Source organism: Heptranchias perlo, unplaced genomic scaffold (assembly GCF_035084215.1).
Source record: "Heptranchias perlo isolate sHepPer1 unplaced genomic scaffold, sHepPer1.hap1 HAP1_SCAFFOLD_256, whole genome shotgun sequence".
In the NCBI taxonomy this organism is placed as follows: Eukaryota; Metazoa; Chordata; class Chondrichthyes; order Hexanchiformes; family Hexanchidae; genus Heptranchias; species Heptranchias perlo.
Window position 1 is genome coordinate 250,857 of NW_027139268.1, and position 144,179 is coordinate 395,035.

Below are 144,179 nucleotides of genomic sequence, written 5' to 3' on the forward strand. Positions count from 1 at the left end.
CTGCTCTCCCCCTCCCCCAGTCACCAGGAAGGTCTGGGCACCCAGAGAGAACAAGAGGGAGAGAACTGGGGGCAGCAGAAGGACATCCCCACATTCACAGCCCAGAGGTTGATAAACCTTCACCACAGCAAGGACACAGCTCATTTTCGCAGGTGAATTTAATACAAGAACAGGCACAGAGTCTTGGAGGGCTGGAGGGAGGGGGAAAGGGGAGAGGAGGCCGATAGAGGAAGAGAGCAGAAAGAGCGAGAGAGATGATCAAGATGGAGAGATAAAGAGAGGGTGAGGAGAGAAGGAAAGAGAAAAAGAGAGAGAGGGAGGGAGAGAAAATGAAAGAAAGGGAGAGAGAAAACGAGAGGGTGAGGAGAGAGGAGAGAAGGAAAGAGAAAAAGTGAGCAGGAGAGAGGGAGGGAGAGAAAAGGAAAGAGTGGGAGAGATAAAGAGAGGGTAAGGAGAGAGGAGAGAAGGAAAGAGAAAAAGAAAGAGAGAGAGGGAGGGAGAGAAAAGGAAAGAAAGGGAGAGAGAAACAAGAGGGTGAGGAGAGAGGAGAGAAGGAAAGAGAAAAAGTGAGCAGGAGAGAGGGAGGGAGAGAAAAGGAAAGAGTGGGAGAGATAAAGAGAGGGTAAGGAGAGAGGAGAGAAGGAAAGAGAAAAAGAAAGAGAGAGAGGGAGGGAGAGAAAAGGAAAGCGAAGGAGAGATTAAAGAAGGAGAGAGTGGGAGGGAGAGGAAGAACAGACAGGGAGAGAGAGACAGAGGAAGAGAGAGATCCGTCAATGGTTGTATTCTTCACGGTGACTAAATGAAGAGATTTTCGACCCAGAGAATGTCACTGTTCCAGTGAGAGACTTGGGGCTCACTTGTACCAAACCGTGAGGCGATGGTCAACTGGGTAGGAAATATATTTCACCCCCTCTGGTGTGTTGGGAAGAGGAATTTCAGCTGGGGTTTGATTCCGAGAGTTGAATGGAGGACTGAAGACCAACAGTAAACCCTGTCCGATGTCAGTGAGGCCCCCCCTTTAGAGAACCAGAGAGTGGGTTAAACGTGACCACTGGGCGAGGAGCGAGGCCTGGGCAGGTGTGCAGCATAAAACTCCAATCTCAGTCCGAACCCGCAGGGTGGCTGGTGTGGGGCTCCCTTTACAAGGCAGGGGCTGGGGTATTGTGTTGGGTTCAGGGCCCATCATTATCTTAACATGAACACAAATACCTCATCAAACTCTTCACTCAATTCGTCGTGTCAGTCGTGGCTCAGTGGGAGCACTCTCGCCTCAGAGTTAAAAGGTCATGGGTTCAAGTCCCAGCACAAACTCTCGGCTGATGCTGCCAGTGCAGTACTGAGGGAGTGCAGCACTGTCAGAGGGGCAGTACTGAGGGAGTGCAGCACTGTCAGAGGGGCAGTACTGAGGGAGTGCAGCACTGTCGGAGGGGCAGTACTGAGGGAGTGCAGCACTGTCGGAGGGTCAGTACTGAGGGAGTGCAGCACTGTCGGAGGGTCAGTACTGAGGGAGCGCTGCACTGTCGGAGGGTCAGTACTGAGGGAGTGCAGCACTGTCGGAGGGGCAGTACTGAGGGAGTGCAGCACTGTCGGAGGGTCAGTACTGAGGGAGTGCAGCACTGTCGGAGGGGCAGTACTGAGGGAGTGTTTGCACTGTCGGAGGGGCAGTACTGAGGGAGCGCTGCACTGTCGGAGGGGCAGTACTGAGGGAGCGCTGCACTGTCGGAGGGTCAGTACTGAGGGAGCGCTGCACTGTCGGAGGGGCAGGACTGAGGGAGTGCAGCACTGTCGGAGGGGCAGTACTGAGGGAGTGCTGCACTGTCGGAGGGGCAGTACTGAGGGAGCGCTGCACTGTCGGAGGGGCAGTACTGAGGGAGAGCAGCACTGTCGGAGGGGCAGTACTGAGGGAGAGCAGCACTGTCGGAGGGGCAGTACTGAGGGAGAGCAGCACTGTCGGAGGGGCAGTACTGAGGGAGCGCTGCACTGTCGGAGGGGCAGTACTGAGGGAGCGCTGCACTGTCGGAGGGTCAGTACTGAGGGAGCGCTGCACTGTCGGAGGGGCAGGACTGAGGGAGTGCAGCACTGTCGGAGGGGCAGTACTGAGGGAGTGCTGCACTGTCGGAGGGGCAGTACTGAGGGAGTGCTGCACTGTCGGAGGGGCAGGACTGAGGGAGCGCTGCACTGTCGGAGGGGCAGTACTGAGGGAGTGCTGCACTGTCGGAGGGGCAGTACTGAGGGAGTGCTGCACTGTCGGAGGGGCAGGACTGAGGGAGTGCTGCACTGTCGGAGGGGGCAGTACTGAGGGAGTGCTGCACTGTGGGAGGGGCAGTACTGAGGGAGTGCAGCACTGTCGGAGGGGCAGTACTGAGGGAGTGCTGCACTGTCAGGAGGGGCAGTACTGAGGGAGTGCTGCACTGTCGGAGGGGCAGGACTGAGGGAGCGCTGCACTGTCGGACGGTCAGTACTGAGGGAGCGCAGCACTGTCGGAGGGGCAGTACTGAGGGAGTGCAGCACTGTCGGAGGGGCAGTACTGAGGGAGCGCTGCACTGTCGGAGGGGCAGTACTGAGGGAGTGCTGCACTGTCGGAGGGGCAGGACTGAGGGAGCGCTGCACTGTCGGAACGGTCAGTACTGAGGGAGCGCAGCACTGTCGGAGGGGCAGTACTGAGGGAGCGCTGCACTGTCGGAGGGGCAGTACTGAGGGAGCGCTGCACTGTCGGAGGGGCAGTACTGAGGGAGCGCAGCACTGTCGGAGGGTCAGTACTGAGGGAGCGCTGCACTGTCGGAGGGTCAGTACTGAGGGAGCGCTGCACTGTCGGAGGGGCAGGACTGAGGGAGCGCTGCACTGTCGGAGGGGCAGGACTGAGGGAGCGCTGCACTGTCGGAGGGGCAGGACTGAGGGAGCGCTGCACTGTCGGACGGTCAGTACTGAGGGAGTGCAGCACTGTCGGACGGTCAGTACTGAGGGAGCGCTGCACTGTCGGAGGGGCAGAACTGAGGGAGCGCTGCACTGTCGGAGCGGTCAGTACTGAGGGAGCGCTGCACTGTCGGAGGGGGCAGTACTGAGGGAGCGCTGCACTGTCGGAGGGGCAGTACTGAGGGAACGCAGCAATGTCGGAGGGTACAGTACTGAGGGAGCGCTGCACTGTCGGAGGGGCAGTACTGAGGGAGCGCAGCACTGTCGGAGGGTCAGTACTGAGGGAGCGCTGCACTGTCGGAGGGGCAGTACTGAGGGAGTGCAGCACTGTCGGAGGGTCAGTACTGAGGGAGTGCAGCACTGTCGGAGGGTCAGTACTGAGGGAGTGCAGCACTGTCGGAGGGTCAGTACTGAGGGAGTGCTGCACTGTTGGAAGGGGCAGTACTGAGGGAGGGCTGCACTGTCAGAGGGGGCAGTACTGAGGGATTGCAGCACTGTCGGAGGGTCAGTACTGAGGGGGAGCGCTGCACTGTCGGAGGGGACAGGACTGAGGGAGCGCTGCACTGTCGGAGGGACAGGACTGAGGGAGCGCTGCACTGTCGGATCTGACGTTAAACCGAGGCCCTGTCTGCCCTCTAAGTTGGACGCAAAAGATCCCACGGCCACTATTCGAAGAGCAGGGGCGTTCTCCCCGGTGTTCTGGCCAATATTTATTCATCACTAAAACAGATTATCTGGTTATTATCTCATTTGCTGTTTTGTGGGATCTTGCTGTGCGCAAATTGGATGGCGGATATCCTACATTACAACAATAACTACACTTCGAAGAAGTATTTCACTGGTTATAAACGGCTTTGGGACACCTTGAGGTCATGAAATGCACGATATAAATGCAAGCCTTTCTAACAGGTAATAGTTCAGGGGGCCTGATAGAATCATAGTATGGTGCAACACTGGAGGAGGCCAATCGGCCCATCATGCCTGTGCCAGCTCTTGGAAAGAGCTATCCAATTAGTCCCACTCCCCAGCTCTTTCCCCGTAGCCCTGCAAATCTTTTCCCATTCAAGTATTTATCTAATTCCATTTTGAAAGTTATTATTGAATCTGCTTCCACCGCCCTTTCAGGCAGTGAATTCCAGATCAGAACAACTCGCTGCGTAAAATAATGTTTCCTCATGTTGCCTCTGGTTTTTTTTGTCGATCACCTTAAATCTGTGTCCTCCGGTTACCGACCCTCCTGCCACTGGAAACAGTTTCTCCTTATTTACTCTGTCAAAACCCTTCATGATTTTGAACACCTCAATCAAATCTCCCCTTAACCTTCTCTGCTCTAAGGAGAACAACCCCAGCTTCTCCAGTCTCTCCACATAACTGACGTCCCTCATCCCTGGAACCATTCCAGTAAATCTCCTCTGCACCCTCTCTAAGGCCTTCACATCCTTCCTAAAGTGTGGAGCCCAGAATTGAACACAATACTCCAGCTGAGGCCTAACCAGTGTTTTATAAAGGTTCAGCATAACTTCCTTGCTTTTGTACTCTATGCCTCTATTAATAAAGCCCAGGATCCCATATTCTTTTTTAACAACCTTCTCAACTTGTCCAGCCACCTTCAAAGATTTGTGTACATACATAGCCAGGCGTGTGTGAGATTAATGTGTTGCAGTTGCTGAGATGTGACTTTAGTTCCGGAATGGAACTAAAGCGTCTCGTTTCCATGGGCAACACGTGAGGACTCGGGTTAAAGGTTAAACCCATGGCCGAGGCCCGACATTCAGGCTCCTCCAACACGCGAGCTGCCCATGAAGGTGTGACTGATGCTGGCAGCTGGGATATACCACGGCAATGAGGCCCGAGGCCCAATTTCAGGCCTCTCAGCCTCTTGGGGTGCGGCCCTGGGTCTGGGTCCAGAGACCCCTGCTGGTGAATCGTGCCTGATCCGTCTCCAGGTGCAGTCCCACGGATCCCCGCAGGCCCCGAGCTCGAGTTCACCTATTCCATCACCGCCCGCACCCACCCACCCACCCAACAGTCTGGAGAGGGAGCTCGGCCAACTGTTCAACTACCGGGGGCCTCATCCTCCTGTGCCCATACTCCAGCTGTTCAGCCTTGGGGAGGAGGGGTTCCCGGATAACAAATCGGGACTGGGAGCTCGGCCGAGCCTTTGCCCCGTAGGCCGAGGGTCCAAATGATGCTTCACTTTCTCGCAGGCTTCAGCTCTTCCCATGTTCACCATTCTTGTGTGTGTGTGTGTGTGTGTATATGTGTGTACTGTTTCCTCAGGCTCCCATACCTTTGAGCATCTCTACATCTTCACCGTCCAGCGTCCTAACCCACCAGACTTCTCCGTGGTTGGAAAGTTGGACGATCTTCAGACCGACTACTACAACAGCTCCCTCAAGAAGCCCCAACCCAGGCAGCAGTGGATGGCCGACAATTTTACAGATGATTACTGGCTGGAGCAGGCCGAGACTGCGGACTCTATTCACAAGTATCTCTCCGGGAAAATCGATCTCCTTGTTAAAACCTTCTGTAAGTGATGGTGTTAACAGGTCTTTTTCAATTCATCCCACAGCAAAATAATACTTAATAGGATATTCATTTTGATTTCATACTCACTTGCAACATAATAGAAAGTTATGGCACAGAAGGAGGCCATTCAGCCCATCGTGTCCATGCTGGCCGAAAATGAGCCACCCAGCCTAATCCCACTTTCCAGCACTTGGTCCGTAGCCCTGTAGGTTACGGCTCTTCAGGTGCACGCCCAAGTACTTTTTAAATGAGTTGAGGGTTTCTGCCTCCACCACCCTCTCAGGCAGTGAGTTCCAGACCCCCACCACCCTCTGGGTGAAAAAAATTCTCCTCAGCTCCCCTCTAATCCTTCTACCAATCACTTTGAATCTAATGCCCCCTGGTCACTGACCCCTCTGCTAAGGGAAATAGTTCCTTCCTATCCACTCTATCTAGTCCCATCATAATTTTATACACCTCAATTAAATCTCCCCTCAGCCTCCTTTGTTCCAAAGAAAACATCCCCGGCCTATCCAATCTTTCCTCACAGCTAAAATTCTCCAGTCCTGGCAACATCCTCGTAAATCTCCTCTGTACCCTCTCGAGTGCAATCACATCTTTCCTGTAATGTGGTGACCAGAACTGTGCGCAGTACTCAAGCTGTGGCCTAACCAATGTTTCATACAGTTCCAGCATAACCTCCCTGCTCTCATAATTCCATTAGTTTTAAGATAGCTATGGAGAAGGATAGGTCTGGCCCAAAAGTTAAAATTCTAAATTGGGGAAAGGCCAATTTTGATGGTATTAGACAGGAACTTTCAGAAGTTGATTGGGAGAGTCTGTTGGCAGGCAAAGGGACGTCTGGTAAGTGGGAGTCCTTCAAAAGTGTGTTAATCAGGGTTCAGGGTAAGCACATTCCTTATAAAGTGAAGGGCAAGGCTGGTAGAAGTACGGAACCTTGGATGACTCGGGAGATTGAGGCCCTTGAAGAGTATAGAGATTGCCGGAGTAGAGTTAAGAGAGTAATCAGGAGGGCAAAAAGGGGACATGAGATTGCTTTGGCAGATAAGGCAAAGGAGAATCCAAAGAGCTTCTACAAATATATAAAGGGCAAAAGAGTAACTAGGGAGAGAGTAGGGCCTCTTAAGGATCAACGAGGTCATCTATGTGCGGAACCACAAGAGATGGGTGAGATCCTAAATGAATATTTCGCATCGGTATTTACGGTTGAGAAAGGCATGGATGTTAGGGAACTTGGGGAAATAAATAGTGATGTCTTGAGGAGTGTACATATTACAGAGAGGGAGGTGCTGGAAGTCTTAACGCGCATCAAGGTAGATAAATCTCCGGGACCTGATGAAATGTATCCCAGGACGTTATGGGAGGTTAGAGAGGAAATTGCGGGTCCCCTAGCAGAGATATTTGAATCATCGACAGCTACAGGTGAGGTGCCTGAAGATTGGAGGGTAGCAAGTGTTGTGCCTTTGTTTAAGAAGGGCGGCAGGGAAAAGCCTGGGAACGACAGACCGGTGAGCCTGACATCTGTAGTGGGTAAGTTGTTAGAGGGTATTCTGAGAGACAGGATCTACAGGCATTTGGAGAGGCAGGGACTGATTAGGAACAGTCAGCATGGTTTTGTGAGAGGAAAATCATGTCTCACGAATTTGATTGAGTTTTTTGAAGGGGTAACCAAGAAGATAGATGAGGGCTGTGCAGTAGACGTGGTCTACATGGACTTTAGCAAAGCCTTTGACAAGGTACCGCATGGTAGGTTGTTACATAAGGTTAAATCTCACGGGATCCAAGGTGAGGTAGCCAATTGGATACAAAATTGGCTTGACGACAGAAGACAGAGGGTGGTTGTAGAGGGTTGTTTTTCAAACTGGAGGCCTGTGACCAGCGGTGTGCCTCAGGGATCGGTGCTGGGTCCACTGTTATTTGTTATTTATATTAAGGGTCAGGGATGTCTCGGAGCGGCTGCAGAACATTCTGGAGTGGGAGGGTGAACAGCCAGTTGTCGTGGTGCATATAGGTACCAACGATATAGGTAAAAAACGGGATGAGGTCCGACAAGCTGAATTTAGGGAGTTAGGAGTTAAACTAAAAAGTAGGACCTCAAAGGTAGTAATCTCAGGATTGCTACCAGTGCCACGGGCTAGTCAGAGTAGGAATGACAGGATAGCTAGGATGAATACGTGGCTTGAGAGATGGTGCAAGAGGGAGGGATTCAAATTCCTGGGCCATTGGAACCGGTTCTGGGGGAGGTGGGACCAGTACAAATTGGACAGTCTGCATCTGGGCAGGACTGGAACCAATGTCCTAGGGGGAGTGTTTGCTAGTGCTGTTGGGGAGGGTTTAAACTAAAGTGGCAGGGGGATGGGAATCGATGCAGGAAGTCAGTGGGAAGTAAAGTGGTGACAGAAACAAAAGGCAGTAAGGGAGAGTGCACAAAACATGACCGGACAAATGGTCTGAGAAAGCAGGGCAAAGACCAAGCGAAGTCCAGATTCAACTGCATTTATTTCAATGCAAGAAGTCTGATGGGCAAGGCAGATGAACTCAGGGCATGGATGGGTACATGGGACTGGGATGTTATAGCTATTACTGAAACATGGCTAAGGGAGGGGCAGGACTGGTAGCTAAATATTCCAGGGTACAGATGCTATAGGAAAGATAGAGCAGGAGGTAAGAGAGGAGGGGGAGTTGCGTTCTTGATTAGGGAGAACATCACGGCAGTAGTGAGAGGGGATATATCCGAGGGTTCGCCCACTGAGTCTATATGGGTAGAACTGAAAAATAAGAAGGGAGAGATCACTTTGATAGGATTGTGCTACAGACCCCCAAATAGTCAACGGGAAATTGAGGAGCAAATATGTAAGGAGATTACAGACAGCTGCAAGAAAAATAGGGTGGTAATAGTAGGGGACTTTAACTTTCCCAATATTGACTGGGACAGCCATAGCATTAGGGGCTTGGATGGAGAGAAATTTGTTGAGTGTATTCAGGAGGAATTTCTCATTCAGTATGTGGATGGCCCGACTAGAGAGGGGGCAAAACTTGACCTCCTCTTGGGAAATAAGGAAGGGCAGGTGACAGAAGTGTTAGTGAGGGATCACTTTGGGACCAGTGATCATAATTCCATTAGTTTTAAGATAGCTATGGAGAAGGATAGGTCTGGCCCAAAAGTTAAAATTCTAAATTGGGGAAAGGCCAATTTTGATGGTATCAGACAGGAACTTTCAGAAGTTGATTGGGAGAGTCTGTTGGCAGGCAAAGGGACGTCTGGTAAGTGGGAGTCCTTCAAAAATGTGTTAACCAGGGTTCAGGGTAAGCGCATTCCTTATAAAGTAAAGGGCAAGGCTGGTAGAAGTAGGGAACCTTGGATGACTCGGGAGATTGAGGCCCTAGTCAGAAAGAAGAAGGAGGCATATGACATGCATAGGCAGCTGGGATCAAGTGGATCCCTTGAAGAGTATAGAGATTGCCGGAGTAGAGTTAAGAGAGAAATCAGGAGGGCAAAAAGGGGACATGAGATTGCTTTGGCAGATAAGGCAAAGGTGAATCCAAAGAGCTTCTACAAATACATAAAGGGCAAAAGAGTAACTAGGGAGAAAGTAGGGCCTCTGAAGGATCAACAAGGTCATCTATGTGCGGAACCACAAGAGATGGGTGAGATCCTAAATGAATATTTCGCATCGGTATTTACGGTTGAGAAAGGCATGGATGTTAGGGAACTTGGGGAAATAAATAGTGATGTCTTGAGGAGTGTACATATTACAGAGAGGGAGGTGCTGGAAGTCTTAATGCGCATCAAGGTAGATAAATCTCCGGGACCTGATGAAATGTATCCCAGGACGTTATGGGAGGTTAGGGAGGAAATTGCGGGACCCCTAGCAGAGATATTTGAATCATCTACCGCTACAGGTGAGGTGCCTGAAGATTGGAGGGTAGCAAATGTTGTGCCTTTGTTTAAGAAGGGCGGCAGGGAAAAGCCTGGGAACTACAGACTGGTGAGCCTGACATCTGTAGTGGGTAAGTTGTTAGAGGGTATTCTGAGAGACAGGATCTACGGGCATTTGGAGAGGCAGGGACTGATTAGGAACAGTCAGCATTGTTTTGTGAGAGGAAAATCATGTCTCACGAATTTGATTGAGTTTTTTAAAGGGGTAACCAAGAAGATAGATGAGGGCTGTGCAGTAGACGTGGTCTACATGGACTTTAGCAAAGCATTTGACAAGGTACCGCATGGTAGGTTGTTACATAAGGTTAAATCTCACGGGATCCAAGGTGAGGTAGCCAATTGGATACAACATTGGCTTGACGACAGAAGACAGAGGGTGGTTGGAGAGGGTTGTTTTTCAAATTGGAGGCCTGTAACCAGCGGTGTGCCTCAGGGATCGGTGCTGGATCCGCTGTTATTTGTTATTTATATTAATGATTTGGATGAGAATTTAGGAGGCATGGTTAGTAAATTTGCAGATGACACCAAGATTGGTGGCATTGTGGACAGTGAAGAAGGTTATCTAGGATTGCAACGGGATCTTGATAAATTGGGCCAGTGGGCCGATGAATGGCAGATGGAGTTTAATTTAGATAAATGTGAGGTGATGCATTTTGGTAGATCGAATCGGGCCAGGACCTACTCCGTTAATGGTAGGGCGTTGGGGAGAGTTATAGAACAAAGAGATCTAGGAGTACAGGTTCATAGCTCCTTGAAAGTGGAGTCACAGGTGGATAGGGTGGTGAAGAAGGCATTCAGCATGCTTGGTTTCATTGGTCAGAACATTGAATACAGGAGTTGGGATGTCTTGTTGAAGTTGTACAAGACATTAGTTAGGCCACATTTGGAATACTGTGTACAGTTCTGGTCACCCTATTATAGAAAGGATATTATTAAACTAGAAAGAGTGCAGAAAAGATTTACTAGGATGCTACCGGGACTTATAGGGAGTGGTTGGATAGACTGGGACTTTTTTCCCTGGAGAGTCGGAGGTTGAGGGGTGATCTTATAGAAGTCTATAAAATAATGAGGGGCATAGATAAGGTCGATAGTCAAAATCTTTTCCCAAAGGTAGGGGAGTCTATAACGAGGGGGCATAGATTTAAGGTGAGAGGGGAGAGATACAAAAGGGTCCAGAGGGGCAATTTTTTCACTCAAAGGGTGGTGAGTGTCTGGAACGAGCTGCCAGAGGCAGTAGTAGAGGCGGGTACAATTTTGTCTTTTAAAAAGCATTTGGACAGTTACATGGGTAAGATGGGTATAGAGGGATATGGGCCAAGTGCAGGCAATTGGGACTAGCTTAGTGGTATAAACTGGGCGACATGGACATGTTGGGCCGAAGGGCCTGTTTCCATGTTGTAAACTTCTATGATTCTAAAACCCCCTCCCTGCCACTGTACTTCCACGCTGGAGCCCCCACCCCACTGTAACACCACGCCCCCCCTCTCTAGAACACCCCCACTCTAGAAGCCCCCCCACTCTATCAACCCCCGCATTGTAGCCCTGCCCCCACTCTAGAACCCCCACGCTGCAGCCCCTCTCCACCGTAGCACCCGGACCCCCACTCCAGAACCCCCACTGTAGAGCACCCCACACTAGAACCCCCCCCCACTGTAGACCTCCTCTCTGCAGCCCCTCCCCACTGTAGCTCTCTGACCCCCACTCTAGAACTCCTGCTGTAGACCCCCCCCCCACTCTAGATCCCCAACTGTAGATCCCCTACACTAGAACTCTGCGCTGTCGGCCTCCTCTCTGCAGACCCTCCCCACTGTAGGACACCGCCCACACTCTAGAACCCCGAGCTGTGGACCTAATCCCGGCAGCCCCTCCCCACTCTAACACCCTGCTCCCACTCTGGAACCTCCTGCTGTCGACCTCTTCTCTTCAGCCCGCTCCATGCTGTAGAACCTCGTCCCCCGCTGTAGAACCCTGCCCCTGCTGCAGACCCACGCCCCCTGCGATAAATCCCCCTGCTGTTCAACCCCCCGGGCGGTAGATCCCCTCGCCCCCTGCTGTTCAACCCCCCCAACTGTCGAACCACAAATGGGGAAAGTAATCCCCGGCTTTGTTCGGCCCATTCCCACACACTGTAGGCAGTGCATTTAATCAACTTAGCCCTGGTGGGGGGTGCGCTGGGGACTCCACTCTCAATGGAGAGTTCGGCCAATAACCCCTGGTTGACCTGTTGATCATTTCCAGCTGTGACGTATTTCCAGGGTAGCTGGGGCTGCACACTGTACGACAACAAGAGCACCAACGGATTTATAAAGTTGCACTTGGATCATATTGGAGGGATTCAATATGACACGAACACGGAGCGTTGGACTGCAACAGGACTGGTTGCAGCTTTCTTGACTAAACTTGATCAGATCCCCACCAACGAATTGCCTTTTATCCAGTCGCTAAATGCCAGCTGTATTCACCATTTACAGAAAGCCCTTCTCGTCGGGAAACCAGCGCTGGAAAGAAAAGGCAAGTGAGAAATCTTGATCTAGATACCGAATATCCGAATATTGCAAAGTTGCAGAGCGGGTGATGTGATTGTGAATTCTCTCTCAGTTGCTCCAAAGGTGCTGGTTTTCAAGAGGACCTCCGCTGGTGGCAATGCCACGACTCTCTTGTGCCTCATCACTGCCTTCTATCCTCGCTCCATCAATGCCACCTGGCTGAGGAACGGAAAGGCTGTACTGGCTGGCTATGCGCTGAAGGTTTTACCAAATCACGATGAGACGTACAGGATGGAGATCCTCATCGAGACTGACGGCCAAGACCGAAACAGCTACTCCTGTCAGGTTCAACACAGCAGCCTGCCGGAGACACTGACACTCGCACTGGGCTCAGGTACATCACGAGTCACAGTGCAGAAGGAGGCCATTCATAGAAAACATAGAAACTAGGAGCAGGAGTAGGCCATTCGGCCCTTCGAGCCTGCTCCGCCATTCAATATGATCATGGCTGATCCTCCATCTCAATACCATATTCCCACTCTCTCCCCATACCCCTTGATGCCTTTTGTGTCTAGAAATCTATCCAGCTCCTTCTTAAATATATTCAGTGACTTGGCCTCCACAGCCTTCTGTGGTAGAGAATTCCACAGGTTCACCACCCTCTGAGTGAAGAAATTTCTCCTCATCTCAGTCCTAAATGTCCTGCCCCGTATCCTGAGACTGTGACCCCTCGTTCTGGACCCCCCAGCCAGGGGAAACATCCCCCCTGCTTCCAGTCTGTCTAGCCCTGTCAGAATTTTATATGTTTCAATGAGATCCCCTCTCATTCTTCTAAACTCGAGTGAATACAGGCCGAGTTGACCCAATCTTTTCTCATACAACAGCCCTGCCATCCCAGGAATCAGTCTGGTGAACCTTCGCTGCACTCCCTCTATATCCTTTCTTAGGTAAGGAGACCAAAACTGCACACAATACTCCAGATGTGGTCTCACCAAGGCCCTGTATAACTGCAGTAAGACATCCTTGCTCCTGTACTCAAATCCTCTTGCAATGAAGGCCAACATACCATTCGCCTTCCTAACTGCTTGCTGCACCTGCATGTTTGCTTTCAGTGATTGGTGTACAAGGACACCCAGGTCCCTCTTTACATCAACATTCCCCAATCTATCACCATTTAAATAATACTCTGCCTTTTTGTTTTTCCTTCTGAAGTGGATAACTTCACATTTATCCACATTATACTGCATCTGCCATGTATTTGCCCACTCACTCAACTTGTCTAAATTGCCTTGAAGCCTCTTTGCATCCTCCTCACAACTCACGTTCCCACCTGGTTTTGTGTCGTCAGCAAACTTGGAAATATTACATTTGGTTCCCTCATCCAAATCATTGATATATATTGTGAATAGCTGGGGCCCAAGCACTGATCCCTGCGGTACCCCACTAGTCACTGCCTGCCACCCCGAAAAAGACCCGTTTATTCCAACTCTCTGTTTCCTGTCTGTTAACCAATTTTCAACCCATGCCAGTATATTACCCCCAATCCCATGTGCTTTAATTTTGCACACTAACCTTTTATGTGGGAATTTATCAAAGGCCTTCTGAAAATCCAAATAAACCACATCCACTGGTTCTCCCTTATCTATTCTACCAGTTACATCCTCAAAAAACTCCAGTAGGTTTGTCAAACATGATTTCCCTTTCATAAATCCATGTTGACTTTGTCTAATCCCGTTGATATTTTCTAAGTGTCCTGTTATCACATCCTTTATAATAGACTCTAGCATTTCCCTCACTACTGACACGATGGGCCGAAGGGCCTTTATCCGTGCTGTATAACTCTATGATGTCAGGCTAACCGGTCTGTAGTTCTCTTTTTTTTCTCTCCCTCCTTTTTTAAATAGTGGGGTTAAATTTACCACCCTCCAATCTGCAGAAACTGTTCCATAATCTATAGAATTCGGCCCATCGTGCCTGTGCTGGCTCTTTGACAGGGCTATCTGATTAGTCCCATTCCCTTCTGCTCTTTCCCCATAGCCCTGCAAATGTCTCCCTTTCAAGTATTTATCCAAATCCCTTTTGAAAGTTTCTATTGAATCTGCTTCTACTGCCCTTTCAAGCAGCGCATTCCACAACTCGCTGTGTTAAAAAAAAATTCTCCTCATCTCACCTCTGGTTCTTTTACCAATTACCTTAAATCCGTGTCCTCTGGTTACCGACCCTCCTGCCACTGGAAACAGTTTCTCCTTATTTACTCCCGATTAGACCTCACCTGGAGTGCTGCTTACAGTTTTGGCCTCCTTATCTAAGGAAGGATATACTTGCCTTAGAGGCAGTGCAATGAAGGTTCATTAGATTGATTCCTGGGATGAGAGGGTTGTCCTATGAGGAGAGATTGAGTAGAATGGGCCTGTATTCTCTGGAGTTTAGAAGAGTGAGAGGTGATCTCATTGAAACATATAAGATTCTGAGGGGGCTTGACAGGGTTGATGCTGAGAGGTTGTTTCCCCTGGTTGGAGAGTCTAGAACTAGGGGGCATAGTCTCAGGATAAGAGGTCGGCCATTTAAGACTGAGATGAGGAGGAATTTCTTCACTCAGAGGGTTGTGAATCTTTGGAATTCTCTACCCCAGAGGGCTGTGGATGCTGAGTCGTTGAGTATATTCAAGGCTGGGATCGATAGATTTTGGACTCTTGGGGAATCGAGGGATATGGGGATCGAGCGGGAAAGTGGAGTTGAGGTCAAAGATCAGCCATGATCTTATTGAATGGTGGAGCAGGTTCGAGGGGCCGAATGGCCTATTCCTGCTCTTATTTCTTATGTTCTTATGAGTCGTGCGTCGAAGAAATATAAAGAAACAGGAGACAAAGAGAGAGAGAGGAGAAACAGTGAGACGAGGGCCCAACTGTAGAAATTGACCAGCTGGAGAGTGACTGAAATTAAAGTGCACAGACTTACAACACAGGGCCAGATGCAAATACAGCTGCTGAGAGCTGGGGTCAAATAGTCACTCCCTCATTCTCATCCTTGTTTTCAAGGTTTGGGTCACAGTCCCAATATCTCCTTATGTGGCTCGGTGTGAAAATGTATTTGATAATCACGCGCCTTGGGACGTTTTACAATGTTAAAGGCACTATATAAATGCAAGTTGTTTTTGTAATACGGGGAATTCATGACCTCAGCTGTAAAAGCTCTCCACAAAGGGAAGGCTGACAAATCATGGGTGTGCCATACGTGATCTGCTGCCTGAACAGAGTGAGTGGTAACAGGAGGAAGGAGAGAAAATATTAATACCATTAAAAAATGAACCAGTGCCAATGAAACAAAAAGGGAAAAGTTAATATCATAGAAAGTTATTTCTTTATGTCTTTGTCAAGGTGTGGGACATTGGTATTACTGAGTGGGATACTTTGCAGTTCCAGTACACAGTGTCACTCATCAAACACTCCCAGGTGAGGAACACTGACTAGATCCGGAGTAACATTCCCTCTACACTGACTAGATCCGGAGTAACATTCCCTCTACACAGACTAGATCCGGGGTAACATTCCCTCTACACTGACTAGATCCGGGGTAACATTCCCTCTACACAGACTAGATCCGGAGTAACATTCCCTCTACACTGACTAGATCCGGAGTAACATTCCCTCTACACAGACTCGATCCAGAGTAACATTCCATCCACACTGACTAGATCCGGAGTAACATTCCCTCTACACTGACTAGATCCGGGGTAACATTCCCTCTACACAGACTAGATCCGGAGTAACATTCCCTCTACACAGACTCGATCCAGAGTAACATTCCCTCTACACAGACTAGATCCGGAGTAACATTCCCTCTACACAGACTAGATCCGGAGTAACATTCCCTCTACACAGACTAGATCCGGAGTAACATTCCCTCTACACAGACTCGATCCAGAGTAACATTCCCTCTACACAGACTAGATCCGGAGTAACATTCCCTCTACACAGACTAGATCCGGAGTAACATTCCCTCTAAACAGACTAGATCCGGAGTAACATTCCCTCTACACTGACTAGATCCGGAGTAACATTCCCTCTAAACAGACTAGATCCGGGGTAACATTCCCTCTACACAGACTAGATCCGGAGTAACATTCCCTCTACACAGACTAGATCCAGAGTAACATTCCCTCTACACAGACTAGATCCGGAGTAACATTCCCTCTACACAGACTAGATCCGGAGTAACATTCCCACTACACTGACTAGATCCGGGGTAACATTCCCACTACACTGACTAGATCCGGAGTAACATTCCCTCTACACAGACTAGATCCGGAGTAACATTCCCTCTACACAGACTAGATCCGGAGTAACATTCCCTCTACACAGACTAGATCCGGTGTAACATTCCCTCTACACAGACTAGATCCGGAGTAACATTCCCTCTACACAGACTAGATCCGGAGTAACATTCCCTCTACACAGACTAGATCCGGAGTAACATTCCCTCTACACTGACTAGATCCGGGGTAACATTCCCTCGACACAGATTAGATCCTGAGTAACATTCCATCTACACTGACTAGATCCGGAGTAACATTCCATCTACACTGACTAGATCCGGGGTAACATTCCCTCTACACAGATTAGATCCTGAGTAACATTCCATCTACACTGACTAGATCCGGAGTAACATTCCCTCTACACTGATTAGATCCTGAGTAACATTCCATCTACACTGACTAGATCCGGGGTAACATTCCCTCTACACAGATTAGATCCTGAGTAACATTCCATCTACACTGACTAGATCCGGAGTAACATTCCCTCTACACAGACTAGATCCGGAGTAACATTCCCTCTACACAGACTAGATCCGGAGTAACATTCCCTCTACACTGACCAGATCCGGAGTAACATTCCCACTACACAGACTAGATCTGGAGTAACATTCCCACTACACTGACCAGATCCGGATTAACATTCCCTCTACACAGACTCGATCCGGAGTAAAAATCCCACTACACAGACCAGATCCGGAGTAACATTCCCACTACACAGCCCTATTCCACATTCACAGTTGATGAACAACAAGTTAGAGTGATATTAGAGAGAGTGTGAGAAATAGTGCAGCATAGAGAGTGAGATTAGAGGGAGTGTGAGAAATAGTGCAGTATGGAGAGTGATATTAGAGGGAATGTGAGAAATAGTGCAGTATAGAGAGTGATATTCGAGTGAGTGTGAGAAATAGTGCAGTATAGAGAGTGATATTCGAGTGAGTGTGAGAAATAGTGCAGTACGGAGAGTGATATTAGAGTGAGTGTGAGAAATAGTGCAGTACGGAGAGTGATATTAGAGTGAGTGTGAGAAATAGTGCAGTATAGAGAGTGATATTAGAGTGAGTGTGAGAAATAGTGCAGTACGGAGAGTGATATTAGAGTGAGTGTGAGAAATAGTGCAGTATGGAGAGTGATATTAGAGTGAGTGTGAGAAATAGTGCAGTATAGTGAGTGATATTAGAGTGAGTGTGAGAAATAGTGCAGTATGGAGAGTGATATTAGAGTGAGTGTGAGAAATAGTGCAGTATGGAGAGTGATATTAGAGTGAGTGTGAGAAATTGTGCAGTATAGAGAGTGATATTGGAGTGAGTGTGAGAAATAGTGCAGTATGGAGAGTGATATTAGAGTGAGTGTGAGAAATAGTGCAGTATGGAGAGTGATATTAGAGTGAGTGTGAGAAATAGTGCAGTATGGAGAGTGATATTAGAGTGAGTGTGAGAAATAGTGCAGTATAGAGAGTGATATTAGAGTGAGTGTGAGAAATAGTGCAGTATGGAGAGTGATATTAGAGTGAGTGTGAGAAATAGTGCAGTATAGAGAGTGATATTAGAGTGAGTGTGAGAAATAGTGCAGTATGGAGAGTGATATTGAAGTGAGTGTGACAAATAGTGCAGTATGGAGAGTGATATTAGAGTGAGTGTGAGAAATAGTGCAGTATGAAGAGTGGTATTAGAGTGAGTGTGAGAAATAGTGCAGTATAGAGAGTGATATTAGAGTGAGTGTGAGAAATAGTGCAGTACGGAGAGTGATATTAGAGTGAGTGTGAGAAATAGTGCAGTATAGAGAGTGATATCAGAGTGAGTGTGAGAAATAGTGCAGTACGGAGAGTGATATGAGAGTGAGTGTGAGAAATAGTGCAGTATAGAGAGTGATATTAGTGTGAGTGTGAGAAATAGTGCAGTATAGAGAGTGATATTAGAGTGAGTGTGAGAAACAGTGCAGTATAGAGAGTGATTTTAGAGTGAGTGTGGGAAATAGTGCAGTATAGAGTGATATTAGAGTGAGTGTGAGAAATAGTGCAGTATAGAGAGTGATACTAGAGGGAGTGTGAGAAATAGTGCAGTATAGAGAGTGATATTAGAGTGAGTGTGAGAAATAGTGCAGTATGGAGAGTGATATTAGAGTGAGTGTGAGAAATAGTGCAGTATGGAGAGTGATATTAGAGTGAGTGTGAGAAATTGTGCAGTATAGAGAGTGATATTGGAGTGAGTGTGAGAAATAGTGCAGTATGGAGAGTGATATTAGAGGGAGTGTGAGAAATAGTGCAGTATAGTGAGTGATATTAGAGTGAGTGTGAGAAATAGTGCAGTATGGAGAGTGATATTAGAGTGAGTGTGAGAAATAGTGCAGTATGGAGAGTGATATTAGAGTGAGTGTGAGAAATTGTGCAGTATAGAGAGTGATATTGGAGTGAGTGTGAGAAATAGTGCAGTATGGAGAGTGATATTAGAGTGAGTGTGAGAAATAGTGCAGTATGGAGAGTCATATTAGAGTGAGTGTGAGAAATAGTGCAGTATGGAGAGTGATATTAGAGTGAGTGTGAGAAATAGTGCAGTATAGTGAGTGATATTAGAGTGAGTGTGAGAAATAGTGCAGTATGGAGAGTGATATTAGAGTGAGTGTGAGAAATAGTGCAGTATGGAGAGTGATATTAGAGTGAGTGTGAGAAATTGTGCAGTATAGAGAGTGATATTGGAGTGAGTGTGAGAAATAGTGCAGTATGGAGAGTGATATTAGAGTGAGTGTGAGAAATAGTGCAGTATGGAGAGTGATATTAGAGTGAGTGTGAGAAATAGTGCAGTATGGAGAGTGATATTAGAGTGAGTGTGAGAAATAGTGCAGTATAGAGAGTGATATTAGAGTGAGTGTGAGAAATAGTGCAGTATGGAGAGTGATATTAGAGTGAGTGTGAGAAATAGTGCAGTATGGAGAGTGATATTGAAGTGAGTGTGACAAATAGTGCAGTATGGAGAGTGATATTAGAGTGAGTGTGAGAAATAGTGCAGTATGAAGAGTGATATTAGAGTGAGTGTGAGAAATAGTGCAGTATAGAGAGTGATATTAGAGTGAGTGTGAGAAATAGTGCAGTACGGAGAGTGATATTAGAGTGAGTGTGAGAAATAGTGCAGTATAGAGAGTGATATCAGAGTGAGTGTGAGAAATAGTGCAGTATGGAGAGTGATATTAGAGTGAGTGTGCGAAATAGTGCAGTATAGGGAGTGATATTAGAGTGAGTGTGAGAAATAGTGCAGTATAGAGAGTGATATTAGAGTGAGTGTGAGAAATAGTGCAGTATGGAGAGTGATATTGGAGTGAGTGTGAGAAATAGTGCAGTATGGAGAGTGATATTAGAGTGAGTGTGAGAAATAGTGCAGTATGAAGAGTGATATTAGAGTGAGTGTGAGAAATAGTGCAGTATAGAGAGTGATATCAGAGTGAGTGTGAGAAATAGTGCAGTATAGAGAGTGATATTGGAGTGAGTGTGAGAAATAGTGCAGTATAGAGAGTGATCTTAGAGTGAGTGTGAGAAATAGTGCAGTATGGAGAGTGATATTAGAGGGAGTGTGAGAAATAGTGCAGTATAGAGAGTGATATTAGAGTGAGTGTGAGAAATAGTGCAGTATGGAGAGTGATATTAGAGTGAGTGTGAGAAATAGTGCAGTATGGAGAGTGATATTAGAGTGAGTGTGAGAAATTGTGCAGTATAGAGAGTGATATTGGAGTGAGTGTGAGAAATAGTGCAGTATGGAGAGTGATATTAGAGGGAGTGTGAGAAATAGTGCAGTATAGAGAGTGATATTAGAGTGAGTGTGAGAAATAGTGCAGTATGGAGAGTGATATTAGAGTGAGTGTGAGAAATAGTGCAGTATAGAGAGTGATATTAGAGGGAGTGTGAGAAATAGTGCAGTATGGAAAGTGATATTAGAGTGAGTGTGAGAAATAGTGCAGTATGGAGAGTGATATTAGAGTGAGTGTGAGAAATAGTGCAGTATGGAGAGTGATATTAGAGTGAGTGTGAGAAATAGTGCAGTATGGAGAGTGATATTAGAGTGAGTGTGAGAAATTGTGCAGTATAGAGAGTGATATTAGAGTGAGTGTGAGAAATAGTGCAGTATGGAGAGTGATATTAGAGTGAGTGTGAGAAATAGTGCAGTATGGAGAGTGATATTAGAGTGAGTGTGAGAAATAGTGCAGTATGGAGAGTGATATTAGAGTGAGTGTGAGAAATAGTGCAGTATGGAGAGTGATATTAGAGTGAGTGTGAGAAATAGTGCAGTATGGAGAGTGATATTAGAGGGAGTGAGATGGGGATAGCTGGTGGAACTGACAGTGAAGTGCAGAATGGGATTGGATGGGTTGAAAGGCTCCCATTTCACTGCACGGACTGCCTGTTAAGTGAGGTCTGGGCAGCCTGAACCTAATGGTTTGGGCCCACAGTGTGTAACTGGACACTAAACGGGAACTCTCACTCTGAGGGCACAGGACGGCTGGTGAGGGGAATGGGAAGTGTTGCACCCCGTGCTCTCCTTTCTGCTCCTCTCAGAGCTGGGCTATGGTTATTGGGGTGGGATAGAGGGGGCAGTACGGAGGGAGTCCCTGAAATGGGGACATGTCCCGTTCCCCAGCACCCGACCTCCCTCATGACGTTCACCCCCAAAAGTCAAAATTACTTTCAAAATGAAACCAATAATCGAACTTTTTAAGAATTCAGATGAAACAAACAGGAGGAAGAGAGAAGGATTTCTGCCCAAGGCTCAGTCGTACTGATGTACTACGGCTCTCACTACTGCCCATGAGCTGTGCCTTCAGGAGAGCCGCTCAGACTGCCCCAGTTTGATGTTTATATCGTATCGTCAGCTCTTCCTCACCCCCAGCAGAGTAACATTGATTAAACGTGACACGAGAGGCCAATACCGAATCTAGTTTAGTTTGAATGTCCCTGCCGTATCCTGGTGGACGGGTGTCACTGGGAGCAGGTGGACAGTCCAGGATGGGGACAGCCTCAATGTCACTGCGGGGCGGTAACGCAGAAACAGGTGAGAGAGAACGGGCAGGCTGGGTTTACACCAAACGGGCGAGAGGGGTGTGAGTCAGGGAGTGTGAGTCGGAGGGTGTGAGCCGGGGGCTGTGAGGCGGAGGGTGTGAGGCGGAGGGTGTGAGTCGGGGGTTGTGAGTCGGGGGGTGTGAGTCGGAGGGTGTGAGTCGGAGGGTGTGAGTCGGGGGGTGTGAGTCGGAGGGTGTGAGTCGGGGGGTGTGAGCCGGGGGGTGTGAGTCGGAGGGTGTGAGTCGGAGGGTGTGAGCCGGGGGGTGTGAGTCGGAGGGTGTGAGCGGGGGGTGTGAGTCAGAGGGTGTGAGTCGGAGGGTGTGAGTCGGGGGGTGTGAGTCGGAGGGTGTGAGTCGGAGGGTGTGAGTCGGGGGGGAGGGTGTGAGTGGGAGGGTGTGAGTCGGAGGGTGTGAGCCGGAGGGTGTGAGTCGGGGGTTGTGAGTCGGAGGGTGCGAGTCGGAGGGTGTGAGTCGGAGGGTGTGAGTCGGAGGGTGTGAGTCGGGAGTTGTGAGTCGGGGGGTGTGAGTCGGAGGGTGTGAGTCGGAGGGTGTGAGTCGGGGGGTGTGAGTCGGAGGGTGTGAGTCGGGGGGTGTGAGTCGAGGGGTGTGAGTCGGGGGGTGTGAGTCGGGGGGTGTGAGTCGGAGGGTGTGAGCCGGGGGGTGTGAGTCGGAGGGTGTGAGCGGGGGGTGTGAGTCGGAGGGTGTGAGCGGGGGGTGTGAGTCGGAGGGTGTGAGTCGGAGGGTGTGAGCCGGGGGGGAGGGTGTGAGTCGGAGGGTGTGAGCCGGAGGGTGTGAGCCGGAGGGGAGGGTGTGAGTCGGGGGGTGTGAGTCGGGGGGTGTGAGTCGGAGGGTGTGAGTCGGGGGGTGTGAGTCGGGGGGTGTGAGTCGGAGGGTGTGAGTCGGAGGGTGTGAGCCGGGGGGGAGGGTGTGAGTCGGAGGGTGTGAGTCGGGGGGTGTGAGTCGGAGGGTGTGAGCGGGGGGTGTGAGTCGGAGGGTGTGAGTCGGGGGGTGTGAGCGGGGGGTGTGAGTCGGGGGGTGTGAGTCGGAGGGTGTGAGCGGGGGGTGTGAGCCGGGGGGTGTGAGCCGGAGGGTGTGAGCGGGGGGTGTGAGCCGGAGGGTGTGAGTCGGGGGGTGTGAGCCGGAGGGTGTGAGTCGGGGGGTGTGAGTCGGAGGGTGTGAGCGGGGGGTGTGAGCCGTGGGGGTGTGAGCCGTGGGGTGTGAGTCGGAGGGTGTGAGCCAGGGGTGAGGGGGCGGTGTGAGCCGGAGGGTGTGAGCCGGAGGGTGTGAGCCGGGGGGGAGGGTGTGAGCGGGAGGGTGTGAGCGGGAGGGTGTGAGCCGGAGGGTGTGAGCCGGGGGGGTGGGTGTGAGTCGGGGGGTGTGAGCCGGAGGGTGTGAGCCGGGGGGGAGGGTGTGAGCGGGAGGGTGTGAGCGGGAGGGTGTGAGCCGGAGGGTGTGAGCCAGGGGTGAGGGGGCGGTGTGAGCCGGAGGGTGTGAGCCGGAGGGTGTGAGCCGGGGGGGAGGGTGTGAGCGGGAGGGTGTGAGCCGGGGGGGAGGGTGTGAGTCGGAGGGTGTGAGTCGGAGGGTGTGAGCCGGGGAGGAGGGTGTGAGTCGGAGGGTGTGAGCCGGAGGGTGTGAGCCGGGGGGGAGGGTGTGAGTCGGAGGGTGTTAGCCGGAGGGTGTGAGCCGGGGGGGAGGGTGTGAGTGGGAGGGTGTGTGTCGGAGGGTGTGAGCTGGAGGGTGTGAGCCGGGGGGGAGGGTGTTAGCGGGAGGGTGTGAGTCGGAGGGTGTGAGCCGGAGGGTGTGAGCCGGGGGGGAGGGTGTGAGTCGGAGGGTGTGAGCCGGAGGGTGTGAGCCGGGGGGGAGGGTGTGAGTCGGAGGGTGTGAGTCGGAGGTTGTGAGCCGGGGGGGAGGGTGTGAGTCGGAGGGTGTGAGCCGGGGGTGAGGGGGCGGTGTGAGCCGGGGGGAGGGTGTGAGCCGGAGGGTGTGAGCCGGGGGGGAGGGTGTGAGCCGGAGGGTGTGAGCCGGAGGGTGTGAGCCGGAGGGTGTGAGCCAGGGGTGAGGGGGCGGTGTGAGCCGGAGGGTGTGAGCCGGAGGGTGTGAGCCGGGGGGGAGGGTGTGAGCGGGAGGGTGTGAGCCGGGGGGGAGGGTGCGAGTCGGAGGGTGTGAGTCGGAGGGTGTGAGTCGGGGGGGAGGGTGTGAGTCGGAGGGTGTGAGTCGGAGGGTGTGAGCCGGGGCGGAGGGTGTGAGCGGGAGGGTGTGAGTCGGAGGGTGTGAGCCGGAGGGTGTGAGCCGGGGTGAGGGTTTGAGTGGGAGGGTGTGAGCCGGAGGGTGTGAGCCGGGGGGGAGGGTGTGAGTCGGAGGGTGTGAGCCGGAGGGTGTGAGCCGGGGGGGAGGGTGTGAGTCGGAGGGTGTGAGTCGGAGGGTGTGAGCCGGGGGGGAGTGTGTGAGTCGGAGGGTGTGAGCCGGGGGGAGGGTGTGAGCCGGAGGGTGTGAGTCGGGGGGTGTGAGTCGGAGGGTGTGAGCCGGGGGGGAGGGTGTGAGCCGGAGGGTGTGAGTCGGGGGGTGTGAGCCGGAGGGTGTGAGTCGGAGGGTGTGAGTCGGAGGGTGTGAGTCGGAGGGTGAGAGCCGGCGGGGAGGGTGTGAGCCGGAGGGTGTGAGCCGGGGGGGAGGGTGTGAGCCGGAGGGTGTGAGTCGGGGGGTGTGAGTCGGAGGGTGTGAGCCGGGGGGGAGGGTGTGAGCCGGAGGGTGTGAGTCGGGGGGTGTGAGCCGGAGGGTGTGAGTCGGGGGGTGTGAGCCGGAGGGTGTGAGTCGGAGGGTGTGAGTCGGAGGGTGTGAGTTGGAGGGTGAGAGCCGGCGGGGAGGGTGTGAGTCGGAGGGTGTGAATCGGGGGGTGTGAGTCGGAGGGTGTGAGTCGGAGGGTGTGAGTCGGAGGGTGTGAGTCGGAGGGTGTGAGTCGGAGGGTGTGAGCCGGGGGGTGTGAGTCGGACGGTGTGAGTCGGAGGGTGTGAGTCGGAGGGTGTGAGTCGGGGGGGGTGTGAGTCGGAGGGTGTGAGTCGGGGGGTGTGAGTCGGAGGGTGTGAGTCGGAGGGTGTAAGTCGGAGGGTAAGGGCCGGCGGGGAGGGTGTGAGTCGGAGGGTGTGAGTCGGGGGGTGTGAGTCGGAGGGTGTGAGTCGGAGGGTGTGAGCCGGGGGGTGTGAGCCGGGGGGGAGGGTGTGAGTTGGAGGGTGTGAGTCGGAGGGTGTGAGTCGGAGGGTGTGAGTCGGGGTTGTGAGTCGGAGGGTGTGAGTCGGGGGGTGTGAGCCGGAGGGTGTGTGTCGGAGGGTGTGAGCCGGGGGGGAGGGTGTGAGCCGGGGGGTGTGAGCCGGGGGGTGTGAGCCGGGGGGTGTGAGTCGGAGGGTGTGAGCCGGGGGGTGTGAGCCGGGGGGTGTGAGTCGGAGGGTGTGAGCCGGGGGGGAGGGTGTGAGTCGGAGGGTGTGAGCCGGGGGGTGTGAGCCGGAGGGTGTGAGCCGGGGGGGAGGGTGTGAGTCGGAGGGTGTGAGCCGGGGGGTGTGAGCCGGAGGGTGTGAGTCGGAGGGTGTGAGCCGGGGGGAGGGTGTGAGTCGGAGGGTGTGAGCCGGGGGTGAGGGGGCGGTGTGAGCCGGGGGGAGGGTGTGAGCCGGGGGGTGTGAGCCGGGGGGTGTGAGCCGGGGGGTGTGAGTCGGAGGGTGTGAGCCGGGGGGTGTGAGCCGGGGGGTGTGAGTCGGAGGGTGTGAGCCGGGGGGAGGGTGTGAGTCGGAGGGTGTGAGCCGGAGGGTGTGAGTCGGAGGTTGTGAGTCGGAGGGTGTGAGCCGGAGGGTGTGAGCCAGGGGTGAGGGGGCGGTGTGAGCCGGAGGGTGTGAGCCGGAGGGTGTGAGCCGGGGGGGAGGTTGTGAGCGGGAGGGTGTGAGCCGGGGGGGAGGGTGTGAGTCGGAGGGTGTGAGTCGGAGGGTGTGAGTCGGGGGGGAGGGTGTGAGTCGGAGGGTGTGAGTCGGAGGGTGTGAGCCGGGGGGGAGGGTGTGAGCGGGAGGGTGTGAGTCGGAGGGTGTGAGCCGGAGGGTGTGAGCCGGGGTGAGGGTTTGAGTGGGAGGGTGTGAGTCGGAGGGTGTGAGCCGGAGGGTGTGAGCCGGGGGGGAGGGTGTGAGTCGGAGGGTGTGAGCCGGAGGGTGTGAGCCGGTGGGGAGGGTGTGAGTCGGAGGGTGTGAGTCGGAGGGTGTGAGCCGGGGGGGAGTGTGTGAGTCGGAGGGTGTGAGCCAGGGGGAGGGTGTGAGCCGGAGGGTGTGAGCCGGGGGGGAGGGTGTGAGTCGGAGGGTGTGAGTCGGAGGGTGTGAGCCGGGGGGGAGGGTGTGAGCCGGGGGGTGTGAGCCGGGGGGTGTGAGCCGGAGGGTGTGAGCCAGGGGGGGAGGGTGTGAGTCGGAGGGTGTGAGCCGGGGGGTGTGAGCCGGGGGGGAGGGTGTGAGTCGGAGGGTGTGAGCCGGGGGGTGTGAGCCTGGGAGGAGGGTGTGAGTCGGAGGGTGTGAGCCGGAGGGTGTGAGCCGGGGGGGAGGGTGTGAGTCGGAGGGTGTGAGCCGGAGGGTGTGAGCCGGGGGGGAGGGTGTGAGTCGGAGGGTTTGAGCCGGGGGGAGGGTGTGAGCCGGAGGGTGTGAGCCGGGGGGGAGGGTGTGAGTCGGAGGGTGTGAGCCGGGGGGTGTGAGCCGGGGGGTGTGAGCCGGAGGGTGTGAGTCGGAGGGTGTGAGCCGGGGGGTGTGAGTCGGAGGGTGTGAGTCGGAGGGTGTGAGCCGGGGGGTGTGAGCCCGAGTGTGTGAGTTGGAGGGTGTGAGTCGGAGGGTGTGAGTCGGAGGGTGTGAGTCGGGGGGTGTGAGTCGGAGGGTGTGAGTCGGAGGGTGTGAGCCGGGGGGTGTGAGCCGGGGGGTGTGAGCCGGGGCGTGTGAGTCGAGGGTGTGAGTCGGAGGGTGTGAGCCGGGGGGGAGGGTGTGAGTTGGAGGGTGTGAGTCGGGGGGGAGGGTGTGAGCCGGGGGGTGTGAGTCGGAGGGTGTGAGCCGGAGGGTGTGAGTCGGAGGGTGTGAGCCGGGGGGTGTGAGCCCGAGGGTGTGAGCCGGGGGGTGTGAGTCGGAGGGTGTGAGCCGGGGGGTGTGAGTCGGAGGGTGTGAGCCGGGGGGTGTGAGCCGGGGGGTGTGAGTCGGAGGGTGTGAGTCGGAGGGTGTGAGCCGGGGGGTGTGAGCCGGGGGGTGTGAGTCGGAGGGTGTGAGTCGGAGGGTGTGAGCCGGGGGGTGTGAGTCGGAGGGTGTGAGTCGCAGGGTGTGAGCCGGGGGGTGTGAGTCGGAGGATGTGAGCCGGGGGGTGTGAGTCGGAGGGTGTGAGTCGGAGGGTGTGAGTCGGAGGGTGTGAGTCGGAGGATGTGAGTCGGAGGGTGTGAGTCGGAGGGTGTGAGCCGGGGGGTGTGAGTCGGAGGGTGTGAGTCGGAGGGGAGGGTGTGAGTCGGAGGGTGTGAGCCGGGGGGTGTGAGCCGGGGGGGAGGGTGTGAGTCGGAGGGTGTGAGCCGGGGGGTGTGAGCCTGGGAGGAGGGTATGAGTCGGAGGGTGTGAGCCGGAGGGTGTGAGCCGGGGGGGAGGGTGTGAGTCGGAGGGTGTGAGCCGGAGGGTGTGATCCGGGGGGGAGGGTGTGAGTCGGAGGGTGTGAGCCGGGGGGAGGGTGTGAGCCGGAGGGTGTGAGCCGGGGGGGAGGGTGTGAGCCGGGGGGTGTGAGCCGGGGGGTGTGAGCCGGGGGGTGTGAGTCGGAGGGTGTGAGCCGGGGGGTGTGAGTCGGAGGGTGTGAGTCGGAGGGTGTGAGCCGGGGGGTGTGAGTCGGAGGGTGTGAGTCGGAGGGTGTGAGTCGGAGGGTGTGAGCCGGGGGGTGTGAGCCGGGGGGTGTGAGTCGGGGGGTGTGAGTCGGAGGGTGTGAGTCGGAGGGTGTGAGCCGGGGGGTGTGAGTCGGAGGGTGTGAGTCGCAGGGTGTGAGCCGGGGGGTGTGAGTCGGAGGATGTGAGCCGGGGGGTGTGAGTCGGAGGGTGTGAGTCGGAGGGTGTGAGTCGGAGGGTGTGAGTCGGAGGGTGTGAGTCGGAGGATGTGAGTCGGAGGGTGTGAGTCGGGGGGTGTGAGTCGGAGGGTGTGAGTCGGAGGGGAGGGTGTGAGTCGGAGGGTGTGAGCCGGGGGGTGTGAGCCGGGGGGGAGGGTGTGAGTCGGAGGGTGTGAGCCGGGGGGTGTGAGCCTGGGAGGAGGGTGTGAGTCGGAGGGTGTGAGCCGGAGGGTGTGAGCCGGGGGGGAGGGTGTGAGTCGGAGGGTGTGAGCCGGAGGGTGTGATCCGGGGGGGAGGGTGTGAGTCGGAGGGTGTGAGCCGGGGGGAGGGTGTGAGCCGGAGGGTGTGAGCCGGGGGGGAGGGTGTGAGCCGGAGGGTGTGAGCCGGGGGGTGTGAGCCGGGGGGTGTGAGCCGGGGGGTGTGAGTCGGAGGGTGTGAGCCGGGGGGTGTGAGTCGGAGGGTGTGAGTCGGAGGGTGTGAGCCGGGGGGTGTGAGTCGGAGGGTGTGAGTCGGGGGGTGTGAGTCGGAGGGTGTGAGTCGGAGGGTGTGAGCCGGAGGATGTGAGCCGGGGGGTGTGAGTCGGAGGGTGTGAGTCGGAGGGTGTGAGCCGGGGGGGAGGGTGTGAGTTGGAGGGTGTGAGTCGGGGGGGAGGGTGTGAGCCGGGGGGTGTGAGTCGGAGGGTGTGAGCCGGAGGGTGTGAGTCGGAGGGTGTGAGCCGGGGGGTGTGAGCCCGAGGGTGTGAGCCGGGGGGTGTGAGTCGGAGGGTGTGAGTCGGAGGGTGTGAGCCGGGGGGTGTGAGTCGGAGGGTGTGAGTCGGAGGGTGTGAGTCGGAGGGTGTGAGTCGGAGGGTGTGAGCCGGAGGGTGTGAGCCAGGGGTGAGGGGGCGGTGTGAGCCGGAGGGTGTGAGCCGGAGGGTGTGAGCCGGGGGGGAGGTTGTGAGCGGGAGGGTGTGAGCCGGGGGGGAGGGTGTGAGTCGGAGGGTGTGAGTCGGAGGGTGTGAGTCGGGGGGGAGGGTGTGAGTCGGAGGGTGTGAGTCGGAGGGTGTGAGCCGGGGGGGAGGGTGTGAGCGGGAGGGTGTGAGTCGGAGGGTGTGAGCCGGAGGGTGTGAGCCGGGGTGAGGGTTTGAATGGGAGGGTGTGAGTCGGAGGGTGTGAGCCGGAGGGTGTGAGCCGGGGGGGAGGGTGTGAGTCGGAGGGTGTGAGCCGGAGGGTGTGAGCCGGTGGGGAGGGTGTGAGTCGGAGGGTGTGAGTCGGAGGGTGTGAGCCGGGGGGGAGTGTGTGAGTCGGAGGGTGTGAGCCAGGGGGAGGGTGTGAGCCGGAGGGTGTGAGCCGGGGGGGAGGGTGTGAGCGGGAGGGTGTGAGTCGGAGGGTGTGAGTCGGAGGGTGTGAGCCGGGGGGGAGGGTGTGAGCCGGGGGGTGTGAGCCGGGGGGTGTGAGCCGGAGGGTGTGAGCCAGGGGGGGAGGGTGTGAGTCGGAGGGTGTGAGCCGGGGGGTGTGAGCCGGGGGGGAGGGTGTGAGTCGGAGGGTGTGAGCCGGGGGGTGTGAGCCTGGGAGGAGGGTGTGAGTCGGAGGGTGTGAGCCGGAGGGTGTGAGCCGGGGGGGAGGGTGTGAGTCGGAGGGTGTGAGCCGGAGGGTGTGAGCCGGGGGGGAGGGTGTGAGTCGGAGGGTTTGAGCCGGGGGGAGGGTGTGAGCCGGAGGGTGTGAGCCGGGGGGGAGGGTGTGAGTCGGAGGGTGTGAGCCGGGGGGTGTGAGCCGGGGGGTGTGAGCCGGAGGGTGTGAGTCGGAGGGTGTGAGCCGGGGGGTGTGAGTCGGAGGGTGTGAGTCGGAGGGTGTGAGCCGGGGGGTGTGAGCCCGAGTGTGTGAGTTGGAGGGTGTGAGCCGGAGGGTGTGAGCCGGGGGGTGTGAGTCGGAGGGTGTGAGTCGGAGGGTGTGAGTCGGGGGGTGTGAGTCGGAGGGTGTGAGTCGGAGGGTGTGAGTCGGGGGGTGTGAGCCGGGGGGTGTGAGCCGGGGGGTGTGAGTCGGAGGGTGTGAGTCGGAGGGTGTGAGCCGGGGGGTAGGGTGTGAGTTGGAGGGTGTGAGTCGGGGGGGAGGGTGTGAGCCGGGGGGTGTGAGTCGGAGGGTGTGAGCCGGAGGGTGTGAGTCGGAGGGTGTGAGCCGGGGGGTGTGAGCCCGAGGGTGTGAGCCGGGGGGTGTGAGTCGGAGGGTGTGAGCCGGGGGGTGTGAGTCGGAGGGTGTGAGCCGGGGGGTGTGAGCCGGGGGGTGTGAGTCGGAGGGTGTGAGTCGGAGGGTGTGAGCCGGGGGGTGTGAGCCGGGGGGTGTGAGTCGGAGGGTGTGAGTCGGAGGGTGTGAGTCGGAGGGTGTGAGCCGGGGGGTGTGAGTCGGAGGGTGTGAGTCGCAGGGTGTGAGCCGGGGGGTGTGAGTCGGAGGATGTGAGTCGGAGGGTGTGAGTCGGAGGGTGTGAGTCGGAGGGTGTGAGTCGGTGGATGTGAGTCGGAGGGTGTGAGTCGGAGGGTGTGAGCCGGGGGGTGTGAGTCGGAGGGTGTGAGTCGGAGGGGAGGGTGTGAGTCGGAGGGTGTGAGCCGGGGGGTGTGAGCCGGGGGGGAGGGTGTGAGTCGGAGGGTGTGAGCCGGGGGGTGTGAGCCTGGGAGGAGGGTGTGAGTCGGAGGGTGTGAGCCGGAGGGTGTGAGCCGGGGGGGAGGGTGTGAGTCGGAGGGTGTGAGCCGGAGGGTGTGATCCGGGGGGGAGGGTGTGAGTCGGAGGGTGTGAGCCGGGGGGAGGGTGTGAGCCGGAGGGTGTGAGCCGGGGGGGAGGGTGTGAGTCGGAGGGTGTGAGCCGGGTGGTGTGAGCCGGAGGGTGTGAGCCGGGGGGTGTGAGCCGGGGGGTGTGAGCCGGGGGGTGTGAGTCGGAGGGTGTGAGCCGGGGGGTGTGAGTCGGAGGGTGTGAGTCGGAGGGTGTGAGCCGGGGGGTGTGAGTCGGGGGGTGTGAGTCGGAGGGTGTGAGTCGGAGGGTGTGAGCCGGGGGGTGTGAGCCGGGGGGTGTGAGTCGGAGGGTGTGAGTCGGAGGGTGTGAGTCGGAGGGTGTGAGCCGGGGGGTGTGAGTCGGAGGGTGTGAGTCGCAGGGTGTGAGCCGGGGGGTGTGAGTCGGAGGATGTGAGCCGGGGGGTGTGAGTCGGAGGGTGTGAGTCGGAGGGTGTGAGTCGGAGGATGTGAGTCGGAGGGTGTGAGTCGGAGGGTGTGAGCCGGGGGGTGTGAGTCGGAGGGTGTGAGTCGGAGGGGAGGGTGTGAGTCGGAGGGTGTGAGCCGGGGGGTGTGAGCCGGGGGGGAGGGTGTGAGTCGGAGGGTGTGAGCCGGGGGGTGTCAGCCTGGGAGGAGGGTGTGAGTCGGAGGGTGTGAGCCGGAGGGTGTGAGCCGGGGGGGAGGGTGTGAGTCGGAGGGTGTGAGCCGGAGGGTGTGATCCGGGGGGGAGGGTGTGAGTCGGAGGGTGTGAGCCGGGGGGAGGGTGTGAGCCGGAGGGTGTGAGCCGGGGGGGAGGGTGTGAGTCGGAGGGTGTGAGCCGGAGGGTGTGAGCCGGGGGGTGTGAGCCGGGGGGTGTGAGTCGGAGGGTGTGAGCCGGGGGGTGTGAGTCGGAGGGTGTGAGTCGGAGGGTGTGAGCCGGGGGGTGTGAGTCGGAGGGTGTGAGTCGGGGGGTGTGAGTCGGAGGGTGTGAGTCGGAGGGTGTGAGCCGGAGGATGTGAGCCGGGGGGTGTGAGTCGGAGGGTGTGAGTCGGAGGGTGTGAGCCGGGGGGGAGGGTGTGAGTTGGAGGGTGTGAGTCGGGGGGGAGGGTGTGAGCCGGGGGGTGTGAGTCGGAGGGTGTGAGCCGGAGGGTGTGAGCCGGGGGGTGTGAGCCCGAGGGTGTGAGCCGGGGGGTGTGAGTCGGAGGGTGTGAGTCGGAGGGTGTGAGCCGGGGGGTGTGAGTCGGAGGGTGTGAGTCGGAGGGTGTGAGCCGGGGGGTGTGAGTCGGAGGGTGTGAGTCGGAGGGTGTGAGCCGGGGGGTGTGAGTCGGAGGGTGTGAGTCGGAGGGTGTGAGTCGGAGGGTGTGAGCCGGAGGGTGTGAGCCAGGGGTGAGGGGGCGGTGTGAGCCGGAGGGTGTGAGCCGGAGGGTGTGAGCCGGGGGGGAGGTTGTGAGCGGGAGGGTGTGAGCCGGGGGGGAGGGTGTGAGTCGGAGGGTGTGAGTCGGAGGGTGTGAGTCGGGGGGGAGGGTGTGAGTCGGAGGGTGTGAGTCGGAGGGTGTGAGCCGGGGGGGAGGGTGTGAGCGGGAGGGTGTGAGTCGGAGGGTGTGAGCCGGAGGGTGTGAGCCGGGGTGAGGGTTTGAGTGGGAGGGTGTGAGTCGGAGGGTGTGAGCCGGAGGGTGTGAGCCGGGGGGGAGGGTGTGAGTCGGAGGGTGTGAGCCGGAGGGTGTGAGCCGGTGGGGAGGGTGTGAGTCGGAGGGTGTGAGTCGGAGGGTGTGAGCCGGGGGGGAGTGTGTGAGTCGGAGGGTGTGAGCCAGGGGGAGGGTGTGAGCCGGAGGGTGTGAGCCGGGGGGGAGGGTGTGAGCGGGAGGGTGTGAGTCGGAGGGTGTGAGTCGGAGGGTGTGAGCCGGGGGGGAGGGTGTGAGCCGGGGGGTGTGAGCCGGGGGGTGTGAGCCGGAGGGTGTGAGCCAGGGGGGGAGGGTGTGAGTCGGAGGGTGTGAGCCGGGGGGTGTGAGCCGGGGGGGAGGGTGTGAGTCGGAGGGTGTGAGCCGGGGGGTGTGAGCCTGGGAGGAGGGTGTGAGTCGGAGGGTGTGAGCCGGAGGGTGTGAGCAGGGGGGGAGGGTGTGAGTCGGAGGGTGTGAGCCGGAGGGTGTGAGCCGGGGGGGAGGGTGTGAGTCGGAGGGTTTGAGCCGGGGGGAGGGTGTGAGCCGGAGGGTGTGAGCCGGGGGGGAGGGTGTGAGTCGGAGGGTGTGAGCCGGGGGGTGTGAGCCGGGGGGTGTGAGCCGGAGGGTGTGAGTCGGAGGGTGTGAGCCGGGGGGTGTGAGTCGGAGGGTGTGAGTCGGAGGGTGTGAGCCGGGGGGTGTGAGCCCGAGTGTGTGAGCCGGAGGGTGTGAGCCGGGGGGTGTGAGTCGGAGGGTGTGAGTCGGAGGGTGTGAGTCGGGGGGTGTGAGTCGGAGGGTGTGAGTCGGAGGGTGTGAGTCGGGGGGTGTGAGCCGGGGGGTGTGAGCCGGGGGGTGTGAGTCGGAGGGTGTGAGTCGGAGGGTGTGAGCCGGGGGGGAGGGTGTGAGTTGGAGGGTGTGAGTCGGGGGGGAGGGTGTGAGCCGGGGGGTGTGAGTCGGAGGGTGTGAGCCGGAGGGTGTGAGTCGGAGGGTGTGAGCCGGGGGGTGTGAGCCCGAGGGTGTGAGCCGGGGGGTGTGAGTCGGCGGGTGTGAGCCGGGGGGTGTGAGTCGGAGGGTGTGAGCCGGGGGGTGTGAGCCGGGGGGTGTGAGTCGGAGGGTGTGAGTCGGAGGGTGTGAGCCGGGGGGTGTGAGCCGGGGGGTGTGAGTCGGAGGGTGTGAGTCGGAGGGTGTGAGTCGGAGGGTGTGAGCCGGGGGGTGTGAGTCGGAGGGTGTGAGTCGGAGGGTGTGAGTCGGAGGGTGTGAGTCGGAGGGTGTGAGTCGCAGGGTGTGAGCCGGGGGGTGTGAGTCGGAGGATGTGAGCCGGGGGGTGTGAGTCGGAGGGTGTGAGTCGGAGGGTGTGAGTCGGAGGGTGTGAGTCGGAGGGTGTGAGCCGGGGGGTGTGAGTCGGAGGGTGTGAGTCGGAGGGGAGGGTGTGAGTCGGAGGGTGTGAGCCGGGGGGTGTGAGCCGGGGGGGAGGGTGTGAGTCGGAGGGTGTGAGCCGGGGGGTGTGAGCCTGGGAGGAGGGTGTGAGTCGGAGGGTGTGAGCCGGAGGGTGTGAGCCGGGGGGGAGGGTGTGAGTCGGAGGGTGTGAGCCGGAGGGTGTGATCCGGGGGGGAGGGTGTGAGTCGGAGGGTGTGAGCCGGGGGGAGGGTGTGAGCCGGAGGGTGTGAGCCGGGGGGGAGGGTGTGAGTCGGAGGGTGTGAGCCGGGTGGTGTGAGCCGGAGGGTGTGAGCCGGGGGGTGTGAGCCGGGGGGTGTGAGCCGGGGGGTGTGAGTCGGAGGGTGTGAGCCGGGGGGTGTGAGTCGGAGGGTGTGAGCCGGGGGGTGTGAGTCGGAGGGTGTGAGTCGGGGGGTGTGAGTCGGAGGGTGTGAGTCGGAGGGTGTGAGTCGGAGGGTGTGAGCCGGGGGGTGTGAGCCGGGGGGTGTGAGTCGGAGGGTGTGAGTCGGAGGGTGTGAGTCGGAGGGTGTGAGCCGGGGGGTGTGAGTCGGAGGGTGTGAGTCGCAGGGTGTGAGCCGGGGGGTGTGAGTCGGAGGATGTGAGCCGGGGGGTGTGAGTCGGAGGGTGTGAGTCGGAGGGTGTGAGTCGGAGGGTGTGAGTCGGAGGATGTGAGTCGGAGGGTGTGAGTCGGAGGGTGTGAGCCGGGGGGTGTGAGTCGGAGGGTGTGAGTCGGAGGGGAGGGTGTGAGTCGGAGGGTGTGAGCCGGGGGGTGTGAGCCGGGGGGGGAGGGTGTGAGTCGGAGGGTGTGAGCCGGGGGGTGTGAGCCTGGGAGGAGGGTGTGAGTCGGAGGGTGTGAGCCGGAGGGTGTGAGCCGGGGGGGAGGGTGTGAGTCGGAGGGTGTGAGCCGGAGGGTGTGATCCGGGGGGGAGGGTGTGAGTCGGAGGGTGTGAGCCGGGGGGAGGGTGTGAGCCGGAGGGTGTGAGCCGGGGGGGAGGGTGTGAGTCGGAGGGTGTGAGCCGGAGGGTGTGAGCCGGGGGGTGTGAGCCGGGGGGTGTGAGCCGGGGGGTGTGAGTCGGAGGGTGTGAGCCGGGGGGTGTGAGTCGGAGGGTGTGAGTCGGAGGGTGTGAGCCGGGGGGTGTGAGTCGGAGGGTGTGAGTCGGGGGGTGTGAGTCGGAGGGTGTGAGTCGGAGGGTGTGAGCCGGAGGATGTGAGCCGGGGGGTGTGAGTCGGAGGGTGTGAGTCGGAGGGTGTGAGCCGGGGGGGAGGGTGTGAGTTGGAGGGTGTGAGTCGGGGGGGAGGGTGTGAGCCGGGGGGTGTGAGTCGGAGGGTGTGAGCCGGAGGGTGTGAGTCGGAGGGTGTGAGCCGGGGGGTGTGAGCCCGAGGGTGTGAGCCGGGGGGTGTGAGTCGGAGGGTGTGAGTCGGAGGGTGTGAGCCGGGGGGTGTGAGTCGGAGGGTGTGAGTCGGAGGGTGTGAGCCGGGGGGTGTGAGCCGGGGGGTGTGAGTCGGAGGGTGTGAGTCGGAGGGTGTGAGCCGGGGGGTGTGAGCCGGGGGGTGTGAGTCGGAGGGTGTGAGTCGGAGGGTGTGAGTCGGAGGGTGTGAGCCGGGGGGTGTGAGTCGGAGGGTGTGAGTCGGAGGGTGTGAGCCGGGGCGTGTGAGTCGGAGGATGTGAGCCGGGGGGTGTGAGTCGGAGGGTGTGAGTCGGAGGGTGTGAGTCGGAGGGTGTGAGTCGGAGGGTGTGAGTCTGAGGGTGTGAGTCGGAGGGTGTGAGCCGGGGGGTGTGAGTCGGAGAGTGTGAGTCGGAGGGGAGGGTGTGAGTCGGAGGGTGTGAGCCGGGGGGTGTGAGTCGGAGGGTGTGAGTCGGAGGGGAGGGTGTGAGCCGGGGGGTGTGAGTCGGAGGATGTGAGCCGGGGGGTGTGAGTCGGAGGGTGTGAGTCGGAGGGTGTGAGTCGGAGGGTGTGAGTCGGAGGGTGTGAGTCGGAGGGTGTGAGTCGGAGGGTGTGAGTCGGAGGGTATGAGCCGGGGGGTGTGAGTCGGAGGGTGTGAGTCGGAGGGTGTGAGTCGGAGGGTGTGAGCCGGGGGGTGTGAGTCGGAGGGTGTGAGCCGGGGGGTGTGAGCCCGAGGGTGTGAGTCGGAGGGTGTGAGTCGGAGGGTGTGAGTCGGAGGGTGTGAGTCGGAGGGTGTGAGTCGGAGGGTGTGAGCGGGGGGGGGTGTGAGTCGGAGGGTGTGAGTCGGAGGGGAGGGTGTGAGTCGGAGGGTGTGAGTCGGAGGGTGTGAGTCGGAGGGTGTGAGCCGGGGGGTGTGAGCCGGGGGGTGTGAGCCGGGGGGTGTGATTCGGAGGGTGTGAGTCGGAGGGTGTGAGTCGGAGGGTGTGAGTCGGAGGGTGTGAGTCGGAGGGTGTGAGTCGGAGGGTGTGAGCCGGGGGGTGTGAGCCGGGGGGTGTGATTCGGAGGGTGTGAGTCGGAGGGTGTGAGTCGGAGGGTGTGAGTCGGAGGGTGTGAGTCGGAGGGTGTGAGCCGGGGGGTGTGAGCCGGGGGGTGTGAGTCGGAGGGTGTGAGCCGGGGGGTGTGATTCGGAGGGTGTGAGTCGGAGGGTGTGAGTCGGAGGGTGTGAGTCGGAGGGTGTGAGTCGGAGGGTGTGAGCCGTGCGGTGCCTCCACCGTTAGTGTTGTCGAGACCCCTGGTGAACTGTACGAGGATGTCCAGCTCCCCGTATTTCACTCTCACTGTCCTGTCCGATAACGTTCCGTGTGTTTTACCTGGGTTACAGGGGTCGGGGGGTCGAAGGAGGCCATTCGTTCTGCCCCAGTGCTGGGGCTGGTGGCCGTGCTGGCAACGATCGCAGGACTCATCTAGAGACCAAGAGCAGCAGGGAGAGAGGAACGATATAATCACAGGTGAACAGGGACACGGATCCCAGTCCAACATCTTACGCATCACTTCAAACGGATTACTTGCCAAGTTACGATGTGAAATTATCGCATCTCTGCTTCTAATCTCCTCCCATTTCTCCTCCCCAGATGAGCATTAATTCCGAAACCAATCCGAGACTCTGCACCGCTCTGAATACAGGATGGAGACTCTCTCTGTTACACTAACAAGCGACTGCGAACCTGAGGACGTTCCGCGTGGCCTCCGACATGATAACTGGTGGACGGATCTCTTGCTGCTTTGCACTGGCCTGATAACATGTCCCTTTAATGAATTTTTCCATGTTCTGATACAGTTCACACTCTGGGCCTCAGTTGCAGTGCGTTGGTGCACAGCGACTTGACCTTTGAACCCTTGGTTCCACCCTGCGCCTTGACCTTTGAACCCTGGAGTCCCAATCGGCCCAAACTCAGTGGAGCACAGTCCCCTATCTTATCGAACAAGTACAACACTGTAATAAATCGCCACCGTGGGATATACAAACCCTTTTCATTCATAGATTTTTTTAAAACTGGAAATGATAGATAATTTTAATCTCTATTTTTGAAATGTTGCGTGAAGCATCCTCCTGACATTAAGGTGGGGAGTGAGAGCGGGTTTCCTGTACGGAGATCAGGTCATCTCGAGGGATCAAAGGGACTGTATTGTATCATCTTCAAAATTGGCAACTGAAGCTGTAACGTAACTAAAGAGCTGTCTGTGTCGCTGCTACGTTGCACTTTGTCTAACTACCGTAACAGGGATTGTGGAACACATCTGAATCTACACTGGAGGTGGAGCTAACAGTTCCAGCAACTGGTGCTGTACAGTGCAAACTGAATACACAAGTTATATTAATCACAAATTTAATATTCATGTTATATTTCTAGAGCTATACCCACATTATTGGCCATGATGTGGAGATGCCGGTGATGGACTGGGGTTAACAATTGTAAACAATTTTACAACACCAAGTTATAGTCCAACGATTTTATTTTTGGCACCATTGCGATTAACTTGGCAAACCACAAATCTGGCTGGATTGAAGAGATTGGTCATTTGCTGAGTAAGTTATGAAAAGACATAGGGGGTGATTTTAAACCCCAAGAACGGGTGGGTTGGGGGCGGGTGGGAGTTGAAAATAGTTGTTTTTTGGGTCCTGATGGCAACCCGGCTTTATTTCCGGGTTTAACGTTGGTGAGTAAAAGTCCAGGCTTCCCACTGGGAACGCAAAGTCCGAAAATTTTGCGGTCGCGACCCAAAAAGACAACTATTTTCAAATCCCACCCACCCCCCCACAACCCACCCGCTCTTGGGGGTTAAAATCACCCCCCATGATGTGGAGCAGAGGCCCGTCACGCCTGCCGAGCTGTAATAACAGTGCTGATTCAGCCTTGCCTCTGTGATCTTTCCTCCTCACGCTTTAGGTCTGACTGAAGGGTAAATTGTGAGCAGTGTGCAGAAGGCTGGTGGGTAGTGGAACTGTGTGTCACAACGGGCTAGAGACTGGCCATTCACCTCTGGGACCTGGCTTCTAAATCCAGCCCAGTGCTGCCGGGCTGGAATTGGCCTCTGCTGGTCGTCAGGCTCCCACGTTGGCAGAGTCTGGTTCCCCGTTCCAGTTCCTCACAGTGCCTCCCAGAGTACAGGAAGCGTCACTCTGTGGGTAACTGTGCTGTACCTCAGAGTGCTCGAAGCTGGCGCTACGTGTCTGAAATGGGGAGAGCCCCATTCCCCTCACCTCGATGGAGCATGCCAAGGGAAAGGTTACTGGGGTGTTCACTGGGCTCTTTGTATTCCTGATGCCGAGACTTTGGGACTGTATAAAATCAGAAAAGGTTTGGTTCTGCATACTCCTGACATGTTCAACCTCCAGAGATTTGAAATAAAATGAATATTGCTCATAACTTCTGGGACATTTTATAATCCTGTGTTTTTAGTGAGTCTGTCACTTTTTCAAGTCGACAGAAAGATTTCTATCGTGCTTTTCACGACCTCCGGGAATCCCAAAGTGCTTTACAGACAATGAAGTCCTTTTCAAGTGTGGTCACTGTTATAACGGAGTGAAATGGAGCAACCAATTTGCACACAGCAAGATCCCACGAAAAACAATGTGATAATCACCAGATAATTTGTTTTAGGTGTTGGTTGATGGGAAATGATTGGCCAGGACAAAGGGGAGAACTTCTCTGTTCTTCTACAAAATAGTGGCCATGGGATCTTTTATGTCCACCTCAGAGGGCAGACAGGGCCTCAGTTTAACATCTCATCCGAAACACAGCACCTCCAACAGTGCAGCACCCCCTCAGTACAGCCCCTCCAATAGTGCAGTGTTCCCTTAATACAGCCCCTCCGACAGTGCAGCGTTCCCTTAATACTGACCCTCCAACAGTGCAGCACTCCCTCAGTACTGCCCCTCCGACAGTGCAGCACTCCCTCAGTACTGTCCCTCCAACAGTGCAGCACTCCCTCAGTACCGCCCCTCCAACAGTGCAGCACCCCCTCAGTACTGCCCCTCCGACAGTGCAGCACTCCCTCAGTGCTGCCCCTCCGACAGTGCAGCACTCCCTCAGAACTGCCCCTCCGACAGTGCAGCACTCCCTCAGTACTGTCCCTCCAACAGTGCAGCACTCCCTCAGTACCGCCCCTCCAACAGTGCAGCACCCCCTCAGTACTGCCCCTCCGACAGTGCAGCACTCCCTCAGTGCTGCCCCTCCGACAGTGCAGCACTCCCTCAGAACTGCCCCTCCGACAGTGCAGCACTCCCTCAGTACTGCCCCTCCGACAGTGCAGCACTCCCTCAGTACTGCCCCTCCGATAGTGCAGCACTACCTCAGTACTGCCCCTCCGACAGTGCAGCACTCCCTCAGAACTGCCCCTCCGACAGTGCAGCACTCCCTCAGAACTGCCCCTCCGACAGTGCAGCACCCCCTCAGTACTGCCCCTCCGACAGTGCAGCACTCCCTCAGAACTGCCCCTCCGACAATGCATCACTCCCTCAGTACTGCCCCTCCGACAGTGCAGCACCCCCTCAGTACTGCCCCTCCGACAGTGCAGCACTCCCTCAGTACTGCCCCTCCGACAGTGCAGCACTCCCTCAGTACTGCCCCTCCGACAGTGCAGCACCCCCTCAGTACTGCCCCTCCGACAGTGCAGCACCCCCTCTGTACTGCCCCTCCGACAGTGCAGTGTTCCATCAAGTATGTAAAAAGAAAAAGATTAGTGAAGACAAATGTAGGTCCCTTACAGTCAGAAACAGGAGAATTTATAATGGGGAACAAGGAAATGGCAGAGCAATTAAACAAATACTTTGGTTCTGTCTTCATGGAAGAGGACACAAATAACTTCCCAGAAATGCTAGGGAACCAAGGGTCTAGTGAGAAGGAGGAATTAAAGGAAATAAGTATTAGTAAAAATGAATGCTGGAGAAAATAATGGGACTGAAAGCCGATAAATCCCCAGGGCCTGATAATCTGCATCTCAGAGTACTAAAAGAGGTAGCCATGGAAATAATGGATGCATTAGTTGTCATCTTCCAAAATTCTATAGATTATGGAACAGTTTCTGCAGATTGGAGGGTGGCAAATGTAATCTCACTATTTAAAAAAGGAGGGAGAGAGAAAACAGGGAACTACAGGCCAGTTAGCTTAACATCAGTAATAAGGAAAATGCTAGAGACTATTATAAAGGATGTGATAACAGGACACTTAGAAAATATCAACAGGATTAGACAAAGTCAACATGGATTTATGAAAGGGAAATCATGTTTGACAAACCTACTGGAGTTTTTTGAGGATGTAACTGGTAGAATAGATAAGGGAGAACCAGTGGATGTGGTGTATTTGGATTTTCAGAAGGCCTTTGATAAAGTCCCACATAAGAGGTTAGTGTGCAAAATTAAAGCACATGGGATTGGGGGTAATATACTGGCATGGATTGAAAATTGGTTAACAGACAGGAAACAGAGAGTAGGAATAAATGGGGTCTTTTTCGGGGTTGGCAGGCAGTGACTAATGGGGTATCACAGGGATCAGTGCTTGGGCCCCAGCTAGTCACAATATATATCAATGATTTGGATGAGGGAACCAAATGTAATATTTCCAAGTTTGCTGACGACACAAAACTAGGTGGGATCGTGAGTTGTGAGGAGGATGCAAAGAGGCTTCAAGGCAATTTAGACAAGTTGAGTGAGTGGGCAAATACATGGCAGATGCAGTATAATGTGGATAAATGTGAAGTTATCCACTTCGGAAGGAAAAACAGAAAGGCAGAGTATTATTTAAATGGTGATAGATTGGGAAATGTTTGTACAAAGGGACCTGGGTGTCCTTGTACACCAATCACTGAAAGCAAACATGCAGGTGCAACAAGCAGTTAGGAAGGTAAATGGTATGTTGGCCTTCATTGCAAGAGGATTTGAGTACAGGAGCAAGGATGTCTTACTGCAGTTATACAGGGCCTTGGTGAGACCACACCTGGAGTATTGTGTGCAGTTTTGGTCTCCTTACCTAAGAAAGGATGTACTTGCCATAGAGGGAGTGCAGCGAAGGTTCACCAGACTGATTCCTGGGATGGCAGGACTGTCGTATGAGGAGAGATTGGGTCGACTCGGCCTGTATTCACTCGAGTTTAGATGAATGAGAGGGGATCTCATTGAAACATATAAAATTCTGACAGGGCTAGACAGGCTGGATGCAGGGAGGATGATTCCCATGGCTGGGGGATCCAGAACGAGGGGTCACAGTCTCAGGATATGGGGCAGGACATTTTGGACTGAGATGAGGAGAAATTTCTTCACTCAGAGGGTGGTGAACCTGTGGAATTCTCTACCACAGAAGGCTGTGGAGGCCAAGTCACTGAATATATTTAAGAAGGAGCTCGATAGATTTCTAGACACAAAAGGCATCAAGGGGTATGGGGAGAGAGTGGGAATATGGTATTGAGATGGAGGATCAGCCATGATCACATTGAATGCTCGAGGAGTCGAATGGCCCACCCCTGCTCCTAGTTTCAATGTTTCCTGCCCCTCTCACAGTGCAGCACTCCCTCAGTATTGCCCCTCCCACAGTGCAGCACTCCCTCAGTATTGCCCCTCCCACAGTGCAGCACTCCCTCAGTATTGCCCCTCCCACAGTGCAGCTCTCCCTCAGTACTGACCCTCCGACAGTGCAGCACTCCCTCAGTACTGACCCTCCGACTAGTGCTGCACTCCCTCAGTACTGACCCTCCGACTAGTGCTGCACTCCCTCAGTACTGCCCCTCCCTCAGTGCTGCCTGGATTTTATGCTTCTGTATTCAGATTGAGACTTGAACCCATGACCTTCAGACTTATCAGGTGAGAGTGCTCCCACTGAGCCACGACTGACACAACGAATTGAGTGAAGAGTTTGATGAGGTATGTGTGCTCATGTTAAGATAATGATGGGCCCTGAACCCAACACAATACCCCAGCCCCTGCCTCGTAAAGGGAGCCCCACACCAGCCACCCTGCGGGGTTGAGACAGGGACCCAGTGATCCGGTTCTACAGAGGGACCCAGTAATCTGGTTCTTTTCAGGGACTTGGCGATCCAGTTCTAGACAGGGACCCAGCGATCCAGTTCTAGACAGGGACCCAGCGATCCAGTTCTAGACAGGGACCCGGCGATCCAGTTCTAGACAGAGACCCAATGATCCAGTTCTAGACAGGGACCCAGCGATCCAGTTATAGTCAGAGACCCAATGATCCAGTTCTAGACAGGGACCCGGCGATCCAGTTCTAGACAGGGACCCAACGATCCGGTTCTAGACAGGGTCCCAACGATCCAGTTCTAGACAGGGACCCGGTGATCCAGTTCTAGACAGGGACCCGGCGATCCAGTTCTAGACAGGGACCCGGCGATTCAGTTCTAGACAGGGACCCAGCGATCCAGTTCTAGACAGGGACCCAGCGATCCAGTTCGAGACAGGGACCCAGCGATCCAGTTATAGACAGGGACCCAATGATCCAGTTCTAGACAGGGACCCGGCGATCCAGTTCTAGACAGGGACCCAACGATCCGGTTCTAGACAGGGTCCCAGTGATCCAGTTCTAGACAGGGACCCGTTGATCCAGTTCTAGACAGGGACCCAGCGATCCAGTTCTAGACAGGGACCCAGCGATCCAGTTCTAGACAGGGACCCAGCGATCCAGTTCTAGACAGGGACCCAGCGATCCAGTTCTAGACAGGGACCCAACAATCCAGTTCTAGACAGGGACCCAGCGATCCAGTTCTAGACATGGACCCAGCGATCCAGTTCTGGACAGGGACTCGGCGATCCAGTTCTAGACAGGGACCCAGCGATCCAGTTCTAGACAGGGACCCAATGATCCAGTTCTAGACAGGGACCCAGCGATCCAGTTCTAGACAGGGACCCAGCGATCCAGTTCTAGACAGGGACCCAATGATCCAGTTCTAGACAGGGACCCAACGATCCAGTTCTAGACAGGGACCCAGCGATCCAGTTCTAGACAGGGACCCAGCTATCCAGTTCTAGACAGGGACCCGGCGATCCAGTTCTAGACAGAGACCCAATGATCCAGTTCTAGACAGGGACCCGGCGATCCAGTTCCAGACAGGGACCCGGCGATCCAGTTCTAGACAGGGACCCAGCGATCCAGTTCTAGACAGGGACCCAGCGATCCAGTTCGAGACAGGGACCCAGTGATCCAGTTATAGACAGGGACCCAGCGATCCAGTGATAGACAGAGACCCAATGATCCAGTTCTAGACAGGGACCCGGCGATCCAGTTCTAGACAGGGACCCAACGATCCGGTTCTAGACAGGGTCCCAACGATCCAGTTCTAGACAGGGACCCGGTGATCCAGTTCTAGACAGGGACCCGGCGATCCAGTTCTAGACAGGGACCCGGCGATTCAGTTCTAGACAGGGACCCAGCGATCCAGTTCTAGACAGGGACCCAGCGATCCAGTTATAGACAGGGACCCAATGATCCAGTTCTAGACAGGGACCCGGCGATCCAGTTCTAGACAGGGACCCAACGATCCGGTTCTAGACAGGGTCCCAGTGATCCAGTTCTAGACAGGGTCCCAGTGATCCAGTTCTAGACAGGGACCCAACGATCCGGTTCTAGACAGGGACCCAGCGATCCGGTTCTAGACAGGGACCCGGCGATCCGGTTCTAGACAGGGACCCAGCGATCCGGTTCTAGACAGGGACCCGGCGATCCGGTTCTAGACAGGGTCCCAGTGATCCAGTTCTCGACAGGGTCCCAGTGATCTGGTTCTGTACAGGATCTAACCCAATCCGCATTGGACACGCCATTCAAACCCCCGCCCCCATTCACAACCCCTCCCCATTCAAACCCCCGCCCCCATTCACAACCCCTCCCCATTCAAACCCCCGCCCCCATTCACAACCCCGCCCCAATTCACAACCCCTCCCCATTCAAACCCCCGCCCCCATTCACAACCCCTCCCCATTCACTCTCTCTGCCCCCATTCACCCTCGACCCCGTTCACACTCCACTGCCTTTAAAGGAATGTAACAGTGGGCATGGAGTAAAATGGGCACTGGGCCTGATCCCACCCCATGCCCACCAGGCGGGTTTGGTCAAAATGACCTCGGTCGGAGAGCAATGTGGATCAGACAGTAAAACTCAGGCCCCATGATCCCACGGTCTGTGATGGTCAAGGAGTGACGCCTCCCCCTGCGGAATAGCAGCACCCTGCCGGTCTGAGAACCCGTCGGCCCTCTGGATTGGATTACAGCCACTCCCGGATATAAACACCTTCCCACCCGAAGCCCCAGTTCAGTTCCATGACCGGAATCACCTCCACTTCCTCATTACTCAAAGCGGAAACATCTCCCAGATTCCCATCCTTGGGACACTCTCGACTCTCCAATATCCCCAGGTGTCCCTGACAGTTGGAAGGGGGGTGGGGGGGGGGGGGGGAATTTTAACCCAAATCACCAGGCGGGAATCCAACTGGTTTTGCACCCGGTCCAATATTACTCCCCACTGACTCGATCTCAGCAGGTCGGACAGGACCGCTGAGAAACGCACCATCAATGCAGTGAAGGTACAGACTGCATCTTATCACAAGATCATCACAGGTGAGACAGACTGTTGGCAAACTTCAGGTCTGCCACAGATAGTCGAGCACAGTCACTCCGGTCACTAACTGGACCCTCACCCCTCACATTCGACAGTGAGCTCACTCGGTCCAATATCTCCTGTGATCAGCGACCACTTGGCTCTGAACGACCACCACCTCGATCACTCCACACCAATTCAGTTCAGTCAACCAAAGGCAGTTAATCCTCCTGCTCACTTCTATTGTTCAATTCACCAAACACAATCCACTGACCTTAAATGAGTCACAGACGAATGGAGCCTGTGTCTCCCCATCCCAACCATCCCATAATCTCAACCCTGGGGCTTTTTGTTTCATCAGTGACCACTTATTGTGGACCAGATGGCAGTCACCATGGTCCTAGTGCCAGAGAGGTTTGACAACAGATGCACACCACATCACACCACTGACATCAGGGGGCAAAGGGGGCCATGAGACAAGGTGTCCTCCGAGTGACCCGGACTGGATATTGTGGGTGTAACCTGTGTCCATCAAAAGTATATCTGCAGTCCGTCCGGAAGTGAATGAGAAAACATGACAGAGCAGAGGTCAACATTTACACGGTGACTGTACCCGTGATATCAGTCTGTAATTCCGATATTTACACGGTGACTGTACCCGTGATATCAGTCTGTAATTCCGATATTTACACAGTGACTGTACCCGTGATATCAGTCTGTAATTCCGATATTTACACATTGACTGTACCCGTGATATCAGTCTGTAATTCTGATATTTACACAGTGACTGTACCCGTGATATCAGTCTGTAATTCTGATATTTACACAGTGACTGTACCCGTGATATCAGTCTGTAATTCCGATATTTACACAGTGACTGTACCCGTGATATCAGTCTGTAATTCCGATATTTACACAGTATCTGTACCCGTGATATCAGTCTGTAATTCTGATATTTACACAGTGACTGTACCCGTGATATCAGTCTGTAATTCTGATATTTACACAGTGACTGTACCCGTGATATCAGTCTGTAATTCCGATATTTACACAGTGACTGTACCCGTGATATCAGTCTGTAATTCTGATATTTACACAGTGACTGTACCCGTGATATCAGTCTGTAATTCCGATATTTACACAGTGACTGTATCCGTGATATCAGTCTGTAATTCCGATATTTACACAGTGACTGTACCCGTGATATCAGTCTGTAATTCTGATATTTACACAGTGACTGTACCCGTGATATCAGTCTGTAATTCCGATATTTACACAGTGACTGTACCCGTGATATCAGTCTGTAATTCCGATATTTACACAGTGACTGTACCCGTGATATCAGTCTGTAATTCCGATATTTACACAGTATCTGTACCCGTGATATCAGTCTGTAATTCTGATATTTACACGGTGACTGTACCCGTGATATCAGTCTGTAATTCTGATATTTACACAGTGACTGTACCCGTGATATCAGTCTGTAATTCCGATATTTACACAGTGACTGTACCCGTGATATCAGTCTGTAATTCCGATATTTACACAGTGACTGTACCCGTGATATCAGTCTGTAATTCCGATATTTACACAGTGACTGTACCCGTGATATCAGTCTGTAATTCCGATATTTACACATTGACTGTACCCGTGATATCAGTCTGTAATTCTGATATTTACACAGTGACTGTACCCGTGATATCAGTCTGTAATTCCGATATTTACACAGTGACTGTACCCGTGATATCAGTCTGTAATTCCGATATTTACACTGTGACTGTACCCGAGATATCAGTCTGTAATTCCGATATTTACACAGTGACTGTACCCGTGATATCAGTCTGTAATTCCGATATTTACACGGTGACTGTACCTGTGATATTAGACAGTAATTCTGATATTTACACAGTGACTGTACCCGTGATATCAGTCTGTAATTCCGATATTTACACGGTGACTGTACCCGTGATATCAGTCTGTAATTCTGATATTTACACAGTGACTGTACCCGTGATATCAGTCTGTAATTCCGATATTTACACAGTGACTGTACCCGTGATATCAGTCTGTAATTCCGATATTTACACTGTGACTGTACCCGAGATATCAGTCTGTAATTCCGATATTTACACGGTGACTGTACCCGTGATATCAGTCTGTAATTCCGATATTTACACAATGACTGTACCCGTGATATCAGTCTGTAATTCCGATATTTACACGGTGACTGTACCCGTGATATCAGTCTGTAATTCCGATATTTACACAGTGACTGTACCCGTGATATCAGTCTGTAATTCCGATATTTACAGAGTGACTGTACCCGTGATATCAGTCTGTAATTCCGATATTTACACAGTGACTGTACCCGTGATATCAGTCTGTAATTCCGATATTTACAGAGTGACTGTACCCGTGATATCAGTCTGTAATTCCGATATTTACACAGTGACTGTACCCGTGATATCAGTCTGTAATTCTGATATTTACACAGTGACTGTACCCGTGATATCAGTCTGTAATTCTGATATTTACATAGTGACTGTACCCGTGATATCAGTCTGTAATTCCGATATTTACACATTGACTGTACCCGTGATATCAGTCTGTAATTCCGATATTTACACAGTGACTGTACCCGTGATATCAGTCTTGTTGGACTCGAATTTTTGGAGCAAACCAGACAGAGACGTAATTGCTGACAAAGTTAAAGTTTATTGGAAAGCCTTGTGCACAAAGCGAGAGTGGTAAACTTCCTCAAGCTCGCACCCAACTCTCAAAGGGACATCGGCACTCCAAGCATGTTTATACCTTTCAATATGCAACACCCACCTGCTGTGAAAGGTGGGGGTCCATGTTTACGGAACTACAGTGGGTTTCATTGGGTGGTCTCGCCTGCCACTCACTTGTCAGGGGCTACCTTGGGTCGTCCCATGACATTAAACATCTCACACTCCTGAGGAGGACCCTGATCAGTAAACACATAAATCCCAGACATTGAGACTGCACGGAGGGTCTTCACAAAATCCTGATCAGCTCATCCCTCACTCCCTTTTGTGCTGGGGTGACCTTGGAGAGATATCCACCGATCCTCCCTTAATCATCCGAAGTAAGCTGGTTAGGATAAACAATGTCAGCCTCTGCCTTGGGTAAACATTCCTTAATGTGTTCTGGAGATAAGCGAGGGGGTGGCCATAAATCCATCAAACCTGCCTTTGTCAGCTTTTACAGTGTGAGTTACGAACTGCTCCCATAACGGTCAAGTATCCCATCATGCTTTGCTGCTACCTAAATGCTACATGTGCGATTTAACTACTTATGTATGTGAGGATCGGAGTGGCTGATCATTCTTTGATATATATATATATATATCAGGTTCGGTAAGGCGTTTTGGATTTCTGTTCACAAGCCTATTTTTCCAGTCCAACAGTCTGTAATTCTGATATTTGCACAGTGATAAATTTCATGCATGTGCATTAAATTTCAGAGATGAATTTCACCTGCAGATTTGTGTTGTGTTCATTACCTTTTGTGGAAAGGGTCACTCTGTTTGGGGTGAGCAAGTGTCGAGTCTTCAGAGTAAACATTTTCCAAAGCACTGATCTGTGGGAATGTCCATTAAATTATTGAGCGATCGACCAGCAAACAAATTCAATTAAAGTTTGCCGGAAAATTTTGTCTGATGACAGTGTCCCTTTAAGAGGCCTCATTATAAACTGAGGGAAATGAAACTGAAAGTAAAGTGAGCGACAGAATAAGGAGCAGGAACTGAGATGGCCGTCAGCAAACAGATCGTAACCCTGAGTGAGGATTTAACCTGCTCCGTCTGCCTCTCTCTGTTTGTGGAGCCGGTGCGGCTGGACTGTGATCACAACTTCTGTAAATCCTGTATCGAGAAGTGTTGGGACAAGCAGGGGGAGACCGTGTCCTGCCCGGAATGTCGGGTGGTTTTCCCCCGGAGAAACTACTGCAGGAACAGGGTGTTGGCCAATCTCTCCGAGAAAGCTCGGCAGCTGGACCTCAACCCAGACCCAGACCTGAACCTGAACCTGAACCCAGAGCTGATCCTGAACCCAGAGAAAGGTCGGTCTCACTGTGAGGAACATAATGAGAAACTGAAGCTGTTCTGTGAGGAGGATGAGATCCTGATCTGTGCCAGTTGTGTAGATTCTCCCGCACATTCAGACCACAGGTTCCTGCCGGTCCAGAGGGCAGTTCAAAAGTACAAGGTAAGGGGACATGGGAGAGGGTATTCACCAAATCTCACCCTGGGGTCGATGGTGTGGAGGACGGGAATCAGTTTCATTACAAGATTCACATTAAATAACTGCACAACCGGATCACTGAGTCCCTGTCTCGAACTGGATCACTGAGTCCCTGTCTCGAACTGGATCACTGAGTCCCTGTCTCGAACCGGATCACTGAGTCCCTGTCTCGAACCGGATCACTGGGTCTCTGTCTCGAACCGGATCACTGGGTCTCTGTCTCGAACCGGATCACTGGGTCCCTGTCTCGAACCGGATCACTGGGTCCCTGTCTCGAACCGGATCACTGGGTCTCTGTCTTGAACTGGATCACTGGGTCCCTGTCTCGAACCGGATCACTGGGTCCCTGTCTCGAACCGGATCACTGGGTCTCTGTCTCGAACCGGATCACTGGGTCTCTGTCTCGAACCGGATCACTGAGTCCCTGTCTCGAACCGGATCACTGAGTCCCTGTCTCGAACTGGATCACTGGGTCTCTGTCTCAAACCGGATCACTGGGTCCCTGTCTCGAACTGGATCACTGGGTCTCTGTCTCAAACCGGATCACTGGGTCTCTGTCTCGAACCGGATCACTGGGTCTCTGTCTCGAACCGGATCACTGGGTCCCTGTCTCGAACCGGATCACTGGGTCCCTGTCTCGAACCGGATCACTGGGTCTCTGTCTCGAACCGGATCACTGGGTCTCTGTCTCGAACCGGATCACTGGGTCTCTGTCTTGAACCGGATCACTGGGTCTCTGTCTCGAACTGGATCACTGGGTCTCTGTCTTGAACCGGATCACTGGGTCTCTGTCTCGAACCGGATCACTGGGTCTCTGTCTCGAACCGGATCACTGGGTCCCTGTCTCGAACCGGATCACTGGGTCTCTGTCTTGAACCGGATCACTGGGTCTCTGTCTTGAACCGGATCACTGGCTCTCTGTCGAGAACTGGATCACTGGGGCGTTCCCGTAGGTCAACGAGCACAGGGCTGATGGGTGAATGGGACTTGGTGCGAGTTAGGATACAGGCCGGTTTTGGATGAGTGGAGAATGGGAGGCCGGCCAGGAGAGCATTGGAATAGTCAATTCTGTTGGTAACACGGGCAGGGATGAGGGTTTCAGCAGCAGATGAGCTGAGGCAGAGGCGGAGACGGACAATGTTACGGAGGTAGAAGTAGGCGGTCTTGGTGATGGAGAGGATATGGGGTTGCAAGCTCATTTTGTGGGAACCAGTTTCATTACAAAATTCGATCCTATTTTTTTGGATAGGGAACAAACTAAAGGATGTTCTGGGCTCAAATTTCAGCCCCCCCACCTCTGTCACCAGTACTGCGGTTGGTGGGACGTTTTCAGAAATTATTTTGAGTGATTTGCGGGAAATAAGATAACGAGCAGCATGTGATGGTTTAAAAGAAGCCACGACAGGCCATTGTTCAGATTAACGTCGGAAGTGCTGCTAAACTGCCAATGAGTGGCATGTTCACAATGGTGGGAAGTAGGGGAGTTGGATGGGGTACAGTGTCTGTGTGAGAGGGTGGGGAGTTGGATGGGGTACAGTGTCTGTGTGAGAGGGTGGGGAGTTGGATGGGGTACAGTGTCTGTGTGAGAGGGTGGGGAGTTGGATGGGGTACAGTGTCTGTGTGAGAGGGTGGGGAGTTGGATGGGGTACAGTGTCTGTGTGAGAGGGTGGGGAGTTGGATGGGGTACAGTGTCTGTGTGAGAGGGTGGGGAGTTGGATGGGGTACAGTGTCTGTGTGAAAGGGTGGGGAGTTGGATGGGGGACAGTGTCTGTGTGAGAGGGTGGGGAGTTGGATGGGGTACAGTGTCTGTGTGAGAGGGTGGGGAGTTGGATGGGGTACAGTGTCTGTGTGAGAGGGTGGGGAGTTGGATGGGGTACAGTGTCTGTGTGAAAGGGTGGGGAGTTGGATGGGGGACAGTGTCTGTGTGAGAGGGTGGGGAGTTGGATGGGGTACAGTGTCTGTGTGAGAGGGTGGGGAGTTGGATGGGGTACAGTGTCTGTGTGAAAGGGTGGGGAGTTGGATGGGGGACAGTGTCTGTGTGAGAGGGTGGGGAGTTGGATGGGGTACAGTGTCTGTGTGAGAGGGTGGGGAGTTGGATGGGGTACAGTGTCTGTGTGAGAGGGTGGGGAGTTGGATGGGATACAGTGTCTGTGTGAGAGGGTGGGGAGTTGGATGGGGTACAGTGTCTGTGTGAGAGGGTGGGGAGTTGGATGGGGTACAGTGTCTGTGTGAGAGGGTGGGGAGTTGGATGGGGTACAGTGTCTGTGTGAGAGGGTGGGGAGTTGGATGGGATACAGTGTCTGTGTGAGAGGGTGGGGAGTTGGATGGGGTACAGTGTCTGTGTGAGAGGGTGGGGAGTTGGGTGGGGTACAGTGTCTCTGTGAGAGGGTGGGGAGTTGGATGGGGTACAGTGTCTGTGTGAGAGGGTGGGGAGTTGGATGGGGTACAGTGTCTGTGTGAAAGGACGGGGAGTTGGATGGGGTACAGTGTCTGTGTGAGAGGGTGGGGAGTTGGATGGGGTCCAGTGTCTGTGTGAGAGGGTGGGGAGTTGGATGGGGTACAGTGTTTGTGTGAGGGGGTGGGGAGTTGGATGGGGTACAGTGTCTAAGTGAGAGGGTGGGGAGTTGGATGGGGTACAGTGTCTGTGTGAGAGGGTGGGGAGTTGGATGGGGTACAGTGTCTGTGTGAGAGGGTGGGGAGTTGGATGGGGTACAGTGTCTGTGTGAGAGGGTGGGGAGTTGGATGGGGTACAGTGTCTGTGTGAAAGGGTGGGGAGTTGGATGGAGTTGGAGAATTTATAATGGGGAATATGGAAATGGCAGAGAAATTAAACAAATACTTTGTGTCTGTCTTCACGGAAGAAAACACAAAAGACCTCCCAGAAATACTGGAGAACCAAGGGTCTGGCGAGAATGAGGAACTGAAAGAAATTAGTATTGGTAAAATAATAGTACTGGAGAAATTAGTGGGACTGAAGGTCGATAAATCCCAAGGACCTGATGATCTACGTCCCAGGGTTTTGAAAGAGGTGGCTATGGAGATAGTGGATGCATTGGCTGTCACCTTCCAAAATTCTATAGATTCTGGAATGGTTCCTGCAGATTGCAGGGTAGCAAATGTAACCCCACTATTTAAGAAAGGAGGGAGAGAGAAAACAGGGAACTACAGACCTGTTAGTCTGACATCAGTAGCAGGGAAAATGCTAGAATCTATTATAAAGGATGTGATAACAGGACACCAATAAAATATTAATGGGATTTGGCAGAGTCAACATGGATTGATGAAAGGGAAATCATGTTTGACAAACCTGTTGGAGTTCTTTGAGGATGTAACTAATAGAATAGATAAGGGGGAACCAGTGGATGTGGTGTATTTGGATTTTCAGAAGGCTTTCGATAAGGTCCCACACAGGAGGTTGGTGAACAAAGTTAGAGAACATGGAATTGGGGGGAATATACTGGCATGGATTGAGAACTGGTTAACAGACAGAAAACAGAGAGTAGGAATAAAGGGGTCTTTTTCAGGTTGGCAGACTGTGGCTAGTGGGGTATCACAGGGATCGGTGCTTGGGCCCCAGCTATTCACAATCTATATCAATGATTTGGATGAGGGGACCAAATGTAATATTTCCAAGTTTGCTGATGACACAAAACCAGGTGGGAATGTGAGTTGTGAGGAGGATGCAAAGAGGCTTCAAGGGGATATAGACAGGCTCAGTGAGTGGGCAAGAACGTGGCAGATCGATTATAATGTGGAAAAATGTGAAGTTATCCACTTTGGTAGGAAAAACAGAAATGCAGAGTATTTTTTAAATGGTGAGAGATTGGGAAATGTTGATGTTCAATGGGACCTGGGTGTCCTTGTACACCAATCACTGAAAGCTAAGATGCAGGTGCAGCAAGTAATTAGGAAGGCAAATGGTATGTTGGCCTTTATTACAAGAGGATTTGAGTACAGGAATAAAGATTTCTTACTGCAATTATATAGGGCCTTGGTGAGACCGCACCTGGAGTATTGTGTACAATTTTGGTCTCCAAGAAAGGATATACTTGCCATAGAAGGAGTGCAACGAAGGTTCACCAGACTGATTCCTGGGATGGCGGGATTGTCGTATGAGGAGAGATTGAGTAGACCAGGCCTGTATTCTCTAGAGTTTAGAAGAATGAGAGGTGATCTCATTGAAACATACAAAATTCTACATTAATGACTTGGATATGAATGTAAAAGGTATGATCAGTAAGTTCGCTGATGATACAAAGATTGGTAGGGTGGTAAATAGCGAGGAGGATAGCCTCAGTCTGCAGGACGATATAGATGGGTTGGTCAGATGGGCGGAACAGTGGCAAATGGAATTTAACCCGGTAAAGTGCGAGGTGATGCACTTTGGAGGGACTAACAAGGCAAGGGAATACACAATGAATGGGAGGACCCTAGGCAAGACAGAAGGTCAGAGGGATCTTGGTGTGCAAGTTCACAGATCCCTGAAGGCGGCGGAACAGGTAGATAAGGTGGTAAAGAAGGCATATGGGATACTTGCCTTTATTAGCCGAGGCATAGAATATAAGAGCAAGGAGGTTATGATGGAGCTGTATAAAACACTGGTTAGGCCACAGCTGGAGTACTGTGTGCAGTTCTGGTCGCCACACTACAGGAAGGATGTGATCGCTTTGGAGAGGGTGCAGAGGAGATTCACCAGGATGTTACCAGGGCTGGAGCGCTTCAGCTATGAAGAGAGACTGGGAAGATTGGGTTTGTTTTCCTTGGAGCAGAGGAGGCTGAGGGGGGACATGATTGAGGTGTACAAAATTATGAGGGGCACAGATAGGATGGATACTAAGGAGCTTTTTCCCTTCGTTGAGGGTTCTATAACAAGGGGACATAGATTCAAGGTAAAAGGCGGGAGGTTTAGAGGGGATTTGAGAAAGAACTTTTTCACCCAGAGGGTGGTTGGAGTCTGGAACTCACTGTCTGAAAGGGTTGTGGAGGCAGGAACCCTCACAACATTCAAGAAGCATTTGGATGAGCACTTGAAATGCCATAGCATACAAGGCTACGGACCAAATGCTGGAATATGGGATTAGAGTAGACAGGGCTGATGGCCGGCGCGGACACGATGGGCCGAAGGGCCTCTATCCGTGCTGTATAACTCTATGACTCTATGAGGGCTCGACAGGGTAGATGCAGGGATGATGTTTCCCCTGGCTGGGGAGTCTAGGACCAGGGGTCACAGTCTCAGAATAAGGGGTAGGTCATTTAGGACTGAGATGAGGAGAAATTTCTTCACTCAGAGGGTGGTGAATCTTTGGAATTCTCTACCCCAGAGGGCTGTGGAGGCTCAGTCATTGAGTACATTCAAAACAGAGATCGATAGATTTCTAGATATTAAAGGCATCAAGGGATATGGGGATGGTGCAGGAAAATGGCGTTGAGGTCAAAGATCAGCCATGATCTTATTGAATGGTGGAGCAGGCTCGAGGGGCCGGATGGCCTACTCCTGCTCCTATTTCTTATCTACAGTGTCTGTGTGAGAGGGTGGGGAGTTGGATGGGGTACAGTGTGTGTGTGAGAGGGTGGGGAGTTGGATGGGGTACAGTGTCTGTGTGAAAGGGTGGGGAGTTGGATGGGGTACAGTGTGTGTGTGAGAGGGTGGGGAGTTGGATGGGGTACAGTGTGTGTGTGAGAGGGTGGGGAGTTGGATGGGGTCCAGTGTCTGTGTGATAGGGTGGGGAGTTGGATGGGGTACAGTGTCTGTGTGAGAGGGTGGGGAGTTGGATGGGGTACAGTGTCTGTGTGAGAGGGTGGGGAGTTGGATGGGGTACAGTGTCTGTGTGAGAGGGTGGGGAGTTGGATGGGGTACAGTGTCTGTGTGAAAGGGTGGGGAGTTGGATGGGGTACAGTGTCTGTGTGAGAGGGTGGGGAGTTGGATGGGGTACAGTGTCTGTGTCGAAAACTTAATTACCTATTGTACACAATGCATTAACTCCAAACATTATTTTCAGACAAGTAAGAATTTATTAAGAAACTTGTACAAGTAGAAGTGTACCTCAAACAATGGTTGAGGCTACGTCTTCCTCGAACAAAGAAAGCAATTAACTTTTAAACAGTTAATTCAGTAATGTCTGTCTGTCATTGAATATGGGCGTACATGTAAACTCTCATTGGTTCAAATGGTTAGTCAGTCAAAAATAGGGAACCCACCCTCTAGTCTCTTATGTCTGTTTCGTGGCCCCTCAAAAGGGTCTGGGAAAATACGTTGCCTTAGCAACACTGCTCCTTATCAGTCTCAAGGCTATATGGTCATTAATTTCTGTTCGTTGGACAGTTATCTCATAAGCAGACAATCGCTCTGCTGTGTGTCTTTGCTGGGAACGTGAACACATTATGCTTCCCATTATATTCAGCTGGTCAGCTAACATGGTCAACTTATCCATCATGCTTTGCTTCTTTTATGGTCAAGTAACTGTTCAGTATTTCTACATTAATATGGTCAGCTTTATGGTTTAGGTGTATTAGAAAGTTAATTTGGTCAGGCATTTCTTTATGGTTTTCCACATTCCCCCCTTTTGTCCTATATATATATATATATATATATATATATAAAAGGACAATACTCTAATAGAGCATTATCCCACCCAGACGTTCAAACTCCTCCTGCACCTCATCCTGTGTCACCCCTACTTGCACCATCAGATTTGTGGGCGCTATATGTGTACCCAGATTGGACATCATAACACAGCAGCATTTGACATAGCAATAGGCTATAAGAATTATAACAACAAATATGACTAGTCCCTGAACTAGAGAAGTCCCAATAGAACCCAGCCATCCTATTGCCCAGCCCCAAAGAGTGAATGAAGGGGGCTGCTTGAATTTCTCAACTTCCCTTTGGATGTGATCGGCCAAATCAGTAATATTCTCTGAACTATCAGGTATGTAGGTACAACATTCAGATCCAATTAGTGCACAAGTTCCCCCTTTCTCTGCCAATAGATAATCAAGGGCCATAAGGTGACCGTACGAATGGCTATCATTTCTGCGCTTATTTCCTTTAAGGCTTCTGCCGTATCATTAGCAACTACTTCCCAGGTATTGGCTAATTTAATAATTTCTCTGGTGGCCATGCTCACTCCCCACCGAGGGAAAGCAATGGCCCAGAATCGGTCAGCCTCAGTAATTACCCTCTTTACTCGTTGCCCAGCAGGATATTGAGGCGGGGATGATGAGTGTCAGATATATGGGATCACATATCCCAAGTAACATGATCCTGTCCATTTTTGAGGCAACCATGGGTATGCCTTGTGGCCACAAATAAAGTAGGTTTAATTGCAGGGGAATTCTTTATGTTTATTCTATCTATGTAAATTTGGCCACCTGTGCAAGGCTTCCATCTGATGGTACTACTGATGCTGGTTACTGTCATATTTATATACTGAGTGCAATTACTCCATCCCATTACATCACCCCCTACTGAATTCTTACTCAAACATATTGCTCCATTAGTTCTTGGAGTATTTGTAAGGATTAGAAAAGGAGGTTTATGGGTCTGATCATAATTAGGTTGGTACCACCCCCGAAATCAGGTTTCACATTTTGTTGTGATTGTGTACTCCTTCCATTGCTTTCTCACAAACATTGTCTTATTTGTTCTCGCACTCATCCAGCCACTATCTCGCATTCTGTTCCCATTAATTTCAATTTGATTTATTACCCACTCCGCTATTTCTTGGGAAGTTAGGGGGACTGGTCTGGGTGGAATGCCTCCCTTGGATTGAACTGGGATATGTGAGCACACCCAGCAACTGGAGATACCTTGACACTTTGCATACATATATAACATGTATAAAAAGTATTGACATGCAGTTCCCTTGAAACACGATTGAGTCTGCTTGCAGCAGGGGTTGTAGCAGGTTTTATGCCAGTTCCCACCCACACGATCAGGCATGCCGAGCCAATTATTCTCATATGATTTAAAAGTTTAGGACATGCCATGCTGCAACAGTCTCTAAAAACAGTTTAATTAATCAGTCAGTTTATTTTTTGTACGCCACCGCTGAGGTCCTTGTGTGGGGATTTATGGGTTAATTAATCAACTACTAGGCCTGGCCTTTGAACTCGTGATTGGGACCCACCCCTTTATATCCCTTAATCCAAATTTTATCCCTACAATATCCTGTTAGATGCTGTACCTCATCTTAACCAGGTTCCCTTCGTGTTGGCCACCAGTCCGGGTGGAAGAGAGGCAGAGCATCTGATAATCCTATCAAACTATAATTGTCTTCCCTTTTACATGCACCTTACCCCAGCGGGTGCTACCCCCGGTACCATTAAGATGTTTTCTTAGTTGAAACCACAGAGACAATGGGGACATTCTCACCCAGGCTCTGTTTTACTATCTTTGCCAAACCCTTCATCCTCTGCTTACATTTATTACATGCAATGAAAACCAAGAATCATATTGCAATAAACTGCACTACGACTAATACATGTGAAATTAATCTAATCCAAGGATGGATCTGTATATTCAGTCCAAATTCCAGAGGTCATCCCACCAAGTGGTGACTTTAATTTGGTCAATATCATGCTTAATATTTTTATTGTCCTGTTGTAGGTTATAATAAACCTTCTGGGAGAGGCGTATCTCCATTCGCAATGCTTTCAAGTATTTAGGCAACAGGGGTGTCAGATACCCAAATGTGTCCTGATATTCTTTTAAGTCCTTTTTGACATTCTCAGAAACTTGTAAGGTGGTGAGGTTATGCCGGTGTATCTCTACCAGTTCCTCGGGTCCAATCCGAACAGGGACTTCAGGAATGGAGCAGAACTCTGGACTAAAAATATCACAAGTTAGATTGGCATATTTAAATGTTTTCAAATTAGTTGTAACACAGTATTCGCCCTCTCTGGCATATGCCACTTGAGTGGGTTTTAGATCCGCCTCTAGGGCCTCCATGGTACAGTTAATATCCTGATTGGTACCGGTATTATTAAACCCACACTGTGCTTCTAGGCTGTGTCCAACACTATGTGGACATACAGTGACAGCATGTCTAGTAACACATCCCTTTAGTTTTGTTCCAGCCAAATTCCCTTTAATTTTTTCTCAGCATATGGTAACATATTGTGATGGGATATGTGCATTCTGTCCTTCACTACCCCAATATTCTGTACTTGGTACACCTCTCGTCCCTGGGTTTTGGGTGCCATCACCAGTATTACTAGTGCCAACCCTAGGAGCCCTCCTCCGTCAGGTTTACACTCCACTTGAGTGGGGTACACTCGCACCATTGCCCTGAATTGGCAAGGGGTGATGTTCTTGTTTGCTCACAGCCGCTTGGAGGTACCACCTCCATCATGCCCACAGGTCAGGTTCACCCTCAGTTTGTTGATTCGTTATTCATAAGGGCACTTCCCCTGCCTGTATCTGGGCTAGGTTCTCTCGTGTCTGTTCCACAATCCAGTTACCATATGCACTGCAGATGTCATTAGCAGCCGCCTGCTAAGATACGTTATATTCCTCTTTCATTAATTTATTAATGGTTTGGGCATGTGTTTCTAGCACTGTAGCTATCCTTTGCAAATGTATGGTCAGCATTTGATCCTCAGACAATTCCTTATCTGTATTTTCATTTATTTTTAAATATATCTTTAATGCGAGACCCTAAATCTCTGACCTTTTGATCTAATGTTGCCAAATCAATGTTACTGTCCGATACAATATTTACAGTCAGCTCCAATATCCCAAAATGTGTTTATTTTACGTAATTTCTTCTTGAACCGCTTTTCATTTCCCAAAATATCCCACTACATTGTGCCCGAGTCCGTTCTATCATTTCACAATTATCCCAACTTGAGAGCAGTATTGTTGGACTGACAGGACTTGTCAATGTAAAATTTTCTTCCCTCTCGAAAAGAATTCTTGATACACAGCATTCAATAGGAACCATTTTGACTGGACTTCTTTTATTTTAATTTGATTATCCCCTTAAATTACAAGTACATTTTTCTTGTCAATTCCAATTTCAGAAACAAATTATGTCCAGGCTTTGTGGTTTCATAGTAGAGATGAAGTACTTGTAATTACTTTTGGATGTAACTCCCATATCTTCCCACCTCGAGCACTCTGTCTCGGAAGACAATAAATGGGTTAAAACAAAACAAATCAAAATGTTTTCAAAAGAAGAGAATCAGGTTGATATCACCATGCTGTGACATTTGGTATCTGCTGATGTCTGCAGCTAAAGTCTTAAATTTTTAACACCACTGGATCGTTTCCTGCACCAAATTTCTCCAGCAAAGGTTGCACCGTAACTTTGTAACTACTCTTGGTAATCCTGCACCATCAACACTCACGTGGTCCCAAAAAACCAGGGTCACCTGTTTTAAAAGAAACACAGAAAATCCATTGCGGCTCTTCTTGAGAGCCCAAGGGGTTAATTTGTCAAATCTTCATTTATTATTTATTTTGTCCAAAGGAATAATCCTTTTACCCGAAACAAATCCAGAAAACAAGACAGGAGAGAGAAATTGCCTCGTCCCTCTCTCTCTCTCTCTCTCTCTGGAGCTCGCAACCTGTCTGAAATAAACCCTGTCTCTCCCACATACAGATGTACATAGGACTGCAGACTGGAATTTCCAACTCCAAGTCCTAATCTCTGTGTTTCAAGATGTCCAAATCAATGGTGTTAACAACTGAGGCACCCGTATTAAAGGCAGTTGCTATATCACTTATCACAGATCTTTACGTCTCCATATTTGTCTATCTCTTTTACGATGTCCACCTCCATTCCATGTCGCTCTTTGTTTTAACTCTTGAGTTGGGAGGTGTTGATATAATTGTTGAGTTTTCTTAACATTCTCAATGTGAGTTACATAATTTGTCAGGGAAGGTCTCCCCTCTTTGGTCAGATCTTGTATTGGAGCTACCATTCGCGAATAGTTTCAAATAAAATTGCGAACTTCCTTATCATACTGTGGCGGGGTAAAACTGATAGGCGTTTAGTACCCTGTGTCAGTACATAGCTCAAGTAATGGACTTCCAATTGTCCAACCTATGCTTTCTCTTCATACGATTTGTTTTACATTCCTTTCTTATCAATTTTTTTTTTCACTGTCGCATTGTCTGTGTGCAAACTTATATCTCAGTCAATTGTAGCCTTTGGCATTTCTGAGTAATTGGGTCAATTTTACTAATATAACCTATACCAATTGTTACCTCATGTTCACCTGTGTTCTGGGCAAGCCTCAGACAGTTCTCAACCGATTGGGTCATTTCTATCTGTTTGAACTGCTCTTGGCATGACAGTCTGGCTTCTTGGGATGGAAGGGGTTAATATTAACTGGCTTTCGTGATAGCAGTAATTGGATGCTTCTCCCTCTGAGATTGAGTTTCCATATTTCACCTTCAAATTTTCTCTTCACACAGGTTTGACTGATTTTTTTTCTCACATTTGTGGATTGCTTTACACTATATATTTTGCGCACTATTTTTGAGATTTATTTTAATCATAGTGTTTTCTCCAATGTTTCTTATTAACCAACTTGTTTGCTTACAGCTTCTTTACTTTCTTTTCAGACTCTGCTTTAACTTTGCAAACAGCCTTTTCCCTAATCTTATCCTTCAGATGACAATTAAAATCCAATATGATAACCAGAGATCATCCTGCAACTGTAACTTGTAATTCTTTAAATCTGCACTTTATCTTTTCTTTTACAATTGAACCTCATTTTGTAAATTATTTTATTTCAGTAACAAAACGACGGAGCCAGATACCAGATTCACGCAGTGTGCTTAGCATACGTCAACGTAATTTTCACATAAATTCTTTTTTTGTTTTAAAAATTCGTACCGGGAAACAACATCTCCCATCGTACATTTTAGTTTATAGTTAGTCTTCGTAAGTTTTATAATTTGCTCATCATACACAACTATAGCTTTCCAATTCATTTTCTTTCACATACTTTTAGTGGGTATGATTATAACCAACTCTCTGACTTTTCCTATCACGGTGATACCAGATAGCTTTTTTCTTTATCTGTCCCGTTATTTTCTTTTTACCTCTTTTTTTTTAACCACAGCCAATCACAAGATAAAAATTCAAAATGCAAAAATTGTTTTTTTTTGAAGATCCCATGTCTGGAATTTAAAATGCTCACATTTTATAAGAACCAGAATTAATAGGTCACTTAACCTCAATAACTCCAATTTTAATTCAGCAATATCAGAATTAAACACAAGACAAAACAGATACATTACACAAAAGAAGAAAACACGTAAGACGCAGTAAGAAGGGGGCGTGGCCCACAACACCGACAGAAAACACTCACAATCAGGACAGGCTTTTTAAAGTGACAGTACACTGAAACAAAAGAACCTTTCTTTTCCGGGTCTCTGTCTTTTAAACATTTTTCTAATCACTTAATTCTATCCATATTAAATGTACCGTCTTCGGGAAAGGGATATTTCTTAGTCCTGGTCCAATTGGACCAAACTATCAACTCGTCAGTTGCTTCTTTCCCAAAGTTTCTGTACATGTAAGCAGCAGGTGTTCCCTTTGGAGGGATTTTGCTTATAGTTTATACAATCCTCCACACTGTAATTACACAACAATCAAGACCTATCTTAACTATTACAATTCTATACTTGATAATTCAGCTGATCGGACAAGACGTCATGTGTTCTCTACACCTACTTTAGGGTCCTGGCCTTCACATGGGGTTAAAACCCTCTTAATAACCAGCTCAGGCTAGGTGTGTGAGAGAAACGTCTGCACTTAGTTGAATCAGCTGACTTACGCAAGACTTTTTTTTTAAAGTGCTCCTTCCCTTGAGCAGGGGGAGCACTATTAGTGTTTCTATCTAAACACTTGATTCAGGTCAACCAGAATTTCACACTTTTCCGAAACTACGCAACATCTAGTCTGCGCTTGTCCAAATTACAACTTTACACTAATAATTTTTTAAACAAGTCTGTAAACTGGTTACCTTTTCTCTTTTCCTGGCACCTTTATCCACTAGCAGCTGACAGTCTGTTGGTCCTTACATTGACCTCAACTTCACTCTAGTCTCACCGGTATCACAGATCTACTCCGTTATTGCTCTCTCTCAGCCCGTTACTACAACACCGCAGCTGACAATATTGAGTAATCTGTCGCGCATCTCTCTCTTTTTTTGTTTTCCCCTTTTTTTTTCTTCTTGTCTATGTGAAACACATTTCCTATGATCGCCTTCCAATTCCTAAAGGCAAACAGAAGAATTAGTCACGTCAGTTAATGCATACACTTATTCAATCGCAGTGTGTCTGGGTTCGTACAGACAACTTGTGTCCGTACTTACCGGGGATCACAAGCGATCTCAGTGGAACCTCCAAGAAACTGTCGAAAACTTAATTACCTATTATACACATTGCATTAACTCCAAACATTTATTTTCAGACAAGTAAGAATTTATTAAGAAACTTGTACAAGTGGAAATGTACCTCAAACAATGGTTGAGGCTACGTCTTCCTCGAACAAAGAAATCAGTTAACTTTTATACAGTTAATTCAGTAATGTCTGTCTATCATTGAATATGGGCGTACATGTACACTCTCATTGGTTCAAGTGGTTAGTCAATCAAAAATAGGGAACCCACCCTCTAGTCTCTTATGTCTGTCTCGTGGCCCCTCAACATGGTCTGGGAAAATACGTTGCCTTAGCAACACTGCTCCTTATCAGTAGAAACTGTTCCTAGTCTCAAGGCTATATGGTCATTAATTTCTGTTAGTTGGACAGTTATCTCATAAGCAGACAATCGCTCTTCTGTGTGTCTTTGCTGGGAACGTGAACACATTATGCTTCCCATTATATTCAGCTGGTCAGCTAACTTGGTCAACTTATCCATCATGCTTTGCTTCTTTTATGGTCAAGTAACTGTTCAGTATTTCTACATTAATATGGTCAGCTTTATGGTTTAGGTGTATTAGAAAGTTAATTTGGTCAGGCATTACTTTATGGTTTTCCACAGAGTTGGATGGGGTACAGTGTCTGTGTGAAAGGGTGGGGAGTTGGATGGGGTACAGTGTCTGTGTGAGAGGGTGGGGAGTTGGATGGGGTACAGTGTCTGTGTGAGAGGGTGGGGAGTTGGATGGGGTATAGTGTCTGTGTGAAAGGGTGGGGAGTTGGATGGGGTACAGTGTCTGTGTGTGAAATGGTGGGGAGTTGGATGGGGTATAGTGTCTCTGTACTCGACTCGAGAGGGTAAAGCTCCATCGGTGAACTAAGACAGGGGGTTGGATGTTGGAGAATTACTCTTCAGGTAACTTTCGGTCTGGTTGGTCTGTTGAAAATACAAATGTCATTGTAGGAACTTGGTTTGTCCCAGTGTTGTTTGAGCTGATTTTTTAACATATAATATTTCTGCAATGTTAGATTCAGCTTATAAGGACAAACTCCCAAGGTTGCACACACAATGATTTTGTTTACAATGAGCCAGTAGCCTTGAATTATTCTCAACCACAGTGACTTAAAATATGAATGAACAATTCAATGGGAAGGTCAATGTGTACAATGTGTGAAGATCAGTCTGTGCAATACCTGAGGATCCAGGTGTCCTCCCATTCCATTGTCCCAGCAGGGGGCTTAGCTGAAACCGACAAATAAAATCTCTGTTGCCTCATCAGTGGGTCGGTGTTCCATGGGGGGGGGGGGTCATAACGTTGATTAACTGTTCAATGGGAGGAATTCACCATTTCATAGACTTACGGCAGGTGACAAATAAGTCTCTCTCTCTCTCTCTCTCTCTCTCTCCCAGACAGGGGGACTGAGCTGTGTTCTCACATCAGCAGTGAGAAGCTGTCCACAAATTCAAAGTCTGGACCAGCTCATTTGAAAAGCTTAGCTAGAGAAGGTTTGATGAGTGTTGTATCTTTATTGTATTTAATAACTGGGGAGTGAGGGATCTGATTGTTCTCAGTGTGAAAGCCATATGGACTTGCATGGAATTACATACAATGTACAGCAGAGAAACAGGCCATTCGGCCCAACAGGTCCATGCCGGCATTTATGCTCCACACAAGCCTCTTCCCACCCCTCTTCTAACTTTATCAGCACATCCTTGTGTCCCTTTCACCCTCATGTGATTATCTCGCTTCCCCTTAAACGTATCTGTACTATTCGCCTCAACTACTCCTTGTGGTAGTGAGTTCCACATTCTAACTACTCTCTGGGGAAAGAAGCTTGTCCTGAATTCCTTATTAGATTAATTACTGACTATCTTATATTTATGGCCCCTAGTTTTGGTCTCCCCCACAAGTGGAAACATTTTCTCTCCGTCTACCCTATCAAACCCTTTCATATATTTAATATAACATAAACCAGTTGTTGGTTTGAAGCTGTGCCTGGTTTGATTGGGTACTTTTCACTCTGCCTCTTGTAAAGAAAGGGGTACACACTAGTAACACATGTAATATTCCCTGAACGTCCGACCCCACTGTTTTGGAATACAATAGCTGACATTGAAATGGATTATGATGAGATCTGATTCCATTTTTAGGACCAGCTGAAATTGTCCTTGGATTCCATGGAGGATGAAAAGAAAAGTAAAAGTGAATTAAAACGGTGGCAGGAGGAGAAGATTTCAGAACTGAATGTAAGTCCTACTTACGTCACCTTTAAACACTGCGGCCCTTTAACAACCTGCAGCTTAAATGATCTCTCTCACCATCTTAGGAGCTCACAGGATCCCTGGAGCAAGACATCGCCGCACAATTTGCCAAAATTCATCGATATCTTGAAGACAAAGAGAAACATTTAATGGAAGAGCTGAGGAGGCAAAAGGAGGAAGATCTGCGACAAATGGAGAAGAACTTGAAAAGAATTGAGGAGGAACTGAGATCACTTGAGGAGAACATATTGAACCTTTGTGCAGACATCGAGCAGCAAGACAGTATCTCTTTTCTCAAGGTGATCCTTTTATAAACCAATCCCCAACCTGTTGGTGTAAGTGTAAACAGCACATTATAATAGGGCTCAAACCACATCACAACATTGCACAACGTGCAGTATAACTGAGGACAAACAGGTATCAGTCTGGTTTGAGCTCTGAGTGTGGAGGAGATTGTCCGACTCTTGTCAGGTCCTCACACTGGCTGCAGTATAACTGGGACCAGAGGAAAGGGAACTTAGTAAAACCTCTTGCGTGTCCCCTTTATGTTTTCAATGTCAGTGAAGAGCTGATACTAAACACCTCGCCGACACTGAGAACTCAACCAATGTCTTTAAATACAGGTTCACAGTGCTCGGCTTCCCCCAGTCTGACTGCGGTGTGCAGTCGGCAGTATAACTCAGAGCTGTGTTTATAGATGTTACCAGGGTTACATTGCATTGCTTGGAAATCCCTCTGTGTTTCCCGGGAACTTGTAATGAGAGCCTGAGTGTGGGAGAGATAGTGATCATGTCCTTGTCCTGTCACCCTAACCATTACACTGTGATTACATATCAAACACTGTGTACAAACATCGAGCAATATCTCATCAATCAATTCACCATCCGAATATCACCAACAGGTTACTGAAGATTCCGTGTTGAGGTTAAAGGTTGTCTCCCCTTCTCTCCTGTCCCAGGTGCAGTCCCATGGATTCCAGACCAGGGAACAGAGACATGTTGGGGTACAGTCCCATGGATTCCAGACCAGGGAACAGAGACATGTTGGGGTACAGTCCCATGGATAGTAGCCCTGGGAACAGAGACATGTTGGGGTACAGTCCCATGGGTACTAGCCCTGGGAACAGAGACATGTTGGGGTACAGTCCCCTGGGTACTACCCCTGGAACAGAGACATGTTGGGGTACAGTCCCATGGGTACTAGCCCTGGGCACAGTGATAGGCTGGGGTATATTTCTGTAGCTGCTGCACATCTATTGCACAAACAGTGAGCAACAGGAGGCTATTTGACTGTGTGGGCATCACAATGAGCCTATTCCTGTTCTGGTCTGATGTCTCCGCAGCTGCATGTTTCCCCAGAGCTGCCTGGAAGTGTCCAGGAGCTGGTACATAGGCTGTTGTCTCCCTATCGAAGGGATACTGAGGTTAGGTGTAACACCACTGTCCCCAGCTCAGGGCCGCACAGACCAGAGACAAGCTCTGAGTTACTGGGAAAATATAGACCATAAATAAAAGGAAAGGCTCAGTGAACCTTCAAAGTCTTCAGCAGCAGAGGAGACCCTGTCCAGTGTATTCCAGGGGGTAACGGACACGGTGTCACATCACTGGAGCCCGTCAGTGAAAACTCCCCAGATCACATCACATTTCACTAAAACCACTGATTATACATCATTAAAATGTACAATCTAAAGACTACGGTATATTTATTAAAATGTTTCTGATTCTCTGTCCTGCAGGAACTGAAAAGATTGGGAGAAAGGTGAGTACCCAATCCAAACCCAGACTCGGTCTTACACTGTGATCACAGATTGTATCCAGCAGTGAGTGAGTGAATCAATCCAATTCAAACAGGTACCTGGACAAAGGAGAGGGAGGAGAAGGTGCAGAGAGAGGGGAAGATCAAGAGAGATCGTCAGAGGAAGGTGAAGATGAAGAGAGATCGTCAGAGGAAGATGAAGATGAAGAGATACTGGAATCTGCAAGTCTGAAATTGGCCGTGTTTCGAGGCCCTTTACTCTACGCAGTGTGGAAGGAAATGAAACAGATCATCTCTCCAGGTATGAAACGACTCCACAGGTTTGGGTGAACTTTCTGTAGAGTTTCATGCTCTCTTCTCCCTCTCCTGAATGTACTGATTGTTGTTGTGTACCGATCACTGGGGCAGCAGTCTCTGGTACCTCACTCAAGGGGCCGTTCTTTTTGTGTGACCTCAGATTGAGCGATTCAAGTAGAGACAGAATCAGAACATTTTCTCATTTGAATCCAGACAATCGCACTTTCCAATAGGGTTCACTGGACAGTGGTCAGACTGAAAACCCCTCTGACCCAGGGTTCACTGGACAGTGATCAGACTGAGACCCCCCTGACCCAGGGTTCACTGGACAGTGATCAGACTGAGACCCCCCTGACCCAGGGTTCACTGGACAGTGGTCAGGCTGAGACCCCTCTGACCCAGGGTTCACTGGACAGTGATCAGACTGAGACCCCCCTGACCCAGGGTTCACTGGACAGTGATCAGACTGAGACCCCCCTGACCCAGGGTTCACTGGACAGTGATCAGACTGAGACCCCTCTGACCCAGGGTTCACTGGACAGTGATCAGACTGAGACCCCCCTGACCCAGGGTTCACTGGACAGTGATCAGACTGAGACCCCACTGACCCAGGGTTCACTGGACAGTGATCAGACTGAGACCCCTCTGACCCAGGGTTCACTGGACAGTGATCAGACTGAGACCCCTCTGACCCAGGGTTCACTGGACAGTGATCAGACCGAGACCCCCCTGACCCAGGGTTCACTGGACAGTGATCAGACTGAGACCCCCCCTGACCCAGGGTTCACTGGACAGTGATCAGACTGAGACCCCCCTGACCCAGGGTTCACTGGACAGTGATCAGACTGAGACCCCCCCTGACCCAGGGTTCACTGGACAGTGATCAGACTGAGACCTCCCTGACCCAGGGTTCACTGGACAGTGATCAGACTGAGACCCCCCTGACCCAGGGTTCACTGGACAGTGGTCAGACTGAGACCCCCCTGACCCAGGGTTCACTGGACAGTGATCAGACTGAGACCCCCCTGACCCAGGGTTCACTGGACAGTGATCAGACTGAGACCCCCCTGACCCAGGGTTCACTGGACAGTGATCAGACTGAGACCCCCCCTGACCCAGGGTTCACTGGACAGTGATCAGACTGAGACCCCCCCTGACCCAGGGTTCACTGGACAGTGATCAGACTGAGACCCCTCTGACCCAGGGTTCACTGGACAGTGATCAGACTGAGACCCCTCTGACCCAGGGTTCACTGGACAGTGATCAGACTGAGACCCCTCTGACCCAGGGTTCACTGGACAGTGATCAGACTGAGACCCCCCCTGACCCAGGGTTCACTGGACAGTGATCAGACTGAGACCCCCCTGACCCAGGGTTCACTGGACAGTGATCAGACTGAGACCCCCCCTGACCCAGGGTTCACTGGACAGTGATCAGACTGAGACCCTCCTGACCCAGGGTTCACTGGACAGTGATCAGACTGAGACCCCTCTGACCCAGGGTTCACTGGACAGTGATCAGACTGAGACCCCTCTGACCCAGGGTTCACTGGACAGTGATCAGACTGAGACCCCCTGACCCAGGGTTCACTGGACAGTGATCAGACTGAGACCCCTCTGACCCAGGGTTCACTGGACAGTGATCAGACTGAGACCCCCTGACCCAGGGTTCACTGGACAGTGATCAGACTGAGACCCCCCCTGACCCAGGGTTCACTGGACAGTGGTCAGACTGAGACCCCCCTGACCCAGGGTTCACTGGACAGTGGTCAGACTGAGACCCCTCTGACCCAGGGTTCACTGGACAGTGATCAGACTGAGACCCCCCCTGACCCAGGGTTCACTGGACAGTGGTCAGACTGAGACCCCCCTGACCCAGGGTTCACTGGACAGTGATCAGACTGAGACCCCGGGCTGATTGGTTTCCCCTCTGACCCAGGAATACTGACGGTAGATCCTCCGATCTGTGAGACTTTGTACCTTCACCGATCATTACATTCCCCCCCGCCTCCCCATACCATCAGGGACCTTGATGCAGTTTCAACTGGTGTGATTGTTCTATTGGGAGATTTTGGGTGTAATTTTTCTGTTAATGTGAGATTTTTGTGTGATTTTCCTTGTTGACTGTATTTAGTTGTGGTGATTTCAGAGGGCGGTTTCTATAATGGGATTCCCAGCTCCACTTTTATCCCCAGACTGTGAGTTACAAATCTACCTCAATGTTACTGACAGTGTCTCCGACCCTTACCCCACACTGCAAATACTTTACAACCTTTCCAATGGTGCACGCATTGAAACAATCATTTAGGGAACACTCATTGGACTGCAGAGGGTACGATAGTGTCGTGGTTATGTCACTGGACCAATAATCCAGAGACCGTGAGACCACTCGGCTCCAGACCTCATTACAGCCTTGGTCCAAACATGGACAAAAGAGCTGAATTCCAGAGGTGAGGTGAGAGTGACTGACCTTGACATCAAGGCAGCATTTGACCGAGTGTGGCACCAAGGAGCCCGAGTAAAATTGAAGTCAATGGGAATCAGGGGGAAAACTCTCCAGTGGCTGGAGTCATACCGAGCACAAAGGAAGATGGTAGTGGTTGTTGGAGGCCAATCATCTCAGCCCCAGGGTATTCCTGCAGGAGTTCCTCAGGGCAGTGTCCTAGGCCCAACCATCTTCAGCTGCTTCATCAATGACCTTCCCTCCATCATAAGGTCAGAAATGGGGATGTTCGCTGATGATTGCACAGTGTTCAGTTCCATTCGCAACCCGTCAGATAATGAAGCAGTCCGTGCCCGCATGCAGCAAGACCTGGACAACATCCAGGCATGGGCTCATAAATGGCAAGTACCATTCGCGCCAGACAAGTGCCAGGCAATGACCATCTCCAACAAGAGAGAGTCTAACCACCTCCCCTTGACATTCAACAGCATTACCACCGCCGAATCCCCCACCATCAACGTCCTGGGGGTCACCATTGACCAGAAACTTAACTGGACCAGCCATATAAATACTGTGGCTACAAGAGCAGGTCAGAGGCTGGGTATTCTGCGGTGAGTGACTCACCTCCTGACTCCCCAAAGCCTTTCCACCATCTGCAAGGCACAAGTCAAGAGTGTGATGGAATATTGTCCACTTGCCTGGATGAGTGCAGCTCCAACAACACTCAAGAAATGTGACACCATCCAGGACAAAGCAGCCCGCTTGATTGGCACCCCATCCACCACCCTAAACATTTACTCCCTTCACCACCGGCGCACTGTGGCTGCAGTGTGTACCATCCACAGGATGCACTGCAGCAACTCGCCAAGGCTTCTTCGACAGCACCTCCCAAACCTGCGACCTCTACCACCTAGAAGGACAAGAGCAGCAGGCACATGGGAACAACACCACCTGCACGTTCCCCTCCAAGTCACACTCCAGCCCGACTTGGAAATATATCGCCGTTCCTTCATCGTCGCTGGGTCAAAATCCTGGAACTCCCTTCCTAACAGCACTGTGGGAGAACCTTCACCACACGGACTGCATTGGTTCAAGAAGGCGGCTCACCACCACCTTCTCAAGGGCAATTAGGGATGGGCAATAAATGCTGGCCTCGCCAGCGACGCCCACATCCCATGAACGAATAAAAAAAAAGTTCAAATCCCACCGTGGCAGTTTGAGAATTTGACGTCAGTTCATAAGTAAATCTGGAATAAAAATCTGGTGTCTGTAAAAGTGACCAGGAAGCTGTTGGATTGTCGTAAAAACCCAACTGGTTTCACTAATGTCCTTTAGGGAAGGAAACCTGCCGTCCTTACCCGGACTGGGCCTAAATGTGGCTCCAGTCCCACACCAATGTGGTTGACTCTTAACTGCCCTCTGAAGGGGTCGAGCAAATCACTCCGTTATATCAAAACCGCTAGAAAGGAAAACAAGAATATAACTGGACGCAGTTCTCGCTGTGAACTGGGCATTGAATTTGGGCACGACAGAGGGACACCCAGCCCAGTCAACACTGCAAAATCCTCCTCACTAACAGAACCACTGGCAGGACGGACCCACCAGAGGCGGGGCCACAGCGGGTGGGTGTGGGAGTCCTCAGCATTGAAATCTCATGGCATCAGATCAAACATGGGCAAGGAAACCTCCTGCTGACTACCACCTCCCGCCCTCCCTCAGCTGTTGAATCAGTCCTCCTCCATGTTGAGAAGCACTGAGGGTTGCAAGGGTACAGAATGTACTCAGAGTGCAGACTTCAATGCCCATAATAACGACAACTTGCATTTATATAGCACCTTTAACATAGTAAAACGACCCAAGGCGCTTCACAGGAGCGGTTATCAGACAAAATTTGACCCTGAAGTACAAAAGGAGATATTAGGACAGGTGACCAAAAGCTTGGACAAAGAGGTAGGTTTTAAGGAGCATCTTGAAGGAGGAGAGAGAGGTAGAGAGGCAGAGATATTTGGGAAGGAATTCCAGCGCTTAGGGTCTTGGCAGCTGAAGGCACGGCCGCCAATGGTGGAGCGATTAAAATCGGGGATGTGCAAGAGGCCAGAATTGGAGGAGCGCAGAGATCTCGGAAGGTTGTAGGGCTGGAGGAGGTTACAGAGATAGGGAGGGGTGAGGCCATGGAGAGATTTGAAAAAAAGGATGAGAATTTTAAAATCAGCTGAGAGCCAATGAAAGTCAGCGAGCACAGGGGGTGATGGTTAACGGGACTTGGTGCGAGTTAGGATACGGCAGCAGAGTTTTGGATGAACTCAAATTTATGGGGGATGGAAGTTGGGCGGCCGGCCAGGAGAGCATTGGAATGGTCAAGTCTAGAGGTAAGGGTTTCAGCAGCAGATGAGCTGAGAGAGGGGCGGAGACGGGCGATGTTACGAAGGTGGAAGTAGGCGGTCTTGGTGATGGAGCGGATATGGGGTCAGAAGCTCATCTCAGGGTCAAATAGGAGGCCAAGGTTGCGAAAGGTCTGGTTCAGCCTCAGACAGGGAGAGGGAGAGGGATGGAGTCGGTAACTAGGGAACGGAGTTTGTGGCGGGGACTGAAGACAATGGCTTCAGTCTTCCCAATATTTAAATGAAGGAAATTTCTGCTCATCCAGTACTGGATGTCTGACAAGCAGTGTGACAAATCGGAGACAATGGAGGGGTCGAGAGAGGCGGTGGTGAGGTAGAGCTGGGGGTCGTCAGTGTACTTGTGGAACCTGACTTTGTGTTTTCGGATGATGTCACCGAGGGGCAGAATGGAGATGAGAAATGGAGGCTCAGTCATCACCAAGACTGTCTCAGTACCAGCACTGAGTCCTGAAGGACAGAGCTGCCAGGCAAGTGGTCTTGTGGCAAGTGGTGAGGAAGCCAACATGAGGGAATAACCTGCATGACCTTGTCCTCACCAATCTACCTGTCTCTTATGTGTCTGTCCATGATAGGGGTGATGCTCACACAATCCTTGTGTTCACAGAATTTCCTGGAGTCCAGGAATATATCGAACTCTACACTGTACCCAGTCTGTAATATCTGTTCACTGAACATACTGGAGTCCAGGAATATATCGAACTCTACACTGTACCCAGTCTGTAATATCTGTTCACTGTACACACTGGAGTCCAGGAATATATCGAACTCTACACTGTACCCAGTCTGTAATATCTGTTCACTGAACATACTGGAGTCCAGGAATATATCGAACTTTACACTGTACCCAGTCTGTAATATCTGTTCACTGAACATACTGGAGTCCAGGAATATATCGAACTCTACACTGTACCCAGTCTGTAATATCTGTTCACTGAACATACTGGAGTCCAGGAATATATCGAACTTTACACTGTACCCAGTCTGTAATATCTGTTCACTGAACATACTGGAGTCCAGGAATATATCGAACTCTACACTGTACCCAGTCTGTAATATCTGTTCACTGTACACACTGGAGTCCAGGAATATATCGAACTCTACACTGTACCCAGTCTGTAATATCTGTTCACTGAACACACTGGAGTCCAGGAATATATCGAACTGTACACTGTACCCAGTCTGCACTATTTACTGATACAGAAATTATAGACTGGGGGCCGAGCCCAGTTTTCCAGACATCAGATATTAACCTGTGTTCGTCCATCTTCCTCTGTCTAAAATATTTAACATGATGTCATTTTTATTTCCCCAGTCCCAGCCTCACTGACCCTGGACCCAAACACAGCTTATTGTTGGCTCATCCTGTCTGAGGACTGGACCAGTGTGAGACTCGGTGACAGAGAATTACAGCTTCCCGATAACCCGGAGAGATTCAATTTGTGTCCTTGTGTCCTGGGATCACAGGGATTCACATCAGGGAAACATTACTGGGAGGTGGAGGTCGGGGACAAGACTCAGTGGGATGTGGGTGTGGCCAGAGAGTCAGTTAACAGGAAGGGAACGATATCACTGGGGCCTAAACGTGGATACTGGGCTGTGTGGCTGAGAAATGGGAATGAATATGGAGCTCTTGAAAGCCCATCGGTCCCACTGACCCTGAGTTTGAAACTCAGGACCATCGGAGTTTACCTGGACTATGAGGGAGGACAGGTGTCATTTTACAATGCTGATGATATGTCCAATCTCTACACTTTCACTCACACATTCACTGAGAAACTCTTTCCTTATTTCTATCCTGGATTGCACGATGAGGGTAAAAATACTGCTCCCCTCAAACTGCGTCATTTCAAACTGTAGCTTCCTAAACTGATGAGTCAGAGTACAGAGAGAATGTGTCCATTGCTGGCTGAATATTACACATCTCACACAGTAACTTCCAGATACAGCAGGAAACCGCACTGGGAAAGGGGCTTGTGGAGAAATGGTGGGGTTGAGAGTGTTGGGGCTGGTGAATTGGAAGTCTTCCTTGCACTGAGCTCTTGGGCTGTGATCATGGACTGGGACGTGTGTTCCTGTGCAGGATGAAGAGGTTCCAACAGGGGGCCCTGGTCGCTCACACCAGCTGTCCAATCTGGAACTCTTCACTCCTGCTCATTCCCCCGTCTTTGCTAATCCAGGGTCCGTGTTACAAATGTGAGCAGTACCGTTCACCGTCAGGAACCTGGAGTAACAGCATCCCACAGTCACATTGTACTGTCAGCAGTTTGGTGCTGGGATAAGAGACTGGAATTCCAGAGAGGCTGTCAGACTCTCATTGTATATTGGGAGTAATGTATCACAATATGTGGAAGCTGTACTGTACTCACAAAGACTTTCACAACAAATAAAGAGTTTTAAAAGGAACAGAAAAGGTGCAGAGTGAACCCATCACAGGAGCAGGGGCTGAACTGGTCGGTCAAGGTCCTGATGTACTGTATTTAGACACAGGCAGCCTGGCATCATTGATGTGTTTCCATTCCCAGTAAATTCCAGAGCTGAGTTCCCGGTCGATGGGCTGGGACCCATCGTGTGGGGTGAACGAGCGCAGGTCAAATCGGGCAGGGGGCCAATCCCTTTCACACCCGGTCCCCACCGGATTCTGGCTGAGCGACATCTTTAACCAGGACTTCCATTCGATGCCACTTTGTCCTCCTGAGAAACGGGTGAGAGTCTCGAAAGTCCTGAATATTTCTCAAGGGATGGGAATGTGCCACGTTCGGAGATTTCCCAGTGGCTGCTCGACCATGTAAACTGGGCATTGCCATCCTTCGAGGGATTGGTTCCTCAAAGGAGTTTTGCCCCCTGCATCGTCACTCCCCCAAATACTTTTATTTTCCTTTTACCACATCTGCACTTTTTTCTGTAATCAATAGTTTCACGACATGTGACCCCGGCAGGTGCAGAAGCCCAATTCTAACCCCAGTGTATTTTGGAAGAGCAACAGAAAGGTGTGAGGAGGGGAGGAGGGCCGGATGCCTCTGAACCAACGATGGGCTCCCTACACCCACCCTTACCCGGGCAGTCGTGTCTACAAACCAAGGCACAGCTACCTGAGAATGACTGAGAAAGCTGCCTTCTCAGTCTCCACGTTCCCAGGAGCCAGTGATGAGCTTTCCCTGATCTGTAGACGAGGTTGGCCACAGCACTGGCTCAGTAAGTGGCTATGAAGACGATGATAGCACTGAACATTGATGCCTGCAGATCCTTTCGAGCCCCCGTTGGGCCCGTGTGTGAGGTCAGTCAATCGGCAGTGCCTGTAGACAATGGCTTCGATCTTCCCAATGTTTATCCGGAGGGAATTGCGGCTCATCCAGGACTGGATGTCGGACAAACCGTCTGAAACACGGAGAGAGTGGGGAGATCGAGAGAGGTGGTCTGTTCTGGTCACTTCTCATCCAGATGTGCTCAATGATTTCACAACAATGACAGCTTGTATTAATATAAAGAACGGACTTGTGTTTATATAAAGAAAGGACGTGTATTTATAGGAACAGGAGTAGGCCATTCAGCCCCTCGTGCCTGCTCTGCCATTTGATAAGATCATGGCTGATCTGTGATCTAACTCCATATACCTGCCTTTGGCCCATATCCCTTAATACCTTTGGTTGCCAAAATCGATCTCACATTTAAATTTAGCAATTGAGCTAGTATCAATTGCCATTTGCAGAAGAGAGTTCCAAACTTCTACCACCCTTTGTGTGTAGAAATGTTTTCTAATCTCACTCCTGAAAGGTCTGGCTCTAATTTTTAGACTGTGCCCCCTACTCCTAAAATCCCCAACCAGCAGAAATAGTTTCTCTCTATCCACCTTATCTGTTCCCCTTAATATCTTATAAACTTCGATTAACCTTCTAAACTCCAGAGAATACAACCCCAATTTGTGTAATCTCTCCTCGTAACTTAACCCTTGAAGTCCGGGTATCATTCCAGTAAGCCGACGCTGCACTCCCTCCAAAGCCAATATGTCCTTCCGAAGGTGCAGTGCCCAGAACTGCTCACAGTACTCCAGGTGCGGTCTAACCAGGGTTTTGTATAGCCGCAGCATAACTTCTGCCCCCTTGTACTCTAGTCCTCCAGATATAAAGGCCAGCATTCCATTAGCCTTATTGATTATTTTATGCACCTGTTCATGAAACTTCAATGATCTATGCACCTGAACCCCTAAGTCATAAGAACATAAGAAATAGGAGCAGGAGTAGGCCAATCGGCCCCTCGATCCTGCTCCGCCATTCAATAAGATCATGGCTGATCTGATCCTAACCTCAAATCTAAATTCATGTCCAATTTCCTGCCCGCTCCCCGTAACCCCTAATTCCCTTTACTTCTAGGAAACTGTCTATTTCTGTTTTAAATTTATTTAATGATGGAGCTTCCACAGCTTCCTGGGGCAGCAAATTCCACAGACCTACTACCCTCTGAGTGAAGAAGTTTCTCCTCATCTCAGTTTTGAAAGAGCAGCCCCTTATTCTAAGATTATGCCCCCTAGTTCTAGTTTCACCCATCCTTGGGAACATCCTTACTGCATCCATCCGATCAAGCCCCTTCACAATCTTATATGTTTCAATAAGATCGCCTCTCATTCTTCTGAACTCCAATGAGTAGAGTCCCAATCTACTCAACCTCTCCTCATATGTCCACCCCCTCATCCCCGGGATTAACCGAGTGAACCTTCTTTGTACTGCCTCGAGAGCAAGTATGTCTTTTCTTAAGTATGGAGACCAAAACTGTATGCAGTATTCCAGGTGCGGTCTCACCAATACCTTATATAACAGCAGCAATACCTCCCTGTTTTTATATTCTATCCCCCTAGCAATAAAAGCCAACATTCCGTTGGCCTTCTTGATCACCTGCTGCACCTGCAAACTAACTTTTTGATTTTCTTGCACTAGGACCCCCAGATCCCTTTGTACTGCAGTACTTTCCAGTTTCTCGCCATTAAGATAATAACTTGCTCTCCGATTTTTCCTGCCATAGTGCATAACCTCACATTTTCCAATATTGTATTGCATCTGCCAAATCTCCGCTCACTCACCCAGCCTGTCTATATCCCCTTGTAGGTTTTTTATGTCCTCCTCACTCTCTACTTTCCCTCCCATCTTTGTATCATCTGCAAACTTTGATATGTTACACTCGGTCCCCTCCTCCAAATCGTTAATATAGATTGTAAAGAGTTGGGGACCCAGCACCGACCCCTGCGGAACACCACTGGCTACAGGTTGCCAGTCCGAGAATGTACCATTTATCCCAACTCTCTGCTTCCTGTTAGATAACCAATCCTCCACCCATGCCAGAATATTACCCCCAATCCAGTGATTCTTTATCTTGAGCAATAATCTTTTATGTGGCACCTTGTCGAATGCCTTCTGGAAGTCCAAATACACTACGTCCACTGGTTCCCCTTTATCCACCCTGTACGTTATATCCTCAAAGAACTCAAGCAAATTTGTCAGACATGACTTCCCCTTTGTAAAGCCATGCTGACTTTGTCCTATTAAATTATGTTTATCCAAATGTTCTGCTGCTGTCTCCTTAATAATAGACTCCAAAACTTTACCCACCACAGATGTTAGGCTAACTGGTCTATAATTTCCAGCCTTCTGCCTACTACCCTTTTTAAATAACGGTGTTACATTGGCAGTTTTCCAATCTGCCGGGACCTTTGCCGAGTCCAGAGAATTTTGGAAAATTATTACCAAAGCATCCACAATCCCTACTGCCACTTCCCTCAAGACCCTAGGATGTAAGCCATCAGGTCCAGGGGATTTATCCGCCTTGAGTCCCATTAATTTACTGAGTACCAATTCCTTAGTGATTTTTATCGTATTTAGCTCCTCCCCCCCTAGAGCCCCCTGTTTGCCCAGTGTTGGGATATTCTTAGTGTCCTCTATCGTAAAGACTGAAACAAAATATTTGTTCAGCATTTTTGCCATCTCCATGTTTCCCACCATTAATTTCCCGGTCTCATCCTCTAAAGGACCTACGTTTGCCTTAGCCACCCTTTTTCTTTTTAAATAACGATAGAAACTCTTGCTATCTGTTTTTATATTTTTTGCTAATTTATTTTCATAATCTATCTTCCCTTTCTTAATCAATCCTTTCGTTACTTTTTGCTGTCTTTTGAAGACTTCCCAATCTTCTATCCTCCCACTAAGTTTGGCTACCTTATATGTCCTTGTTTTTAGTCGGCCGCTCCATAACATCCCTTTGGGCATCCGCTGTTTTTAACTTTTTACCATTTAGAAAGTACCCTGTTCGATCCTTTTTTGATCCAAAGTGGATGACCTCACATTTGTCTACATTGAATTCCATTTGCCACAGTTTTGCCCATTCACCTAATCTATCAATATCGCTTTGTAATTTTATGTTTTCATCCACACTGCTTACAATGCCACCAATCTTTGTGTCATCAGCAACTTAGATATGAGACTTTCTATGCCTTCATCTAAGTCGATAATAAATATTGTGAATAATTGAGGCCCCAAGACAGATAACTGTGGGACTACACTAGTCACATCCTGCCAATGTGAGTACCTACCCATTATCCCTACTCTCTGTCGCCTTTCGCTCAGCCAACTTCCTAACCAATTCCGTACTTTTCCCTCTATTCCATGGGCTTCCATCTTAGCTAACAGTCTCATATGTGGGACCTTATCAAATGCCTTCTGGAAGTCCATATAAATAACATCCATTGACATTCCCCTGACCACTACTTTAGTCACCTCTTCAAAAAATTCAATCAGGTTTGTCAGGCATGATCTACCTTTCTCAAATCCATGCTGGCTCTCTCTGATTAACTGAAAATTCTCGAGGTGTTCAGTCACCCTATCCTTAATTATAGATTCCAGCATTTTTCCCACAACAGATGTTAGGTTAACTGGTCTATAATTCCCTGGTTTCACTCTCTCTCCTTTCTTAAAAAGCGGAGTGACATGTGCAATTTTCCAATATAAAGAAAGGACATGTATTTATATAAAGAAAGGATGTGTATTTATACAGCATTTAAACATAACAAAACGTCCAAAGGCGTTTCTTTTCATGGCCGAAAAGAATTAAGATTTTTTAAGGCGAGGTTCTGGTGATCGATCCGCTGTTAATTTGCCCCCTGAATTAGGAAGATTGACACATCTCTCAGGATAGAGTTACAGGGAACTGACTGACACATCTCTCAGGATAGAGTTACAGGGAACTGACTGACACATCTCTCAGGATAGAGTTACAGGGAACTGACTGACACATCTCTCAGGATAGAGTTACAGGGAACTGACTGACACATCTCACAGGATAGGGTGACAGGGAACTGACTGACACATCTCTCAGGATAGAGTTACAGGGAACTGACTGACACATCTCTCAGGATAGAGTTACAGGGAACTGACTGACACATCTCTCAGGATAGGGTGACAGGGAACTGACTGACACATCTCACAGGATAGGGTGACAGGGAACTGACTGACACATCTCTCAGGATGGGGTTACAGGGAACTGACTGACACATCTCTCAGGATAAAGTTACAGGGAACTGACTGACACATCTCTCAGGATAGAGTTACAGGGAACTGACTGACACATCTCTCAGGATAGGGTTACAGGGAACTGACTGACACATCTCTCAGGATAGAATTACAGGGAACTGACTGACACATCTCTCAGGATAGAGTTACAGGGAACTGACTGACACATCTCTCAGGATAGAGTTACAGGGAACTGACTGACACATCTCTCAGGATAGGGTTACAGGGAACTGACTGACACATCTCTCAGGATAGAATTACAGGGAACTGACTGACACATCTCTCAGGATAGAGTTACAGGAAACTGACTGACACATCTCTCAGGATAGGGTTACAGGGAACTGACTGACACATCTCTCAGGATAGAGTTACAGGGAACTGACTGACACATCTCTCAGGATAGAGTTACAGGGAACTGACTGACACATCTCTCAGGATAGGGTTACAGGAAACTGACTGACACATCTCTCAGGATAGAGTTACAGGGAACTGACTGACACATCTCTCAGGATAAAGTTACAGGGAACTGACTGACACATCTCTCAGGATAGGGTTACAGGGAACTGACTGACACATCTCTCAGAATAGAGTTACAGGGAACTGACTGACACATCTCTCAGGATAGGGTTACAGGGAACTGACTGAAACATCTCTCAGGATAAAGTTACAGGGAACTGACTGACACATCTCTCAGGATAGAGTTACAGGGAACTGACTGACACATCTCTCAGGATAGAGTAACAGGGAACTGACTGACACATCTCTCAGGATAGGGTTACAGGGAACTGACCGACACATCTCTCAGGATAAAGTTACAGGGAACTGACTGACACATCTCTCAGGATAGGGTGACAGGGAACTGACTGACACATCTCTCAGGATAGGGTTACAGGGAACTGACTGACACATCTCTCAGGATAGGGTTACAGGGAACTGACTGACACATCTCTCAGGATAGAGTTACAGCGAACTGACTGACACATCTCTCAGGATAGAGTTACAGGGAACTGACTGACACATCTCTCAGGATAGAGTTACAGGGAACTGACTGACACATCTCTCAGGATAGGGTTACAGGGAACTGACTGACACATCTCTCAGGATAGAGTTACAGGGAACTGACTGACACATCTCTCAGGATAGAGTTACAGGGAACTGACTGACACATCTCTCAGGATAGGGTTACAGGGAACTGACTGACACATCTCTCAGGATAGGGTAACAGGGAACTGACTGACACATCTCTCAGGATAGGGTTCCAGGGAACTGACTGACACATCTCTCAGGATAGAGTTACAGGGAACTGACTGACACATCTCTCAGGATAGGGTTACAGGGAACTGACTGACACATCTCTCAGGATAGAGTGACAGGGAACTGACTGACACATCTCTCAGGATAGGGTTACAGGGAACTGACTGACACATCTCTCAGGATAGAATTACAGGGAACTGACTGACACATCTCTCAGGATAGAGTGACAGGAAACTGACTGACACATCTCTCAGGATAGGGTTACAGGGAACTGACTGACACATCTCTCAGGATAGAGTTACAGGGAACTGACTGACACATCTCTCAGGATAGAGTTACAGGGAACTGACTGACACATCTCTCAGGATAGGGTTACAGGAAACTGACTGACACATCTCTCAGGATAGAGTTACAGGGAACTGACTGACACATCTCTCAGGATAAAGTTACAGGGAACTGACTGACACATCTCTCAGGATAGGGTTACAGGGAACTGACTGACACATCTCTCAGAATAGAGTTACAGGGAACTGACTGACACATCTCTCAGGATAGGGTTACAGGGAACTGACTGACACATCTCTCAGGATAAAGTTACAGGGAACTGACTGACACATCTCTCAGGATAGAGTTACAGGGAACTGACTGACACATCTCTCAGGATAGAGTAACAGGGAACTGACTGACACATCTCTCAGGATAGGGTTACAGGGAACTGACCGACACATCTCTCAGGATAAAGTTACAGGGAACTGACTGACACATCTCTCAGGATAGGGTTACAGGGAACTGACTGACACATCTCTCAGGATAGGGTTACAGGGAACTGACTGACACATCTCTCAGGATAGGGTTACAGGGAACTGACTGACACATCTCTCAGGATAGGGTTACAGGGAACTGACTGACACATCTCTCAGGATAGAGTTACAGGGAACTGACTGACACATCTCTCAGGATAGAGTTACAGGGAACTGACTGACACATCTCTCAGGATCGAGTTACAGGGAACTGACTGACACATCTCTCAGGATAGGGTTACAGGGAACTGACTGACACATCTCTCAGGATAGTTACAGGGAACTGACTGACACATCTCTCAGGATAGAGTTACAGGGAACTGACTGACACATCTCTCAGGATAGGGTTACAGGGAACTGACTGACACATCTCTCAGGATAGGGTTACAGGGAACTGACTGACACATATCTCAGGATAGGGTGACAGGGAACTGACTGGCACATCTCTCAGGATAGAGTTACAGGGAACTGACTGACACATCTCTCAGGATAGGGTTACAGGGAACTGACAGACACATGTCTCAGGATAGAGTTACAGGGAACTGACTGACACATCTCTCAGGATAGAGTTACAGGGAACTGACTGGCACATCTTTCAGGATAAAGTTACAGGGAACTGACTGACACATCTCTCAGGATAGAGTTACAGGGAACTGACTGACACATCTCTCAGGACAGAGTTACAGGGAACTGACTGACACATCTCTCAGGATAGGGAGACAGGGAACTGACTGACACATCTCTCAGGATAGGGTGACAGGGAACTGACTGACACATCTCTCAGGATAGGGTTACAGGGAACTGACTGACACATCTCTCAGGATAGAGTGACAGGGAACTGACTGACACATCTCTCAGGATAGGGTTACAGGGAACTGACTGACACATCTCTCAGGATAGGGTGACAGGGAACTGACTGACACATCTCTCAGGATAGGGTTACAGGGAACTGACTGACACATCTCTCAGGATAGAATTACAGGGAACTGACTGACACATCTCTCAGGATAGAGTTACAGGAAACTGACTGACACATCTCTCAGGATAGGGTTACAGGGAACTGACTGACACATCTCTCAGGATAGAGTTACAGGGAACTGACTGACACATCTCTCAGGATAGAGTTACAGGGAACTGACTGACACATCTCTCAGGATAGAGTTACAGGGAACTGACTGACACATCTCTCAGGATAAAGTTACAGGGAACTGACTGACACATCTCTCAGGATAGGGTTACAGGGAACTGACTGACACATCTCTCAGAATAGAGTTACAGGGAACTGACTGACACATCTCTCAGGATAGGGTTACAGGGAACTGACTGACACATCTCTCATGATAAAGTTACAGGGAACTGACTGACACATCTCTCAGGATAGAGTTACAGGGAACTGACTGACACATCTCTCAGGATAGAGTTACAGGGAACTGACTGACACATCTCTCAGGATAGAGTTACAGGGAACTGACTGACACATCTCTCAGGATAGGGTGACAGGGAACTGACTGACACATCTCTCAGGATAGGGTTACAGGGAACTGACTGACACATCTCTCAGGATAGAGTTACAGGGAACTGACTGACACATCTCTCAGGATAGGGTTACAGGGAACTGACTGACACATCTCTCAGGATAGGGTTACAGGGAACTGACTGACACATCTCTCAGGATAGAGTTACAGGGAACTGACTGACACATCTCTCAGGATAGGGTTACAGGGAACTGACTGACACATCTCTCAGGATAGGGTGACAGGGACTGACTGACACATCTCTCAGGATAGGGTTACAGGGAACTGACTGACACATCTTTCAGGATAAAGTTACAGGGAACTGACTGACACATCTCTCAGGATAGAGTTACAGGGAACTGACTGACACATCTCTCAGGACAGAGTTACAGGGAACTGACTGACACATCTCTCAGGATAGGGAGACAGGGAACTGACTGACACATCTCTCAGGATAGGGTGACAGGGAACTGACTGACACATCTCTCAGGATAGGGTTACAGGGAACTGACTGACACATCTCTCAGGATAGAGTGACAGGGAACTGACTGACACATCTCTCAGGATAGGGTTACAGGGAACTGACTGACACATCTCTCAGGATAGGGTGACAGGGAACTGACTGACACATCTCTCAGGATAGGGTGACAGGGAACTGACTGACACATCTCTCAGGATAGAATTACAGGGAACTGACTGACACATCTCTCAGGATAGAGTTACAGGAAACTGACTGACACATCTCTCAGGATAGGGTTACAGGGAACTGACTGACACATCTCTCAGGATAGAGTTACAGGGAACTGACTGACACATCTCTCAGGATAGAGTTACAGGGAACTGACTGACACATCTCTCAGGATAGAGTTACAGGGAACTGACTGACACATCTCTCAGGATAAAGTTACAGGGAACTGACTGACACATCTCTCAGGATAGGGTTACAGGGAACTGACTGACACATCTCTCAGAATAGAGTTACAGGGAACTGACTGACACATCTCTCAGGATAGGGTTACAGGGAACTGACTGACACATCTCTCATGATAAAGTTACAGGGAACTGACTGACACATCTCTCAGGATAGAGTTACAGGGAACTGACTGACACATCTCTCAGGATAGAGTAACAGGGAACTGACTGACACATCTCTCAGGATAGGGTTACAGGGAACTGACCGACACATCTATCAGGATAAAGTTACAGGGAACTGACTGACACATCTCTCAGGATAGAGTTACAGGGAACTGACTGACACATCTCTCAGGATAGAGTTACAGGGAACTGACTGACACATCTCTCAGGATAGGGTTACAGGGAACTGACTGACACATCTCTCAGGATAGGGTTACAGGGAACTGACTGACACATCTCTCAGGATAGAGTTACAGGGAACTGACTGACACATCTCTCAGGACAGGGTTACAGGGAACTGACTGACACATCTCTCAGGATAGGGTTACAGGGAACTGACTGACACATCTCTCAGGATAGAGTTACAGGGAACTGACTGACACATCTCTCAGGATAGGGTTACAGGGAACTGACTGACACATCTCTCAGGATAGGGTGACAGGGAACTGACTGACACATCTCTCAGGATCGGGTTACAGGGAACTGACTGACACATCTCTCAGGATAGAGTTACAGGGAACTGACTGACACATCTCTCAGGATAGAGTTACAGGGAACTGACTGACACATCTCTCAGGATAGAGTTACAGGGAACTGACTGACACATCTCTCAGGATAGAGTTACAGGGAACTGACTGGCACATCTCTCAGCATAGGGTTACAGGGAACTGACTGACACATCTCTCAGGATAAAGTTACCGGGAACTGACTGACACATCTCTCAGGATAGAGTTACAGGGAACTGACTGGCACATCTCTCAGGATAGAGTTACAGGGAACTGACTGACACATCTCTCAGGATGGAGTTACAGGGAACTGACTGACACATCTCTCAGGATGGAGTTACAGGGAACTGACTGACACATCTCTCAGCATAAAGTTACAGGGAACTGACTGACACATCTCTCAGGATAGAATTACAGGGAACTGACTGACACATCTCTCAGGATAGGGTGACAGGTAACTGACTGACACATCTCTCAGGATAAAGTTACAGGGAACTGACTGACACATCTCTCAGGATAGAGTTGCAGGGAACTGACTGACACATCTCTCAGGATAGAATTACAGGGAACTGACTGACACATCTCTCAGGATAGGGTGACAGGGAACTGACTGACACATCTATCAGGATAGAGTTACAGGGAACTGACTGACACATCTCTCAGGATAGGGTTACAGGCAACTGACTGACACATCTCTCAGGATAGGGTTACAGGGAACTGACTGACACATCTCTCAGGATAGAATTACAGGGAACTGACTGACACATCTCTCAGGGTCGAGTTACAGGGAACTGACTGACACATCTCTCAGGATAGAATTACAGGGAACTGACTGACACATCTCTCAGGATAGGGTTACAGGGAACTGACTGACACATCTCTCAGGATAAAGTTACAGGGAACTGACTGACACATCTCTCAGGATAGAGTTACAGGGAACTGACTGACACATCTCTCAGGATAGAGTAACAGGGAACTGACTGACACATCTCTCAGGATACGGTTACAGGGAACTGACTGATACATCTCTCAGGATAGGATGACAGGGAACTGACTGACACATATCTCAGGATAAAGTCACTGGGAACTGACTGACACATCTCTCAGGATAGAGTTACAGGGAACTGACTGACACATCTCTCAGAATAGGGTTACAGGGAACTGACTGACACATCTCTCAGGATAGGGTTACAGGGAACTGACTGACACATCTCTCAGGATAGAGTTACAGGGAACTGACTGACACATCTCTCAGGATAGGGTTACAGGGAACTGACTGACACATCTCTCAGGATAGTGTTACAGGGAACTGACTGACACATCTCTCAGGATAGGGTGACAGGGAACTGACTGACACTTCTCTCAGGATCGGGTGACAGGGAACTGACTGACACATCTCTCAGGATAGGGTGACAGGGAACTGACTGACACATCTCTCAGGATAGAGTTACAGGGAACTGACTGACACATCTCTCAGGATCGGGTTACAGGGAACTGACTGACACATCTCGCAGGATAGAGTTACAGGGAACTGACTGACACATCTCTCAGGATAGGGTTACAGGGAACTGACTGACACATCTCTCAGGATAGAGTTACAGGGAACTGACTGACACATCTCTCAGGATAGAGTTACAGGGAACTGACTGACACATCTCTCAGGATAGAGTTACAGGGAACTGACTGACACATCTCTCAGGATAGGGTTGCAGGGAACTGACTGACACATCTCTCAGGATAAAGTTACAGGGAACTGACTGACACATCTCTCAGGATAGGGTTACAGGGAACTGACTGACACATCTCTCAGGATAAAGTTACAGGGAACTGACTGACACATCTCTCAGGATAGGGTGACAGGGAAATGACTGACACATCTCTCAGGATAGGGTGACAGGGTACTGACTGACACATCTCTCAGGATAGAGTTACAGGGAACTTACTGGCACATCTCTCAGGATAGAGTTACAGGGAACTGACTGACACATCTCTCAGGATAGAGTTGCAGGGAACTGACTGACACATCTCTCAGGATAGGGTGACAGGGAACTGACTGACACATCTCTCAGGATAGGGTTACAGGGAACTGACTGACACATCTCTCAGGATAAAGTTACAGGGAACTGACTGACACATCTCTCAGGATAGGGTTACAGGGAACTGACTGACACATCTCTCAGGATAGGGTTACAGGGAACTGACTGTCACATCTCTCAGGATCGAGTTGCAGGGAACTGACTGACACATCTCTCAGAATAGAATTACAGGGAACTGACTGACACATCTCTCAGGATAGAGTTACAGGGAACTGACTGACACATCTCTCAGGATAGGGTTACAGGGAACTGACTGACACATCTCTCAGGATAGGGTTACAGGGAACTGACTGACACATCTCTCAGGATAGGGTGACAGGGAACTGACTGACACTTCTCTCAGGATAGGGTGACAGGGAACTGACTGACACATCTCTCAGGATAGGGTGACAGGGAACTGACTGACACATCTCTCAGGATAGAGTTACAGGGAACTGACTGACACATCTCTCAGGATCGGGTTACAGGGAACTGACTGACACATCTCGCAGGATAGAGTCACAGGGAACTGACTGACACATCTCTCAGGATAGGGTTACAGGGAACTGACTGACACATCTCTCAGGATAGAGTTACATGGAACTGACTGACACATCTCTCAGGATAGAGTTACAGGGAACTGACTGACACATCTCTCAGGATAGAGTTACAGGGAACTGACTGACACATCTCTCAGGATAGGGTTGCAGGGAACTGACTGACACATCTCTCAGGATAAAGTTACAGGGAACTGACTGACACATCTCTCAGGATAGGGTTACAGGGAACTGACTGACACATCTCTCAGGATAAAGTTACAGGGAACTGACTGACACATCTCTCAGGATAGGGTGACAGGGTACTGACTGACACATCTCTCAGGATAGAGTTACAGGGAACTTACTGGCACATCTCTCAGGATAGAGTTACAGGGAACTGACTGACACATCTCTCAGGATAGAGTTGCAGGGAACTGACTGACACATCTCTCAGGATAGGGTGACAGGGAACTGACTGACACATCTATCAGGATAGAGTTACAGGGAACTGACTGACACATCTCTCAGGATAGGGTTACAGGCAACTGACTGACACATCTCTCAGGATAGGGTTACAGGGAACTGACTGACACATCTCTCAGGATAGAATTACAGGGAACTGACTGACACATCTCTCAGGGTCGAGTTACAGGGAACTGACTGACACATCTCTCAGGATAGAATTACAGGGAACTGACTGACACATCTCTCAGGATAGGGTTACAGGGAACTGACTGACACATCTCTCAGGATAAAGTTACAGGGAACTGACTGACACATCTCTCAGGATAGAGTTACAGGGAACTGACTGACACATCTCTCAGGATAGAGTAACAGGGAACTGACTGACACATCTCTCAGGATACGGTTACAGGGAACTGACTGATACATCTCTCAGGATAGGATGACAGGGAACTGACTGACACATATCTCAGGATAAAGTCACTGGGAACTGACTGACACATCTCTCAGGATAGAGTTACAGGGAACTGACTGACACATCTCTCAGAATAGGGTTACAGGGAACTGACTGACACATCTCTCAGGATAGGGTTACAGGGAACTGACTGACACATCTCTCAGGATAGAGTTACAGGGAACTGACTGACACATCTCTCAGGATAGGGTTACAGGGAACTGACTGACACATCTCTCAGGATAGTGTTACAGGGAACTGACTGACACATCTCTCAGGATAGGGTGACAGGGAACTGACTGACACTTCTCTCAGGATCGGGTGACAGGGAACTGACTGACACATCTCTCAGGATAGGGTGACAGGGAACTGACTGACACATCTCTCAGGATAGAGTTACAGGGAACTGACTGACACATCTCTCAGGATCGGGTTACAGGGAACTGACTGACACATCTCGCAGGATAGAGTTACAGGGAACTGACTGACACATCTCTCAGGATAGGGTTACAGGGAACTGACTGACACATCTCTCAGGATAGAGTTACAGGGAACTGACTGACACATCTCTCAGGATAGAGTTACAGGGAACTGACTGACACATCTCTCAGGATAGAGTTACAGGGAACTGACTGACACATCTCTCAGGATAGGGTTGCAGGGAACTGACTGACACATCTCTCAGGATAAAGTTACAGGGAACTGACTGACACATCTCTCAGGATAGGGTTACAGGGAACTGACTGACACATCTCTCAGGATAAAGTTACAGGGAACTGACTGACACATCTCTCAGGATAGGGTGACAGGGAAATGACTGACACATCTCTCAGGATAGGGTGACAGGGTACTGACTGACACATCTCTCAGGATAGAGTTACAGGGAACTTACTGGCACATCTCTCAGGATAGAGTTACAGGGAACTGACTGACACATCTCTCAGGATAGAGTTGCAGGGAACTGACTGACACATCTCTCAGGATAGGGTGACAGGGAACTGACTGACACATCTCTCAGGATAGGGTTACAGGGAACTGACTGACACATCTCTCAGGATAAAGTTACAGGGAACTGACTGACACATCTCTCAGGATAGGGTTACAGGGAACTGACTGACACATCTCTCAGGATAGGGTTACAGGGAACTGACTGTCACATCTCTCAGGATCGAGTTGCAGGGAACTGACTGACACATCTCTCAGAATAGAATTACAGGGAACTGACTGACACATCTCTCAGGATAGAATTACAGGGAACTGACTGACACATCTCTCAGGATAGAGTTACAGGGAACTGACTGACACATCTCTCAGGATAGGGTTACAGGGAACTGACTGACACATCTCTCAGGATAGGGTTACAGGGAACTGACTGACACATCTCTCAGGATAGGGTGACAGGGAACTGACTGACACTTCTCTCAGGATAGGGTGACAGGGAACTGACTGACACATCTCTCAGGATAGGGTGACAGGGAACTGACTGACACATCTCTCAGGATAGAGTTACAGGGAACTGACTGACACATCTCTCAGGATCGGGTTACAGGGAACTGACTGACACATCTCGCAGGATAGAGTCACAGGGAACTGACTGACACATCTCTCAGGATAGGGTTACAGGGAACTGACTGACACATCTCTCAGGATAGAGTTACATGGAACTGACTGACACATCTCTCAGGATAGAGTTACAGGGAACTGACTGACACATCTCTCAGGATAGAGTTACAGGGAACTGACTGACACATCTCTCAGGATAGGGTTGCAGGGAACTGACTGACACATCTCTCAGGATAAAGTTACAGGGAACTGACTGACACATCTCTCAGGATAGGGTTACAGGGAACTGACTGACACATCTCTCAGGATAAAGTTACAGGGAACTGACTGACACATCTCTCAGGATAGGGTGACAGGGTACTGACTGACACATCTCTCAGGATAGAGTTACAGGGAACTTACTGGCACATCTCTCAGGATAGAGTTACAGGGAACTGACTGACACATCTCTCAGGATAGAGTTGCAGGGAACTGACTGACACATCTCTCAGGATAGGGTGACAGGGAACTGACTGACACATCTCTCAGGATAGGGTTACAGGGAACTGACTGACACATCTCTCAGGATAAAGTTACAGGGAACTGACTGACACATCTCTCAGGATAGGGTTACAGGGAACTGACTGACACATCTCTCAGGATAGGGTTACAGGGAACTGACTGTCACATCTCTCAGGATCGAGTTCCAGGGAACTGACTGACACATCTCTCAGAATAGAATTACAGGGAACTGACTGACACATCTCTCAGGATAGAATTACAGGGAACTGACTGACACATCTCTCAGGATAGAATTACAGGGAACTGACTGACACATCTCTCAGGATAGAATTACAGGGAACTGACTGACACATCTCTCAGGATAGAATTACAGGGAACTGACTGACACATCTCTGAGGATAGGGTTACAGGGAACTGACTGACACATCTCTCAGGATAAAGTTACAGGGAACTGACTGACGCATCTCTCAGCATAGAGTTACAGGGAACTGATTGACACATCTCTCAGGATAGAGTTACAGGGAACTGACTGACACATCTCTCAGGATAGAGTTACAGGGAACTGACTGACACATCTCACAGGATAGAGTTACAGGGAACTGACTGACAAATCTCTCAGGATAGAGTTACAGGGAACTGACTGACACATCTCTCAGGATAGGGTTACAGGGAACTGACTGACACATCTCTCAGGATAGAGTTACAGGGAACTGACTGACACATCTCTCAGGATAGAGTTACAGGGAACTGACTGACACATCTCTCAGGATAGAGTTGCAGGGAACTGACTGACACATCTCTCAGGATAGGGTGACAGGGAACTGACTGACACATATCTCAGGATAGGGTTACAGGGAACTGACTGACACATCTCTCAGGATAAAGTTGCAGGGAACTGACTGACACATCTCTCAGGATAGGGTTACAGGGAACTGACTGACACATCTCTCAGGATAGGGTTACAGGGAACTGACTGTCACATCTCTCAGGATCGAGTTCCAGGGAACTGACTGACACATCTCTCAGAATAGAATTACAGGGAACTGACTGACACATCTCTCAGGATAGAATTACAGGGAACTGACTGACACATCTCTCAGGATAGAATTACAGGGAACTGACTGACACATCTCTCAGGATAGAATTACAGGGAACTGACTGACACATCTCTCAGGATAGAATTACAGGGAACTGACTGACACATCTCTGAGGATAGGGTTACAGGGAACTGACTGACACATCTCTCAGGATAAAGTTACAGGGAACTGACTGACGCATCTCTCAGCATAGAGTTACAGGGAACTGATTGACACATCTCTCAGGATAGAGTTACAGGGAACTGACTGACACATCTCACAGGATAGAGTTACAGGGAACTGACTGAAAATCTCTCAGGATAGAGTTACAGGGAACTGACTGACACATCTCTCAGGATAGGGTTACAGGGAACTGACTGACACATCTCTCAGGATAGAGTTACAGGGAACTGACTGACACATCTCTCAGGATAGAGTTACAGGGAACTGACTGACACATCTCTCAGGATAGGGTTACAGGGAACTGACTGACACATCTCTCAGGATAGAGTTACAGGGAACTGACTGACACATCTCTCTGGATAGAGTTACAGGGAACTGACTGACACATCTCTCAGGATAGAGTTACAGGGAACTGACTGACACATCTCTCAGGATAAAGTTACAGGGAACTGACTGACACATCTCTCAGGATAGAGTTACAGGGAACTGACTGACACATCTCTCAGGATAGGGTTACAGGGAACTGACTGACACATCTCTCAGGATAAAGTTACAGGGAACTGACTGACACATCTCTCAGGATAAAGTTACAGGGAACTGACTGACACATCTCTCTGGATAGAGTTACAGGGAACTGACTGACACATCTCTCAGGATAGGGTTACAGGGAACAGACTGACACATCTCTCAGGATAGGGTTACAGGGAACTGACTGACACATCTCTCAGGATAGAGTTACAGGGAACTGACTGACACATCTCTCAGGATAAAGTTACAGGGAACTGACTGACACATCTCTCAGGATAGAGTTACAGGAAACTGACTGACACATCTCTCAGGATAGGGTGACAGGGAACTGACTGACACATCTCTCAGGATAGAGTTACAGGGAACTGACTGACACATCTCTCAGGATAGGGTTACAGGGAACTGACTGACACATCTCTCAGGATAGGGTTACAGGGAACTGACTGACACATCTCTCAGGATAGGGTTACAGGGAACTGACTGACACATCTCTCAGGATAAAGTTACAGGGAACTGACTGACACATCTCTCAGGATAGGGTGACAGGGAACTGACTGACACATCTCTCAGGACAGAGTTACAGGGAACTGACTGACACATCTCTCAGGATAGGGTGACAGGGAACTGACTGACACATCTCTCAGGATAGAGTTACAGGGAACTGACTGACACATCTCTCAGGATAGGGTTACAGGGAACTGACTGACACATCTCTCAGGATAGGGTGACAGGGAACTGACTGACACATCTCTCAGGATAGGGTGACAGGGAACTGACAGACACATCTCTCAGGATAGAGTTACAGGGAACTGACTGACACATCTCTCAGGATAGGGTGACAGGGAACTGACTGACACATCTCTCAGGATAGGGTTACAGGGAACTGACTGACACATCTCTCAGGATAGGGTTACAGGGAACTGACTGACGCATCTCTCAGGATAGAGTTACAGGGAACTGACAGACACATCTCTCAGGATAAAGTTACAGGGAACTGACTGACACATCTCTCAGGATAGAGTTACAGGGAACTGACTGACACATCTCTCAGGATAGAGTTACAGGGAACTGACTGACACATCTCTCAGGATAGAGTTACAGGGAACTGACTGACACATCTCTCAGGATAGAGTTACAGGGAACTGACTGACACATCTCTCAGGATAGGGTGACAGGGAACTGACTGACACATCTCTCAGGATAAAGTTAGAGGGAACTGACTGACACATCTCTCAGGATAGAGTTACAGGGAACTGACTGACACATCTCTCAGGATAGAGTTACAGGGAACTGACTGACACATCTCTCAGGATAGGGTGACAGGGAACTGACTGACACATCTCTCAGGATAGGGTGACAGGGAACTGACTGACACATCTCTCAGGATAGAGTTACAGGGAACTGACTGACACATCTCTCAGGATAGGGTTACAGGGAACTGACTGACACATCTCTCAGGAAAGAGTTACAGGGAACTGACTGACACATCTCTCAGGATAGAGTTACAGGGAACTGACTGACACATCTCTCAGGATAGGGTTACAGGGAACTGACTGACACATCTCTCAGGGTAGGGTTGCAGGGAACTGACTGACACATCTCTCAGGATAAAGTTACAGGGAACTGACTGACACATCTCTCAGGATAAAGTTACAGGGAACTGACTGACACATCTCTCAGGATAGAGTTACAGGGAACTGACTGACACATCTCTCAGGATAGAGTTACAGGGAACTGACTGACACATCTCTCAGGATAGAGTTACAGGGAACTGACTGACACATCTCTCAGGATAGGGTGACAGGGAACTGACTGACACATCTCTCAGGATAAAGTTAGAGGGAACTGACTGACACATCTCTCAGGATCGGGTTACAGGGAACTGACTGACACATCTCGCAGGATAGAGTTACAGGGAACTGACTGACACATCTCTCAGGATAGGGTTACAGGGAACTGACTGACACATCTCTCAGGATAGAGTTACAGGGAACTGACTGACACATCTCTCAGGATAGGGTTACAGGGAACTGACTGACACATCTCTCAGGATAAAGTTACAGGGAACTGACTGACACATCTCTCAGGATAGGGTTACAGGGAACTGACTGACACATCTCTCAGGATAAAGTTACAGGGAACTGACTGACACATCTCTCAGGATAGGGTTACAGGGAACTGACTGACACATCTCTCAGGTTAGGGTGACAGGGAACTGACTGACACATCTCTCAGGATAGAGTTACAGGGAACTTACTGGCACATCTCTCAGGATAGAGTTACAGGGAACTGACTGACACATCTCTCAGGATAAAGTTACAGGGAACTGACTGACACATCTCTCAGGATAGGGTTACAGGGAACTGACTGACACATCTCTCAGGATAGGGTTACAGGGAACTGACTGTCACATCTCTCAGGATCGAGTTCCAGGGAACTGACTGACACATCTCTCAGGATAGAATTACAGGGAACTGACTGACACATCTCTCAGGATAGAATTACAGGGAACTGACTGACACATCTCTCAGGATAAAGTTACAGGGAACTGACTGACACATCTCTCAGGATAGAGTTACAGGGAACTGACTGACACATCTCTCAGGATAGAGTTACAGGGAACTGACTGACACATCTCTCAGGATAGAGTTACAGGGAACTGACTGACACATCTCTCAGGATAGAGTTACAGGGAACTGACTGACACATCTCTCAGGATAGAGTTGCAGGGAACTGACTGACACATCTCTCAGGATAGAGTTACAGGGAACTGACTGACACATCTCTCAGGATAGGGTTACAGGGAACTGACTGACACATCTCTCAGGATAAAGTTACAGGGAACTGACTGACACATCTCTCAGGATAGAATTACAGGGAACTGACTGACACATCTCTCAGGATAGAATTACAGGGAACTGACTGACACATCTCTCAGGATAGAATTACAGGGAACTGACTGACACATCTCTGAGGATAGGGTTACAGGGAACTGACTGACACATCTCTCAGGATAAAGTTACAGGGAACTGACTGACGCATCTCTCAGCATAGAGTTACAGGGAACTGATTGACACATCTCTCAGGATAGAGTTGCAGGGAACTGACTGACACATCTCTCAGGATAGAGTTACAGGGAACTGACTGACACATCTCACAGGATAGAGTTACAGGGAACTGACTGAAAATCTCTCAGGATAGAGTTACAGGGAACTGACTGACACATCTCTCAGGATAGGGTTACAGGGAACTGACTGACACATCTCTCAGGATAGAGTTACAGGGAACTGACTGACACATCTCTCAGGATAGAGTTACAGGGAACTGACTGACACATCTCTCAGGATAGGGTTACAGGGAACTGACTGACACATCTCTCAGGATAGAGTTACAGGGAACTGACTGACACATCTCTCTGGATAGAGTTACAGGGAACTGACTGACACATCTCTCAGGATAGAGTTACAGGGAACTGACTGACACATCTCTCAGGATAAAGTTACAGGGAACTGACTGACACATCTCTCAGGATAGAGTTACAGGGAACTGACTGACACATCTCTCAGGATAGGGTTACAGGGAACTGACTGACACATCTCTCAGGATAAAGTTACAGGGAACTGACTGACACATCTCTCAGGATAAAGTTACAGGGAACTGACTGACACATCTCTCTGGATAGAGTTACAGGGAACTGACTGACACATCTCTCAGGATAGGGTTACAGGGAACAGACTGACACATCTCTCAGGATAGGGTCACAGGGAACTGACTGACACATCTCTCAGGATAGAGTTACAGGGAACTGACTGACACATCTCTCAGGATAAAGTTACAGGGAACTGACTGACACATCTCTCAGGATAGAGTTACAGGAAACTGACTGACACATCTCTCAGGATAGGGTGACAGGGAACTGACTGACACATCTCTCAGGATAGAGTTACAGGGAACTGACTGACACATCTCTCAGGATAGGGTTACAGGGAACTGACTGACACATATCTCAGGATAGGGTTACAGGGAACTGACTGACACATCTCTCAGGATAGGGTTACAGGGAACTGACTGACACATCTCTCAGTATAAGTTACAGGGAACTGACTGACACATCTCTCAGGATAGGGTGACAGGGAACTGACTGACACATCTCTCAGGATAGAGTTACAGGGAACTGACTGACACATCTCTCAGGATAGGGTGACAGGGAACTGACTGACACATCTCTCAGGATAGAGTTACAGGGAACTGACTGACACATCTCTCAGGATAGGGTTACAGGGAACTGACTGACACATCTCTCAGGATAGGGTGACAGGGAACTGACTGACACATCTCTCAGGATAGGGTGACAGGGAACTGACTGACACATCTCTCAGGATAGAGTTACAGGGAACTGACTGACACATCTCTCAGGATAGGGTGACAGGGAACTGACTGACACATCTCTCAGGATAGGGTTACAGGGAACTGACTGACACATCTCTCAGGATAGGGTTACAGGGAACTGACTGACGCATCTCTCAGGATAGAGTTACAGGGAACTGACAGACACATCTCTCAGGATAAAGTTACAGGGAACTGACTGACACATCTCTCAGGATAGAGTTACAGGGAACTGACTGACACATCTCTCAGGATAGAGTTACAGGGAACTGACTGACACATCTCTCAGGATAGAGTTACAGGGAACTGACTGACACATCTCTCAGGATAGGGTGACAGGGAACTGACTGACACATCTCTCAGGATAAAGTTAGAGGGAACTGACTGACACATCTCTCAGGATAGAGTTACAGGGAACTGACTGACACATCTCTCAGGATAGAGTTACAGGGAACTGACTGACACATCTCTCAGGATAGGGTGACAGGGAACTGACTGACACATCTCTCAGGATAGGGTGACAGGGAACTGACTGACACATCTCTCAGGATAGAGTTACAGGGAACTGACTGACACATCTCTCAGGATAGGGTTACAGGGAACTGACTGACACATCTCTCAGGATAGAGTTACAGGGAACTGACTGACACATCTCTCAGGATAGAGTTACAGGGAACTGACTGACACATCTCTCAGGATAGGGTTACAGGGAACTGACTGACACATCTCTCAGGGTAGGGTTGCAGGGAACTGACTGACACATCTCTCAGGATAAAGTTACAGGGAACTGACTGACACATCTCTCAGGATAAAGTTACAGGGAACTGACTGACACATCTCTCAGGATAGAGTTACAGGGAACTGACTGACACATCTCTCAGGATAGAGTTACAGGGAACTGACTGACACATCTCTCAGGATAGAGTTACAGGGAACTGACTGACACATCTCTCAGGATAGGGTGACAGGGAACTGACTGACACATCTCTCAGGATAAAGTTAGAGGGAACTGACTGACACATCTCTCAGGATCGGGTTACAGGGAACTGACTGACACATCTCGCAGGATAGAGTTACAGGGAACTGACTGACACATCTCTCAGGATAGGGTTACAGGGAACTGACTGACACATCTCTCAGGATAGAGTTACAGGGAACTGACTGACACATCTCTCAGGATAGGGTTACAGGGAACTGACTGACACATCTCTCAGGATAAAGTTACAGGGAACTGACTGACACATCTCTCAGGATAGGGTTACAGGGAACTGACTGACACATCTCTCAGGATAAAGTTACAGGGAACTGACTGACACATCTCTCAGGATAGGGTTACAGGGAACTGACTGACACATCTCTCAGGTTAGGGTGACAGGGAACTGACTGACACATCTCTCAGGATAGAGTTACAGGGAACTTACTGGCACATCTCTCAGGATAGAGTTACAGGGAACTGACTGACACATCTCTCAGGATAAAGTTACAGGGAACTGACTGACACATCTCTCAGGATAGGGTTACAGGGAACTGACTGACACATCTCTCAGGATAGGGTTACAGGGAACTGACTGTCACATCTCTCAGGATCGAGTTCCAGGGAACTGACTGACACATCTCTCAGAATAGAATTACAGGGAACTGACTGACACATCTCTCAGGATAGAATTACAGGGAACTGACTGACACATCTCTCAGGATAGAATTACAGGGAACTGACTGACACATCTCTCAGGATAAAGTTACAGGGAACTGACTGACACATCTCTCAGGATAGAGTTACAGGGAACTGACTGACACATCTCTCAGGATAGAGTTACAGGGAACTGACTGACACATCTCTCAGGATAGAGTTACAGGGAACTGACTGACACATCTCTCAGGATAGAGTTACAGGGAACTGACTGACACATCTCTCAGGATAGGGTGACAGGGAACTGACTGACACATCTCTCAGGATAGGGTTACAGGGAACTGACTGACACATCTCTCAGGATAGAGTTACAGGGAACTGACTGACACATCTCTCAGGATAGAGTTACAGGGAACTGACTGACACATCTCTCAGGATAGGGTTACAGGGAACTGACTGACACATCTCTCAGGGTAGGGTTGCAGGGAACTGACTGACACATCTCTCAGGATAAAGTTACAGGGAACTGTCTGACACATCTCTCAGGATCGGGTTACAGGGAACTGACTGACACATCTCTCAGGATAGAGTTACAGGGAACTGACTGACACATCTCTCAGGATAGGGTTACAGGGAACTGACTGAAACATCTCTCAGGATAGGGTTACAGGGAACTGACTGACACATCTCTCAGGATAAAGTTACAGGGAACTGACTGACACATCTCTCAGGATAAAGTTACAGGGAACTGACTGACACATCTCTCAGGATAGAGTTACAGGGAACTGACTGACACATCTCTCAGGATAGAGTTACAGGGAACTGACTGACACATCTCTCAGGATAGAGTTACAGGGAACTGACTGACACATCTCTCAGGATCGGGTGACAGGGAACTGACTGACACATCTCTCAGGATAAAGTTAGAGGGAACTGACTGACACATCTCTCAGGATAGGGTTACAGGGAACTGACTGACACATCTCTCAGGATCGGGTTACAGGGAACTGACTGACACATCTCGCAGGATAGAGTTACAGGGAACTGACTGACACATCTCTCAGGATAGGGTTACAGGGAACTGACTGACACATCTCTCAGGATAGAGTTACAGGGAACTGACTGACACATCTCTCAGGATAGAGTTACAGGGAACTGACTGACACATCTCTCAGGATAGAGTTACAGGGAACTGACTGACACATCTCTCAGGATAGTGTAACAGGGAACTGACTGACACATCTCTCAGGATAAAGTTACAGGGAACTGACTGACACATCTCTCAGGATAGGGTTACAGGGAACTGACTGACACATCTCTCAGGATAAAGTTACAGGGAACTGACTGACACATCTCTCAGGATAGGGTTACAGGGAACTGACTGACACATCTCTCAGGTTAGGGTGACAGGGAACTGACTGACACATCTCTCAGGATAGAGTTACAGGGAACTTACTGGCACATCTCTCAGGATAGAGTTACAGGGAACTGACTGACACATCTCTCAGGATAGAGTTGCAGGAAACTGACTGACACATCTCTCAGGATAGGGTGACAGGGAACTGACTGACACATCTCTCAGGATAGGGTTACAGGGAACTGACTGACACATCTCTCAGGATAAAGTTACAGGGAACTGACTGACACATCTCTCAGGATAGGGTTACAGGGAACTGACTGACACATCTCTCAGGATAGGGTTACAGGGAACTGACTGTCACATCTCTCAGGATCGAGTTCCAGGGAACTGACTGACACATCTCTCAGAATAGAATTACAGGGAACTGACTGACACATCTCTCAGGATAGAATTACAGGGAACTGACTGACACATCTCTCAGGATAGAATTACAGGGAACTGACTGACACATCTCTCAGGATAGAATTACAGGGAACTGACTGACACATCTCTCAGGATAGAATTACAGGGAACTGACTGACACATCTCTGAGGATAGGGTTACAGGGAACTGACTGACACATCTCTCAGGATAAAGTTACAGGGAACTGACTGACGCATCTCTCAGCATAGAGTTACAGGGAACTGATTGACACATCTCTCAGGATAGAGTTACAGGGAACTGACTGACACATCTCTCAGGATAGAGTTACAGGGAACTGACTGACACATCTCACAGGATAGAGTTACAGGGAACTGACTGAAAATCTCTCAGGATAGAGTTACAGGGAACTGACTGACACATCTCTCAGGATAGGGTTACAGGGAACTGACTGACACATCTCTCAGGATAGAGTTTCAGGGAACTGACTGACACAACTCTCAGGATAGAGTTACAGGGAACTGACTGACACATCTCTCAGGATAGGGTTACAGGGAACTGACTGACACATCTCTCAGGATAGAGTTACAGGGAACTGACTGACACATCTCTCAGGATAGAGTTACAGGGAACTGACTGACACATCTCTCAGGATAGAGTTACAGGGAACTGACTGACATATCTCTCAGGATAAAGTTACAGGGAACTGACTGACACATCTCTCAGGATAGAGTTACAGGGAACTGACTGACACATCTCTCAGGATAGGGTTACAGGGAACTGACTGACACATCTCTCTGGATAGAGTTACAGGGAACTGACTGACACATCTCTCAGGATAGGGTTACAGGGAACAGACTGACACATCTCTCAGGATAGGGTTACAGGGAACTGACTGACACATCTCTCAGGATAGAGTTACAGGGAACTGACTGACACATCTCTCAGGATAAAGTTACAGGGAACTGACTGACACATCTCTCAGGATAGAGTTACAGGGAACTGACTGACACATCTCTCAGGATAGGATGACAGGGAACTGACTGACACATCTCTCAGGATAGAGTTACAGGGAACTGACTGACACATCTCTCAGGATAGGGTTACAGGGAACTGACTGACACATCTCTCAGGATCGAGTTCCAGGGAACTGACTGACACATCTCTCAGGATAGGGTTACAGGGAACTGACTGACACATCTCTCAGGATACAGTTACAGGGAACTGACTGACACATCTCTCAGGATAGAGTTACAGGGAACTGACTGACACATCTCTCAGGATAGAGTTACAGGGAACTGACTGACACATCTCTCAGGATAGGGTGACAGGGAACTGACTGACACATCTCTCAGGATAAAGTTAGAGGGAACTGACTGACACATCTCTCAGGATCGGGTTACAGGGAACTGACTGACACATCTCGCAGGATAGAGTTACAGGGAACTGACTGACACATCTCTCAGGATAGGGTTACAGGGAACTGACTGACACATCTCTCAGGATAGAGTTACAGGGAACTGACTGACACATCTCTCAGGATAGAGTTACAGTGAACTGACTGACACATCTCTCAGGATAGAGTTACAGGGAACTGACTGACACATCTCTCAGGATAGGGTTACAGGGAACTGACTGACACATCTCTCAGGATAAAGTTACAGGGAACTGACTGACACATCTCTCAGGATAGGGTTACAGGGAACTGACTGACACATCTCTCAGGATAAAGTTACAGGGAACTGACTGACACATCTCTCAGGATAGGGTTACAGGGAACTGACTGACACATCTCTCAGGTTAGGGTGACAGGGAACTGACTGACACATCTCTCAGGATAGAGTTACAGGGAACTTACTGGCACATCTCTCATGATAGAGTTACAGGGAACTGACTGACACATCTCTCAGGATAGAGTTGCAGGAAACTGACTGACACATCTCTCAGGATAGGGTGACAGGGAACTGACTGACACATCTCTCAGGATAGGGTTACAGGGAACTGACTGACACATCTCTCAGGATAAAGTTACAGGGAACTGACTGACGCATCTCTCAGCATAGAGTTACAGGGAACTGATTGACACATCTCTCAGGATAGAGTGACAGGGAACTGACTGACACATCTCTCAGGATAGAGTTACAGGGAACTGACTGACACATCTCACAGGATAGAGTTACAGGGAACTGACTGACACAACTCTCAGGATAGAGTTGCAGGGAACTGACTGACACATCTCTCAGGATAGGGTTACAGGGAACTGACTGACACATCTCTCAGGATAGAGTTACAGGGAACTGACTGACACATCTCTCAGGATAGAGTTACAGGGAACTGACTGACACATCTCTCAGGATAGAGTTACAGGGAACTGACTGACACATCTCTCAGGATAAAGTTACAGGGAACTGACTGACACATCTCTCAGGATAGAGTTACAGGGAACTGACTGACACATCTCTCAGGATAGGGTTACAGGGAACTGACTGACACATCTCTCTGGATAGAGTTACAGGGAACTGACTGACACATCTCTCAGGATAGGGTTACAGCGAACAGACTGACACATCTCTCAGGATCGGGTTACAGGGAACTGACTGACACATCTCTCAGGATAGAGTTACAGGGAACTGACTGACACATCTCTCAGGATAAAGTTACAGGGAACTGACTGACACATCTCTCAGGATAGAGTTACAGGGAACTGACTGACACATCTCTCAGGATAGGGTGACAGGGAACTGACTGACACATCTCTCAGGATAGAGTTACAGGGAACTGACTGACACATCTCTCAGGATAGGGTTGCAGGGAACTGACTGACACATCTCTCAGGATCGAGTTCCAGGGAACTGACTGAAACATCTCTCAGGATAGGGTTACAGGGAACTGACTGACACATCTCTCAGGATAGAGTTACAGGGAACTGACTGGCACATCTCTCAGGATAGAGTTACAGGGAACTGACTGGCACATCTCTCAGGATAGAGTTGCAGGGAACTGACTGACACATCTCTCAGGATAGAGTTACAGGGAACTGACTGACACATCTCTCAGGATAGGGTGACAGGGAACTTACTGGCACATCTCTCAGGAGAGGTTTACAGGGAACTGACTGACACATCTCTCAGGATAAAGTTACCGGGAACTGACTGGCACATCTCTCAGGTTAGGGTTACAGGGAACTGACTGGCACATCTCTCAGCATAGGGTTACAGGGAACTGACTGACACATCTCTCAGGATAAAGTTACCGGGAACTGACTGACACATCTCTCAGGATAGAGTTACAGGGAACTGACTGGCACATCTCTCAGGATAGAGTTACAGGGAACTGACTGACACATCTCTCAGGATAGAGTTACAGGGAACTGACTGACACATCTCTCAGGATGGAGTTACAGGGAACTGACTGACACATCTCTCAGGATCGGGTTACAGGGAACTGACTGACACATCTCGCAGGATAGAGTTACAGGGAACTGACTGACACATCTCTCAGGATAGGGTTACAGGGAACTGACTGACACATCTCTCAGGATAGAGTTACAGGGAACTGACTGACACATCTCTCAGGATAGAGTTACAGTGAACTGACTGACACATCTCTCAGGATAGAGTTACAGGGAACTGACTGACACATCTCTCAGGATAGGGTTACAGGGAACTGACTGACACATCTCTCAGGATAAAGTTACAGGGAACTGACTGACACATCTCTCAGGATAGGGTTACAGGGAACTGACTGACACATCTCTCAGGATAAAGTTACAGGGAACTGACTGACACATCTCTCAGGATAGGGTTACAGGGAACTGACTGACACATCTCTCAGGTTAGGGTGACAGGGAACTGACTGACACATCTCTCAGGATAGAGTTACAGGGAACTTACTGGCACATCTCTCATGATAGAGTTACAGGGAACTGACTGACACATCTCTCAGGATAGAGTTGCAGGAAACTGACTGACACATCTCTCAGGATAGGGTGACAGGGAACTGACTGACACATCTCTCAGGATAGGGTTACAGGGAACTGACTGACACATCTCTCAGGATAAAGTTACAGGGAACTGACTGACGCATCTCTCAGCATAGAGTTACAGGGAACTGATTGACACATCTCTCAGGATAGAGTGACAGGGAACTGACTGACACATCTCTCAGGATAGAGTTACAGGGAACTGACTGACACATCTCACAGGATAGGGTTACAGGGAACTGACTGACACATCTCTCAGGATAGAGTTACAGGGAACTGACTGACACATCTCTCAGGATAGAGTTACAGGGAACTGACTGACACATCTCTCAGGATAGAGTTACAGGGAACTGACTGACACATCTCTCAGGATAAAGTTACAGGGAACTGACTGACACATCTCTCAGGATAGAGTTACAGGGAACTGACTGACACATCTCTCAGGATAAAGTTACAGGGAACTGACTGACACATCTCTCAGGATAGAGTTACAGGGAACTGACTGACACATCTCTCAGGATAGGGTTACAGGGAACTGACTGACACATCTCTCTGGATAGAGTTACAGGGAACTGACTGACACATCTCTCAGGATAGGGTTACAGGGAACAGACTGACACATCTCTCAGGATCGGGTTACAGGGAACTGACTGACACATCTCTCAGGATAGAGTTACAGGGAACTGACTGACACATCTCTCAGGATAAAGTTACAGGGAACTGACTGACACATCTCTCAGGATAGAGTTACAGGGAACTGACTGACACATCTCTCAGGATAGGGTGACAGGGAACTGACTGACACATCTCTCAGGATAGAGTTACAGGGAACTGACTGACACATCTCTCAGGATAGGGTTGCAGGGAACTGACTGACACATCTCTCAGGATCGAGTTCCAGGGAACTGACTGACACATCTCTCAGGATAGGGTTACAGGGAACTGACTGACACATCTCTCAGGATAGAGTTACAGGGAACTGACTGGCACATCTCTCAGGATAGAGTTACAGGGAACTGACTGGCACATCTCTCAGGATAGAGTTGCAGGGAACTGACTGACACATCTCTCAGGATAGAGTTACAGGGAACTGACTGACACATCTCTCAGGATAGGGTGACAGGGAACTTACTGGCACATCTCTCAGGAGAGGTTTACAGGGAACTGACTGACACATCTCTCAGGATAAAGTTACCGGGAACTGACTGGCACATCTCTCAGGTTAGGGTTACAGGGAACTGACTGGCACATCTCTCAGCATAGGGTTACAGGGAACTGACTGACACATCTCTCAGGATAAAGTTACCGGGAACTGACTGACACATCTCTCAGGATAGAGTTACAGGGAACTGACTGGCACATCTCTCAGGATAGAGTTACAGGGAACTGACTGACACATCTCTCAGGATAGAGTTACAGGGAACTGACTGACACATCTCTCAGGATGGAGTTACAGGGAACTGACTGACACATCTCTCAGGATAGGGTGACAGGGAACTGACTGACACTTCTCTCAGGATAGGGTGACAGGGAACTGACTGACACATCTCTCAGGATAGGGTGACAGGGAACTGACTGACACATCTCTCAGGATAGAGTTACAGGGAACTGACTGACACATCTCTCAGGATCGGGTTACAGGGAACTGACTGACACATCTCGCAGGATAAAGTTACAGGGAACTGACTGACACATCTCTCAGGATAGAGTTACAGGGAACTGACTGACACATCTCTCAGGATAGAGTAACAGGGAACTGACTGACACATCTCTCAGGATAGGGTTACAGGGAACTGACTGACACATCTCTCAGGATAGGATGACAGGGAACTGACTGACACATATCTCAGGATAAAGTCACTGGGAACTGACTGACACATCTCTCAGGATAGAGTTACAGGGAACTGACTGACACATCTCTCAGAATAGGGTTCCAGGGAACTGACTGACACATCTCTCAGGATAGGGGTGCAGGGAACTGACTGACACATCTCTCAGGATAGAGTTACAGGGAACTGACTGACACATCTCTCAGGATAGGGTTACAGGGAACTGACTGACACATCTCTCAGGATAGGGTTACAGGGAACTGACTGACACATCTCTCAGGATAGGGTGACAGGGAACTGACTGACACTTCTCTCAGGATAGGGTGACAGGGAACTGACTGACACATCTCTCAGGATAGGGTGACAGGGAACTGACTGACACATCTCTCAGGATAGAGTTACAGGGAACTGACTGACACATCTCTCAGGATCGGGTTACAGGGAACTGACTGACACATCTCGCAGGATAGAGTTACAGGGAACTGACTGACACATCTCTCAGGATAGGGTTACAGGGAACTGACTGACACATCTCTCAGGATAGAGTTACAGGGAACTGACTGACACATCTCTCAGGATAGAGTTACAGGGAACTGACTGACACATCTCTCAGGATAGAGTTACAGGGAACTGACTGACACATCTCTCAGGATAGGGTTACAGGGAACTGACTGACACATCTCTCAGGATAAAGTTACAGGGAACTGACTGACACATCTCTCAGGATAGGGTTACAGGGAACTGACTGACACATCTCTCAGGATAAAGTTACAGGGAACTGACTGACACATCTCTCAGGATAGGGTTACAGGGAACTGACTGACACATCTCTCAGGATAGGGTGACAGGGTACTGACTGACACATCTCTCAGGATAGAGTTACAGGGAACTTACTGGCACATCTCTCAGGATAGAGTTACAGGGAACTGACTGACACATCTCTCAGGATAGAGTTGCAGGGAACTGACTGACACATCTCTCAGGATAGGGTGACAGGGAACTGACTGACACATCTCTCAGGATAGGGTTACAGGGAACTGACTGACACATCTCTCAGGATAAAGTTACAGGGAACTGACTGACACATCTCTCAGGATAGGGTTACAGGGAACTGACTGTCACATCTCTCAGGATCGAGTTCCAGGGAACTGACTGACACATCTCTCAGAATAGAATTACAGGGAACTGACTGACACATCTCTCAGGATAGAATTACAGGGAACTGACTGACACATCTCTCAGGATAGAATTACAGGGAACTGACTGACACATCTCTCAGGATAGAATTACAGGGAACTGACTGACACATCTCTGAGGATAGGGTTACAGGGAACTGACTGACACATCTCTCAGGATAAAGTTACAGGGAACTGACTGACGCATCTCTCAGCATAGAGTTACAGGGAACTGATTGACCCATCTCTCAGGATAGAGTTACAGGGAACTGACTGACACATCTCTCAGGATAGAGTTACAGGGAACTGACTGACACATCTCACAGGATAGAGTTACAGGGAACTGACTGACAAATCTCTCAGGATAGAGTTACAGGGAACTGACTGACACATCTCTCAGGATAGGGTTACAGGGAACTTACTGACACATCTCTCAGGATAGAGTTACAGGGAACTGACTGACACATCTCTCAGGATAGAGTTACAGGGAACTGACTGACACATCTCTCAGGATAGAGTTGCAGGGAACTGACTGACACATCTCTCAGGATAGAGTTACAGGGAACTGACTGACACATCTCTCAGGATAGGGTTACAGGGAACTGACTGACACATCTCTCAGGATAGAGTTACAGGATACTGACTGACACATCTCTCAGGATAGGGTTACAGGGAACTGACTGACACATCTCTCAGGATAAAGTTACAGGGAACTGACTGACGCATCTCTCAGCATAGAGTTACAGGGAACTGATTGACACATCTCTCAGGATAGAGTGACAGGGAACTGACTGACACATCTCTCAGGATAGAGTTACAGGGAACTGACTGACACATCTCACAGGATAGGGTTACAGGGAACTGACTGACACATCTCTCAGGATAGAGTTACAGGGAACTGACTGACACATCTCTCAGGATAGAGTTACAGGGAACTGACTGACACATCTCTCAGGATAGAGTTACAGGGAACTGACTGACACATCTCTCAGGATAAAGTTACAGGGAACTGACTGACACATCTCTCAGGATAGAGTTACAGGGAACTGACTGACACATCTCTCAGGATAAAGTTACAGGGAACTGACTGACACATCTCTCAGGATAGAGTTACAGGGAACTGACTGACACATCTCTCAGGATAGGGTTACAGGGAACTGACTGACACATCTCTCTGGATAGAGTTACAGGGAACTGACTGACACATCTCTCAGGATAGGGTTACAGGGAACAGACTGACACATCTCTCAGGATCGGGTTACAGGGAACTGACTGACACATCTCTCAGGATAGAGTTACAGGGAACTGACTGACACATCTCTCAGGATAAAGTTACAGGGAACTGACTGACACATCTCTCAGGATAGAGTTACAGGGAACTGACTGACACATCTCTCAGGATAGGGTGACAGGGAACTGACTGACACATCTCTCAGGATAGAGTTACAGGGAACTGACTGACACATCTCTCAGGATAGGGTTGCAGGGAACTGACTGACACATCTCTCAGGATCGAGTTCCAGGGAACTGACTGACACATCTCTCAGGATAGGGTTACAGGGAACTGACTGACACATCTCTCAGGATAGAGTTACAGGGAACTGACTGGCACATCTCTCAGGATAGAGTTACAGGGAACTGACTGGCACATCTCTCAGGATAGAGTTGCAGGGAACTGACTGACACATCTCTCAGGATAGAGTTACAGGGAACTGACTGACACATCTCTCAGGATAGGGTGACAGGGAACTTACTGGCACATCTCTCAGGAGAGGTTTACAGGGAACTGACTGACACATCTCTCAGGATAAAGTTACCGGGAACTGACTGGCACATCTCTCAGGTTAGGGTTACAGGGAACTGACTGGCACATCTCTCAGCATAGGGTTACAGGGAACTGACTGACACATCTCTCAGGATAAAGTTACCGGGAACTGACTGACACATCTCTCAGGATAGAGTTACAGGGAACTGACTGGCACATCTCTCAGGATAGAGTTACAGGGAACTGACTGACACATCTCTCAGGATAGAGTTACAGGGAACTGACTGACACATCTCTCAGGATGGAGTTACAGGGAACTGACTGACACATCTCTCAGGATAGGGTGACAGGGAACTGACTGACACTTCTCTCAGGATAGGGTGACAGGGAACTGACTGACACATCTCTCAGGATAGGGTGACAGGGAACTGACTGACACATCTCTCAGGATAGAGTTACAGGGAACTGACTGACACATCTCTCAGGATCGGGTTACAGGGAACTGACTGACACATCTCGCAGGATAAAGTTACAGGGAACTGACTGACACATCTCTCAGGATAGAGTTACAGGGAACTGACTGACACATCTCTCAGGATAGAGTAACAGGGAACTGACTGACACATCTCTCAGGATAGGGTTACAGGGAACTGACTGACACATCTCTCAGGATAGGATGACAGGGAACTGACTGACACATATCTCAGGATAAAGTCACTGGGAACTGACTGACACATCTCTCAGGATAGAGTTACAGGGAACTGACTGACACATCTCTCAGAATAGGGTTCCAGGGAACTGACTGACACATCTCTCAGGATAGGGGTGCAGGGAACTGACTGACACATCTCTCAGGATAGAGTTACAGGGAACTGACTGACACATCTCTCAGGATAGGGTTACAGGGAACTGACTGACACATCTCTCAGGATAGGGTTACAGGGAACTGACTGACACATCTCTCAGGATAGGGTGACAGGGAACTGACTGACACTTCTCTCAGGATAGGGTGACAGGGAACTGACTGACACATCTCTCAGGATAGGGTGACAGGGAACTGACTGACACATCTCTCAGGATAGAGTTACAGGGAACTGACTGACACATCTCTCAGGATCGGGTTACAGGGAACTGACTGACACATCTCGCAGGATAGAGTTACAGGGAACTGACTGACACATCTCTCAGGATAGGGTTACAGGGAACTGACTGACACATCTCTCAGGATAGAGTTACAGGGAACTGACTGACACATCTCTCAGGATAGAGTTACAGGGAACTGACTGACACATCTCTCAGGATAGAGTTACAGGGAACTGACTGACACATCTCTCAGGATAGGGTTACAGGGAACTGACTGACACATCTCTCAGGATAAAGTTACAGGGAACTGACTGACACATCTCTCAGGATAGGGTTACAGGGAACTGACTGACACATCTCTCAGGATAAAGTTACAGGGAACTGACTGACACATCTCTCAGGATAGGGTTACAGGGAACTGACTGACACATCTCTCAGGATAGGGTGACAGGGTACTGACTGACACATCTCTCAGGATAGGGTGACAGGGAACTGACTGACACATCTCTCAGGATAGGGTTACAGGGAACTGACTGACACATCTCTCAGGATAAAGTTACAGGGAACTGACTGACACATCTCTCAGGATAGGGTTACAGGGAACTGACTGTCACATCTCTCAGGATCGAGTTCCAGGGAACTGACTGACACATCTCTCAGAATAGAATTACAGGGAACTGACTGACACATCTCTCAGGATAGAATTACAGGGAACTGACTGACACATCTCTCAGGATAGAATTACAGGGAACTGACTGACACATCTCTCAGGATAGAATTACAGGGAACTGACTGACACATCTCTGAGGATAGGGTTACAGGGAACTGACTGACACATCTCTCAGGATAAAGTTACAGGGAACTGACTGACGCATCTCTCAGCATAGAGTTACAGGGAACTGATTGACCCATCTCTCAGGATAGAGTTACAGGGAACTGACTGACACATCTCTCAGGATAGAGTTACAGGGAACTGACTGACACATCTCACAGGATAGAGTTACAGGGAACTGACTGACAAATCTCTCAGGATAGAGTTACAGGGAACTGACTGACACATCTCTCAGGATAGGGTTACAGGGAACTGACTGACACATCTCTCAGGATAGAGTTACAGGGAACTGACTGACACATCTCTCAGGATAGAGTTACAGGGAACTGACTGACACATCTCTCAGGATAGAGTTGCAGGGAACTGACTGACACATCTCTCAGGATAGAGTTACAGGGAACTGACTGACACATCTCTCAGGATAGGGTTACAGGGAACTGACTGACACATCTCTCAGGATAGAGTTACAGGATACTGACTGACACATCTCTCAGGATAGGGTTACAGGGAACTGACTGACACATCTCTCAGGATAAAGTTACAGGGAACTGACTGACACATCTCTCAGGATAGGGTTACAGGGAACTGACTGACACATCTCTCAGGATAAAGTTACAGGGAACTGACTGACACATCTCTCAGGATAGGGTTACAGGGAACTGACTGACACATCTCTCAGGATAGGGTGACAGGGTACTGACTGACACATCTCTCAGGATAGAGTTACAGGGAAATTACTGGCACATCTCTCAGGATAGAGTTACAGGGAACTGACTGACACATCTCTCAGGATAGAGTTGCAGGGAACTGACTGACACATCTCTCAGGATAGGGTGACAGGGAACTGACTGACACATCTCTCAGGATAGGGTTGCAGGGAACTGACTGACACATCTCTCAGGATAAAGTTACAGGGAACTGACTGACACATCTCTCAGGATAGGGTTACAGGGAACTGACTGACACATCTCTCAGGATAGGGTTACAGGGAACTGACTGTCACATCTCTCAGGATCGAGTTCCAGGGAACTGACTGACACATCTCTCAGAATAGAATTACAGGGAACTGACTGACACATCTCTCAGGATAGAATTACAGGGAACTGACTGACACCTCTCTCAGGATAGAATTACAGGGAACTGACTGACACATCTCTCAGGATAGAATTACAGGGAACTGACTGACACATCTCTGAGGATAGGGTTACAGGGAACTGACTGACACATCTCTCAGGATAAAGTTACAGGGAACTGACTGACGCATCTCTCAGCATAGAGTTACAGGGAACTGATTGACACATCTCTCAGGATAGAGTTACAGGGAACTGACTGACACATCTCTCAGGATAGAGTTACAGGGAACTGACTGACACATCTCACAGGATAGAGTTACAGGGAACTGACTGACAAATCTCTCAGGATAGAGTTACAGGGAACTGACTGACACATCTCTCAGGATAGAGTTACAGGGAACTGACTGACACATCTCTCAGGATAGAGTTACAGGGAACTGACTGACACATCTCTCAGGATAGAGTTACAGGGAACTGACTGACACATCTCTCAGGATAGGGTTACAGGGAACTGACTGACACATCTCTCAGGATAGAGTTACAGGGAACTGACTGACACATCTCTCAGGATGGAGTTACAGGTAACTGACTGACACATCTCTCAGGATAGAGTTACAGGGAACTGACTGACACATCTCTCAGGATAAAGTTACAGGGAACTGACTGACACATCTCTCAGGATAGAGTTACAGGGAACTGACTGACACATCTCTCAGGATAGGGTTACAGGGAACTGACTGACACATCTCTCAGGATAAAGTTACAGGGAACTGACTGACACATCTCTCAGGATAAAGTTACAGGGAACTGACTGACACATCTCTCTGGATAGAGTTACAGGGAACTGACTGACACATCTCTCAGGATAGGGTTACAGGGAACAGACTGACACATCTCTCAGGATAGGGTTACAGGGAACTGACTGACACATCTCTCAGGATAGAGTTACAGGGAACTGACTGACACATCTCTCAGGATAAAGTTACAGGGAACTGACTGACACATCTCTCAGGATAGAGTTACAGGAAACTGACTGACACATCTCTCAGGATAGGGTGACAGGGAACTGACTGACACATCTCTCAGGATAGAGTTACAGGGAACTGACTGACACATCTCTCAGGATAGGGTTACAGGGAACTGACTGACACATCTCTCAGGATAGGGTTAAAGGGAACTGACTGACACATCTCTCAGGATAGGGTTACAGGGAACTGACTGACACATCTCTCAGGATAAAGTTACAGGGAACTGACTGACACATCTCTCAGGATAGGGTGACAGGGAACTGACTGACACATCTCTCAGGATAGAGTTACAGGGAACTGACTGACACATCTCTCAGGATAGAGTTACAGGGAACTGACTGACACATCTCTCAGGATAGGGTTACAGGGAACTGACTGACACATCTCTCAGGATAGGGTGACAGGGAACTGACTGACACATCTCTCAGGATAGGGTGACAGGGAACTGACTGACACATCTCTCAGGATAGAGTTACAGGGAACTGACTGACACATCTCTCAGGATGGGGTGACAGGGAACTGACTGACACATCTCTCAGGATAGGGTTACAGGGAACTGACTGACACATCTCTCTGGATAGGGTTACAGGGAACTGACTGACACATCTCTCAGGATAGGGTTACAGGGAACTGACTGACACATCTCTCAGGATAGAGTTACAGGGAACTGACTGACACATCTCTCAGGATCGGGTTACAGGGAACTGACTGACACATCTCTCAGGATAGAGTTACAGGGAACTGACTGACACATCTCTCAGGATAGAGTTACAGGGAACTGACTGACACATCTCTCAGAATAGGGTTACAGGGAACTGACTGACACATCTCTCAGGATAGGGGTACAGGGAACTGACTGACACATCTCTCAGGATAGAGTTACAGGGAACTGACTGACACATCTCTCAGGATAGGGTTACAGGGAACTGACTGACACATCTCTCAGGATAGGGTTACAGGGAACTGACTGACACATCTCTCAGGATAGGGTGACAGGGAACTGACTGACACTTCTCTCAGGATAGGGTGACAGGGAACTGACTGACACATCTCTCAGGATAGGGTGACAGGGAACTGACTGACACATCTCTCAGGATAGAGTTACAGGGAACTGACTGACACATCTCTCAGGATCGGGTTACAGGGAACTGACTGACACATCTCGCAGGATAGAGTTACAGGGAACTGACTGACACATCTCTCAGGATAGGGTTACAGGGAACTGACTGACACATCTCTCAGGATAGAGTTACAGGGAACTGACTGACACATCTCTCAGGATAGATTTACAGGGAACTGACTGACACATCTCTCAGGATAGAGTTACAGGGAACTGACTGACACATCTCTCAGGATAGGGTTACAGGGAACTGACTGACACATCTCTCAGGATAAAGTTACAGGGAACTGACTGACGCATCTCTCAGCATAGAGTTACAGGGAACTGATTGACACATCTCTCAGGATAGAGTTACAGGGAACTGACTGACACATCTCTCAGGATAGAGTTACAGGGAACTGACTGACACATCTCACAGGATAGAGTTACAGGGAACTGACTGACAAATCTCTCAGGATAGAGTTACAGGGAACTGACTGACACATCTCTCAGGATAGGGTTACAGGGAACTGACTGACACATCTCTCAGGATAGAGTTACAGGGAACTGACTGACACATCTCTCAGGATAGAGTTACAGGGAACTGACTGACACATCTCTCAGGATAGAGTTGCAGGGAACTGACTGACACATCTCTCAGGATAGGGTGACAGGGAACTGACTGACACATCTCTCAGGATAGGGTTACAGGGAACTGACTGACACATCTCTCAGGATAAAGTTACAGGGAACTGACTGACACATCTCTCAGGATAGGGTTACAGGGAACTGACTGACACATCTCTCAGGATAGGGTTACAGGGAACTGACTGTCACATCTCTCAGGATCGAGTTCCAGGGAACTGACTGACACATCTCTCAGAATAGAATTACAGGGAACTGACTGACACATCTCTCAGGATAGAATTACAGGGAACTGACTGACACATCTCTCAGGATAGAATTACAGTGAACTGACAGACACATCTCTCAGGATAGAATTACAGGGAACTGACTGACACATCTCTCAGGATAGAATTACAGGGAACTGACTGACACATCTCTGAGGATAGGGTTACAGGGAACTGACTGACACATCTCTCAGGATAAAGTTACAGGGAACTGACTGACACATCTCTCAGCATAGAGTTACAGGGAACTGATTGACACATCTCTCAGGATAAAGTTACAGGGAACTGACTGACACATCTCTCAGGATAGGGTTACAGGGAACTGACTGACACATCTCTCAGGATAGGGTTACAGGGAACTGACTGACACATCTCTCAGGATAGGGTTACAGGGAACTGACTGTCACATCTCTCAGGATCGAGTTCCAGGGAACTGACTGACACATCTCTCAGAATAGAATTACAGGGAACTGACTGACACATCTCTCAGGATAGAATTACAGGGAACTGACTGACACATCTCTCAGGATAGAATTACAGGGAACTGACTGACACATCTCTCAGCATAGAATTACAGGGAACTGACTGACACATCTCTCAGGATAGAATTACAGGGAACTGACTGACACATCTCTGAGGATAGGGTTACAGGGAACTGACTGACACATCTCTCAGGATAAAGTTACAGGGAACTGACTGACGCATCTCTCAGCATAGAGTTACAGGGAACTGATTGACACATCTCTCAGGATAAAGTTACAGGGAACTGACTGACACATCTCTCAGGATAGGGTTACAGGGAACTGACTGACACATCTCTCAGGATAAAGTTACAGGGAACTGACTGACACATCTCTCAGGATAGGGTTACAGGGAACTGACTGACACATCTCTCAGGATAGGGTTACAGGTAACTGACTGTCACATCTCTCAGGATCGAGTTCCAGGAACTGACTGACACATCTCTCAGAATAGAATTACAGGGAACTGACTGACACATCTCTCAGGATAGAATTACAGGGAACTGACTGACACATCTCTCAGGATAGAATTACAGGGAACTGACTGACACATCTCTCAGGATAGAATTACAGGGAACTGACTGACACATCTCTCAGGATAGAATTACAGGGAACTGACTGACACATCTCTCAGCATAGAGTTACAGGGAACTGATTGACACATCTCTCAGGATAGAGTTACAGGGAACTGACTGACACATCTCTCAGGATAAAGTTACAGGGAACTGACTGACGCATCTCTCAGCATAGAGTTACAGGGAACTGATTGACACATCTCTCAGGATAGAGTTACAGGGAACTGACTGACACATCTCTCAGGATAGAGTTACAGGGAACTGACTGACACATCTCACAGGATAGAATTACAGGGAACTGACTGACACATCTCTGAGGATAGGGTTACAGGGAACTGACTGACACATCTCTCAGGATAAAGTTACAGGGAACTGACTGACGCATCTCTCAGCATAGAGTTACAGGGAACTGATTGACACATCTCTCAGGATAGAGTTACAGGGAACTGACTGACACATCTCTCAGGATAGAGTTACAGGGAACTGACTGACACATCTCACAGGATAGAGTTACAGGGAACTGACTGACAAATCTCTCAGGATAGAGTTACAGGGAACTGACTGACACATCTCTCAGGATAGGGTTACAGGGAACTGACTGACACATCTCTCAGGATAGAGTTACAGGGAACTGACTGACACATCTCTCAGGATAGAGTTACAGGGAACTGACTGACACATCTCTCAGGATAGAGTTGCAGGGAACTGACTGACACATCTCTCAGGATAGGGTGACAGGGAACTGACTGACACATCTCTCAGGATAGGGTTACAGGGAACTGACTGACACATCTCTCAGGATAAAGTTACAGGGAACTGACTGACACATCTCTCAGGATAGGGTTACAGGGAACTGACTGACACATCTCTCAGGATAGGGTTACAGGGAACTGACTGTCACATCTCTCAGGATCGAGTTCCAGGGAACTGACTGACACATCTCTCAGAATAGAATTACAGGGAACTGACTGACACATCTCTCAGGATAGAATTACAGGGAACTGACTGACACATCTCTCAGGATAGAATTACAGGGAACTGACTGACACATCTCTCAGGATAGAATTACATGGAACTGACTGACACATCTCTCAGGATAGAATTACAGGGAACTGACTGACACTTCTCTGAGGATAGGGTTACAGGGAACTGACTGACACATCTCTCAGGATAAAGTTACAGGGAACTGACTGACGCATCTCTCAGCATAGAGTTGCAGGGAACTGATTGACACATCTCTCAGGATAGAGTGACAGGGAACTGACTGACACATCTCTCAGGATAGAGTTACAGGGAACTGACTGACACATCTCACAGGATAGAGTTACAGGGAACTGACTGACACATCTCTCAGGATAGAGTTACAGGGAACTGACTGACACATCTCTCAGGATAGGGTTACAGGGAACTGACTGACACATCTCTCAGGATAGAGTTACAGGGAACTGACTGACACATCTCTCAGGATAGAGTTACAGGGAACTGACTGACACATCTCTCAGGATAGGGTTACAGGGAACTGACTGACACATCTCTCAGGATAGAGTTACAGGGAACTGACTGACACATCTCTCAGGATAAAGTTACAGGGAACTGACTGACACATCTCTCAGGATAGAGTTACAGGGAACTGACTGACACATCTCTCAGGATAAAGTTACAGGGAACTGACTGACACATCTCTCAGGATAGAGTTACAGGGAACTGACTGACACATCTCTCAGGATAGCGTTACAGGGAACTGACTGACACATCTCTCAGGATAAAGTTACAGGGAACTGACTGACACATCTCTCAGGATAAAGTTACAGGGAACAGACTGACACATCTCTCAGGATAGAGTTACAGGGAACTGACTGACACATCTCTCAGGATAGGGTTACAGGGAACAGACTGACACATCTCTCAGGATAGGGTTGCAGGGAACTGACTGACACATCTCTCAGGATAGAGTTACAGGGAACTGAGTGACACATCTCTCAGGATAAAGTTACAGGGAACTGACTGACACATCTCTCAGGATAGAGTTACAGGAAACTTACTGACACATCTCTCAGGATAGGGTGACAGGGAACTGACTGACACATCTCTCAGGATAGGGTTACAGAGAACTGACTGACACATCTCTCAGGATAAAGTTACAGGGAACTTACTGACACATCTCTCAGGATAGGGTGACAGGGAACTGACTGACACATCTCTCAGGATAGGGTTACAGAGAACTGACTGACACATCTCTCAGGATAAAGTTACAGGGAACTGACTGACACATCTCTCAGGATAGGGTGACAGGGAACTGACTGACACATCTCTCAGGATAGAGTTACAGGGAACTGACTGACACATCTCTCAGGATAGGGTTACAGGGAACTGACTGACACATCTCTCAGGATAGGGTGACAGGGAACTGACTGACACATCTCTCAGGATAGGGTGACAGGGAACTGACTGACACATCTCTCAGGATAGAGTTACAGGGAACTGACTGACACATCTCTCAGGATAGAGTTACAGGGAACTGACTGACACATCTCTCAGGATAGGGTTACAGGGAACTGACTGACACATCTCTCTGGATAGGGTTACAGGGAACTGACTGACACATCTCTCAGGATAGGGTTACAGGGAACTGACTGACACATCTCTCAGGATAGAGTTACAGGGAACTGACTGACACATCTCTCAGGATAAAGTTACAGGGAACTGACTGACACATCTCTCAGGATAGAGTTACAGGGAACTGACTGACACATCTCTCAGGATAGAGTTACAGGGAACTGACTGACACATCTCTCAGGATAGAGTTACAGGGAACTGACTGACACATCTCTCAGGATAGAGTTACAGGGAACTGACTGACACATCTCTCAGGATAGGGTGACAGGGAACTGACTGACACATCTCTCAGGATAAAGTTAGAGGGAACTGACTGACACATCTCTCAGGATAGAGTTACAGGGAACTGACTGACACATCTCTCAGGATCGAGTTGCAGGGAACTGACTGACACATCTCTCAGGATAGGGTGACAGGGAACTGACTGACACATCTCTCAGGATAGGGTGACAGGGAACTGACTGACACATCTCTCAGGATAGAGTTACAGGGAACTGACTGACACATCTCTCAGGATAGGGTTACAGGGAACTGACTGACACATCTCTCAGGATAGAGTTACAGGGAACTGACTGACACATCTCTCAGGATAGAGTTACAGGGAACTGACTGACACATCTCTCAGGATAGGGTTACAGGGAACTGACTGACACATCTCTCAGGATAGAGTGACAGGGAACTGACTGACACATCTCTCAGGATAGGGTTACAGGGAACTGACTGACACATCTCTCAGGATAGGGTTACAGGGAACTGACTGACACATCTCTCAGGATAAAGTTACAGGGAACTGACTGACACATCTCTCAGGATAAAGTTACAGGGAACTGACTGACACATCTCTCAGGATAAAGTTACAGGGAACTGACTGACACATCTCTCAGGATAGGGTTACAGGGAACTGACTGACACATCTCTCAGGATAGAGTTACAGGGAACTGACTGACACATCTCTCAGGATAGAGTTACAGGGAACTGACTGACACATCTCTCAGGATAGAGTTACAGGGAACTGACTGACACATCTCTCAGGATAGGGTTACAGGGAACTGACTGACACATCTCTCAGGATAAAGTTACAGGGAACTGACTGACACATCTCTCAGGATAGGGTTACAGGGAACTGACTGACACATCTCTCAGGATAAAGTTACAGGGAACTGACTGACACATCTCTCAGGATAGGGTTACAGGGAACTGACTGACACATCTCTCAGGTTAGGGTGACAGGGAACTGACTGACACATCTCTCAGGATAGAGTTACAGGGAACTTACTGGCACATCTCTCAGGATAGAGTTACAGGGAACTGACTGACACATCTCTCAGGATAGAGTTGCAGGGAACTGACTGACACATCTCTCAGGATGGGGTGACAGGGAACTGACTGACACATCTCTCAGGATAGGGTTACAGGGAACTGACTGACACATCTCTCAGGATAAAGTTACAGGGAACTGACTGACACATCTCTCAGGATAGGGTTACAGGGAACTGACTGACACATCTCTCAGGATAGGGTTACAGGGTACTGACTGTCACATCTCTCAGGATCGAGTTCCAGGGAACTGACTGACACATCTCTCAGAATAGAATTACAGGGAACTGACTGACACATCTCTCAGGATAGAATTACAGGGAACTGACTGACACATCTCTCAGGATAGAATTACAGGGAACTGACTGACACATCTCTCAGGATAAAGTTACAGGGAACTGACTGACACATCTCTCAGGATAGAGTTACAGGGAACTGACTGTCACATCTCTCAGGATAGAGTTACAGGGAACTGACTGACACATCTCTCAGGATAGAGTTACAGGGAACTGACTGACACATCTCTCAGGATAGAGTTACAGGGAACTGACTGACACATCTCTCAGGATAGGGTGACAGGGAACTGACTGACACATCTCTCAGGATAGGGTTACAGGGAACTGACTGACACATCTCTCAGGATAGAGTTACAGGGAACTGACTGACACATCTCTCAGGATAGAGTTACAGGGAACTGACTGACACATCTCTCAGGATAGGGTTACAGGGAACTGACTGACACATCTCTCAGGGTAGGGTTGCAGGGAACTGACTGACACATTTCTCAGGATAAAGTTACAGGGAACTGTCTGACACATCTCTCAGGATAGGGTTACAGGGAACTGACTGACACATCTCTCAGGATAGAGTTACAGGGAACTGACTGACACATCTCTCAGGATAGGGTTACAGGGAACTGACTGACACATCTCTCAGGATAGGGTTACAGGGAACTGACTGACACATCTCTCAGGATAAAGTGACAGGGAACTGACTGACACATCTCTCAGGATAAAGTTACAGGGAACTGACTGACACATCTCTCAGGATAGAGTTACAGGGAACTGACTGACACATCTCTCAGGATAGAGTTACAGGGAACTGACTGACACATCTCTCAGGATAGAGTTACAGGGAACTGACTGACACATCTCTCAGGATAGGGTGACAGGGAACTGACTGACATATCTCTCAGGATAAAGTTAGAGGGAACTGACTGACACATCTCTCAGGATCGGGTTACAGGGAACTGACTGACACATCTCGCAGGATAGAGTTACAGGGAACTGACTGACACATCTCTCAGGATAGGGTTACAGGGAACTGACTGACACATCTCTCAGGATAGAGTTACAGGGAACTGACTGACACATCTCTCAGGATAGAGTTACAGGGAACTGACTGACACATCTCTCATGATAGAGTTACAGGGAACTGACTGACACATCTCTCAGGATAGGGTTACAGGGAACTGACTGACACATCTCTCAGGATAAAGTTACAGGGAACTGACTGACACATCTCTCAGGATAGGGTTACAGGGAACTGACTGACACATCTCTCAGGATAAAGTTACAGGGAACTGACTGACACATCTCTCAGGATAGAGTTACAGGGAACTTACTGGCACATCTCTCAGGATAGAGTTACAGGGAACTGACTGACACATCTCTCAGGATAGAGTTGCAGGAAACTGACTGACACATCTCTCAGGATAGGGTGACAGGGAACTGACTGACACATCTCTCAGGATAGGGTTACAGGGAACTGACTGACACATCTCTCAGGATAAAGTTGCAGGGAACTGACTGACACATCTCTCAGGATAGGGTTACAGGGAACTGACTGACACATCTCTCAGGATAGGGTTACAGGGAACTGACTGTCACATCTCTCAGGATCGAGTTCCAGGGAACTGACTGACACATCTCTCAGAATAGAATTACAGGGAACTGACTGACACATCTCTCAGGATAGAATTACAGGGAACTGACTGACACATCTCTCAGGATAGAATTACAGGGAACTGACTGACACATCTCTCAGGATAGAATTACAGGGAACTGACTGACACATCTCTCAGGATAGAATTACAGGGAACTGACTGACACATCTCTGAGGATAGGGTTACAGGGAACTGACTGACACATCTCTCAGGATAAAGTTACAGGGAACTGACTGACGCATCTCTCAGCATAGAGTGACAGGGAACTGATTGACACATCTCTCAGGATAGAGTTACAGGGAACTGACTGACACATCTCTCAGGATAGAGTTACAGGGAACTGACTGACACATCTCACAGGATAGAGTTACAGGGAACTGACTGAAAATCTCTCAGGATAGAGTTACAGGGAACTGACTGACACATCTCTCAGGATAGGGTTACAGGGAACTGACTGACACATCTCTCAGGATAGAGTTACAGGGAACTGACTGACACAACTCTCAGGATAGAGTTACAGGGAACTGACTGACACATCTCTCAGGATAGGGTTACAGGGAACTGACTGACACATCTCTCAGGATAGAGTTACAGGGAACTGACTGACACATCTCTCAGGATAGAGTTACAGGGAACTGACTGACACATCTCTCAGGATAGAGTTACAGGGAACTGACTGACACATCTCTCAGGATAAAGTTACAGGGAACTGACTGACACATCTCTCAGGATAGAGTTACAGGGAACTGACTGACACATCTCTCAGGATAGGGTTACAGGGAACTGACTGACACATCTCTCAGGATAAAGTTACAGGGAACTGACTGACACATCTCTCAGGATAAAGTTGCAGGGAACTGACTGACACATCTCCCTGGATAGAGTTACAGGGAACTGACTGACACATCTCTCAGGATAGAGTTACAGGGAACTGACTGACACATCTCTCAGGATAGGGTTACAGGGAACTGACTGACACATCTCTCAGGATAGGGTTACAGGGAACTGACTGACACATCTCTCAGGATAGGGTTACAGGGAACTGACTGACACATCTCTCACGATAAAGTTACAGGGAACTGACTGACACATCTCTCAGGATAGGGTGACAGGGAACTGACTGACACATCTCTCAGGATAGAGTTACAGGGAACTGACTGACACATCTCTCAGGATACGGTGACAGGGAACTGACTGACACATCTCTCAGGATAGAGTTACAGGGAACTGACTGACACATCTCTCAGGATAGGGTTACAGGGAACTGACTGACACATCTCTCAGGATAGGGTTACAGGGAACTGACTGACACATCTCTCAGGATAGGGTGACAGGGAACTGACTGACACATCTCTCAGGATAGAGTTACAGGGAACTGACTGACACATCTCTCAGGATAGGGTGACAGGGAACTGACTGACACATCTCTCAGGACAGGGTTACAGGGAACTGACTGACACATCTCTCTGGATAGGGTGACAGGGAACTGACTGACACATCTCTCAGGATAGGGTTACAGGGAACTGACTGACACATCTCTCAGGATAGAGTTACAGGGTACTGACTGACACATCTCTCAGGATAAAGTTACAGGGAACTGACTGACACATCTCTCAGGATAGAGTTACAGGGAACTGACTGACACATCTCTCAGGATAGAGTTACAGGGAACTGACTGACACATCTCTCAGGATAGAGTTACAGGGAACTGACTGACACATCTCTCAGGATAGAGTTACAGGGAACTGACTGACACATCTCTCAGGATAGGGTGACAGGGAACTGACTGACACATCTCTCAGGATAAAGTTAGAGGGAACTGACTGACACATCTCTCAGGATAGAGTTACAGGGAACTGACTGACACATCTCTCAGGATAGGGTGACAGGGAACTGACTGACACATCTCTCAGGATAGGGTGACAGGGAACTGACTGACACATCTCTCAGGATAGAGTTACAGGGAACTGACTGACACATCTCTCAGGATAGGGTTACAGGGAACTGACTGACACATCTCTCAGGATAAAGTTACAGGGAACTGACTGACACATCTCTCAGGATAAAGTTACAGGGAACTGACTGACACATCTCTCAGGATAGGGTTGCAGGGAACTGACTGACACATCTCTCAGGATAGGGTTACAGGGAACTGACTTGACACATCTCTCAGGATAGAGTTACAGGGAACTGTCTGACACATCTCTCAGGATAGAGTTACAGGGAACTGACTGACACATCTCTCAGGATAGAGTTACAGGGAACTGACTGACACATCTCTCAGGATAGAGTTACAGGGAACTGACTGACACATCTCTCAGGATAGAGTTACAGGGAACTGACTGACACATCTCTCAGGATAGAGTTACAGGGAACTGACTGACACATCTCTCAGGATAGAGTTCCAGGGAACTGACTGACACATCTCTCAGGATAGGGTGACAGGGAACTGACTGACACATCTCTCAGGATAGGGTGACAGGGAACTGACTGACACATCTCTCAGGATAGAGTTACAGGGAACTGACTGACACATCTCTCAGGATAGGGTTACAGGGAACTGACTGACACATCTCTCAGGATAGAGTTACAGGGAACTGACTGACACATCTCTCAGGATAGAGTTACAGGGAACTGACTGACACATCTCTCAGGATAGGGTTACAGGGAACTGACTGACACATCTCTCAGGGTAGGGTTACAGGGAACTGACTGACACATCTCTCAGGATAAAGTTACAGGGAACTGTCTGACACATCTCTCAGGATAGGGTTACAGGGAACGGACTGACACATCTCTCAGAATAGAGTTACAGGGAACTGACTGACACATCTCTCAGGATAGGGTTACAGGGAACTGACTGACACATCTCTCAGGATAGGGTTACAGGGAACTGACTGACACATCTCTCAGGATAAAATTACAGGGAACTGACTGACACATCTCTCAGGATAAAGTTACAGGGAACTGACTGACACATCTCTCAGGATAGAGTTACAGGGAACTGACTGACACATCTCTCAGGATAGAGTTACAGGGAACTGACTGACACATCTCTCAGGATAGAGTTACAGGGAACTGACTGACACATCTCTCAGGATAGGGTGACAGGGAACTGACTGACACATCTCTCAGGATAAAGTTAGAGGGAACTGACTGACACATCTCTCAGGATCGGGTTACAGGGAACTGACTGACACATCTCGCAGGATAGAGTAACAGGGAACTGACTGACACATCTCTCAGGATAGGGTTACAGGGAACTGACTGACACATCTCTCAGGATAGAGTTACAGGGAACTGACTGACACATCTCTCAGGATAAAGTTACAGGGAACTGACTGACACATCTCTCAGGATAGAGTTACAGGGAACTGACTGACACATCTCTCAGGATAAAGTTACAGGGAACTGACTGACACATCTCTCAGGATAGAGTTACAGGGAACTGACTGACACATCTCTCAGGATAGCGTTACAGGGAACTGACTGACACATCTCTCAGGATAAAGTTACAGGGAACTGACTGACACATCTCTCAGGATAAAGTTACAGGGAACAGACTGACACATCTCTCAGGATAGAGTTACAGGGAACTGACTGACACATCTCTCAGGATAGGGTTACAGGGAACAGACTGACACATCTCTCAGGATAGGGTTACAGGGAACTGACTGACACATCTCTCAGGATAGAGTTACAGGGAACTGAGTGACACATCTCTCAGGATAAAGTTACAGGGAACTGACTGACACATCTCTCAGGATAGAGTTACAGGAAACTGACTGACACATCTCTCAGGATAGGGTGACAGGGAACTGACTGACACATCTCTCAGGATAGGGTTACAGGGAACTGACTGACACATCTCTCAGGATAGAGTTACAGGGAACTGACTGACACATCTCTCAGGATAGGGTGACAGGGAACTGACTGACACATCTCTCAGGATAAAGTTAGAGGGAACTGACTGACACATCTCTCAGGATAGAGTTACAGGGAACTGACTGACACATCTCTCAGGATAGAGTTACAGGGAACTGACTGACACATCTCTCAGGATAGGGTTACAGGGAACTGACTGACACATCTCTCAGGATAGGGTGACAGGGAACTGACTGACACATCTCTCAGGATAGGGTGACAGGGAACTGACTGACACATCTCTCAGGATAGAGTTACAGGGAACTGACTGACACATCTCTCAGGATAGGGTGACAGGGAACTGACTGACACATCTCTCAGGATAGGGTTACAGGGAACTGACTGACACATCTCTCTGGATCGGGTTACAGGGAACTGACTGACACATCTCTCAGGATAGGGTTACAGGGAACTGACTGACACATCTCTCAGGATAGAGTTACAGGGAACTGACTGACACATCTCTCAGGATAAAGTTACAGGGAACTGACTGACACATCTCTCAGGATAGAGTTACAGGGAACTGACTGACACATCTCTCAGGATAGAGTTACAGGGAACTGACTGACACATCTCTCAGGATAGAGTTACAGGGAACTGACTGACACATCTCTCAGGATAGAGTTACAGGGAACTGACTGACACATCTCTCAGGATAGGGTGACAGGGAACTGACTGACACATCTCTCAGGATAAAGTTAGAGGGAACTGACTGACACATCTCTCAGGATAGAGTTACAGGGAACTGACTGACACATCTCTCAGGATCGAGTTGCAGGGAACTGACTGACACATCTCTCAGGATAGGGTGACAGGGAACTGACTGACACATCTCTCAGGATAGAGTTACAGGGAACTGACTGACACATCTCTCAGGATAGGGTTACAGGGAACTGACTGACACATCTCTCAGGATAGAGTTACAGGGAACTGACTGACACAACTCTCAGGATAGAGTTACAGGGAACTGACTGACACATCTCTCAGGATAGGGTTACAGGGAACTGACTGACACATCTCTCAGGATAGAGTTACAGGGAACTGACTGACACATCTCTCAGGATAGGGTTACAGGGAACTGACTGACACATCTCTCAGGATAGGGTTACAGGGAACTGACTGACACATCTCTCAGGATAAAGTTACAGGGAACTGACTGACACATCTCTCAGGATAAAGTTACAGGGAACTGACTGACACATCTCTCAGGATAAAGTTACAGGGAACTGACTGACACATCTCTCAGGATAGGGTTACAGGGAACTGACTGACACATCTCTCAGGATAGAGTTACAGGGAACTGACTGACACATCTCTCAGGATAGAGTTACAGGGAACTGACTGACACATCTCTCAGGATAGAGTTACAGGGAACTGACTGACACATCTCTCAGGATAGGGTTACAGGGAACTGACTGACACATCTCTCAGGATAAAGTTACAGGGAACTGACTGACACATCTCTCAGGATAGGGTTACAGGGAACTGACTGACACATCTCTCAGGATAAAGTTACAGGGAACTGACTGACACATCTCTCAGGATAGGGTTACAGGGAACTGACTGACACATCTCTCAGGTTAGGGTGACAGGGAACTGACTGACACATCTCTCAGGATAGAGTTACAGGGAACTTACTGGCACATCTCTCAGGATAGAGTTACAGGGAACTGACTGACACATCTCTCAGGATAGAGTTGCAGGGAACTGACTGACACATCTCTCAGGATAGGGTGACAGGGAACTGACTGACACATCTCTCAGGATAGGGTTACAGGGAACTGACTGACACATCTCTCAGGATAAAGTTACAGGGAACTGACTGACACATCTCTCAGGATAGGGTTACAGGGAACTGACTGACACATCTCTCAGGATAGGGTTACAGGGAACTGACTGTCACATCTCTCAGGATCGAGTTCCAGGGAACTGACTGACACATCTCTCAGAATAGAATTACAGGGAACTGACTGACACATCTCTCAGGATAGAATTACAGGGAACTGACTGACACATCTCTCAGGATAGAATTACAGGGAACTGACTGACACATCTCTCAGGATAAAGTTACAGGGAACTGACTGACACATCTCTCAGGATAGAGTTACAGGGAACTGACTGACACATCTCTCAGGATAGAGTTACAGGGAACTGACTGACACATCTCTCAGGATAGAGTTACAGGGAACTGACTGACACATCTCTCAGGATAGAGTTACAGGGAACTGACTGACACATCTCTCAGGATAGGGTGACAGGGAACTGACTGACACATCTCTCAGGATAGGGTTACAGGGAACTGACTGACACATCTCTCAGGATAGAGTTACAGGGAACTGACTGACACATCTCTCAGGATAGAGTTACAGGGAACTGACTGACACATCTCTCAGGATAGGGTTACAGGGAACTGACTGACACATCTCTCAGGGTAGGGTTGCAGGGAACTGACTGACACATCTCTCAGGATAAAGTTACAGGGAACTGTCTGACACATCTCTCAGGATAGGGTTACAGGGAACTGACTGACACATCTCTCAGGATAGAGTTACAGGGAACTGACTGACACATCTCTCAGGATAGGGTTACAGGGAACTGACTGACACATCTCTCAGGATAGGGTTACAGGGAACTGACTGACACATCTCTCAGGATAAAGTTACAGGGAACTGACTGACACATCTCTCAGGATAAAGTTACAGGGAACTGACTGACACATCTCTCAGGATAGAGTTACAGGGAACTGACTGACACATCTCTCAGGATAGAGTTACAGGGAACTGACTGACACATCTCTCAGGATAGAGTTACAGGGAACTGACTGACACATCTCTCAGGATAGGGTGACAGGGAACTGACTGACATATCTCTCAGGATAAAGTTAGAGGGAACTGACTGACACATCTCTCAGGATCGGGTTACAGGGAACTGACTGACACATCTCGCAGGATAGAGTTACAGGGAACTGACTGACACATCTCTCAGGATAGGGTTACAGGGAACTGACTGACACATCTCTCAGGATAGAGTTACAGGGAACTGACTGACACATCTCTCAGGATAGAGTTACAGGGAACTGACTGACACATCTCTCATGATAGAGTTACAGGGAACTGACTGACACATCTCTCAGGATAGGGTTACAGGGAACTGACTGACACATCTCTCAGGATAAAGTTACAGGGAACTGACTGACACATCTCTCAGGATAGGGTGACAGGGAACTGACTGACACATCTCTCAGGATAAAGTTACAGGGAACTGACTGACACATCTCTCAGGATAGGGTTACAGGGAACTGACTGACACATCTCTCAGGTTAGGGTGACAGGGAACTGACTGACACATCTCTCAGGATAGAGTTACAGGGAACTTACTGGCACATCTCTCAGGATAGAGTTACAGGGAACTGACTGACACATCTCTCAGGATAGAGTTGCAGGAAACTGACTGACACATCTCTCAGGATTGGGTGACAGGGAACTGACTGACACATCTCTCAGGATAGGGTTACAGGGAACTGACTGACACATCTCTCAGGATAAAGTTACAGGGAACTGACTGACACATCTCTCAGGATAGGGTTACAGGGAACTGACTGACACATCTCTCAGGATAGGGTTACAGGGAACTGACTGTCACATCTCTCAGGATCGAGTTCCAGGGAACTGACTGACACATCTCTCAGAATAGAATTACAGGGAACTGACTGACACATCTCTCAGGATAGAATTACAGGGAACTGACTGACACATCTCTCAGGATAGAATTACAGGGAACTGACTGACACATCTCTCAGGATAGAATTACAGGGAACTGACTGACACATCTCTCAGGATAGAATTACAGGGAACTGACTGACACATCTCTGAGGATAGGGTTACAGGGAACTGACTGACACATCTCTCAGGATAAAGTTACAGGGAACTGACTGACGCATCTCTCAGCATGGAGTGACAGGGAACTGATTGACACATCTCTCAGGATAGAGTTACAGGGAACTGACTGACACATCTCTCAGGATAGAGTTACAGGGAACTGACTGACACATCTCACAGGATAGAGTTACAGGGAACTGACTGAAAATCTCTCAGGATAGAGTTACAGGGAACTGACTGACACATCTCTCAGGATAGGGTTACAGGGAACTGACTGACACATCTCTCAGGATAGAGTTACAGGGAACTGACTGACACAACTCTCAGGATAGAGTTACAGGGAACTGACTGACACATCTCTCAGGATAGGGTTACAGGGAACTGACTGACACATCTCTCAGGATAGAGTTACAGGGAACTGACTGACACATCTCTCAGGATAGAGTTACAGGGAACTGACTGACACATCTCTCAGGATAGAGTTACAGGGAACTGACTGACACATCTCTCAGGATAAAGTTACAGGGAACTGACTGACACATCTCTCAGGATAGAGTTACAGGGAACTGACTGACACATCTCTCAGGATAGGGTTACAGGGAACTGACTGACACATCTCTCAGGATAAAGTTACAGGGAACTGACTGACACATCTCTCAGGATAAAGTTACAGGGAACTGACTGACACATCTCTCTGGATAGAGTTACAGGGAACTGACTGACACATCTCTCAGGATAGGGTTACAGGGAACAGACTGACACATCTCTCAGGATAGGGTTACAGGGAACTGACTGACACATCTCTCAGGATAGAGTTACAGGGAACTGACTGACACATCTCTCAGGATAAAGTTACAGGGAACTGACTGACACATCTCTCAGGATAGAATTACAGGGAACTGACTGACACATCTCTCAGGATAGGGTGACAGGGAACTGACTGACACATCTCTCAGGATAGAGTTACAGGGAACTGACTGACACATCTCTCAGGATAGGGTTACAGGGAACTGACTGACACATCTCTCAGGATAGGGTTACAGGGAACTGACTGACACATCTCTCAGGATAGGGTTACAGGGAACTGACTGACACATCTCTCACGATAAAGTTACAGGGAACTGACTGACACATCTCTCAGGATAGGGTGACAGGGAACTGACTGACACATCTCTCAGGATAGAGTTACAGGGAACTGACTGACACATCTCTCAGGATAGGGTTACAGGGAACTGACTGACACATCTCTCAGGATAGGGTTACAGGGAACTGACTGACACATCTCTCAGGATAGGGTGACAGGGAACTGACTGACACATCTCTCAGGTTAGAGTTACAGGGAACTGACTGACACATCTCTCAGGATAGGGTGACAGGGAACTGACTGACACATCTCTCAGGATAGGGTTACAGGGAACTGACTGACACATCTCTCTGGATAGGGTGACAGGGAACTGACTGACACATCTCTCAGGATAGGGTTACAGGGAACTGACTGACACATCTCTCAGGATAGAGTTACAGGGTACTGACTGACACATCTCTCAGGATAAAGTTACAGGGAACTGACTGACACATCTCTCAGGATAGAGTTACAGGGAACTGACTGACACATCTCTCAGGATAGAGTTACAGGGAACTGACTGACACATCTCTCAGGATAGAGTTACAGGGAACTGACTGACACATCTCTCAGGATAGAGTTACAGGGAACTGACTGACACATCTCTCAGGATAGGGTGACAGGGAACTGACTGACACATCTCTCAGGATAAAGTTAGAGGGAACTGACTGACACATCTCTCAGGATAGAGTTACAGGGAACTGACTGACACATCTCTCAGGATAGGGTGACAGGGAACTGACTGACACATCTCTCAGGATAGGGTGACAGGGAACTGACTGACACATCTCTCAGGATAGAGTTACAGGGAACTGACTGACACATCTCTCAGGATAGGGTTACAGGGAACTGACTGACACATCTCTCAGGATAAAGTTACAGGGAACTGACTGACACATCTCTCAGGATAAAGTTACAGGGAACTGACTGACACATCTCTCAGGATAGGGTTACAGGGAACTGACTGACACATCTCTCAGGATAGGGTTACAGGGAACTGACTTGACACATCTCTCAGGATAGAGTTACAGGGAACTGTCTGACACATCTCTCAGGATAGAGTTACAGGGAACTGACTGACACATCTCTCAGGATAGAGTTACAGGGAACTGACTGACACATCTCTCAGGATAGAGTTACAGGGAACTGACTGACACATCTCTCAGGATAGAGTTACAGGGAACTGACTGACACATCTCTCAGGATTGGGTGACAGGGAACTGACTGACACATCTCTCAGGATAAAGTTAGAGGGAACTGACTGACACATCTCTCAGGATAGAGTTACAGGGAACTGACTGACACATATCTCAGGATAGAGTTCCAGGGAACTGACTGACACATCTCTCAGGATAGGGTGACAGGGAACTGACTGACACATCTCTCAGGATAGGGTGACAGGGAACTGACTGACACATCTCTCAGGATAGAGTTACAGGGAACTGACTGACACATCTCTCAGGATAGGGTTACAGGGAACTGACTGACACATCTCTCAGGATAGAGTTACAGGGAACTGACTGACACATCTCTCAGGATAGGGTTACAGGGAACTGACTGACACATCTCTCAGGGTAGGGTTACAGGGAACTGACTGACACATCTCTCAGGATAAAGTTACAGGGAACTGTCTGACACATCTCTCAGGATAGGGTTACAGGGAACTGACTGACACATCTCTCAGAATAGAGTTACAGGGAACTGACTGACACATCTCTCAGGATAGGGTTACAGGGAACTGACTGACACATCTCTCAGGATAGGGTTACAGGGAACTGACTGACACATCTCTCAGGATAAAGTTACAGGGAACTGACTGACACATCTCTCAGGATAAAGTTACAGGGAACTGACTGACACATCTCTCAGGATAGAGTTACAGGGAACTGACTGACACATCTCTCAGGATAGAGTTACAGGGAACTGACTGACACATCTCTCAGGATAGAGTTACAGGGAACTGACTGACACATCTCTCAGGATAGGGTGACAGGGAACTGACTGACACATCTCTCAGGATAAAGTTAGAGGGAACTGACTGACACATCTCTCAGGATCGGGTTACAGGGAACTGACTGACACATCTCGCAGGATAGAGTTACAGGGAACTGACTGACACATCTCTCAGGATAGGGTTACAGGGAACTGACTGACACATCTCTCAGGATAGAGTTACAGGGAACTGACTGACACATCTCTCAGGATAGAGTTACAGGGAACTGACTGACACATCTCTCAGGATAGAGTTACAGGGAACTGACTGACACATCTCTCAGGATAGGGTTACAGGGAACTGACTGACACATCTCTCAGGATAAAGTTACAGGGAACTGACTGACACATCTCTCAGGATAGGGTTACAGGGAACTGACTGACACATCTCTCAGGATAGGGTTACAGGGAACTGACTGACACATCTCTCAGGATAGGGTTACAGGGAACTGACTGACACATCTCTCAGGTTAGGGTGCCGGTGAACTGACTGACACATCTCTCAGGATAGAGTTGCAGGGAACTTACTGGCACATCTCTCAGGATAGAGTTACAGGGAACTGACTGACACATCTCTCAGGATAGAGTTGCAGGGAACTGACTGACACATCTCTCAGGATAGAGTTGCAGGGAACTGACTGACACATCTCTCAGGATAAAGTTACAGGGAACTGACTGACACATCTCTCAGGATAGAGTTACAGGGAACTGACTGACACATCTCTCAGGATAGGGTTACAGGGAACTGACTGACACATCTCTCAGGATAAAGTTACAGGGAACTGACTGACACATCTCTCAGGATAGGGTTACAGGGAACTGACTGACACATCTCTCAGGATAGGGTTACAGGGAACTGACTGTCACATCTCTCAGGATCGAGTTCCAGGGAACTGACTGACACATCTCTCAGGATAGAATTACAGGGAACTGACTGACACATCTCTCAGGATAGAATTACAGGGAACTGACTGACACATCTCTCAGGATAGAATTACAGGGAACTGACTGACACATCTCTCAGGATAGAATTACAGGGAACTGACTGACACATCTCTGAGGATAGGGTTACAGGGAACTGACTGACACATCTCTCAGGATAAAGTTACAGGGAACTGACTGACGCATCTCTCAGGATAGGGTTACAGGGAACTGATTGACACATCTCTCAGGATAGAGTTACAGGGAACTGACTGACACATCTCTCAGGATAGAGTTACAGGGAACTGACTGACACATCTCACAGGATAGAGTTACAGGGAACTGACTGAAAATCTCTCAGGATAGAGTTACAGGGAACTGACTGACACATCTCTCAGGATAGGGTTACAGGGAACTGACTGACACATCTCTCAGGATAGAGTTACAGGGAACTGACTGACACATCTCTCAGGATAGAGTTACAGGGAACTGACTGACACATCTCTCAGGATAGGGTTACAGGGAACTGACTGACACATCTCTCAGGATAGAGTTACAGGGAACTGACTGACACATCTCTCAGGATAAAGTTACAGGGAACTGACTGACACATCTCTCAGGATAGAGTTACAGGGAACTGACTGACACATCTCTCAGGATAGGGTTACAGGGAACTGACTGACACATCTCTCAGGATAAAGTTACAGGGAACTGACTGACACATCTCTCAGGATAAAGTTACATGGAACTGACTGACACATCTCTCTGGATAGAGTTGCAGGGAACTGACTGACACCTCCCTCAGGATAGAGTTACAGGGAACAGACTGACACATCTCTCAGGATAGGGTTACAGGGAACTGACTGACACATCTCTCAGGATAGAGTTACAGGGAACTGACTGACACATCTCTCAGGATAAAGTTACAGGGAACTGACTGACACATCTCTCAGGATCGAGTTACAGGGAACTGACTGACACATCTCTCAGGATAGGGTGACAGGGAACTGACTGACACATCTCTCAGGATAGAGTTACAGGGAACTGACTGACACATCTCTCAGGATAGGGTGACAGGGAACTGACTGACACATCTCTCAGGATAGGGTTACAGGGAACTGACTGACACATCTCTCAGGATAGGGTTACAGGGAACTGACTGACACATCTCTCAGGATAAAGTTACAGGGAACTGACTGACACATCTCTCAGGATAGGGTGACAGGGAACTGACTGACACATCTCTCAGGATAGAGTTACAGGGAACTGACTGACACATCTCTCAGGATAGGGTGACAGGGAACTGACTGACACATCTCTCAGGATAGAGTTACAGGGAACTGACTGACACATCTCTCAGGATCGGGTTACAGGGAACTGACTGACACATCTCTCAGGATAGGGTTACAGGGAACTGACTGACACATCTCTCAGGATAGGGTGACAGGGAACTGACTGACACATCTCTCAGGATAGAGTTACAGGGAACTGACTGACACATCTCTCAGGATAGGGTGACAGGGAACTGACTGACACATCTCTCAGGATAGGGTTACAGGGAACTGACTGACACATCTCTCTGGATAGGGTTACAGGGAACTGACTGACACATCTCTCAGGATAGGGTTACAGGGAACTGACTGACACATCTCTCAGGATAGAGTTACAGGGAACTGACTGACACATCTCTCAGGATAAAGTTACAGGGAACTGACTGACACATCTCTCAGGATAGAGTTACAGGGAACTGACTGACACATCTCTCAGGATAGAGTTGCAGGGAACTGACTGACACATCTCTCAGGATAGAGTTACAGGGAACTGACTGACACATCTCTCAGGATAGGGTGACAGGGAACTGACTGACACATCTCTCAGGATAAAGTTAGAGGGAACTGACTGACACATCTCTCAGGATAGAGTTACAGGGAACTGACTGACACATCTCTCAGGATAGAGTTACAGGGAACTGACTGACACATCTCTCAGGATAGGGTGACAGGGAACTGACTGACACATCTCTCAGGATAGGGTGACAGGGAACTGACTGACACATCTCTCAGGATAAAGTTACAGGGAACTGACTGACACATCTCTCAGGATAGAGTTACAGGGAACTGACTGACACATCTCTCAGGATAGAGTTACAGGGAACTGACTGACACATCTCTCAGGATAGGGTTACAGGGAACTGACTGACACATCTCTCAGGGTAGGGTTACAGGGAACTGACTGACACATCTCTCAGGATAAAGTTACAGGGAACTGTCTGACACATCTCTCAGGATAGGGTTACAGGGAACTGACTGACACATCACTCAGGATAGAGTTACAGGGAACTGACTGACACATCTCTCAGGATAGGGTTACAGGGAACTGACTGACACATCTCTCAGGATAGGGTTACAGGGAACTGACTGACACATCTCTCAGGATAAAGTTACAGGGAACTGACTGACACATCTCTCAGGATAAAGTTACAGGGAACTGACTGACACATCTCTCAGGATAGGGTTACAGGGAACTGACTGACACATCTCTCAGGATAGGGTTACAGGGAACTGACTTGACACATCTCTCAGGATAGAGTTACAGGGAACTGACTGACACATCTCTCAGGATAGGGTTACAGGGAACTGACTGACACATCTCTCAGGATAGAGTAACAGGGAACTGACTGACACATCTCTCAGGATAGAGTAACAGGGAACTGACTGACACATCTCTCAGGATAGAGTTGCAGGGAACTGACTGACACATCTCTCAGGATAGAGTTGCAGGGAACTGACTGACACATCTCTCAGGATAGAGTTACAGGGAACTGACTGATGACTCCTCCAATGTTGTCGTCTCCCAAATCCAAGCCCACATTTCCCGCAACTCCATGTTTGAATCCCTCCAATCAGGTTTCCGTCCCTGACACAGTACTGAAATGGCCCTTATCAAAGTCACATATGACATCCAATGTGACTGTGACCGTGGTAAACTATCCCTCCTCATCCTTCTTAAACTGCTGCATCCTTTGACATGGTTGACCACACCATCCTCCTCCAATGCCTCTCCTTCGTTGTCCAGTTGGATGGGATTGCCCTCATCTGGTTCCATTCTTATCTATTCAACCTGCAATGGTTTCCTTTCCCACTTCCTCATCATTACTTCTGGAGTCCCCCAAGGATCTATCCTGGGACCCCGCCCATCTCTCATCTACATGCTGCGCCTCAGCGACATCATCCGAAAACACATCATCAGATTCCACATGTACACTGAGGACACCCAGCTCGACCTCCCCATCACCTCTCAACTCCTCCACTGCCTCTGATTTGTCACGCTGCTTGTCTGACATCCAGTATTGGATGAGCAGAAATTTCCTCAAATTAAATATTGGGAAAACAGAAGTCATTGTCTTCGGTCTCCGCCACAAACTCCGTTCCCTAGACCCCCGACTCCATCCCTCTCCCTGGCCACTGTCTGAGGCTGAACCAGACCGTTCGCAACCTTGGCATCCTATTTGACCCTGAGATGAGCTTCTCACCACATATCCGCTCCATCAGCAAGACCGCCTACTTTTACCTCCGTAACATCGCCCGTCTCCGTCCCTGCCTCAGCCCATCTGCTGCTGAAACCCTCATTTATGCCTTTGTTACCTCCAGACTTGACTATTCCAATGCTCTCCTGGAGGACCTCCCACCTTCCACCCTCAATATACTTGAGCTCATCCAGAACTCTGCTGCCCGTTCACCCGTCATCCCACATAAGGAGATAACAGCACAGGTGACCAATACCTCAAAGAGGTCGGTTTTAAGGAGCTCCTTGAAGGAGGAGAGAGAGGTAGAATGGTGGAGAGGTTTAGGGAGGGAATTCCAGAGCTTAGGGCCTAGGCAGTTGAAGGCATGGGCGCCAATGGTGGAGCGATTAAAATCGGGGATGCGCAAGAGGCCAGAATTGGAGGAGTGTAGAGTTCTCGGTGGGTTGTCGGGCTGGAGGAGGTGATAGGGAGGGGTGAGGCCATGGAGGGATTTGAACACAAGGTTGAAAATTTTAAAACCGAAATTAACCCCTCTTTTTGCTTCTCTCTCCTGATTCTCCTTCTATCTTTCTTCCCTTTCCTTTTGGATGGGAGGTGGTTGGTGGCGTAGTGCGATGACTGAAAGAGCCAGCAACATCTGCCCATTGCATTTGAGGTGGGGCCGACAGGGAAAATATGGCCCTCAGCTGTTCCCTTCCCATCTCCACCCCAATCACTTGTGTTTCCCTCCCCCCCGCCATCACATCCTTCACCCTTTATCTTCCCACAACCCCCTCCCCTTCCAACCACCCCCACTCCCATAACTAACCCCACCTCTTCCCCTTTGAACTATCCACTCAACCTCTGCCTCCTGTGCCCCCTCCCTTCACTGACACTCACCTCACCCTTAACCCTCCACCCACTCCCCTCCATCCTTATTTGCTCCCCCAAAACCAGTTGGAGAGAGAGCCCAGGCCCCCCCTGCAACTCTTCCCATTTCCCTCCTCCCCTTCCCTCCCTTCCTCGCTGTTTCCCTCAAACAGACTTTGTTTGCTTTCAAAATTCAATAAATCTAATTAGAATGAGGAAAGACTCACCTGTCTTCCTCTCTCTCTCACATGTGTAAATAAATAGCATTTACCTTTTCTAACAACCAGCACAACAAAGGTAAGATAATATATAGGTTTTAAAATTCAATTGGTGCATTATTTTATTATGCGGTCGGGTCCAGGCTGGTGTTTATGCTCCACACGAGCCTCCTCCCTCCTCACTTCCTCTACCCTCTCAGGATATCCCTCGATTACTTTCTCCCTCAAAGCTTCTGAAATCATCCTGTAGATTTCTGTAAATAATTTGAACAATAAAGCTGCTAGAAGCTAAAGGAAAACATCCCATCACCACTGTTTATAGTGTCACAGCACAGGAGGAGGCTGCAAGAAAGACGCTTTCTAGACCAAATCATAGTCACGTATCCCATCCTGCAAAGCTTTAGGCGCTTGTCTGAAAAGCGAGGCTGTGGGCAGACCTTGCCTCTGTGAGAATACAAAGGGAGCCAACACTCCACAGGAAATGATATGCCTGACATCAGGCAAAGTGATTGGGAATATTGCAAAGTCAAGAAAACTGTGAACTGACGCATTGAAGACCAAATTGTCAGGAACAGACAACAAAACATTCCAAGGCACAATCAAAGACCCAGGACCTGGGCACAGATTAAATACACAGAAAGATAAGGGGATGGCCCACCCCCATAAGATAGAATGGACAACAGTTAACACCATGGGATGGATATCTGAAAGATGTCTGGAACAATGGGCACCCTGGGGTGGGGGGGAAGAGACGTTCGAGACAGATGACATCATGGGATAATGTCGTTAAGCCACCAGAAGCAACTATGCTTCGGAAAGATGTATAAACTGGGACACTGGCCCACTACAGTTAGCAGCAGCTTCTGGGGCAACGAAGGCCAACACACCCTACAATACCAGGCCTGATCAGCTTGAAACTTCCAAGGGACAGGTTGTACCATCCTTGTTTATTTGATATAACTGTATTAGAACGTTGTTTTTGTGTCGAGAACAAAGCTTGCATCTCAGGCCCGAATCATGGTGGAAATTATTATTAAGAAGGATTAACAACCCTTGGTAGCATTAATAATAACATATTTCCAACATTTCTGGCGTCCCTGGTTGGAACCGAATCACTGGGTCCCTGTCTAGAACCGGATTGATGTGTCCCTTTCTAGAACTGGATCACTGGGTCCCTGTCTCGAACCAGATCGTTGGGACCCTGTCTGGAACTGGATCACTGGGTCCCTGTCTAGAACCAGATCACTGGGACCCTACCTAGAACTGGATCGCCAGGTCCCTGTCTCAAACCAGATCGTTGGGACCCTGTCTGGAACTGGATCGCTGGTTCCCTGTCTAGAACCAGATAGCTGGGTGCCTCTCTTGAACTGGATCACCGGGTCCCTGTCTAGAACCAGATCACTGGGACCCTATCCAGAACTGGATCGCCAGGTCCCTGTCTAGAACCAGATCGTTGGGACCCTGTCTGGAACTGGATCACTGAGTCCATGTCTAGAACCAGATTGCCGGGTCCATGTCCAGAACTGGATCACTGGGTCATTGTCTCGAACCGAATCTCTGGGTCCTGTCTAGAACTGGATCGTTGGGTCCCTGTCTAGAACTGGATCGTTGGGTCCCTGTCTAGAACTGGATCATTGGGTCCTCTTTCGAATGTGGAGGGAGGAAAAATTCGCATTGAAATCAGGACGGAGCCTCATTATAATATTCTAATTAAGTCTAACTAGGGGAAATCACTTTAATTACAGTCTTGAAATTAAATCCAATTATAACAACAACTTGCATTGATATAATGCCTTTAACGTCACAAGGTGCTTCACACGAACAATTATCAAACAAAATTGGACACAGAGACACATAAAGAGATATTAGGATAGGTGACCAAAAGCTTGGTCAGAGGTCGGTTTTAACGAGTGTCTTAAAGGAGGAGAGAAAGGTGGAGAGGTGAAGGGCTTTAGGAAGGGAATTCCAGAGCTTAGGGCCGAGGTAGCTGAAGGCACGGCCAGCAATGGTGGAGCAAAGGAAATCAGGGATGGACAAAAGGCCAAAATCAGAGGAGTGCAGAGATTTCAGAGGGTTGTAGGGCTGGAGGAGGTTACAGAGATATGGAGGGGCGAGGCCATGGAGGGATTTGAAAACAAGGGTGAGAATTTTAAAATCAAGGCGTTGGTGGACTGGAGCCAATGTAGGTCAGTGAGCACAGGGGGTGATGGGAGAACGGGACTTGGTGTGAGTCAGGCGTACCGAAAAATGAGGTGCCAACCTGGTGAAGCTACAACTCAGGACTACATGCGTGTTAAACAGCAGAAGCAACATGCTATAGACAGAGCTAAGCGATTCCACAACCAACGGATCAGATCAAAATTCTGCAGTCCTGCCACATCCAGTCATGAATGGTGGTGGACAATTAAACAACTAACGGGAGGAGGAGGCTCTGCAAACATCCCCATCCTCAATGATGGCGGAGTCCAGCACGTGAGTGCAAAAGGCAAGTCTGAAGAGTTTCAGCCAGAAGTGCTGAGTGGATGATCCATCTCGGCCTCCTCCTGATATCCCCACCATCACAGAAGCCAGTCTTCAGCCAATTCGATTCACTCCACGTGATATCAAGCAACGGCTGAGTGCACTGGATACAGCAAAGGCTATTGGCCCCGACAACATCCCAGCTGTAGTGCTGAACTCTTGTGCTCCAGAACTAGCCGTGCCTCGAGCCAAACTGTTCCAGTACAGCTACAACACTGGCATCTACCCGACAATGTGGAAAATTGCCCAGGTATGTCCTGTCCACAAAAAGCAGAACAAATCCAATCCGGCCAATTACCGCCCCATCAGTCTACTCTCAATCATCAGCAAAGTGATGGAAGGTGTCATCGACAGTGCTATCAAGCAGCACGTATTCATCAATAACCTGCTCACCGATGATCAGTTTGGGTTCCGCCAGGACCACTCAGCTCCAGACCTCATTACAGCCTTCGTCCAAACATGGACAAAAGAGCTGAATTCCAGAGGTGAGGTGAGAGTGACTGACCTTGACATCAAGGCAGCATTTGACCGAGTGTGGCACCAAGGAGCCCAAGTAAAATTGAAGTCAATGGGAATCAGGGGGAAAACTCTCCAGTGGCTGGTATCATACCTAGCACAAAGGAAGATGGTAGTGGTTGTTGGAGGACAATCATCTCAGCCCCAGGACATTGCTGCAGGAGTCCCTCAGGGCAGTGTCCTCGGCCCAACCATCTTCAGCTGCTTCATCAATGACCTTCCCTCCATCATAAGGTCAGAAATGGGGATGTTCACTGATGATTGCACAGTGTTCAGTTCCATTCGCAACCCGTCAGATAATGAAGCAGTCCGAGCCCGCATGCAGCAAGACCTGGACAACATCCAGCCTTGAGCTCATAAGTGGCAACTAACATTTGTGCCAGACAAGTGCCAGGCAATGACCATCTCCAACAAGAGAGAATCTAACCACCTCCACTTGACATTCAACGGCATTACCATCGCCGAATCCCCCACCATCAACATCCTGGGGGTCACCATTGACCAGAAACTTAACTGGATCAGCCATATAAATACTGTGGCTGCAAGACCAGGTCAGAGGCTGGGTATTCTGCGGTGACTGACTCATCTCCTGACTCCCCAAAGCCTTTCCACCATCTACAAAGCACAAGTCAGGAGTGTGATGGAATACTCTCCACTTGCCTGGATGAGTGCAGCTCCAACAACACTCAAGAAGCTCAACACCATCCAGAACAAAGCAGCCCGCTTGATTGGCACCCCATCCACCACCCTAAACATTCACTCCCTTCACCACCAGCGCACAGTGGCTGCAGTGTGTCCCATCCACAGGATGCACTGCAGCAACTCTCCAAGGTTTCTTCGACAGCACCTCCCAAACCCGCAACCTCTACCACCTGGAAGGACAAGAGCAGCAGGCGCATGGGAACAACACCACCTGCACGTTCCCCTCCAAGTCACACACCATCCTGACTTGGAAATATATCGCCGTTTCTTCATCATTGCTGGGTCAAAATCCTGGAACTCCCTTCCTAACAGCACTGTGGGAGAACCGTCACCACACGGACTGCAGCGGTTCAAGAAGGCGGCTCATCACCACCTTCTCAAGAGCAATTAGGGATGGGCAATAAATGCCGGCCTCGCCAGCGACGCCCACATCCCAAGCCGAGCCCACCAGGTCAGCATGGCGATGTCTTTATCCATGGCCTTCGGGGAAGGTGCGATTTTCGCTTTAATGCAAAAGGCAGATTATGTGCAGTAAACGTGTTTACTAATCGTGATGTGTTGTGTTTCTAATTGTACGCAGGAGCTAAAGGACTGAAGCGGAGGTGAGGGTGAATTTTAAACCTTGTCTTCCACATTCTCACACTGTTTATTTATTTTTACAACCCCCCACGGTTTAATATTTCAAACAAACCTGTTAATGAACCATTTCCTCAGGTTCCAGGAAAAGAGAGTAAATGACAGACTGTGTGGTGAGCAGTGATCTGGACTTGGGAGTGTTCAGGGAACCCCTGCAATACACAGTCTAGAAAGAAATGCGACAAATACTCTCTCCAGGTAAACACCAATAGATATACCGCAATACACTCTCCCGGTAAACACCGATAGATATACCGCAATACACCCTCCTGGTAAACACCGATAGATATACCGCAATACACTCTCCCGGTAAACACCGATAGATATACGGCAATACACTCTCCCGGTAAACACCGATAGATATACCGCAATACACTCTCCCGGTAAACACCGATAGATATACGGCAATACACTCTCCCGGTAAACACTGATAGATATACCGCAATACACTCTCCCGGTAAACACAGATAGATATACCGCAATACACTCTCCCGGTAAACACCAATAGATATACTGCAATACACTCTCCCGGTAAACACCGATAGATATACCACAATACACTCTCCCGGTAAACACCGATAGATATACCGCAATACACTCTCCCGGTAAACACCGATAGATATACCGCAAAACACTCTCCCGGTAAACACCGATAGAAAAACCGCAACACACTCTCCCGGTAAACACCGATAGATATACCGCAATACACTCTCCCGGTAAACACCAATAGATATACCGCAATACACTCTCCCGGTAAACACCGATAGATATACCGCAATACACTCTCCCGGTAAACACCGATAGATATACCGCAATACACTCTCCCGGTAAACACCGATAGATATACCGCAATACACTCTCCCGGTAAACACCGATAGATATACCGCAATGCACTCTCCCGGTAAACACCAATAGATATACCGCAATACACTCTCCCGGTAAACACCGATAGATATACCGCAATGCACTCTCCCGGTAAACACCGATAGATATACCGCAATACACTCTCCCGGTAAACACCGATAGATATACCGCAATACACTTTCCCGGTAAACACCGATAGATATACCGCAATACACTCTCCCGGTAAACACCGATAGATATACCGCAATACACTCTCCCAGTAAACACCGATAGATATACCGCAATACACCCTCCTGGTAAACACCAATAGATATACCGCAATACACTCTCCCGGTAAACACCAATAGATATACCGCAATACACTCTCCCGGTAAACACCGATAAATATACCGCAATACACTCTCCCGGTAAACACCGATAGATATACCGCAATACACTCTCCCGGTAAACACTGATAGATATATCGCAATACACTCTCCCGGTAAACACCAATAGATATACCGCAATACACTCTCCCGGTAAACACCAACAGATATACCGCAATACACTCTCCCGGTAAACACCAATAGATATACCGCAATACACTCTCCCGGTAAACACCAACAGATATACCGCAATACACTCTCCCGGTAAACACCAATAGATATACCACAATGCACTCTCCCGGTAAACACCAACAGATATACCGCAATGCACTCTCCCGGTAAACACCAACAGATATACCGCAATGCACTCTCCCGGTAAACACCGATAAATATACCGCAATACACTCTCCCGGTAAACACCAACAGATATACCGCAATGCACTCTCCCGGTAAACACCAACAGATATACCGCAATGCACTCTCCCGGTAAACACCGATAGATATACCGCAATACACTCTCCCGGTAAACACCAATAGATATACCGCAATACACTCTCCCGGTAAACACCAACAGATATACCGCAATGCACTCTCCCGGGAAACACCAATAGATATACCGCAATACACTCTCCCGGTAAACACCAACAGATATACCGCAATGCACTCTCCCGGTAAACACCGATAGATATACCGCAATACACTCTCCCGGTAAACACCAATAGACATACCGCATTACACTCTCCTGGTACGCACCAACAGATATACCGCAATGCACTCTCCCGGTAAACACCGATAGATATACCGCAATACACCCTCCCGGTAAACACCAATAGATATACCGCAATACACTCTCCTAGTTAGCACCGATAGATATACCATAAACCTCTCCCCTGGTAAACACTGGTAGATTTACCATAAACCTCTCCCCTGGTAAACACTGGTAGATTTACCAAAAACATCTCCCCTGGTAAACACCAGTAGATTTACCATAAACCTCTCCCGTGGTGAACACTGGTAGATTTACCATAAACCTCTCCACTGGTGAACACTGATAGATTTGCCCTAATCCCCTCTCTCGGTAAACACCGTTAGATTTACCCTAATCCCTTCTCTCCTGGTAAACACCGATAGATTTACCCTAATCCCCTCTCTCGGTAAACACCGATAGATTTACCCTAATCCCCTCTCTCGGTAAACACTGATAGATTTACCCTAATCCCCTCTCTCGGTAAACACTGATAGTTTTACCCTAATCCCCTCTCTCGGTAAACACTGATAGATTTACCCTAATCCCCTCTCTCGGTGAACACCGGTAGATTTACCCCAATCCCCTCTCTCGGTAAACACTGATAGATTTACCCCATTCCCCTCTCTCGGTAAACATTGATAGATTTACCCTAATCCCCTCTCTCGGTAAACACCGATAGATTGACCAAAATCCCCTCTCTCGGTAAACACCGATAGATTTACCTAATCCCCTCTCTCCTGTTAAACACCGATAGATTGACCCTAATCCCCTCTATCGGTAAACACCGATAGATTTACCCTAATCCAGTCTCTCTCGGTGAACACCGATAGATTGAC

The 144,179-nt window shown here is 49.5% G+C and overlaps 1 protein-coding gene and 1 pseudogene across 1 annotated transcript; both read left to right on the plus strand.

The window, feature by feature from the left end:
• Positions 1 to 4,666: 4,666 nt before the first annotated feature.
• On the plus strand, positions 4,667 to 37,907 carry LOC137310516 (major histocompatibility complex class I-related gene protein-like). Its single transcript, XM_067978285.1, has 6 exons — positions 4,667 to 4,718; positions 5,194 to 5,442; positions 11,621 to 11,893; positions 11,981 to 12,262; positions 35,861 to 35,987; positions 36,111 to 37,907. The coding sequence occupies exons 1-5, from the start codon at positions 4,667 to 4,669 to the stop codon at positions 35,944 to 35,946; spliced, it is 942 nt and encodes a 313-aa protein (XP_067834386.1). The 3' UTR covers positions 35,947 to 35,987; positions 36,111 to 37,907.
• A 9,910-nt stretch (positions 37,908 to 47,817) lies between these two features.
• LOC137310514 (zinc-binding protein A33-like) lies at positions 47,818 to 73,274 on the plus strand (annotated as a pseudogene).
• Positions 73,275 to 144,179: the final 70,905 nt, after the last annotated feature.

Excerpts from the sequence above, each read along its gene's own strand:
- LOC137310516 (XM_067978285.1), top strand. The coding sequence starts at position 4,667 with ATGGCCGAGGCCCGACATTCAGGCTCCTCCAACACGCGAGCTGCCCAT. Across the intron at positions 4,719-5,193 it reads CACGCGAGCTGCCCATGAAG|GCTCCCATACCTTTGAGCAT; the intron begins GTGTGACTGATG and ends CTGTTTCCTCAG. Across the intron at positions 5,443-11,620 it reads TCTCCTTGTTAAAACCTTCT|CTGTGACGTATTTCCAGGGT; the intron begins GTAAGTGATGGT and ends GATCATTTCCAG.